The sequence below is a fragment of the Meriones unguiculatus genome, chromosome 20 (genome assembly GCF_030254825.1).
Source record: "Meriones unguiculatus strain TT.TT164.6M chromosome 20, Bangor_MerUng_6.1, whole genome shotgun sequence".
NCBI lineage: Eukaryota > Metazoa > Chordata > Mammalia > Rodentia > Muridae > Meriones > Meriones unguiculatus.
Genome location: NC_083367.1, coordinates 62,746,351 through 62,886,945, shown reverse-complemented (window position 1 = coordinate 62,886,945; position 140,595 = coordinate 62,746,351). Strand labels below are relative to the sequence as shown.

Sequence of the window (140,595 nt, the reverse complement as noted above, 5' to 3'; positions counted from 1 at the left end):
GCAAACTAGACCTGTAATCCAAGTTCTGAGAAAGGCAGGTAAATTCCAGAGCTCATTGGCCTGCTAGCTAGTCAAATCATTGAGTTACAGGTTTAATGAGAGACTTTGTCTTAAAAAAAAAAAAGTCTCTTCATGAGAAAAGGTCCCCATTATGTTCCTCAAAGCTGTTGAGGCTGGGAAGTCCAGTCAAGATGTTGGCATCTGGCCAGGGCCCCTTGCTTGGACATCCCAAAGTGAAAGGCGGCCCATGGTGGAAAAACTCATTGTTTCCTAAGAATTCACTGTCACAATAACAGCATCAGTCTCTTCATGAGGGAAGGTCCCCATGATGGAAATATGCCCATTAAATATCACCACTCTGGGGATGGAGTTTCTGGAACATGAACTTCAAGAACACAGTCAAGCCAGCACACATACCATGGAACTTTCTGCATAAGTGTTCCCTGCCTGTTTGTGTAGAAGCACTGGGCTCTTTACAAGAGGGGGAAAAAAGCAGGAAGAAAATAAACGTATAAGATGAAACAAAAGCTGGATATGGTGCTGCACACTTTAACCCTAGCACTTGGGAGACAAAGGCAGGCAAATCTCTGAGTTCAAGGCCACTTAGGTCTACAACTGTCAGGGCTACAAAGAAAGACCCTCTCTCAAAAATTCAAGCGTTTGATATTCAGTTGCATAAAAAGAAAAACCACACACAGCAGTTTTCCCTACCAACCCAAACTGTGGTGCAACACTTTATGAAGAAGCCACAGAGAAGATTGTACTGGCGAGGAGGCAGCTTAGACGTCAAGTGTAGGCTCCTTGGAGCCACTGCCTCCTGGGACTCTGCACACAGTCCTCAGTCCTTGCCTGGGCAATCTACGCAGTGCACCCTAGCCAAACTAAAATACGGACAAACAGGCATGTGTGATGCTGCCAGCTTTTTATAATATTTACAATAGAAGAAAGAAAAAAAAAAAAAAGAAGCAACCAGCATACATTAGTCCCTTCGTATCTGAGCAAGATTAATTCCAGACCTTCACCAACACCTGAATCTGAGGACACTTTAATCCTTTCATAGAAAGCAATTGTAGCATTCATATGGGATCTATACTTTAAATTACATACTTTAAATCATCTCTAGGTTGTTTGTCATACCTAATTGTTGCAGTTTGAGTAGGAATGGCCCCCATAAATTCATATGTTTGAATGTTTGGCCTGTAGGGAGTGGCACCATTAAGAGGCATGTCCTTATTGAAATAGGTGTGGCCTTGGCGGAGGAAGTGTGTCACTGTGGAAGGTGGGCTTTAAGGTCTTATATGCACAAGCTATGCCCAGTGTGGCACACAGTCTCCTGCTTCCTGCTGATCGATATATAGAACTCTCAACTCCTCCAGCACCACATCTGCCTGCACACTGCCATGCTTCCTGCCATGCTGGTAATGGGCTAATTCTCTGAACTGTAAGCCAGCCCCAAGTTTTTTCCTTTATAAGAGTTGCCATGGAGCCAGGTATGGTGGCACATGCCTTTAATCCTGGCACTCGGGAGTCAGAGGCAGGAGGATCTCTGTGAGTTCAAGGCCAGCCTGGTCTACAAAGTGAGTCCAGGACAGCCAGGGCTCTGTTACACAGAGAAACCCTGACTCAAAAGCCAAAAAAAAAAAGGAGGAGTTTCTGTGGTCATGGTGTCTCTTCACAGCAATAAAAACCCTAAGACACTAATACAATGTAAATGCTGTGTAAATAAGAACGACTGTTTAAGAAAAATGACAAAAAATATACATGTTTGCTATAGATAATTTTTCAAAGTGAGGAAATCAGAGCATCTTATGCCTTGAGCTGTGGTGGTCAATGTGGAAACACAGGCAAGTAGACAGGAGAAAGGCAACATGGCATGCCATGTTCCATGCACCCTTTCTCACTGTTACCGGTCACAATGAGCTCGATGTAAGATTAGCTCCTACACCTGTTCCTGAAGCAGCAATGCACCACCTCACACTATCTACAACTCTTATTTTCTCTTGAAAAATCTGTGCATATCCAGGATGTGCATGGAGCCTACAAGCCTTGGCCACAGAATTAATTACTCACACTTATCATCTCTCCAGACTATATTAACTAAGTAGGTAAGGCACATTCTGACATCCTGATTGCTGTGGGTGGCTCTATCCCATAGGTTCTCTCTCTCTCTCTCTCTCTCTCTCTCTCTCTCTTTCTCTCTCTCCTCAGCAACACCCTCTCAGCTATGATGGATTGAAACCTCTAGAACTAGGAACAAAATAAACCTTTGTTGTTCCCTCAGGTTCTGTGTCACAGTGGAGAAGTGGACAGGCAGATCCTGAACCTTACATACTGTGACAATGGTGTATGATGAGTAGACATCTCTGAAGAGACACCTGTCAGAATCATCGCATCTGGACATGCCCAGTGAGTCCACTTCTAGGGAGAGAGTTCTGAGAAGACAACATTTTATCTGACCTCAAGACATACTGCCTTTCTGACAAGAACCTACCTACCATGGGCCATAGTGTTGTTTCCTGCCCCACCCCGGCTACTTTCCCTCACTCCCTGCCTGTTTAGGCTTTCCATAACTATAGCAGCTGACAGGACCCCTAGATGGTTTCATGGAATAAGTATAAAAAAACAAGCAGAAAGGCTTTCCATTCCACTCTGGGGAAAAAAAAAAAAAAGGTGGGGAATCATGGCTCCTAGATCCCTGAAATGAGATGCTTCTCAGTGGTGCTGATGGCGGTAATGGTGGTGATGGTGGTGGTGGTGGTGGTAGTAGTGGTGGCAATGGTGACCATGATGGCGGTGGTGGTATGATGGCGATGTGTATATGAACACAGTATGCATGTACATCTCTGTGCAGATGTGTGCCCATATGGTAGCACAGGCATACTGCTATATGATTCTCCACATTACATCTTTGAAACAAGGTCTCTCAGCAAACTAGAGCTAGACTAGAAAGACTCAGCGATCATCCCTGCCCACACCCCACCCCCAGGGTTACAGGACCCTGTGCCTACATGCCTGGTTTCTAACATGGATGCTGAGGACCAGAACACTGGTCCTCACGTTTGCCCCACAAGCACTCTTACCAGCTAAGCCATGTCTCCAGGCCCCTGAGTGTGATTTTAATCATCTGCAAAGTAATTATGATATTCTATCCATTCCTAGACTTGAGACCAGAAAATGAAATGTATACCCAGAGAAGGAGTAAGACAGACTTGTCTGAAAAGGAATTAATAGGCCACAGTATTTTCTCCAAGCAATTTTGAGTTCATGTTTACAGCAAAGCCAGCCAAGAAGTAGTTGTCTAACTTGCAGCACTACATTGGCCTGGCTGACAAATTCCTCCTTGTGGTAGGTTGTTCCCAGCATTCGCAGCGGACTGCCCTACAGGCACGTTCCAGGGTCTTGGGCTGAAGGAAGAAATTGGAGCCTCTCTCCTACAAACATTAGCCACAAGTCATCAAGCTGGCATGGGGCTAGTCTGGGTGCCTCTCCTAAGCTTTCCATGTTCCTCATTTTTCCAAACTCCAAGTCAACGCTGCTGTAGCTTTCTCCAACATATGGGTTTTGGAAATGTAACAAAAAGAAAGTCTGAGGAGACTTTTTTTTAACTGGGGCCCAGCAAGAGCCAGAGGAAATGGAACGATGCAGTGTGTTCTACTATTCAGCACGGCTGGGTTACCACGTCCAAATGTGGCTTTGGCGCTCACAGGGTTTAGCTCATACCCCTGGCCTCGTTCCGTAGACCCACAGACCTGACTTGTCAGCTTGTCTTGTCAGTAACAGCCTGCTCTGCTCTCTACACTGCCCCCCTGTCTGACTGTCTGTGTGTCTCAGTGAAAGGCATTGTGCAAGATAATTTGCTTGATGGTTCTTTTGTTTGTTTTCTCCTTTCTATTGGTTGGTTGGTTGGGGGGAGGGAGGAAGGAGGTGAGTTGGTTAGTTGGTTGGTGGGTGGGTTGGTTAGTTGGTTGGTGGGTGGGTGGATTGGTTAGTTGTTGGGTTTCACAACAAATCCCTAGTTCGCCAGACAGTCACTCATTGAGTAACAGAGGCTGACCTTTGAACTTGTACCCTCCCACCTCCACCTCTTAAATGCTGGGATTACACACATATGCACCACCATTTTGAGCCCCAGCTGAGTTCCGGCTGTGGTCTGTGTGACTTTAGCTAGCTCTCCCTCAGAGATTTTCAGATATTCCCTCCCACCTGCAAGGTAAGTGACACATCTTAACCCCTCCTCTATCTTAGTGAGTTGTCATATTACTGGCTCCTAGGGAAATTTACCTGACTGTTCTCCCAATATCACAACCATTTGGTGCCCAATAATGACTGTAAGCAACTACACGATGCACAGGATATTCCAGACAGTGTTATGGTTGTGTCACACTCTGACATAAGCATTGTTTAACACTTCATAGATGCAAAATCTAAACTACAGGAAAGCTAAATAGTTCACCTGATACCTGAGGCCCAACGCTTCTCCCATGCTTTTCCTCAAGACTCAACCTCAGAAATAAAATTTATTAGTGTCTTTTCTATGTTTATTTTGTATCCAATGCCTGTTTATGGCTTTTCCAAAAAATAAAAAAAAAATAAATCCATTCTAAATAACCATGACCACACTCAGATGGGAGCAGACATCCTCGTGATTGACTGATGAAAGTGGGTTAGTGGTGCTTGCACTCTCCCAAGAGGATGTGTAGTTCATACATAAGGAAATGACTTGGACACATTTGCTTTTCCAGGCCACGGGACCTGCTGTTATTTATATCTGAAATGATCCTTAACAGCCTATATGTCTCAAAAAAAATCAGTTTCATTCATTTATTTATTATATGAGCATTGATTAATTAACATGCTTAGAGGAACCCCAATTGTTAGAGAAAAAAATGAAAAGAAAAAGAAGCATCTCAACTCAACTGGGTAATTAGGAAATGGCAAAGTAAAACTAGGAGAGTGGGGGCATCTCTTGGAGGATTTAGGAGGAGGAGATGAGTAAGACCATAATACATAGAATTCATGTATGAAATTCCCAAAGAATTAATTAAAATGCCATATTATTTTTAAAGCAGAAAAGCGCCTGACATGTCACCTGAGACTAGTAAAACCTTACTGTAAAATTGTCAAAAATAAGAAAGACATAAATATGGTGACCCATACCTGCTGAGGATTATGAGTTTGAATCCAATCTAGGCTACATAGAAACTCTGAGGTCAGCCTGAGCTATATAATGAAACTGTGTCTCAAATAAAAAGGGGAGTAGCTATTTCCTCTGAATTAAAATATTCGAGAAAGGAGGCTGCCAAGATTTAGGAAATAAAGGAAATATGCAAAGCTCAGGAAGTTCCTGAAAGTTAAGACTCACATATCATACATGTGCGTGCATACACACACACACACACACACACACACACGGTTATATAAGTGACAACTTATATAACCAGGAAAAGAAACACTCCAGTGGCAGTGAGTCATCACCCATGCCAGGATGGATTTTTTCATGGATAACAGTTGTGTTTGAATCATCCATGGTTTGATTTTGTTAGCTAGTCCCTGTTTGGTTCTCAGCTGTATTGTGTAAGTCACCTCTTACCCATACTCCTGTGAGTAGCCAACAGTAAACTCGCTGGTTCACTAAGCTAGACTTGGGTGGAATAATTTCTTTGGTTTGTCATCAGTGCTCTACCTTAGGGTGAATAGATTTTTGTTAATGCCTCCTCCAAAAAGCTCACTCCAATGTGCAGAAAAATGATAAATAGCTACAAGAATGATGTCTTTATCACACCCTTTCCCTCAAGGCTCAGGGATCTCCGTGGAAGAGGAGGTAGAAATAGTCTAAGGGCCAGAGGTGGTGGATGACTTCAAGGAATCAGCATTTTCCAGTCTCAACAGGATTGAAGTACATGTGATATGAATACACAGAGATCATGCAGCACCATGCAAAGCCTGCATGGGTTCAAACCAGATAGGGTCCCAGCACTGAGAGTCAGATGTGGACACAAAATCCCCTAAACAAGAAGCTATTTGCAATGATGCCTTCTAGTGAAAGTAAATTAGTTTTCTCCAATGGAGTATTATAGAGTTGGCCTCATGCTCAGTAGTAGTTGGTCAACATAAAACTCCATGGTATTTTTTTGTTGGTTGGTTGGTTGATTGGTTAATTGGTTTTGTGTATGTGTGTGTGTTTGTTTGTTTATTTGTTTATTGGTTTGAGGGGTTTTTAAGAGCAAGAATAAGCATGATGTTGGGTTGGGTGAGATCAAGGAGGAATGGAGAGGAGAAATAATATGGTCAAAATCTATTGTATAAAAAGTTTTGAAAAGAGAGAGAGAAGATGAGAAAGTAGGAGATTGGAGACAGCTGGCAGAAGGAGCTGGAGCAGGAAAGCTAAGGAAGTTGAAGTAAGTATCTCTGGGAGAAAATTAGTTTAGCTTAGAGGGTTAAGAATAGAGTAATAACTGCTCAATTATTGTGTTATGAAGCTTATTATTAAATAAATATATGAGTCTCAAAGAGAGAGAGAAAGAAAGTACTACAATGCAAATTGATAACTAAAAAGGGACCAGTTAAAGAAAGCAAAGGTGCTTTAGGGAAAAGCAGTTGCCTGGGTGAGGAAATGTGTAACTAAAGTTGACCCTTGTAAGGATGGAATATTTACAAGGTCAATTCTAATATGGCTACCTGTCCCTATCTTGGTGTGGGAAGATATGCCTCTTTGCAGTAGGGGTGTCTGCATGATTCTTCCAGTAGGTGTAACAGGCCAAGCAATCTGAGCATGAACCATCCTTGAGGGCCCCAAATAGATACTTTCCTGTACTTGACATGGGTGGCATGCCTGTGTGGTAAATGGGATCCACCACATGAGCACAGGGGAGCCCCTAAAACTGTTGATGGACCAGAGAATATGTGTCAGCCCTTGAAAGTAGCACAGAGGAGACATGCTCATGGACAGCTTGTGATGTCAATTGCATACCTCTTCTTGGGAGTGATTAAGACATGGTGCTGAGGCCCATCCACCTGCCCACTTGCCCATTGTAAGGTAAAATTGCAATAAGGAGAAAAAGTGCAGATGCTAACCTCTGCATTAGCTTCTGGCTTGTTAGGGAAATCAGAAAAGGGAAGTTTGAAGTTTCTCTCAGCTGACAGGAGACAAGGGAAAGAAAGCTCAAGTCGGATGTGAGCTAAAGAGTACTTCCCAGGATCTCATAACTTAGAACTGATGGGAAGAGTTGGGTAAAGGGGAAGAAGAGGAGGTGGGGGAGCAAGGAAGAAATGATAGACAGTAGCCCTCAGGGATGACCTTTAATGGAGAGAGAACAAAATATGATTCAGTGCGCAAGTGGATACCTTAATAATAGTCTAGTGCAAGAAAGTATTAAATTCAAAGAGCATGTGGGTCCCCCTAATAGTGATGGACCAGAGAATATGTACCCAAATTTTATCTAAATTGCTTTAAGTTGGGGGAAATATTTAAACAAGCAATAAAAGAGTCCCTCACAGGGTGGTTCCTGGGGCTACAGGACCGAGGATGATGGGATCTAACTGCCATGGAACTGAAAACACTAGGTGTAACTCTCAGTTTCTAAGACAAAGGCGGCATAACGTAAAAGAAAATCAGTCCCAATGAACTGGTTCATATGAGCTATCAGGAATACCAATACCAGGCACTGAAGACAATAAAAGATGGATAGGGATTATTGAGAGAATTGGGCATGATCAAGGCAGCAACTGTTGCCCAGTCCCCAGAACTACTCCAATACCAGGCACTGAAGACAATAAAAGATGGATAGGGATTATTGAGAGAATTGGGCATGATCAAGGCAGCAACTGTTGCCCAGTCCCCTGAGCCAAAGAGGGCTGTATGCATAGGAGAGGTAAGAGACAGGTTGCTTGTAAGGGACCTAGGGACTGGTACTGGGCTTCAGTGGGCTGTGATCTTCATGAGGCAGGAAAGCCACTGACAGTTCAGACCACTGTGTGTACTCTGAGTTTCTAAAATGTTAAAGCAGCCAAGAGAGCATGAGAAAAAGGAAAAAGCAGGCACAGGGTTTGTTTGGGTTGCTCCAAGGCAAATGTGCCAAGATTTGTGCCAAATCAGAGTTCCTAAGGAAAAAAAGTAATAAAAAGCCCAATGCTCGGGTTCTAGAAGGTCTCCCAGCCTGAGGACAGTTCACGAGGGACAGAAATCGTAGGTCAGTGTAGGTAAAAAGTTATTCCAAGCAACTAGTGACTCAGCGCGCGGTCTACATTCCTTCAAGAAAGTGAGGGTGATCCACCTAGCCAGATACAGATGAGTGGAAAGGTAAGGCCCACAGTGCTAGCCCGGAGCCTGTCAGAACCAAAGCCCCAACTCTAGAACAAAGCACAGCAGGCCACAACCTAGGCCTTGGGCCTGAGCCAGGCTGAACAATGCAAGTCAGGCCCACCAATCCCAGCAGGGGTGGGCAGAGACGCAGCAGCTCTGACGCTAGGCCTGTGTGAGGCCGATAGCTCACTGAAAACGATCGTGGGTTATGGAGGCCTAGACAAGGTGGCGTCTCCCATCACTGTTGCTGCTCATTTGAAGAAACAACTGATACTTGTGCAACTGTTTGGTGCATTAGACCTTGCCAACATTGCTTTTCTAGTATACTCTTAGCTGTCCACACCAATTGGCACTTGCTTGGAGAGGGCGGTGGTGGGCCTTCAGAGAGGCTGCCCACCCTCTGTAAGAACATTTCTTTAGGGGGCTGGAAAGATGGCTCAGAGGTTAAGGGCACTGGTTGCTGAGTTCAATTCCCAGCAACCACGTGGTAGCTCACAACCATCTATAATAAGATCTGGTGCCCTCTTCTGGCATGCAGGCACACATGCATACAGAACACTGTATACATAATACATGAATACAACTTTTTTAAAAAGGACATTCCTTTATATATACTGTCTTACAGACGTATAGAAGAGCAGTTAAGGAGTTCAAATGAAGGCACCCTGCATGAAATGGGAAACAGCACTTCCACGTGTTGGTGGTGAAAATTGTTGGATGAATATCACAATACAAGAGGCGAGCCACCTCTGTGAATTCTTGGCCCACAAAGCATGGAAGCTATTGACACTGCCAAGGAGTACATGCAAGAACTAGGTGGTGAGGGCCTGTTGCCAAAGACATTACATGATGTGGCTGCAGGACATGGAGAAGTCAGGTCTCGACTGCCCTAGAAGCTCCTTCCTCCTTCTGGCTTTCATGGTGCCAGAAGGTGCAATGGGAATTGTCGGGGCAGAAACTGTCACCAATAGTCCTGTTCAGCTACAGGCTCTAACATGCTAAGGAAGGTGTGTCCACTGGGTCAGCAGTAGCAACTGTTTATGTCTGGGTTGTGATGGGGGCATCCAATTGCTGATTGAATCTAACAACCATTTCACAGGAGAAAACTCGTGACTGTTATTATAAGCCAGGGAAAAGCCTGTGGTTGGAGGATCATGGGCCCAAGTAGTGAGGTGGCTACTATTGATTTGTTAAATGGATGATATGCTTTTCTAAATATTTGTGTTTATGCCCATGGATTTCTACTTCTAGTAGCTAGACAAGGAAAGGGACTTTTTTTTTTTTCAGTGGTGGGTATTCTTCACAGACTCATAACTTTTCAAGGTCTTGAGAACAAATGACTGTTGCTATGAAACAGTGGCTTGATGCTTAGCTGTAGAGGAAATGAAATAGTCACATAACTGCTTTGCACCCTCAAGGATCAGGGAACACTGTATAAGAGAGAGCCAAAAGAATTAAGAATGGAGGAAGGAGTGTCATGCTGTGTAACTATTTCCTCCTGGAGAGAGGAGGGAGGCCCACAGGATTAGGAAATAGAGGAAACATGCAAGGCCTAGGAAGTAAATGAAAGCCGCAAGACCAGGAGCTGCCAGAAGTTATAAGATTCACAAGATTCCCCGCCCCCCAGGCTACATAATGGTAATAATTTCTGGGGAGAATAGGCTGTGATCAGCTGAGATGCCTAAAAGGTGCAGAAAGGTCCAGAATACAGTTTTCATAAATTGTCATCCATGCTGGGGTAGGCTATTCCGAGATGCAGCTGCCTTCAAGCCATTCATGTTCCTGTCAGTTACCCCTCATTCATCCTCTTGTAAGTAACCCTAATAAATGCACAGGTTCACTAAGCTAGACTTGGGTGGAATCCTTTCCATGGCCAGTTGTCAGTATCCAGAGCAAATAGACATTTATCAGTGTCTCCCCAGAGAAGATCAATCAGTGGTGGAGGGGAGGGGGAAAGGATGTTGAGAAATAAAAATCATATAATCTTTGGTGAATTTGAAGAACTACATTTCAAGATCAAGTTGGCACCATCTAGTAAAACTGACAATAGCTTCTCTCACAACTCAGAAATTTTATTTCTGAGCCAAGGGAACACAGTTGGGCCCACAGCTTCAAAACATAAAAGTAATGATGTCCAGAGAGTTTACTCATCTGGGCTGACTTCACAGTTCCAAATCACAGGATACATCTTCCCAGCCCTGAGAAGGAACCATGGCAACACAGGACCAAACAGGAGCAAATGGAGATGAAAAGATTGTCTGCTTACCATTCTAATGCCTGCCATTGTTCTCCTGCAGAGACTCTCTCTAGAAACATAGCACAGGCCCATGTTCTTGGCACTCTCTGCCTCACTGTGGGCACACTGGTTTCACTCCATGTTTGTGGCAGCAGCTATTGTGATGTCCCTCCCTGTCACACACGGAGGAACACACTGAGCCTAACACAAGATGCTATTCACAAGCCAAAGCAAAAAGTCTAATTAGATAAAAATATACAGGAGATAGTTTCATCTTGGCCGGCAGAACTAAACAGCCTTCCCACAAAAAAGTAAGCAACCAGATGTTTTGTTTGTTGAAGATATCAAAAGACAGATTGGCCATTGTGTGGCGTCAAGCACGCAGGCCTCATGGAACGCCATGTCACTGACCTATCTCATTACAGCGACAAGTGGCCTCATTCCCTATGAGGCTGGCCCAGTACAGCATTTTGGAGGTTTGTGTTACAGAGAACAAAGCTGATGACCACGCAGGGAGAGAGCATATAACTCTAGCCTCACTATGTGGTGGCCCAGAGCCACCCAGCCCAAGCAGCATGCTATGACAAAGAGAAGGGCCTCCATGAATCCACCATGCTATGATTTACAACATAGAATTACAACTGTCCATCTGCATCTATCATCTTAGCAAGATGCTTGGTGTATTCTTCTTGGGAAAGTTGATAGTGACTAATTTTCTAGCAACAGAAATATATGTGAGTAATTCATTTGTGAGTAACTCATTTCCATAGGCAAAGTCAATGTTTATGGAAAAAAATTAATGAACAAGATGCTGGGTGAACTAATAATGCACACTTGTAATCCCAGCAATTGGGAAGTGGAGACAGAAGGATCAGGAGTTCAAGGTCATCTTTGGCAATAGAGAATTCAAGAGTAGCCTGAACAAGAGCCTATCCCAAAGTGGGGGTTTGGGTCAGGAATAGAGGGAAGGACAAAAGTAAAAAGAAAACAAAAGAAAAAAGAGGGAGATGAGAGAGAAGGAATAGAGGGAGAGAAACCAAATTGACAAGTTTTCAGTTTCTCATCATGTCTTAGTTTGGTTTGGTGATGGTGGTACTTGTGTTAAGGGTCTCACTATATTCCAGGTTGTCCTGGGCCCAAGCAATTCCTGCCTCACCCTCCAAAAGAACTGGGACTTCAGGCACATGCCACTGACTCCCACAAGTTTCCCATTTTTTCTGTAGTTCTTTTTCTGTCTTCGGTTTGGCTTTGGGGCTTTCGGCATTCGATGATTCCAGAAGACAGACAAGAGGACTCCCACAAAGAGTAAGATAGCTGATTCCCAGTGAGGAGACCAACGCTTCGAGCCACGTCAGCTGTGGTGACGTTCAGGCCACTGTGCATCTGCAGCGCAAAACACAGGGCCAGTGGCTGTTTCCCTACATACCACCCACCTTGTACATTCCTGAATCAGAGCTGTTTTGCCCACCGTGTGATTTACCAATCACTGAGATAATGAGGTTTGCACAACAATGTTGATTCACACAGCAGCCAAGCATGAAGACAGGCAACCGAGTCTCAAGCCGGCTTTGCCAAGGATAAGGTTCAAGGGTATCATGGGATGGAGAAGAAGAGTAATTGGCAGTGGATAACCAGTGATTGGATCACTGTAACTAATCTGCACGGTTCTTCTCAGGATGGGAGTTCAGAGAACAATCTGAGGTGGAGGTTTGTGGCCTTCTGACATCAAAAAGGCACTTGGGTCCAAGTGAAAAGCCCAGTGCTTTCAGGAGAAGTTACCTTCAAATCACTGAAAAGTCGCTTAGGCAAGTTATCAACAAGCCACACACCAGGGGTGTTACCTGCAGCAAGGCCAGCTGCTCAGCTGGGGTACCTGAAAGTGCTTTATCGTCGTCATCATCATCATCAGTAGTAGTAGTAATATTATTACAGTCAACTACAGGCAGGTAGTTACAAACAAGGGCGGCCACGCACAGGTCTTCCAGGGTTGCTCCAACTTGTACAAGGTACTTTTGTACTGGGAGAGATGAACCTCCACTCTCTAGCAACTGAAGGGTTCTCCAGCCCTGCACCACATTTTTGATCGACAGCAGTGTTCTCCTTGCTGGAGGCAGCCTGCCTTTGCTGTAGGTCATACCTTACCACAAGCTGTGGCTGTCACCAAGAGGTCATGGGTAGAGAGTATGAAACCAAATTTCCCTGTTCAGGTTTTTTACCCTGTAATTGAACAGTCCTGTTCTATATTGATGTCGGGATTAAATTTTTAAAGTACAATTTAACTTTGCTAAGGAAGAGATGACAATTTACTTGCAAACCACCCTGTCCAACAGAACTGGAAAACAAAATAAGAAACTGATCTGAAGTCCCAAGTCCCTTCCTTCTAATGATTGTCTAGGTCCTGCGGATCCTGTATGTCTTCAGGATGTGAATTAGTCAGTTCAGTGACTAATTTTGAAGCCAAAGATTATCACAAATGTTCACAGATGTTAGAGAACAAAAACTCAAATTTACAATATGTACGTTCCCCGGTGGTAGTAAATTCATGCTATATTTTTTTAGGAATTCAAACACTTCAGCCAATGTTTGTACAAAGTCAAGTGAAAAAGTAACTGCCAATTTAGCTAAATTCAGCCTTTTGACGATAATGAAGGACTAAAACCACATTGTTAATCTGTTTATCACAATCTAAATAAACACCACCAAATTTCATATTAACTAGCCAATGAACAGTCTAAACTATAACAATATGGTAAATATCATCTCCAAACAAAATGCTAAAGTCGTTGGCATTTTCCCAAGACATGCACTCGCAAATCCTTGAATTTATTTACTAGGTCAACAGAAACTTTCCTTTCAGAACTTCCAAATAAATGTTGAAAGCCCTGAAAAGAACCAGGGGCTGGTTCTCCTGCCTCATCCTCCCAGAAGCCTTCTAAGAGAGAGGGAGTGTCTTCCTATCAAATATAAAGCCAGCCAAGCTAAACATACAATTATTTTTAATTGCCTCCTCTATCTCCTCCCACCCCCACCCCTCTCTCTTCCTCTCTCTTAAATACCATATATAACTAGATACATAAAGAAAAATACCAAAAATAATGAATTGATTGTTGAGGTCTGAATAAATAGGCACTATGTAATAGCACATTTTAAAAAATTTTATGTGTGTGAGTGTTTTGCCTGCATGTATGCCTGTGTGCCATGTGTGTGCCTGGTGCCAGCAAAGGCCAGAAGAGAGTACTAGGTACCCAAAAACTGAAGTTGCAGATGATTATACTCTGCCATGTAGATGCTGGGAACCAAACGAGGGTCCCTACAAGAAGAATAAATACTCTTAACAGCTGAACCATCTCTTCAGACCCTAGAATAGTATTTTTAAATTACACTGCTTTAGCATGGTTTTAGGTATAGCCTTACCTATTAATTTCCCATTGTTTTAATTTCAATAGTAATTGTTCTAACTAGCTTTAACTATGACCTCAACAGACTGCCCCAATGGAGGGATTAGCAGATGTCTGGGGGAATTGTCTTGATTTTAATTGATGTAGACGCATCCAGCCCGCTGTAGGAGGCAGCATTCCCTGGGCAGGTAGTCCTGGGTTATATAAGAAAGGTAGGGCTGGAGAGCTGGCTCTGCAGTTAAGAGCACTGGCTTCTAGAGGTCCTGAGTTCAATTCCCAGCAACCACATGGTGGCTCATAACCATCTATAATGAATCTGGTGCCCTCTGCTGTCGTGCAGATACACATGCAGGAAGAAAACTGTATATAATAAATAAATCTAAGAAAGAAAGGAGGAAGAAAGGAAGGAAGGAAAGAAAGAAAGAAAGAAAGAAAGAAAGAAAGAAAGAAAGAAAGAAAAAGAGAGGAAGGAAGAAATTTAGCTATGTATAAGCCTGTCTTCACAAATCATCTAGCAAGCAGCATCCTCCATGGTTCCTGCTGTATTTCCTTGGCTGAGAGTAAATTCCCTGGATCCAGGTAATGCTTCATGGAACAGCAAGAAAGTCCACCTTCAAGTTCCTGCTTAAGTTTTTTCCTGACTTTCTTAAATGATGGAGTCTAACGTGGGAATGTAAGCCAAACAACCCTTTCCTCCCCTAAGTTCCTTTTAGCGAGAGTTTTATTATAACAGAAAAAAAACTAGAACAAAAATCTAAACTTTTTTTTTTTCCCGAGTCAGGGTTGCTCTGTGTAGGTTTGGCTGTCCTGGCTTTGTAGACCAGGCTTGACTTGAACTCACAGAGATCTGCCTGCCTCTACCTCCCCAGGTGCTGGGATTACAGGCGTGAGCTACAGCACCCAGCTGAAATCTAAACTTTTAAATGCAAGTGCGCTCGGGTAGTTTGGGTGCCTGCTTACTATTTGAAGATGGGAAGATGATGTCATTTGCTGCTGCGCTTATGGGTCACATGACCACTTGGCAATACCTCACTGTTTGGCAGGCTCGGCACAGGTGAACTCACTAGAAGAAACTAACTTCAACTCGGTGGGGAAAGATTGTCTTCAGATCAGTGTTCCACGTGGTCTGAACACAAACAGAAAAAAAATGCTAGAAAAACACACTGCCCTAAAGAGAAGAGTCTGGCTACCTGCGAGGAAAACCAGGAGAAAAGGGGTAAAGGGAAGGGCTAACGACAGCTCACTGGGCAGGAGTTGGTTTCACTGATGGAGTTCATGAACTATAGTCACTTCACAATTTTGTTTGTGTCGCATGATACATCAACTTCATCTTCCATGACATGAAAGCTCATAAAGGCCTATACTTTTATATATTCCTATTAGATATAATGAAAATAGGATTAACCGGGTGTCATGAATTCTTTGTCTTAGACCCACACAATGGGTTTTCTTTTTGCGACTCCCGTTTCTCCAAAATCTCTGACTTTACAAAGAACAGGCAGAACAGTTCAGACAACTGCAAAGTCTTAGTCACAGCCCTGTGGCCTACATCCCACTGTCAAAACGCAGTGTTACAGCACATTTTCTAAATAGTTAGCTTTGGGCCCAGTGACACAACTGCCTGTGGTCCTATGAATGGAGATTTCATGATGTCCAGCTCAACAGCTCTGCCCCCCCACCACAACCCTTCAACAAGTTTCACCTGGAAACCACAGCCTCTGAAACAATGAGGCAAAATCGATCTTTCTCCTTTAAGTTGATTTACTTAGATACATTGTCCCCAAGGAGAAAGGTATCTTGATAGTGACAGCAGAAAGAAGCAGATGCTAGCCTGGGGGGGGGGGTGAGGGACCACTCCCTAATGACACATTAAGAAGGCATGCTGCGCGACTGGAGACTGCTGCTCGGTGGTGAAGAGCACTGCCTGCTCTTCCAAAGGACCAGGGTTCACATGGGAGCTTACAACTGTCTGTAATGCCCGGTCTAAGGGATCTGACACTAATGCACAGAAAACCAAGTTAAATAAATTATTAAAAAAAAAAAAAAAGGCATGCTGCAGAAAAACAGTGGGAAGCATATAAATCCAATGAATGCCTATAGCTTCACTGTGGATAACAGTAAGCCCCCCAAATGCTCATCAATATTTATGAAAATGCAGAAATAACACTGAGGTTACTGAGTAGTTCAAGTGTCTTGCTGCCTAACCCTAAGTCCTGAATTCCATCCCTGGGACACACGGGGTGAAAGGAGAGAACCGACCTCCGGAAGCTATCTTCCGACCTTCACACATGCTCACACCCAGCATATACAAAATAAATAAAAACAGCTCTAACTCTGAGGATAAGGATAGACACGAGAACCAAACATGATAGGCGCTCCTGGCGAGCTACACAAAGGCTACAGTACCTAAGGATTTCACGTAATGCCGTCAGTGTTAGCGTCCTGGATTCAGTTTACGTGGTAACTCTGGAGGAAAACATCTTTGCTTGCTAAAAATACATAAAGCATTTGGGGCCGTGAGACATCACCTCAGCAGCTTAGTCCCAAATGATTATGGGAAAAGTAACAGACCTGTACTGTAATTGTAGCTTTAATGTAGATTTAAAAGTGTTTCAAAACAATAATAATAATAATAATTTAATGATCTAATAATTTTTTGATTACCAGTGTTCAATGAAAAAAAACAAAACAACTAAGAAGTCTGGGCTATTTTTGCAGGGCCTCTTCCAATAACACTGAAACACTCGAGGTTTCTGAATAAATCCTGGGCCAAGACTATAGCACAAAAATGTAGAAAGCCTGCCCCCTGCTGGGCATGTTGCAAACACATTTAGGTCAAAGGGGAAAAAAGACAATTTCAGGATTTCCCCTGGGCAAGGAGATCTGAAGCATCTCACCTGGGTGTGGCCCTCTCCTGTAATCCTAGCCCTTGGAAGACAGAGGCAGCAGGATCTGGAGCTCAAAACCTTCCTGGACTATATGAGACCTTTATCTAAAGAAAAGGGATGAGGTTAATCCCAGACACCAACTTGGGCAGGTCATTACAGAATAAGAAAAGTAGGTACTTAACCCAAAAGTCAACTCAGAGAGGGCAGAGGGCTCTTAGGCTCTCAGATGAGCTCCAAGGCATATTCTGCAGCAAGCTTAAGCAAGGGGATGCATTCAGAAGACATGAGAAAGTATTCCGATTTCCCATTCCTCAGCCTAACCCCGCAGAAGAACACTTCGCCAAACCCCGTGGAAAAAACAAACCCTCTAGACAAGAAAAGAATTGGAACGCTCTATTCCCTTCCATTGGGCAGATACTGCTCCATGCCAGGGTGGAGGAAGGCTCGATCTAGCCTGACACTGTGTGGACTCATCTCACTGACGTCACACAGCAGCCCTGGGAACTTGCTCGCTGACCCTGAGAGTTAGGTTACTATTAACCACTTAGATTTTTTTAAGTTCTAATAAGTCTATTTATATAAAATTAAGCAAGTTGCGTATCAATCATATTTTAACTCTGTCCAAAAGAATTCAAAAGACATTCAGATGGGTGCTAATTGGGTAGCAAATTGGAAGAAATCAAAATAGTTTTAACAGACGATAGATAATAAACTTGTACAAAGATCTGAGCAATAGACTATCATTAAGTGCTAAAAAGAAATAAGCTCTCAAAAAGGAAAAAAAAAAAAAAGAGGGGGCTGGAGAGATGGTTCAGAGGTTAAGAACACTGGCTGTTCTTCCCAAGGTCCTGAGTTCAATTCCCAGCAACCACATGGTGGCTCATAACCATCTATACTGAGATCTAGTGCCTTCTTGTGTGCCTTCTTGTGTGTATAAATAATAAATAAATAAATCTAAAAAAAAGAAAGAAAGAAAGAAAGAAAGAAAGAAAGAAAGAAGCAATCAAAGCAAGATGGCTCCCTGGGTAAAGACATCTGTCAAAAAGCCTGACAACCCAAGTTCAATCCCAAGGACCCACATGGTAGGCAGAAAAGACCAAAGTGTCCTTTAACTTATACATACAGAGACACAGAGACACATACATACCACACAGAGAGAGAGATACACAGACACACACAAACACATAGACACAAAGAGATACACCACACATGCACAGAGACACACACCACTCACACACCAAAGAAAGAAAATAGAAAGAATGGAAGGAAGGTAGAAAGAAAGACATAGAGAAACGTTAAACATGTAACAGGGACGTGGCAGAGCAAAGGAGGCAGAAATCTCAAAGTTCTGCATGCACTTGCGTGATTCCAACCACGTGACATTCTAGAAAAGGCACAGCCGTGAAGACAATAAAAATCACAAGTAACAGGTGGGCAGGGGTTAGGAGAAGAGAGGCGCCAAGAGCCAGAGCCCAGCATTTTGGGGACAGTGAAACTGTCACGCCATTCAAAGATGAAAGCCAGGCACTGTATGTTTGGACACACCGCTGCATGTGTGACGCCAAGCGGGACGCGGTGAAAACCGTGGTCTGGAAGTGACTGTACTGATCAAGATGTGTTCACTGCAGCAGCCGCAGCCCTCGGCTTGCGGGGGGGTGGGGGGGTGACGGTGGCCGGGAAGGAAGCAGTCTTGGAATTCTCTGTAACTTCTGCTCCATTTTGTTGTGAAGATTAAAAAATTTTTTTCAAAAGTCCCAACTATATTTTGCTATTAACTATACTGACAACTGAATCTAGACAAGCTCAAGAGAAGAACAGAGGCTCGGCCGTGTTTTCACTCACATCTCTCCAGCATGCAAAGTGATACAAATGTGCGTGTTTTGGGTGAAGGTTTGGCTTTTGAAAGAAAAAAGGAGCTACTTACAATTACAGTAATATAGAAGTATTAATTTCATGTATGTCCAGCTCCTATAAGCAGGGGATATTCTAGTCACTAGGAAAAAAAGAAACACTAAGAAAAACAAGTAAAGTTTGCCTTCAGATGAAAGCCTCGGGAGACCAGAAAATTGTGTTTAAATTCTCTAAAAATATACATTCCTTAGAGAGAGAGAGAGAGAGAGAGAGAGAGAGAGAGGGACCATGTGTTTGGATCCATGGGTTGGTTTGAAATGGACATACCAAAGATCCACATTGATGGAACATTCCTTTGCTGTATCTCTTTGTATTCATAGGAGACTGGAGAATTACCCACAAAGAAGGCTTAAATAAGACTAAGTTATTGTTCCCACCATATTGAATTCAAGGTGTTTTGAATTGAACCCATGCTCCATCATGACTGAATCTGGAGAAAAGGTCTTCAGGAGGTTAAGAGGTGGTAAGACTTTCGGAGCAGGGCATCAGTCTGATATGCCTGTGACCTCAAAGAGGAAGAGGGCTGGAGAGATGGCTCAGCAGTTAAGAGCACTTAGTGTTCTTGCAGAGGTCCTGGGTTCAGTTTCCAGCACCCACATATCCCACAGCCATGTGTAACTCCAGCTCTAGGGGATCTGATGCCCTCTTTTGGCCTCTGAGGGCACCTGCATACTGTGGCACAAATACATCATGCAGGCAAAGCACCCATACACATAAAATAATAAATATTTTTAAAAAGAGATATCTTTCTCCCTTTCATTCGTTTCCCATCCCTTCCTCTTCCCTCCCTCCCCTTTCCTTCTCCCACTCTTATTCCTTTTTTACCCCCTGTAAGAACACAAAAGTGGCTGGCTGGCTGGCTAGTTACAAGCCAGAAAGACAGGCCTCAGCAAATACTGAATCAGCCAGCACCTTGGTCTTACACCTCCAGCTTCCAAACTGAGGGCAAAGAAATGTCTGATAGCTCTGCCCCTCAGTCTATACGGTACTGCATTGTATGTAGCAGATTAAACTAACTTGGTCATTGGCTGATTTCCTTTTGGGAAGCAGCCGGTGAAGACCTATGAAGAAGCCATGATAAAACTGATTGTTACATGTGCTAACCTAAAATGCTAATTTTTAGAAAGACGATACCCTGGTGAATACAGATTAAATTAAACAAATAGCAGAGCTTTGTTCCAGTTCTAGTTCATCAAAATTAGTTGATATAACAGTGTCATTTATCCAAGAGCTAAAAAAAGAAAAGGAAAAAGAAAGCACTCTGAAGACAAACAATTGTAAGCTGCATGGCTCTGTCTCCTTATTTCACAACCTTCCTAACATTAATCAGGATGTCTTATTTGATATGCATGTAGTTCAGCAGGATCATAAGCCCTGAGACCAGCAGGGACCATCAAGATGTTCTAGTCTGGGGATTTCTGGTGCATTGTGAAGACCTCTCAGGACCTGCCATGTGGAAGGCCAAATTCTTTTCTGAGCACCAACTGGGTACAAGCACAGTGTCTGGAGACTTGACCATGAAGGACATGAAGGGTTCAAGTTTCTGTCTTCTGAAGTTTGTGTTCTAATACGGAGATCCAGAGAATAAGCAAGCAAAAGAATAGATAGCCAAGATGACTTCATCATTTCTTGAATAATTACATTACTCCCTGAAAGAAATAAGCAGGCTAAGTAGGAAGTGGAAGTCCAGGATGGTCAGGCAGACCTCTTGAGGAAGTACTATCATGGGAAGAAAGACTAATGACTTGGAGCAGCAAGTTCAAAGGTGCAAAGACATGACAAGTGGCCTGGCAAAAAAGTGTGGGACACTGGGAGCACAGAGAACTAGGAGAGTGACATGGAGATTGAAAGCAGAGAAGAGCCAGGCCTTGCAAGGCCGAAAATGTCTTGGGGGAGAATGTGGACTGTGGTCTAATTGCAAAGGGTGGCACTGAAGAATGAATTCTAAGCAGGGAAATCTGAGATCTGGGCTGATTTGGCATAAAGGATGAGTCCAAAGGAAGCAGGGCTGGAAGCTGAAAACCTCTGAAGAGGTTTTGCAGAACTGCTGGGGAGTGGGGAGGAGGAAGAAAGGTACACTTAGGAGAAATGGCCAATCTTGGTGATAAATTGGATAAACCCTGTCTGATGCAGAAAGCAGCTTTGTTGATGAGGGGTGAGAGCTACGTTTACCTATGGAGATAAGGGTTAAGTCCTGAGAACACAGTGAGATTATACTGGTTTAGAGAACTGCAGCGGTGGGTTCTCCAGACTCCACAGCCTCATCAGCCAGAGGTAACTGGCTAATTTTACAGTATCAGGCATAAAATCTTTTCTGTCGAGCAGGCTTCAAGTCCAATTAGATTATCCCCAGGATATAAGTGCCATTATTGCACCTCTTGCCATAGCTGGTAACTGTTGGGTCCACTGGATAAACTACTGTTTATCATTGTTTTCCATTGGCAACCTGTTATCTAAAAAAAGGGGTACCAAGTAAGCTCCTATTTCTCAATGATCAGAACCTAATGTAAAATTTTGCGTGATAATTATTTTTTTATCAGATGTGACAGTTTCTCCTTTTAATCTCAGCACAGCAGAGGCAGAAGCAGGCAGATCTTTGAATTCAAGCCCAGCCTGGTTTACAGTGAGTTACTGGTTAGCCAGAGCTACATAGTGAGAGCCTTTCTCAAAAAAAAAAAAGGAAACTTTTTTTTTCCCCAGAGTCAAGGCAGTGTTTTATTTGGTTCCTGTTTTAAGATGTTATGAGAACTTAATAATTCACATATAAATTATGTGATGCTTGATTTATATTAAGAAGTAAATAGTTGTTCTTCATCCTTGGTTGTTTCTTGGCTCTCAAAAATCCCTAAGCTCTCCAGCACTGATGAGTATGTGGACTGCGGTTTCTGATAAACACCTGTCAGCTGTGGAGGTGTCTCATCATAGATATGACTGAAGGCCAGTGACTTTAACTAGCTATAGGAAAGAGGCGGAACACCAAAACCCAAGACAAGATTACTGATGGGATTTGAACTCCGCCTCCTCATCTTCCAGGGAAGGAAGAGGCAGAAGAGTGAAGCGATCACTAATGACCAAGGAGGAAATAGCATCATGCCTATTAATGAAGTCTGCAAAAAGCAGTTTAGGTGAAGCGGGGGAGTGCCTGGAGGAAAATCCATGGGGAAGCTCTCCTGAAACCTCACCCTGTGCGCCTCCGGCTGGCTATTCACCTGGACCCTTTTTAATGGGTAAAAATAAGTGATTCTGAGTCCTGTGAGTCACTCCAGCATGTTAATCATCCCCAAGGATGCAGTCAAATTGGGAGCACCAGTGTTACTTTTCTTACGAATGTGATCAAACACCTGACAAGAAGCGGCTGGAGAGAGGTTTGATTCGTGGTTGGAGGCATGGGCCGTCACAGTGAAGAATAGGCAGCTGTGTGGTGACAGAAGCTCACACTGGTTCCTCGCCTGTCTCCACCGAGCAGGAAGCTCGGAAAGGAAAAGAGGAAAGGCCTGCTGCTCAGTCGGGTTTCTCTCTCCCTCCACTTATTTAAGGCACTCTTACTCCTCAGCTAATGTTTTCTGAAAATGCCCTCAGAGAAAAGTGTCTCTCTCTAATGTTAGAGGCATAATGTAATCCCATCAAGTGGACACTCCAAATTAACCATTACACCCAATTTACAGATAAAATATACCACACAACCTGGGTCTGCAGGGCTAGCTGTCTTGTGGAACTAAGATCCCCTGTGGATCTGCCTCACTCCTGGAAGACAGTCATCCATTACAGAACATGCAACTAGTTATCCTAGAGAGAGTCATCAATCAGTGACCAAACCCTGGAGAATCTGGTGTCAGAGTGTGGAGGGGTTTAGGAGCAGGATAAACAGTTTATTCCTATATCCCTAAAACTACTTACTACCCATTATGTAATTAAATCTGTTATTAAAGAATTAACATGACTTCTGGGCTTTAAGGGTAAAATTTAAAAAAAATGTAAAATTTCAATTGCCTATTATTTATTAATCCTTTTGCAGAAAGCAACAGAAAAACAGCATGACAGGATTGTTAAGGTTCCAACCCATATGCACCATACAGACCTCTTGATAGTTGACAGACTATTTTTATTAACAATCAACACCACTTTGCACTTACAATAGGAAAATAAACACTTCTTTGATCAATATTTAAGCGAAAACTACCTTACAGACTTTTCAGCAGGTGCTAGACATGATGTTCAGAAGACAAATGCTAGCTTCCTGGGATCAGCAGGATATGCTTTGCTGTGACTTATTTAAAAACGTACCTAACAGTGTTCCTGAAAGCAGTTTAACTGAATTACAACAGGAAAAAAAAAGCCAGTATTTATACCTAGTTTTCACTATGACACCACACACAATACATATCAGTCCTGACTATATGGCTTCAATACTTTTTATAAAGGTGCTTAACAGAAATTCAGATCTCACTGTAGGCCAAGAATTTCAGAATGCAATAAGGCAATTTCTTAACTCCAAAGTTTAATTAATGCACAATAGTTCAAGCAGCAGATACTACCTCAAAGGAAATAGCTTCCTTGTTTCTCCCCAGTATATGCTGATGCCTGTCAGTTCAACCATGACTGGGACAACACACTGCTGATCTTGTTGCACACACTCACACATACTCACACACACTTAACACATATTTCTTCCCAATCTAAGCCTTATTTTACACTGGATTATTTTAGTTTGTAAATTCTCCTGGTCTCTTAAAAATCTATGCATCGGGAGACTTTAACCGAATGAACACGGTGCCATTCCTCATTCTTGACAACAGAAAGCCACAGCAAAAATAGAGCCTCATAGAAATTTCACCATTGAATTTTTTTTAATCTGAAAGCTTAGTATGAGTCAAAGTTTTATAAAGTCAGTAGTCTCTGCAAATCTTTGTTAGTTCAAGAAAACTGATCTTAAGACTTGTTTTCCAAAGTCTATCCATCAAAGTCCCACTTTCCTAAAAAGTCTGTTTAAAAGAGTTCACTGCCTTGTAAACAAAGTGGAACCATGTTGACTCTCATTTGCTCAGTCCTGTCACTGTCCCATACAACTGGCTGCTACTCAGTCTTCTGAGTCCCTCCACACACAAGTATAAACATACAAAAGGAGCCACCAGGACCGATCAGCACTGACGCTGAAAACACCTGATGAGCTTCTGTTATAAAGTGCTTTGAATTTAAGTTTGGTTTTGTTTTTTAAACTTCAGTCTTCAATACTGAAACTTCTAAGTCACTCCATTTTTCCATTAAAAAAAAAAGGAAAATATACTTGAGGGGAGGATTAAAAAAAACTTGGAATAAATTACAAGATAGATTTAAGAAGAAAAAAAAAGACTCAGTATTTAACCAAAAAAAAAGAAAAAGAAAAAGAAAGAAAAAATGCAGGGGCTGGAGAGGTGGCTCAGTGGTTAAGTGCTTATTGCTCTTGCAGGTGACCCCAGTCCAAGTCCCACACCCACATCAGGTGGCTTCGGCCACTGTAACTACTTCCGCTCTGAGAGATCCAACACTATCTGCTGTCTTCCATGGGCACCTGCATTCATATGAACAGACATACACAGACACACATAACTGCAAATAAGATGAACCTTAAAAAAGACCCCAATCAGTAAGAAGTACTTCAAATGCATGGGGTTGCTGACACAGCCTTTTTGGTAATAAACAACAATTAAGCACAAATGAACTACCCAGTAATGGAACTATAAATGGCATGTCCAATTGATTAAAACATTGCATAGTCATTAAAGACAGTTAGGAAGATGCTAAAACAAAATATGAAAGGCAAATTCACAAGGGCCCCTGTGGCATTTCCACAGGGCACAACTCCACATACAACTCTGCACAGGAACACAATCAGAAACACTGTGTCATCTTGTCATGGAAAGTCCCTCCCTTTACTGAAGAACATAATATAAAGCCCCTCTGGTAGCTATAAAATTTTGAAACTATAGATAAAATAAAAATAAATGTCTCTGAAAACTAATGTTCTGAAGACACCCTTCTAACTTCACTCAGAAATCCATTTGCCTCTACTGAGAAATGTGCCATCTGGCCCAGGGTCCAGTTCTCCAGCACAATTAAGGGGGCTAGGTGGCTTCCCAGAATGCCCTGTGGCCCAGTCCCCATGGTTGACATCATCAGGCAGGCCCTAATAGTCCACGTTGAACACTTCATACAATTGGTTTTTAAAGACAATATTAAATGTTTTTCCATCTCTGCCTATAGAAAAACCCCAGAGGCACAATTAGACTCCTCTTATAATAAAACAGTTCTCACTCAGTAACCAAGCTATGGGTTCTGTTGATTTGTTTTCAGTACTGAAGTAGAACCCAGGGCTTTGCACACTAAAGCTCTACCACTGAACTACATCCTTAGCCTCAAGTTACAGATTTCAAATAAAAAAATTGTGTTTCTCATGCAGAACTGTGACCATAAATAAAGACCACTAGGTGATATCTACTAAGCAAAGGCTTACTTACCAAAAATAGCAATTTTTAATAGAAAATGAACTATTTTATTGTTTAACAACTCGAGGTGGGGGAACAACTCCATTTTTTTTCTAACTGCAGTAGAACAGGATTAGACTCTCCAGTAGGCCCCCAAAACATTGAGATAGAATATTTTTGGTAGTCTTACAATGACAGAGCATCCTAGCAATTCAAGGTTCAAATGAAAATGTTCAATCAAGAATAATTCACACAGAATATGTACTGTTCTCAAACAGTTGCCTAATTGTAAGTTTAATTAAGAATAAGAAATTATCTTAACATCCTAGTCATCAGCTATGTGGACGTACATCAATAAATGTCAACAACAGCGCAGTCACAGTAGCTGCAGCACTTTATACTACTACAAAAGTAGCCATCAAGGGCCTGATATGCTCAATATGGTGATGAGGCTTTACTTCTTGCAAGCTGTGTATCTTTCAGTGACATTCTCCCAGTTGATTATATTCCAAATAGCTTTCAGGTAATCGGGTCTGACGTTTTTATACTGAAGGTAATAGGCATGTTCCCACACATCAATCCCCAGCAATGGAATAAGGCCTATCAGAAAGAGGGGAAAAAAATTACTCTTTAATATGGCATCATTCACTTGTTTCTTATGTAACAGAAAATATGCATATTTCTATAAAAACATTAAAAATTTTTATTTTGGAGGAAAATAAATCACATAAAACAGCCCCTAAAAAGTCAGTTAAACTTCAGAATCTTAACACATGTTCCTAAAATAGCAACAGAAGCTTCTACTCTTGAACCCCAGTCTTCCTCACAGTGTCAGTCAGGAGCCACAGTCTCAGCTAAGGCCCTGAGATTTCCTTTCAGGGGGCTGGAGGAAAGAAGGCAGAGAACCTGTTCTACTCTCCAAGGGTAATTTTAGTTTTCTGGAATAAACATCAATCATGAGTCACTAAAAAGAGTAACAGGAAACTAAATAGGACCAAAGAAAAATGAAGACTACCTTCAGAAATTAAATGGTATAAGTAAAGAACTTGGCTCAAGCCGGGTATGGTAGCACAAGTCTGTGTTCCCAACACACAGGAGGCTGAGGCAGGAGGAGTAGGTCAGACTAGCCTGAGCTACAAAGCAAGACTCTGTCTCAAAGCACATTTCTCAAGCCTTCCTATGAAAACACCTCAACCAGTTTATCTGGATCACTTGTGCAGAACAGAACGCATTATTAATAAAGTAGCAATATTCTGAGTGACTTTTTATTCCAAAAGATAACTTTTTGGAATTTTTATTCTAAAATCTTCTCATTTTAAATGACTTAAATTTAGTTATTTATTTTACATGAGAGCTCTATCTGCATGTACACCTGCATGCCAGAAGAGGGCATTAGCTTCCAGTATAGGTGGCTGTGAGCCACCATGTTGTTGCTGGGAATTGAACTCAGGACCTCGGGAAGAGCAGACAGTGCTCTTAAGTGCGAACCATTTCTTCAGCCCCCACCACAATGCACTTGCTGTGTGTGGAGGGAAACCACAAGCTGAGTGGGTACCTGAGAAGCAGGCCTGACTAAGGAACTCACTGTGTGCAAGTTTACCACGACATTAACAGGTTCTATGGAATCTCGCCTCCCCAAAAGGACCGTCTATGTTCCGTAAATCTGACAACATGTGGAGAAGTGAGACATGGGCAGAGGTGGAAAGAGGAGCAGAGAGCTACTGTTTAAGGCATCACATCAGAGTCAGAGCCACAGCCTACTGCTACACACAGCTCCACTTAGCTCACTCTTCAGTGACATTTTATAAGGAACAACTAGTCAATTAGATCCAGGGGAAAGAGCTGGGGTTTCACACACTGCAGGACCCAAGTTCTGGTCCCGGTCTTAACACAGACCAGAGTGCTACCCAGAGTGGAGCACGTGATCCAGTCAGGCTCAGCTTGTACTTTCTTCCCTCTTACTGCTGATTTATATTGTAGTGCATATGACAATTAAAACTGACATTAATTTTCCATAGAATGAAACAAAATTTATAATTCATAAAAAAAAACTTCTTACTAAGAAGTCTACAGAAATCACACATGCTTATTTTATAGACTATCAATCAGTTGTTTGTTTGTTTTCTTTTATTGTTGTTGTTGTTTTTGGTTCTTCCTGACAGGGCTTCTCAGTGTAGCCCTGGCAGTCCTAGACTCAATTTCTAGATCAGGCTAGCCTCTAACTTACAGAGATCTGCCTGCCTCTGCCTCTGCCTCTCGAGTATTGGGATCAAAGGGGCGTGCACTACCATGCTCACCGATCAGTTTTTATTTTGAAGACTCTGGGTACAATTTATTAACATTTGACCAAATTATCACACGTTTAAACTCTGCTAACTTGCATTATTTCTAGCTTAATCCATTCTAGGAAATAGGACCTCAGAAATGGAAAGATTAAGAGTTTTTAAAGCTCACCTGTTGTTCCTTGCAATGGATCCTGGTTAGCGCAGGCAGCAATCTGCAAGCGACCCTGCTCCTTGTTGAAGCCAAGCCAGCCCCAGCCTGAACCTTGGATTCCAACAGTCACAGCTGTCAGCTTCTCCTTAAACTTCTCAAAAGACCCAAAGTCACGTTTGATAGCCTCCAGCAACTCTCCTGAAGGAAAAAAAAAAACCAAACCAGAAAAAGACTTCAAAAACTACAGAAGTGTTATGTTCATTACACTAAAATATTCTTGTCACAGGACCAAGTGGACAACATCAGTGAGAAGATACAAACAACCCAGGGAACCTAAGCATCACCAGCACTCCTCCTGCCGGGCACCAGACGCTGGGCTGAATTTCCATTCGAATTGTTTTTAATGAAGGCTGATTAATGCAGTTAGGGATTTCTTCAACCCCTGTGCTATTTTCACCAGGAAAGCAAGAACATTTTCTACTGGCTTTCTTCTGGTTGGTTTTGCCCATTTAATAATTTTGACCTCCCCCATTTGGAAATTGAAAGTTACTGCTGTTATTCAATGCTCTCCAAGCCTAGGTCGTCCCATCTTTTTTTTAATTATTTATTTTTATTTTATGTACATTGGTGTTTTGATTGCATGTATGTTTGTGTGAGGGTGTCAGATCCCCTGGAACAGGAGTTACAGACAGTTGTGAATTGCCATGTAGGTGCTGGGAATTGAACCTTGGTCCTCCGAAAGAGTAGCCAATACTGTAACCACTGGGCCATCTCTCCAGCCCAATCTTCCCATCTTTATCATAGTATTTTTGAAATGAATGCTTTTCTTTTGTTACTGAGCTAATGTTTTACTATAGGACTGGAGCATAGCTCAATGCACAAACGTGCTATTCAGGAAGCTCTGCAATTGATCCCAATAAAGTAAAGGAAAGAGAGAAAGAGGGGGCAGAAAGAAAGGGGGGGAGTAAGCAGCATATTGCTCTAGATGGCTCAGAGAGCAACAGCACTTGCCCTGCAAACCTGGTAAGTAGAAAAAGAAAACCATCACATAAATATACACACAATAATAATAAAATAAACTTTGGCCAGGCAGTGGTTGTGCATGCCTTTAATCCCAGCACTCAGGAGGCAGAGGCAGGCAGATCTCTGTAGGTTCTAGGACAGCCTGGTCTACAGAGCAAGTTCCAGAACAGCTATGGTGGCTACACAGAGAAACTCTGTCTCAAAAACCAAATAAATAAACAAACAAATAAGCAAACAAACACACTTCAGGGGTTAGAGAGATTTCTCAGGTGTTAAAAGCATTGGTTACTCTTCCAGAGGACCCAGATTCAATTCCCCGTACACACATGGCAGCTCACAACTGTCTGTAACTCCAGTTCCAGGGGATCTGACACCCTCAAAAAGAAGATATACATGCAGGCAAAACACCGATGTACATAGAATAAAAATAAATCGTTTTTCAAAAATAAATAAACTTTTAGCCATGTATGGTGAGTTAGTCCTAGTCTACACAGGGAGTTCCAGCTCGAGGTACTTAGGGAGACATTGTCTCAAAAGAAAAAAAAAAAAAACCTAATAAATTTCTAGACACTGTCTACATATTGAGTTTCAGGCCAGCAAGAGCTACATAGTAAAAATCTGTCTTTTAAAGAAGAAAAAAAATTAAAAGGAGAAAATAAATCAGCAATCATTCCTAATATACACCAAATATAAAACTGCAGCAGTATATACCAACCTTTGGGTTCTCCACCACCATTAGGGCTCAAGTTCGTCCAGAATATGGAGTGATTAATATGGCCCCCACCATTGAACCTCAGTGCTGGCTGAAGAGCAATCTGAGCCGTAACATCTCCTGAAATATAAAATGTAAGCACCTTTTAGAAATTCTTCCTCTCAGGCTGGAGAGATGGCTCAGAGATTAAGAACACTCACTGTTCTTCCAAAGGTCCTGAGTTCAATTCCCAGCAACCATCTATAGTAAGATGTGGTGTGAATGCAGAATGTTGTATAAATAATAAATAAATCTTTAAAAAGAAAAAGAAGAAATTCTTCCTCTCTAAGCCTGCAGTAGAGTAAGTACCACAATCAGGCATTACGACACACCAAAGCTTTTGTTGTTGTTGTTTTCAGCAGTACTCATTAAACAAATAAAGACCTAACTCCCCAGGAGTCACTTGGAGGAAAGTTTTCCAGGCATCTGATGTCACCTTCAAAGAAATGTTTTCCCAGCTGGGTTATTCCCCAGCTTCACCATTACCACATCCTTCCCAAATCTGTTATTTTCTAAATCAGTTTCTTCCCGGACTGAAGGTTGGAGTGATTTGCTTATTGCAAGTAAAATTTCCAGAATGTGGCAATTTCCTTCTTTTGGTTTGGCCATTTACCTCAAACACAGCCATGTTGAAATACCACACTTCCCCACTAGATGCCTCTAGTCAACCAGATGTCACTGACTAACATTTCAGTCAGCCGATATCCCAGACCAGAGACTGAGTAAAAGTACATTGCAGAAAAAGTGAATTTTACTGTGTGATTTCTCAAGCAGTACAGCTAACTTAGAGACATGACTACCAACTATTTTTCTTGTAAAAACTGATGGATTAAAATTAAAACATACAATTTTGTCTAGCCATTTAAACAATATTTCCAGGAGTTATGGTTGGCTCAACAGGTAAAAAAATGAAAAAGTTCTTGCCAGGAAAACCTGACAACCTGACTTGAGTTGACAATCTGAGTTCAGTTCTTGGATACCACAATGGAAGCAAAGAACTGACTCTCAAAAGTTATCCTCTGACCTCCACCAGCTCCATGTCTGCATGCTTGCGCACACACACACACACACACAGAGACAGGTTTTTTAATACCACAACACTCCCATACACATCACTGGAAGTGCAAACAAAGAAGGCCACATACCATGGATTTTGTTGGCTGACCTCAGCTCTTAAAAATATAGGTAAATACATAAACTTAACTGTTTTTGCATTTAGTGACAGGTACTGTTTCCCACAAAACTGCTATTTTTCTATTTTGACCCCAAAAGTACCAAGTGTAGCAGGTGCTAGCCTGTTCAACTCCTCAGTTAAGGGCTAATTCCTGCATTTTCCTCTCCCACAAGGGTGTGAAACAGGGTTTCCACGGTGCAAAGGGCATCTCAGGGGCCAGGGAGTCCGAGTCCTAGACCAAACTAATCCTACTGTTGTTCCAAAACCACGACAATAATCACAACGCGGGTGGCGACCTTCTCACGCCACTTCAGACCCTCTCCTGCACCTGCCGGCAGGCCACCACTGTATCGCTTGCTCTCAGCTAAGTCCCTGCCACCCTGCCACTCAAGGGCACCTGACTGACCAGCCTGGGCACTCTCAAATGGCTGCCAAGACTATGAGAAAAGAAAAAAACAAACTTTTCCAAAGCCATATTATGTAACAACCGCGATTTTAAATATCCATATGCAAAACAAAAAAAATAAATATTCATTATGCAAAAAAGGAGTGGCGTCCAGGAGCTGTCTTTAATAGACTCCCAATTTACCACCAACGCCAGCCAGCAACACGGGTGACAAAAAAAGACTCACGATAGTAAAATGTTCATCAAGTACTTCTGTGAGGTCCTGGGTTTTCCGGGATACTAAAGGACGTTTATGCAAACCAACCGGGGCAGGCTCCTGCCTCAGAACAGACCACCCTCTGGGAAGCGAGGAGCGGGTGGGAAGCGGTGTCCGCATGGGGGCTCCTCCAGTGCAGGGGTCTCGCACCTACCCTTGGCCAGTGCCTCGTGGTACTTCTCCTCGGTGACGTTCAGATTGTTCACGTAGGCCGCGTGGTGCTTGCTGTGGTGCAGCTGCATGATCTGCGCGTCGATGTGCGGCTGCAGCGCGCCATAGTCGTAAGGCAGGTCGGGAAGGCTGTGCTTGTGCCGGGAGCCCGCGACACTGGCCGCCGGGCCCAGCCTCCTGCCCGCGCTGAGGACAGAGAGGACGCCGCGTCAGGCCACCGACAGGGCGACCGGCCACGCCCGCCGCCCGAGACCCACCCCACGGAGGACGCCGCGGCCCGGGTGGCCCCCGCTCACCTGCTCGCCGCCCGACACAGCATTGCTGAGATGCCCACGGCCTCCGGTGTCCGGACAAGTCAACGGTCCGCTCGCAGGCGTGCGTCTGCTCCGCGGCGTCCGAGGCGCCTCTACAAGGACACTTCAGGGCGGCGACCCTGCCGGCCGCTCCCATCGGCGGAGGGGAGGACGGCGACTCGGGAGTGCCTGGCTCGGGATGAGCGGTTCCCAGAGGAGGCCGTGTCTCCCCCGCGATGACTTGGTAGGGCCCGAGGGCTGGCCTCAGCCACGCCTCCGAGGTGGTCCCGCCCCGCCTTCGGCCTTGGCCCCGCCCCTTCTCGGTGCGCGCTAGCCAGCCTTCCTCGTGGGCTGAGTCGCTTCCACTCCTCTGGGAAGCCCCGGAGACGTTCCTCCGGGAAGCCACGGCCTTGCTGCCGGTCAGAACCATGGTGTAATCAGGGCCCGTGACCCCGTTAACGTGTGCCCGCAATGACCTTCCCTGGGGCCTCCTCCAGGCCAGAGCCAGGACCGCAGCCAGGTGGCTTCATCTCCAGGGAATGCCCAGTAACTTCAATTACGTCGCAGATTTGCGATGTTCATCTGTTAGCCCTGGGTGTTGCTGAGTCCAGGTACAACCAGCCCAGCCTCGCTGTTGACGAGTAAGAGTCGGGATTAGAACTCGGAGTTCATCTTTCCTGACTAAGCCCTGTCTGGACCCTGCAACATCTTGTGCATTCGGTGACTTCAGAAGCCAACTGCTCAGCCGAATGTAAAAGGGACATTTTTTTTTCCTTTGTAGACTTATAGTCTACTAAACTGGCTATCAGATGTTTTCGTAACAATTAGACATAGAATTTAAGACAGTCTTCCTCTGCCACTGCTAGGGTTCAGGCCTTCACTGATTAGAATACTATCAAAGGAAGCAGAAAGCCTGTGGCTGAGTGTTCCCAGTGCTGTTTTGTTTTGTTTTGTTTTGTTTTGTTTTGTTTTCCACCCCTTCTGCAGCTCTCCCAAGGATGACTGGGCTTGGGGTAAGAAACTTGTTCACCAGCCTGAGGAGAAAGTGCCTGTACCCTGGGGTACAGGAGACCCAGGTTGTATTACGGATACAGGCTTCAAAGAGCCTGGGTCTGAATGGTTGAAAACACAAGTTGTTAGCTGAAGAAAGACAGTTCTGAAGGTGTTCCTTGCCACGGAGGTCTAAAACTGTTACCTTGAGGGGCAGGCTAGTCAGTTCCACAAACCTGGACTTAAAATCTCTGCATGAATCCAATGATCTCAGTGATATCCTTTTCTGTTGCTTTTGGGTTTGTTTGTTTGTTTGTTTTAATTTTTTAGGTTAGCATACAAACTAATAAGTTTTGTTATAACGTTTTCATCTTTATTCCTTTTTTCATTTCACAGATCTTACCCCTGCAGGAATCTAAGTGAAAACTGATCATCATCTTCAGAGACACAGTCCCAAATGTTGAAGTCTCAAAAGAACCAAATCCCTAAAATGCAAATTTCCTATAATTACAATTCTAAAAAGTGTAATGGTGAAATTCTGAAGCCATAATGGCAAAAATTTCAATTTCCATGTTTTTTTTTAAGCGAGAAAGTTTTCCTAAAATGGGTAGAAACCGAACTCTAAGGAAACTTTTAGTCACAGAGTATAGATCACAACAGCAATTTGCAAATATGCCACCTGCCCCGACATTCCTTCCAACTGACAAAATTTCCCAGTTTTCACAATGAATCAAAGACACACAGGTAGGGGACACCACATGTGGAGGAGGTCAGACTCCAGGTCCTTAACTGTCACCCACTAGAAGCACATTCTCAATCCCATGTAAGGCCACAATGTTTATAGAGCAGGAACTTGATGATGTAATCAAACCCAAGACGAACAGGGTTCAAGCTACACCAATGACAAAAAGAAGGACCTAGCATAACAAGCATCCTAAATAAGCCCTCTACCTTCAGGAAGGCTTTTTTTTAAGATTTATTATTTATACAACATTCTACCTGCACACCAGATCTTACCATAGATGCTTATGCGCCACCATGTGGTTACTGGGAATTGAACTCAGGACCTTTGGAAGAATAGCAAGTGTTCTTAACCGCTGAGCCATCTCTCCAGCCATCTCTTCAGAAGCTCTTAACTTAAAAATCATTCCTTCTGGAGGCCACACTGCTGAGTACCACACTGTCCGTTTCCTGCTAGCTTTGACATGTGAATTTGAGAACCATCACCTGGGCAACCGGGATGTTTTTACCAGAGTCTGTCCGCTTTGTAGGTGACTTAAATGGAGTAAATGGTTTGGCATCCCTATCTTCCTATTGTGTTGACTTTGTCTTAGCTTTAGAGTTGGCCTCAGCTCTGGGCTTGTCAGTCGCTTGAGAAATGTTTTGTTGAAGACCATGGCACAGTGTGAGCTTGGCCTGCTGCCCCCTGGAGCAGTTACATGTTTCTTCTGTCCCCACCCTGAGTTTCTCAAATCACAAGCATCTGCTGTCCCTTAGCCTTGCAGTATGGTCCAAAGCAAGCCATGAGGCTTGGGTACTTATGCAAGATGATGATGTCAAGAAAAAGTCCACAGTTCCTGCTTTAAGCCTCTGCCGGTCACCCTGAAACCTCAAGGCCGGTGTTTGCCCACAAGAAAAACATCTTTTGAAACTGTGCTCATGACTCATGGACACTTACCAAACTTTAGCCTTCCTTCACCCACAGCTCAGTTAAGGCTTGCTGCTCTTCACTGAGAGGTCTCCTTTTCTATCACAGCTGTCTCCCTTTGGCTTAGACTGAAATCGGCCAGCTTAGGCTGATGTCTCCAAAAGGGGGAGGGAGACATGTCTGTCTTCCCATAAGTAGGATTTGCACGCCCCGGGGTCCTGTCATCTACTATTGATGACTTAAAGAAGCCACCAGAGTGGCTAACTGGCTGCAAAACGATTGTGTATGTGGTAGAAGCCACACAGTGTGATGCTGCTTAGTCACCAGGGTTGTTCTCCCCAAATCTGGGCTCTGACATGCATGTGAAATGTACCTCACGCCCAAAAGATGAAACTCAATCCTGTCTTCACACCCCCTTTTGTATGTATGTACATGTTCCTACGGGTGTAAACATACGTGTTTATGGTTGCTGTGCTCATGGAGGCCAGAGATCACTACCAGGTGTCTTCCTAAATCACTCTCTACCTTATTTTTACAGACAGGGTCTCTCAAGCTGGCTAGTCATCAGTTCCCCAGGGACCCACCTGTCTCCACTCACTACCCTGACAGTGCAGGAGTTACAGCCAGGCACCACCACACCTGCCTTTTATGTGGCCACCAGGGATCTGAACCCGGAACCTCATACTTAACGCAGACACTTTACTCACATACATGTATACACACATATGTAACACATATGTATATATACACATACACATGCGCATATATGGCTTTAATGTGTAACCCAGTCTGGATACCTTGAACCCCCAATCCTCCTGCCTTGGCCTTGGCATCCAGAGTGATGAGTTGGCATCCAGAGATGTACCTCCATGCTCGGCTGTCAGACCTGTCTTGCTTGTGCTCAACCTAAGTTCAGAAACTTGCTCCAACTGCCTCTTTGCACCTTCGCCACTTATGCCTGCCATCACAATTCATGCCTTTAACTCAAGGCATTCATTTTGTAACCCAGGCCTTGCTAAGGCCTCTTTGTTCTGACCTTGAGCTATGTGTGCCTAGATTGCATTTGCTTCTCAGCTTCAGTGACAACCCAGCCTCCTGTCATTGCCTTTGACTGGTCCCTGACTAACTCTCCCCACCCTTGCAAGGAACCCAAGAAACCAGAACAGAATCAAGGAAGGTTGAAAAGAATGCTCATCCCGTATTTATATAGCAGGTCCCTCTAAAAGCTCCCCCGTTAATGACTATGCAGTGTTCCTCTACCTGTTAGGGAAACAAACAGACATACCTCACATCTATTGCTATAATGAAAGTTATTTTGCTTTCATGTAGCCGCCAGGTAGTGCTTCTTCCCAGAGTACAGTGCTCTACAGAACTTTCAGCATCGTTGCTGTTGAAAAGTTATGCCAAATGACCACAAGTCCATGTGTCTGAGATATGGAATAGTCCTGTCCTGTCTCAACAAATAGCCGAATCTCAGCTCACTGCTGTTGATGTCTGAGTCACTGATGTTTCTCCAGTGCTTGGCAGGGTAGAGCATTGAGAGTAGAAATGTTATAGGAATAAAATGCCTTCTTAGAGAGAAATCACTCCATATACTTAGCAGTTAATTAATGAAGAGTTCTTTAATAGCCTTTGGCTATCAGAATGGGCAGCACAGACAAAGCGATGTCCATAATGGCCTGACCCATAACGGTCAGCAGAGGCAAAGTAAATTTTGGTGGCATGATTCATATGGACTTTCGGTGCTGGTTACTCAATCATGGAGTTTCCAGGCGTGAAATAGATGAGAACCCTACTCCATTTCTGTGGGATCTATATCAGCAGAAAATTTTTCAAACAAACAAAAAGGCTACATCAGATCATGGCAAAAGGGAATCTTGGGCAATGAACCAGACTTGAGCCAGTTTGCAGACTCAGAACTTCTTGAATGAAGGAACGGCCAGGTTCCCCTGAGGAAGGAACTTGATAAAACACCTAAAAGTTTTATTCTTAGCCTTTCCCCAGTCCTTCCCAGATGCAGACATTTAGAAGTTGCAGACTTCTCACCCTGGCCCCTGACCTGTGGAATGAGGGCTAGCACAGCTGGAAAATGGCGACTCAAAAACAGTATCAAACCCATGAAGGAACTGCAGAAATTAGTGCTACTATCAATGACTTGAAAGATTCATAAACCTGAGGTATACATAAGTTAGTAAAATCTTCTCCTTAGGGTGACTCTTATTTGGGGACTAGCCACAAACTGTCAAAAAGTCATCAAATCCCTGGGCTCTCACATGCATTTGTCTGCTTGAGTTTGTAAAGTAGTCCCCACCATGGGCTGCCGATATTCTCCGAGCTCCCAGGGGAGGCTTCATTAACTCGAGGCACTTTGGTCAGTGTAACTGTTGGCAATTTGGAAAGTCTATTCCAAATAATTAAAATAGTTGCCTATATACTTCTGTTGCTCTAGCACTACTTCTGATACCAAAACCTGTAGTAGAAACTTACAGAATGAATCTATAGAGAGAGAAAGAGATTTATTAGAATAACTTATAGGCTGGGGTCCAGCTAATGCAGCTATGGCTACCTATGAACGGAAGGTCCAAGACTCCAGTTTTTCAGTCCACAAGGCTGGATGTCTCAGTTGCTCTTCGGTATAGGGCCAGAATCCGAAAGAAGTAGGCTCTAATGCCAGTAAAATAATATATTTGCTGGTGAGGGTGAGCACAAACTGTCAAAGAGAGCAAGCTTCCCTCTTCCATGTCGTTTCAATAAGGCTGCCAGTAGAAGGTATGGCCCGGTCAAAAGGTGGATCTGGTCATTTGGGTTTTAGTTAGTTAATTCCAGATGTAGCCAAGTTGTCAACCAAGAATAGCCATCATAGACATCATCCATAAAGATGGTGTCTATAGGTTGACTACATGTGACACCTTCCATAAAAGTAGGTTCTATGGATTGACAAGCTCACAATAAAGGTTTAGGGGAAGGATCCAGTGTGGTCTTGGCTGCCCAGTGCACAGGTCACAGAACTAGTAACCAGCCTTCTGGGCACTAGACAGGCTCTCCATCTCTTCCTTTGGAGAAACTAGCCTGTGTGTTTAGCGTGCCTGGTTCCCCTAGTGCTTATCTGTGAGCAAAAGAACCTCTGTGGGGCCAGCAAGCCAAACCTCTTCGCCTCCCACACCATTGAATTATATGCCTAGCGCAGAGGAACAATGCTGTGGGAAAGGGTCAGGAGGTTAATGAAGGTAGACAAGGGTGATGGAAGCAAGCCATATCGTCTCTGCAGTGGCAGACAGGGCTCACCTTTCCCTGACATGCTTAGTGACGTGATCAGCACCTCTACAACAAAGGGGACAAGTTGTCAAGAAAACCCAAGTCTATTTTTGGTGCTGGGTGTTGAACCCAGGGCCCCATACATGCTAAGTGTGCAAGGCAGCCCCACAACAAATATACTAACATACATAAGCATGAGTCATACAAAACATGAACTCAAAAGACGGGCCATTTGAGTGAAGCCTTTTTTCTCTGCTGCTTTGTTTAGACCCTAGGTAAGACAGGCTGCCCTAGAACTCAACATATAGGTCAGGCTAGACTCTATCTTGAAATCCCCCTGCCTCTGCCCTCTGAGTGCAAGAGTGCAAGGATTATATTTATGTGCTACCATATCCAAACGATTGAGCGCTCTCTCTCTCTCTCTCTCTCTCTCTCTCTCTCTCTCTCCTCTCTCTCTCTCTCTCTCTCTCTCTCTCTCTCTCTCTCTCTGTCTCTCTCTCTCATAGGGGAAAAGAAAGTGGGGAAATTTTAGGAGTGTACCATGAGTTTTAGAGGAAATGAGCTTGGAAAACATAGCAACCTGTACAAAGCTCCTCTGGGCTCTGGTTATGTTTACTCTGAATCTCTTCCTCAGTGACAGGCAAATAGTTTGGCTTGTGTAGCTTTTGGGGGGAGTCCTTCTGTTTTCGGGTTTTCGAGACACTGTCTCAAGCCTAGCTTTGGATTCTCTGTGTATCTGAAGATGACCTTCCAGTTGCTGGGATTACAGGTGTGTGCCACTGTGTCCAATATGCAATGCTAGGGACAGAAACCAAGGCACACCAAAAAAGCGCGTGAGAGCTGAACTCAGCCCTCTCTCTGGTTTTTACAGCGCTGTGTGTTCCAGGTTTGCTTTGAGCTCACTGTGTGGCCCAGGGTGGCCTCACACTTAGGCAATCCTCTTGCACTTGACAGGCTGAGGCAGGAGGATAACTAAGGGGTGAAGGTGACCCTGTGCTACATGAGATCATAGAAAGCCCAGAACAAAAGATGAAAGGCAAAGTTTTAGGGAAGAGAAGGAAAAGAAAAATTGGAGGAGAAAAGGAGGATGGGAACAAACACTGGCTTATTCCAGAAGTAAGTCATCCCTTGGGCTGAAGATACAATGACTCAAAATCAACCAAGGCACTGTCCCTGCCAGATTTGGGGGCACACATCTGTAACCCGGACACTTGGGTGGTAGAGGTGAGAGGGCCAGGACTTCAAGGTCACTCTTATTAATGCAGGAAGTTCAAGGCCAGTCAGGGTCATGTGAGACCCCGTCTCAACACACACACACACACACACACACACACACACACACACACAGTGCACACATGAAGGGAGAACATGAGTACACTACCATCAGGAAGAACATGGCTCCCAGTAGCATGTGCCACAGTTCCCCAGTAAAATTTGGCAGAAATGCAGTGATATTTTGGCCTTCAGGCACTGAAGCTTTTCAGAAACCTTATGATTTACACTGACTGGACGGCAGGGGTAAGCATTACAGGGAACAGGTAGAGAAATGACCTTCAAAGGATGCCTTTCTTTTCCCTGATTCAAACGTCTTCCAGGTTAGTACTACTGAGAGACAGTAAAACCTTCAGGAGGTGAGGCCAGTGGAAGAAATTAGATCATTGTAGGATGCCCTTGGAGGAGGTATTGGGAACCTGGGCTTCCTGGCTTCCTGGCTTTCCCAGCCAGGCTTTCCTGGCTGCATGCGGTGAGCAGGATTCTTTTGTGTTTCTTCCATGAAGTGCTGAGCTGTCACAGCCCCCCAAACAACATGACTAACCAATCAAAGACCATGGGATGAACTCTGAAACCAGGAGGAAAGAAACACCCAACTTATTTATCACACATTCAACTCAATAAGAGTGTGCTGTTTGGTAGTGTATAGAAGTAACTTTCATATACTTTAATGTTAGATTGAGATACTGTGGTAAGTCAGCTGCCTAATATTTATTGGGGTGGGAGTGGGGTAAAGGGTAAATGTGCCTGCTGCTAGAACTGCCAACCTGAGTTTGGTCCCTGGGATCCACATGGTGGAAGAAAGGAATGATGCCTGTAGGTTCATGGCATGGCGTGCATGCCCACACACATCCACATGCACACAGGATAAATCAAATGTAATTTAAGAGGATAATCAAATAGCCAGGCATAGTGGTGCTCGCCTTTAATCCCACCACTCAGGAGGCAGAGGCAGGTGGACCCTGTGAGTTCGAGGCCAGCCTGGTCTACATAGACAGTCCCGGGATAGAACTACATAGAGAGAACCTAGATAAAGAGAGAGAGAAAGAGAATGAAATAAAAAAAATTGGGGTTGGAGAGAGAGAGCTCAGCAATTAAGAGCATGTACTGATCTTCCAGAGGACTGAGTTTGGCCCAGCGCCCAGATCAGGCAGCTCCCAACCACCTGTAATTCCAGTTCCAAGGGATCAGTATCCCTTGCCTCTGCAGGGACCCCTGCACACACATACACTCTCACACACATATAAATGACCTAAAATAAAATTAAAACTCAAGCTGGACAAAGGTGGCACGCGCCTCTAACCCCAGCACTCAGGAGGAGGTGGAGGCAGGCGGATCTCTGTGATTTTGAAGGCAGCCCGGTCTGCAAAGGGAGTTCCAGGATTACACAGAGAAATCATGTTTCAAAAAATAATTAAAACTTAAAAAATAGAGAGCTAGAGCGAGGCCCCATGGGTTAAAAATGTGCACTATTCTACAAAGGCACCCACATCAGATGGCTCACAACTGCCTGTAACTCCAGATCTAGGAGATCCAATGCCTCTGGCATCTGTGGGCACCTGCACCCATGCACATTCTCACACACATACAAACAATTTAAATAATAAGTCCTAAAACATTATTTTTATATGTCATGAAGTTTGGATACTTGGTTTTGGTATCATTGTTAGATTTTCACTACAACCCTTCCACCAGGTTGTTTTTTTTTTTTTTTGTTAGGTTGACAATTTGCTTCACATGGTGACCACCAGAGGGCGGCTCTCCTGCAAAGATGAGCTCTCATTTCACCGTCGCTGGCCAGTCCATAAAGTCATACTTGGGTACCACCCCACAGCTCTTACTTCCCAGCATTTTTTTTTTTTTTTTTTTTTGTAAAAGTTTTAAAGCCTGTTTACAATTTTTGGCCGAGTAAACAATTTCATTGAGACACTGTGGTTAGTTTCTAATGCTCTATCATTTATTATACAATTACTAAAGGATACTCTATTGTAAAGAAAACCTTTCCAGGCTAGAGAGCTGACTCTGTAGTTAATGGCTAGGTTTGTAACGAGAATGTCAAGAAAAAATTTTCTTTATCAACTGAAGGTGAATAATTGTTGTTGTTATCATTATTATTTTTATTATTATTTTATATTGATTTTTTTTTTTTTTTTTGAGACAGGCTCTTTCCCAGGCTGGCCTGGAACCTAGTATCCTCCCACTTTAGCCTCTTGATGAAGTGTACCATCAGGGTCTGGTGCACAGTTATTTAAGGCAGAATAAGTGCTCATATCTTCTTAATAATTTCCGGAGTAATACACTTATTTAATAGTCTGTTCCAACGATGAAAGAATAGTTTCCTCTATTTTTCTCTTCTTTCAAAAATAACTATGGTGTTGTAGCTGGTTTGGTGGTTTTTGAGGCAGGTGTCGCTATGTAACTCAGGCTTCCCTCAAATTTATAATCCTCAGTTCCTGAGTTTTTGGGATTACAAACATGCTGGAGTTTTCACATATTCAGTATTTTTAATCAAGTACCTTTTGATGCTAAATTGCCCCTAATTTGGCTTGTGGGAAATCCTTCAAACTGGTTCCTGTGGTTTCAAATTTTACTTTTGGCAAATATTTTGTATCATGAACAATGGCCAGACTATCTACTGTATAAAATAGAATTGTAACCTACAACCTATAACTATCTCAAGAAGGCGACCGTTATCAGCAATAGCCAGCTCAGGAAGCTACCCTGCTGCACTGGGCTGGGAGGAAGTCAGGCAGCTCTCTACTCACCCCTCAGGAAGCTAGACCATGCCCTCTGGAACCGTCAGTGCTGGGCTTACAGGTGAGTTGCCCCACACCGTGTATAAAGTTCTGGGGATTGACCCGAGGCTTCACGCCTGACAGGCACTCTACCAGCTGAGCTACATCCCCAGCCCATGACTCTGCTTTCAACTTAGCCAACTATGCCAGTCCACAGTAGGCAAATGGGGTGACTGGCTTCCAACTAATCACCTCCAGCCGCCCAGTGCCCAGCCTCCAGTCAGCCCCTAGCTTAGCAGCCCCTTTCTCACAGGGAAGCCTCCTCTGCCTGTGATGGAGCTCCTGCAAACTCGCATCATGACTTGTACTTCCTTCCTCGTGTACCAGAGTCTAAAAAGATAGCCTCTGCTTTTTAGCTTAATTCTTGCTTTCAAGCCTCTACTGTTCTCATCTGGTTTGTTGTGAGGTTTTTTGTTGTTGCTGCTGCAAACTTTATTCATATGTAATTTGAATGCAAGAAGTGTGCCCTTTTAGTGCAGGCTTAATTACATTTTGCAGGTGTGCATATCACGGCACGCTCAAGAACAAACACGTAAACCTGGGTAGCCACATGCAGAGTGTGCCTGCGACCGTAAGCTTTCTCCTCAGTTGATTCCTCTGCTCTCCCACTTCTAGCTCCTGCTGATCCCAAGTCTGTCACTAGTTTGTCTTTTCTCCTGAACCTGTGGATATATCTTACTAACGCAGACACTTCCTCTGCATTTGAGGCATTACAAAATATTTGACTTATGTCCTCCAGAACTGGAACCAGGGGTTCTGTTTTTGTCCCTGTTGTCTTTCAGTGGACAATAGCATGTAGGGGCTAGGGAGATGGCTCAACAGTTAAGTACACTTGGATGCTCTTCCAGAGGTTCTGAGTTCAATTCCCAGCAACCACAGGGCAGCTCACGATCTGATGTCTTCTTTTGGTGTGCAGGCACACATTCAGACAAAACTCTCCTATACATAATTAAAATTTAAAAACTTAGATACCAAGAGTGGATGCTAGCTGTACTTACCGTTAGCACTGGAGGATAACCACCCTGCTTTGCCCGGAAGGATTCTTTTAGATTTATGTGTATGGATGTTTTGTCTGCATGTATATCTGTGTACCATTTCTGTGTCTAAAACCAGCTGAGGTCAGAAGAGGACATTACGGATGATTGGGAACCACCATGCTTGGAATTGAGCCCAGATCCTCTGGAAGAGCAAAAAGAGCTCTTAACCATTGAACCATCTCTCTGGCCCTAGCTGGGGGTGGGGTGGGGTTGTTTGTTTGTTTACCTTTTTATTGGTTCTTTATGAGTTTCGTATCAGGCACCCCAATCCCACTCATCTCCACATTTCCTCCTACCTGCCTTCCACCCTTGCAACCTTACCCCCAAAAGAGAAAAAAAATCTCGTTGTGAAAGCTGTAGTGTGTCACAGTGTGTCCCACAGTATACCCTTTTGTCCACACTTCTTTGCAAATGTTCATTACAGTGACTCATTAGTCTGGTACGAGGCCTCTGGCTTCTGCTACACTCACTGGGACTCCTCTTGGATATCCTGTTATTGCCCTGTATCATGGAGATTCTGTAGTTAGGGATCTGTAAAACTGCTCCCTTCACACACTCCAGCAGTCCCTGGATCTGGGCCTGAGAAACATCTGAGCTGGTCAGCTCACCAGCTCTACTGTACCCACATCACTGGTGCAAGCTCTCTGCCCTGCCCTAGCTGGCCCATTCAGTTCCACACCATAAAGAGGCAGAGCCAGCTCTCCACTCTCATACCCTTGGGGCTTGCTCATCCATGCCCACGCCATTAGGGCCAGCTCTACTGTGCTGCCCAGGTGAGGTGCCAGGGACTGCTATCCCGAGTGCTGCAGCATATGAGGGACAGGACCATCTCTCCTGCTCTCATGACCCCAGGGTCAACTCTCCCACATTTACACTCTTGGGGCTGCCCCCCCACCCCCTTGGTCAGCTTGACGGTGCTGCTGACTTGCCTGGGAGTTGAGTGTTTTGTTGGTGGTGGTGATGGGATTTCTTCGTTTTGTTTCGTTGTTTGTTTGAGACATGATTTCTCTGTGTAGCTCTGGCTGTCCTGGAACTCACTGTAGACCAGGCTGGCCTCCAACTCACAGAGATCCACCTGCTTCTGCCTCCCCAAGTGCTGGGATTAAAGGCGTGTGCCACCACCACCTGGCTGCCTAGGAGTTTTAGACTAAATGGCCATTACCCCAGGGAATCCTGGGGAAAGAAAGGGACAATCCATCACCCTTCAAAGCCCTTTCAGAACCAAAATTAAGACATTTATTTTTTAATGGGTATATATTAATTGTACAAAACAATGGGCTTCAATACATTTATTTTTTTTTAATATCCCTATCTACTCGTGGTCAGAACCACCTGGAGCTAAGGTTACAGGTGGCTGAGAGCTCCCTGCTGTGAAACTGAACTCAAGTCATCTGGGAGAGCAGCACATGCTCTTAACCCACGAACACTCTGGCAATCTCTCCAGGCTCTCATTATTTTTATACGTGTCTATACTGTACTTTGATCATATTTCCACTTCGTTACTATTTTTGTCCTTCCTCTTATTGGTCCCCGTAAGACACTTATTTAAAGTGTGTTCAAGAAGTTGGAGAGATAGCTCAGTTAGAGCACTGGCTGTTCTTCCAGAGACACAGGTGCCGTTCTCAGCACCTAAACGGTGGCTCACAACCATCTGTGACTCCAGTTCCAGATCTTCCACCCTCTCCTGACTTCCACAGCCATTGGCCACATGGACATACATGCAGGTAAAAAGTGTTCAAAGGTGTGTGCATGTGTGTATGCGTGCATGTCACAGGCCTACAGAGATCAGAAGAGGGCATCAGATGCCCTGGGACTGGAGTTACAGACAATCATGAGCCACCATGTGCGTGCTGGGAATTGAAACCAGGTCTTCTGGAAGAGCAACAAGTACTCTTAACCACTGAGACATCTCTCCAGCCCCAAGTGGCATTTCAAATTTAAACTTAATTTTTCTTTGCTTTAACTTCTTTGGTTTCTTATTTGTGTCTCATTTTTACTGTCTTTGGAGACAGTAACATAAAATATGTGTACTACAATATACATAACTTCAAAACCACAGAAATTTATAATGACGCATTATAAATCACTTAGTGAAAATGAGTGACAGTTACTATCTCTAGGACAGAGCCCTCCTTGGGCACAGTGCCAGAGTGTGGAGCTCCAACACTGCAGCTATATTCTTCCCTTGTGTTCCTCAGTTGTGAGCTGCCATGTGGGTGCTGGGAATTGAACCCTGTGGAAGAGCAGACAGTGCTCTGAACCACCGAGCCATCTCTCCAGCCCGTGTTCCTCAGTTGTTATCAGCTTTACTTAAGAGTGGATTGGTTTGTTTTAGTTTATTTTGGACATTGGAGGTTATTTTGTTTTTTTTACCTTTAGACTACATAAAATTTGGAAATTCAGAGAAGTCTTATCTCCTAGAGCCACCATCATCCTCTTTTTGAGTATTAGGTTTCTGTACTATCCTTCCATCTTCTCAATATGTGCCTACATATATATATATGTATTTCTGCGCCTTACTTTATTCACTTAACAGAATCTCATTCCAAAAGCTCATTCCAAAGTAACACATAACTATTAATGACTGCATCCTCACCAGGAAACGGTATTTCAATGTGTATTTCCGTTATGACAAAGTTGATCCTCCTCCTACGGTAAATTTAAGGAGCTCGTCTCTGAGAGTCACGTGTTCACGTCCTTCCTCGACTTCTTTAGTTTTCCAAGGCCCCTGCGATGTAAACTGCCAATGTTTTCTCTAGCCTAGTGGGACTGCTCCAAGGCTTCTTTGATCATCTGGTCTGTACTGTAATCATATCCTCATAAATGACCTCGGCCAGGACACCTTTACTGGGGATTAACAGTGCTCATAAAGCCGGCTAAACCGAGCAGGGCGAGACTGCCGAGCAACGTCGTCCTTGCTGCGGTCCAGATGACTGTGTGTTCGACCTGTTCCAGAACCCTCACGGGCTGCCAGTCTGTGACCTGCCCACGCGCGCAGCCTCCCTGCTCTCTGCCTGCGACCAGAGGAGCGCAGCCGCGGCCGCGGGAGGACCGGCGCCTTCTAAGTCCCCAAACTTAGACGAGGGGGCACCTAGGCGTGCCGCCGCTGTCCCCGCGTCCCGGCGACGGCGCGCGGAAGCATCCCGCGCAGGGCCGAGCGCGGCGAACAGCCAATCGCGCGCCGCCTGCACGGATTCCTCCGCCCAGGCCGCGCTGGAGCCGCAGGTGGCCCGGCCGAGCGTGTCCAGCGGCGGCCGCCGTCCCGAGATGCCTCGCGGGTGACCTCCGACCTCGCGGGCCCGCCCTCCTCCAAGGCCGCCTCCCTCCCCGGCCGGGCTGAGCTTGCGCAGCCCCCGCGGGGCAGGTGCGGAACCCCGCGGACGGCCCGGTTGCGGCGGCGGAGTGCGACTGCTCCTCCACGCCCCAGGGCCCCGAGCGGGCCGGGCCGGCCTCCCCTCGCCGCTCCTCCTCGCCCGAGGCGCCCGGCCGGGTGACCGAGGCGGTGCCGGAGAGGTGCGTCTCGGGTGAGTGGGCCGCGGGCGGGGAAGCGGCGGCGCGCTCGGGGCGGGGCGCGCCGGGGCGGGGCGGGGCCGGCGGCGGGGCCCGGTTTCCTCCCTCAGCGCCATTTTGTGGCTGCTAGACCCGCAAATAAAGGCGAGCGCCGGGGCTGCGGCGGGAGGAGCGCGGGGGGCCCGGCGGCGGCGCGGCCTTGGCCTGAGTGACTGGCGGCGCCCGCGCAGCCTCGGGCTGGAAAGGTAGGTGCGGCGGGCAAGGCCGCGAGGGCCTGCGGGGCCGGGAATCGAGGCGCGGCTCCCGGAGAAACGCACGCCGGGCCCGAAGGGTGACCGGGCCTGGGGCCGCGCACGCTTCCCGTTAGCCAGAACGGCTTGCTGCCTGCAAGCGACCCTTCTCCCGCCTCAGGGCCATTTTACTTCCGTTCTTGGCGGCCGGGGAGCAGGCGGGCGTTCCCGCGGCCGGGGAGGCGGGGAGGCCGGAGGCCGCCCTCTCGGGGCTGACTGGCCACGCCGGTCCTTTCCCCGCCTCTGTGGCCCCCTCCCACTTCCAGGCCTGCTTCCCGGGGACGCAGAGGTACCGACGAGTTCTGCAAGGCACAAACGGTTTTTTTGTTTTGTTTTTTTAAACCAATTTCACGTCATTCAGTAGCTTGTCATTACAGCCACGTTCTCTTGTGGACTTCCATTTTCAAATAAGTGTATGCATTGTGAGAATAGGGTTTTTGGTTTTATTTTGTTTTTTCACAGCTTTGTGAAAGCTTTCGTGAACTTCTAGTCTAGGTTTGGATCTGTGTGAAGCTGATTTGACCATATTTAAAATTGTTTTTAGTGAAACAGTGAATGCATAATGGAAAAAGGCCTTAGTTTTTGTGCTTGTATACATGCTTTCCTGGGGGGAGGGCAGCCAGAGATGGACCGCTAGGCCTTGTGCAAGCTAGGCCAGCATTCTGCCATTGAGCAGCCCTCCGTTCTTGGTTTGATAATGAGGAGGCCAGCTAATTTGACCCCAAAGGACCAAGATGCTCTGAACTGGTGAGCATGTTACAGTTTTATTTGGTTGTAAGTTTTACATATGCTCTTTTCATCGTTTTTCCTCTAACCTAACTTTTTCTGTTTAGTTAATCTGTTTTGAAAGACAAGTGGAAGTCACAGATCTATTGCTACAAATTATTTTTCCCCCCTTTAGCTTATATTTTTGAGCATTGGGGCTGGAGAGGTGGCTGAGCAGTTAAGAGCACTTTCGCTCCTTCAGAGGATATGCGTTTGCATCACCCAAGATGATGGCTTTGGCTTCAAGCTGACCTCAACTCCAGTTTCCATGGGATTCTCACTCTTGTCTTCTGACCTCTGTGGGTGGAACCAGGAATGCACGTGGTGCATATACATAACATGCAAAACATTCATACACGTAAAAACTTTTTAAAATGACAGTTTTGTTTTAGACTAAGCATCAAGTTTTCTCAACGGAAACATGTAGATGTTTGAAGTTATTGAAAAGACATTTTTGAGGTGGCTAGGTTTTGTTCGTTCAAGCTAGGTGGTTTCTGATGCGGTTGGAGCTGGGATTTAAGGATTTGGGCATTGGCGTTTCCAGAAGTGCTTTATTCACTCTTAAGCAGTGAGTGGGCTTGTACACTATTAAACGGGTTTGCAATAGCCTTTTGGTGTGTAGACGGCATTACCGCTTTCCAGGTCCCTGCTGTCTTTATGTATATAATGTAGACTCCTTGAAAATATTGTTAACCATCTTGATTTTTGCTGTATAATATAGTTGTATTACTTGTATCATGCTCTTTAGAAGTTTTGTTTTAGTGGCCCTTAGCAAAGCAAGATGTAAGGTAAGGTAGCATCTTAATCTTTAACTAGCTCCCGCTTTCTCTAACTACTTCCTATTTCTTGTTATTGACTACATTTGGGTAAATTTGGTTCCCTTATCGTATATGCTGTTGGACACAGTGTTAGGCTCTTCCCTCAGACTGCAGTTCATTCTCAGTGTTCTCTGCCTTACAAGTTGGTGGAGTTTGTAAATGTTTGCTAATTTTGTTTCCATCCTGAGTGTGTTTAAACATTCCTTGTTTGTGTAGTGTTTTTATGGTACCAACAACAGATCTGCAGCACTTTGTGCACCAAGCAACACTGGTATTCTCTTTTGCTGAAGACAATACTGAAGCCCAGTTCAAACGTAACTGATTGAAACAGTGGTCTGATTTTTTTTTAAGATTTATTTATACATAACAGGTGTTCTATCTGCATCTATGACAGAAGAGGACATCAGATCCCATTGTAGATGGTCATGAGCCACCATGTGGGTGCTGAGAATTGAACTCGGGACCTCGAGAAGAGCAGCCAGTGCTCTTAACCTCTTAGCCATCTCTCTGTCTACCCATGGTCTGATTTCTAACTAGTCCCCTTTCTCCTGCAGTGCAGAGATCCAGCACTGTCAGATGATGGGTTTCTTGTGTCCATTGTGATTTATTTCATTACTTCTTGCATAAGTTACATTGGCCTTTCTCCAGGGTGCTGAGTTTTCTAACTTAGGATCATAGTGTTAGATCTGGAATGGTAGGCACCTAATCAACTAAAACTGAACCCACAACCTAAGCTGGGCATCAAGAATAGATGACATTCTAAATTGAGATATATTATCTCTGAATGTGTACACAAATAACTTAAATTTTAAAATACGCTTACTTTATCCATATGGGTGGTTTTGCCTGCATATATGTCTGTATACCCTGTCTGTAATGCCCTTGGAGGTTCAGAAGAGGGTGGCAGATCCCCTAGAACTGGTATTGCAGTGCTTATGAGCTATAATATGGGTGTTGGGAATTGAACCCAGGTTCTCTGAAAGAGCAGTCCCTACTCTTAACTTCTGAGCCATCTCTCCAGCTGCTTTATCCCCCTTATGTAATTTTAAAACTAGTCATCTTTAAATATGTTGGAAAGTTGCCAGGTTGGTCGTGTTTAAATTTTTGTTTTGAATATTTTGTTGTTTTTTAAGATTATTTGTCTCTATGTAACCCTGGTTGGCCTACAACTTCCTTGCTGTGTAGAACTTGAAAAATCTCCAGCCTCTGCCTCCAGAGTGCTGTAGTGAACTAGATGTGCTGCACCATCCTAGGCATGTTTTCTTGTTGTGTTTTTATTTGTTTTTTGACGTGGGATCTTACTGTAGCCCTGGCTGGCCTAGACCTCAGTAAGTCCCAGTTACTCAAAATGCAAAAGTGTATTTATATTTTTTCTCTCCTATTTGCAATTCTGAGGTTCAAACCCTGGGCCCTGCAGTAGATTTACGCTAGTAATTTATGATATGTTCATTTAGAGTATTTTCCTAAAATAGTGCTTTCTTTTGTACAACAGACCTAATTTGAGAACCAAGGGTTCAGTGGTATGACTAGAATATCTAATGCATATGGGAGTATATTTAAAATTGATATTGGAAGATCTTTACTTTTGAGAAGTCATATTCATTAAGAAATTAAGTATCTTTTAAGAATCAATTTAACAGAATTTTCAGTCAAAATTTTAATAGTTTAGAATTTTATGACAGTGTCTCTAGCTTTGGTTGTCTGGAACTCTGAATGCAGGCTGTCCTCAAAGTCAGATTACTCTGGAGCTGGGGTTGAGTCACACCTTATGTGGATGCTGGGAACTGAACTTAGGTCTTTGAGAGCAGTTAACTGCTGAGCCGTCCCTCCAACCCAAGAACTCATGTCTTAATTGTATGTAAGTTATTATGTCAAAACAATTCAGATTTTAAAAATGTACTGACCCTCAAACTGACTCCAATAATAATAATAAAAAAATCTTCAAATGTAGGTTTATATTTCTTAGGTTAGCTGCCCTATTCTGTGTATTTGTTTTCCAACTTGTTATTTAAGGTACATTTGTGGCTTAGTTAATTCATTCTAAAAGACAGTAACATGGAGTGGTTCTATTGAGTTTCTGTGTTTTGCAGCAGTTAAGTGAATTTTGTATAAATTTATCTAAAGAAGCTAACTTTGAAACAGATTACTTTGACACAGTTACATGGTTTATTTTCATTAAGGTATATACTTTATATTTAATATCATTAGAGAGTACTGAATCCATGATGGATTCTGCTTCACTGTCAGCAGTGCTGTAGAACCAGGAAACTGGTAACTGGTGCTGCCCTCCGTATCCCTTCAGCAACAGGGCTAGCTTACCTTCAGAAGCCTACTGTCAACATTTTTAAAGGGAACTTTTAAAAATTTACATAACCATGATAATGAAAGATGTTAGCAGAGAGGAAATATGGCGATAGTTAGAGAGGGTACTCATGTCTTCCTTCCCTTTTTGTCAAGCTGTCCTGGGCTAACACTTAACTAAAATGTGTCCTGGGTTGAATCCATTTCACTGCAACAGTGAATGAATGGGCCGAACTATTATGAAATACAACATTATTTTAATAACTATCTTACATTAACATTTGCTAATAACTGCTTTGAAAAAAAACAATTTTGATTTAATTTTGAGGGGGAATCTTTAATTGAAAGAAAACTAAAAATCTTTTCCCAACACTGTTTTTTTTAGGGTGCAAGATGACCAACGAAGAACCTCTTCCTAAAAAGGTATGTTTCAGCAGCTTCAATATTTGGTGGTTTTTCGAGACAGGGTTTCTCTGTATGCTAGGCTGTCCTTGAACTACTTCATCTTTTTAAAATTTAAGAATTCTATGTCCTTATTTTTCAATTCTTTTTCCTTGTCTTTGCATCAGGGGCTGCGAAGTGTGAGATGTGTGTCTGCGTCTGCTCAATTTAGAATTAATGCTCACAACTTCTAGAAGATGTTACAGTATTCCTATGAACTTCAGTTCTTAAACTGTATTATATGAATATTTTATGTACACGGACAGTTTATAAACATTTCAGTGTGTGTGTGTTTGTGTTCCTATTTTCTCTCCTATTTTCCCAGGGTTGTAACTTAACTCTATCCACTCGTGTATTTTTCAAGGCTACAGCTAGTTTTTTATAGTTTGTTTTCCTCCTTTGTTTTCTAACTTGATTTTCTGGTTCTGTAGTCCTACATGGAGTTTAGCTATTATTGTGTTCATATGATAGATATATATAGATTAATACATATATGCTGGGGTTTTGTTTAAAAGAATGATATACTTTTTGGAAGAATTTGTGATTCAGTTAAAAGAACATTAAATATTTAATGATCCATTTAATGTTGTCGTAAAGGATTTTTTCGATGCTCCCTCTAGCTCTTAAACTTAACACAGAGACCTTATAATAAGCTTCAAGCAGATACCCATCTATTTTAACTTGACTGTGCTAGCCTGACCTACTTCCCAGCCATGGACCCTGTTAGGTGTCCTCTAGTCTCCCTCTGTCTCTGCTCCATCTTTGTCCCCATGGTGTTTTCTCCATGGTGACCTCCTCCTTGTGGTATAGTAACCTTCCTCTTTCTTTGCTCCCCCCCCCTTTTCTTTTCCCCCCTTCTCCCCCTCTCCCTCTTCCCCTGGGAGCCCAGACTAGGAACAGAAGTCCCGGCTACTGTCTCTTCTGCCCAGTCATAGGCTCTTCAGCTGCTTTATTAATCAGTCAGAGATAATTGGATAGTCATTTTGCAGGAGATTGAGACAGGAGATTTCTCAGTAGCAATGGCAATACCAGCATCTATTAGCTCACTGCCAGTTCTCTGGTTAATACTTAAAAACTTTTTAAAAAAGTGCTCCTAGGGATCATAGTGTAGGCTTCATCCATACTGTGCAGGAACTCCTCTATTGTTCCAGGCTCCTTCTATCAATAATTTTTTAATAATGGAAATTAATAAAGCCGTAGGATTTTTTGTTTTTTTAAATAGGGGAAAAGGCATTTCTAAATGTATGAAACTATCAGGTTATATTCTAATTTTAAACTCTGCTGGAAAGTTATAAATTGGTAAGTTTTTAAAGATAGTCAGAGATGGTGAACAACCTCTTTCAGTATAGACATCTGGATTAACTAAGACTGAGAACTGGTACACTCCCAGTTTTTCAAACATTCTCTGTGTGTGAGACTGCAGTTCTCTCACACGTGTGGCTTTGCTTTGTTTCATACATCAGTATTGTTTTTACTTACTGCTGAAGAATGTTGTATAGTATGGCTGTATTGTAGTTGTTTTTGTTTTATATTCATTATTTGCTTTTGTTTTTTTTTTTTTTTTTGAGACAGGGTGTGTCTGTGTACCCTTGACTGTCCTATAATTTGCTCTGTGGACAGGCTGGCCTTGAATTTATAAAGATCCCACCAGCCACTGCCTCCCAAGTGCTGGGATTAAAGGCCTGTACCACCACAACCCAGCTTTTATCACAGTTTTACAAATATTTAACTGTTAAAGGACCCTTGAATGATCCCAGTTTTGGACTGTCACAAATAAAGCTTGCTTGTGAAGGTTGACTTTGGGAGGGGGGCTGTATGCTCAAGAATGCTACTACTGGGTCATGTGGCACATGCAATTTTAATCATCTTGACTTGGTGCTTTCATTTTTAGTAGGGATTTTTTTGGTTTAGTTTTTAAATTTTTGTATATCTGTATCTTATGGGGATGCCTGGGGTTGGAAAAATGATGTTGGGCCCTCTAGAGCTGAAGTAGTAACAGACAGTTGTGCACTCTCTAATTTAAAATGAGCAGTTGCTCCTGTGGAAACAGCTTCACACTTTGGAAGAGTACTCAGTCCGTTTTTAATTTTCCTTGTAGGTCCGTCTGAGTGAAACAGACTTCAAAGTTATGGCACGGGATGAGTTAATTCTAAGGTAAAATGTCTTTTCTTCAAAATTCTATTTACAACATACTGTGACGACTGTAACACCTTTATGCCATCTGTGGTTTGTGTTTACTTGTTTTGTGGAGTTTCCTTGTTGCTGTATATTTGAGACAGGGTCTTCCTGTGGAAGTTAAGAACTATATTAGCTTAGGTGATTTCTAGATTGACACAGAAACCAGCTTTTTTTTTTTTTTTTTTTTGTAGAGCTAAAATAGATTAAGTACAGATGCTTGTGTAATTAATATATAGCTTGCTAGAAGATGTGTCCGGTTTAATAAATCAGCAGGCACAGGGCAAGCAGGCAGCTCTGTGCAAGCCTGGCTCTAGCTTGAGCTCAATTCCTAGAACTCACAGAAAGCTGGAAGGAAAAAAAGTTCACTAAAAACTATAGGCGTGGATGTTGTTTATATATTCAGGTTGTCCTCAAATCTGTGCCTCCTCAATAGCCTTATTTTGATGGGATTTTTTTTTCTTTTGTTATGTAACATTTAGAAGTTAAAAATCAGAGGATGATTTCCCACCTCCTGGTTTTTTTCAAGTCAGCATTTCTCTGTGTAGCCCTGGTTGTTGTGGAACTCACTCTTGTAGACCAGGCTGGCCTTGAACTCACAGAGATCAGCCTGCCTCTGCTTCCCAAGTGCTGACCCTGGGATTAAAGGTGAGCACCACTGCTGCCTGGTTTGGTTTCCTTTTTTTTTTTTTTTTTTTTTTTTTAAGGCTTACTATTTTATATATATATATATGAGTGTTCTATCTGCATGTGCACCTGCATATCACTAGAGAGCACCAGATTCCAGTATAGATGGTTGTGGGCCATGTGGTTGTGGGAATTGAACTCAGGACCACTGGAAGAGCTGACAGGCCTCTTAACTGCTGAGCCATTTCTTCAGCCCATCCTTTTAGTTTAGTTTTGTTTTAATATGAGTCTTGTTAAGTTGTCAAGCTGGCCTGGAACATGCCATCTTCCTCCAGCCTTCCTAGTAACTAACTAGGATTGTAGGCAGGTCACTACCATGCTGAACTTGTATTCTTTTACCTTGGTATAACTTCTTTTACCTGTCCTCTCTGAACTGAGAAGAAAGAGTGAGGGTAATGAATTATATTGCTGGTTGAATTCTGTTTTTTATTATCTCAAAGTTAAAAATAATCCAGCACCGTTCTTGGTGTTAGGTTTGTGGATATGATTTTCTAGGTATTGAGTATAATTTCAATGAAGCCACTAATACGAATTTGTTTTTTACTAGATGGAAACAGTATGAAGCATATGTTCAAGCTCTGGAGGGGAAGTACACAGATCTAAATTGTAAGTTTGATCTTCCTAAATTAAGATTGAGTAGTTGTCTTTTGAAAACTTACTACAGAGTAAATTTGTTTTGTTGAAGCAGATGCAGAGGTTGTTGATGTTGTTCAAGCATTTTGTTGTAAGAGCTGTTTCCAGACACAGCTGGAGAATGTGATGAATGATGTTTGAGAGGTGATTTTTGTTTTGTTTTCTGACAGATCCCAAGCACCAAGGGAGATAAATCATGTTTTCAAAATTGAAGTACAATAACTACTTGGAACTTTTGATGCATACCTAACTGTCTTCAACCTAGGGATTTTAATTACCTTTAGCATAGAAGGGACAATGAATAGAAGCAATCAGTGATAAAGTTTTGAGAACCTAAATGAGGCTAGGATATAGCTCTTTGTGTACAGATTTTTCAAAATCTGCCAAAATTTTAATTGCATGGCTATATTACTTTTATAGGCATGACTTATAAAAGGTTATGGTGCTGTTCGTTCATGTAGTCAGTGGCTTTTGTTTTGTGTTGCCTTTTGAGACAGGGTCTTGTTACGTAGCAGAAGCTGGCCTGGAGCTTAAGATCTCCCTACCACAGCTTCTTGAATGCTGTGGGATAGACTGGTTACGGGCAGGCCAGGCCAGCTGATGTCATTGTTATATTGAGTAGATTAGAATGTATTATTGGGATTTTTGTAAATACTAACTGTACTATAAGTGAGTGTAGATAGCATGGCTTCCTATGTTTAGGCGGACTGATGAAAGAAATAGCTCAGTGTGGTAGTATGACATTGTTGCCTCCTAGGGGGTTCTCATGATCAGGGACAAATACCATTGTTCCAAAAACAGTATGAAAACTTAAAGGGAATGAGTTTTAATTATTATTATTATTCTCGGCAAAACTTTCTTTTGGTTAGTTCAGTTTGCTCTTGAAATGGGATTTATAACGTTTTGTATTTCTTTCCTTTAACTAGCAAACGATGTGACAGGCTTGAGGGAATCTGAAGAAAAACTAAAGCAGCAACAGCAGGAGTCTGCACGCAGGGAAAACATTCTTGTCATGCGACTAGCAACCAAGGAACAAGAGATGCAAGAGTGTACTGTAAGTATCTCAACATTGTAATCTCTAGTTGAGAAATCCACTGCAGGTTATTTCTAAATAGTGGTGATGGCAAATATAAGTACATATTTTGTAAAGGGTAGAATGGAAAGTGAGTGGGAGTGGGGGTTCTTATGTCACAGAAGGGGTGCTTGTTTTCATTTTTATTCCTAATTTTGACATAATTTGGATTTTTTTTTTTTTTTTTTTTTTTTTTTGCTATCTACATCTGGATCTCCAACTGTTGTGTACAGTGGCGCTTTGAATTATCATGCCTGGTTGAAGAAGACTTTGTGGGTGGTGGTTCTCCGTCACCTTTTTTTGTTTCGTTTTGGGTTTTTGTTTCGTTTCTCTTCTTTTTAATCTTTATTTTCATTTTATGTATGTGAGCATTTGGCCTGCATCTGTGTGCACTACATGTATACCTTGGTGCCTGTGAAAGCCAGAGTGGGCATCAGATCCCCTGAAAGTGGAGTTACTAATGGTGGTAAGCCACCATGTAAGTTCCAGAAACTGAACGAGGTCCTTTGCAAGAGCAGCTAGTACTTAAGTGCTGAGTTGCCTCTCCAGCTGTGGTCATATTGTTTATGCCTTGTTCTTCTAGTTGTAAGTCAGAAGTGAGGCTTTGCAGGCAGCACTGGAAACAAAACACAAGGAAAGGGCCCTTGTGTTGGAGTTTTGGTAAGGCTTATGGGCTTAGGTTTTATCCTAGGTATAAGTAACAACTGGAGAATTTTTTTTGACTTTTAAATTTATCTGTTTATTTTTCTGTGACAGTGTGTCACTGTGTAACTATGGCTAGCCTGAAACTCCCTGTGTAGATCAGGCTGGGCATGAACTCACTGGGCACTGCCTTTCCAGTGCTAGGATTAAAGGTGTATACCACCCTGCCCAGCTACCAGTGGAGACTTTTACACCAAGAAGTTTATAGGGTTGATTAATTGGTATTTTGGGTAGATGGCTGACTTGAGTATGGAAAGGAAATTTCTTTTTTTCACCCTTCTTTGTGTGTGCTTAATACTTGGCCCCACCCTAAAATCTGTAGTGCCCGAGGGTGACTGTACTTCCGATCTTCCTGCCTCTACTGTCTGACTACATCAGCCTACCGTGTTTGTTTGTGTGACATTGTGCATGCTAGGCACACATTCTACTAAGCGACATCCACAGCCCCTAGGAGATAAATGTGAAACTGGGACTTAGAATAAGAAAGCCAGCCAAGGCAGGGAAGTAGGGTATAATAAAGTCACTGGTAGCTAGGAAGGATGTGATACGATAGTATTTAGGCACAATCAGTAGGGCTTGATCAATTAGATTTTGTTGGGGAAGGTATTTAAGAATAAAGCATAAGTGGATCTCAAGTTTATATTATCTGACTGACTGAAAGATCAAATATAGAAAGAGCAGAGTATAGAGTTAGGAAAATAGGAACTGCAAAACTCCTCTACTCACCCCACTACCAACCCCAGGTAAAGACTGATTAGTAGTTTCAGAAGCAGGTAAGAGAGTTGGTTCAGCTGTTAGGAGCATTTGTTGCTCTTAAAGACAAGTGGGTTCAGTTGTCAGTCATCAAGTTGTTTATAAACTGTAACTCCACTCCCAAGGGAGCCAAATGCCTTTTCTGACCTCTCCAAGCACTGGGTACACATGTGGTGCACATATGTACATGTAGGCAAAACACTCATAGAATAAAATGAATAGATCTTTTTGGGTTGGTTTGGTTTTTTTAAGACAGGGTTTCTCTGTGTAGTACTAGCTGTTCTGGAAACCACTCTGTAGACCAGGCTGGTCTCAAACTCAGATCTGCCTACCTTTTCCTCCCAAGTACTGGGATTAAAGGCATGTGCCACTGCACCCGACCAAATGAATCTTTAGAAATAGTGTATGGGCAAAAGTTAGTTTTAGTGAAAATAGGAATTGTGATTTGTTAGTTTAGCAGTTAAAAAGACAGTAGACTGTAGTGGAACCTGTTGCTCTTAGGGGTAGGAATGTAGTAATTTAAGCAGGTGATTATCATTTCAAATAGTAATATAAGGCTAAGAGAATGTCTGTAAGGTTTGGTATCTGAGTTTAATCCCCCAGAACCATGTGAAGTATTGCATGCGGGGAGGTGTATTTATAATTCTAGCTCTAAGGAGGTAAAGCCAGTGGAGCAAGGCAGATCCTTGGGGCTTCCTGGCCATAATCAGCAGGTGACAAGCCAGTAATACTTTTTCTCCAAAACAACATGGATATTGGCTGAGGAGGAAAAATAGAAGAGGTTTACACCCAGGCTAACAGTCAAGGTTGTCTGGCCTGCACAGAAACGCATGATCACGTTAGTAAAATTTTACTCTGTGTGGAAGTCAGAAGACAACTTACAGCAACTAGTCTCTCCTCTACTGTGTGGATCTTGGGAAATGATCTCAGGTCAACAGACTTGACAGCAAGTACCTTCATCCCCTGAGCCATCTTGCTGACCCTTACTACTTTATTTTATTATATTTTGTTTATTTTGTATGGGTATTCCATGACACATGTGGAAGTCAGTGAACAACTTGTGGGGGATGATTCTCTTTCCAAATCCTGGGACTTAACTCAGGTTATCAGGCTTGACAGTGGGCACCTTTAGCTGCTTAGCCGTCTTGCCAGCCCTGAAACTGTCTTTCCTTTCCTGGTGTTCTCTTCCCTAGCAAGGGGAATTTATTCTAGTCTAACTTGCCTCCTGTTTGTGACCAAAAGTGTTGACTGTTGGTATTTATTCTGAGTCAGTGTTCTTAAGACGGTTTTAATTAACACATGATCCACACTATATGATGTGTTTTGCTCTCTCCTGTTTTAGTAGCTGTCATTACCTTGAATTAACAGGTAGACTTTTTGTTTAAAATGAATTATTTTTACATTTTATAACGGGGCTGGGTAAGATGGTCCAGTGCTTGCTTGCTTATGCAGAGGACTGGAGTTCTCTTCCCAGGACCCTCCAATCCCAGAGATCTGATAGCCTCTGGGGATACCCTCAAGCGCATGCTTATACTAACATACAGATATAAAAATAAAATAAATGCTATTAAAAGCAGGTTTGATGGGTCATGGCTTTAATCCCTCTTCTATAGACTATGGGTCTCTGAATTCCAGGCAGGCCAGCTCTACATAATTAGAGTTTGTCTCAAAAGAAAAACATAGTATCTCCATAAATTAAACATTATTCTTTTCTGTGTATGTGCTATGAACTCATAAGTAAATGTAATCTCAAGTCAGTATATTTGTGCCTTCTACTAAATTTATGGTAGGGGATTTAAACTTCATAGTTTTTAAACTTTAGAGTAGGATAGAATTGACTATATGGTTCAGTGTTCACAAATGCTTGCTCCAAGTCCGATGAGGTAGTCAACCCCTGTGATGCATGTGATAGGAGTAAGGGGACTTCAGGTTGTCCTGATCACACCACTCACCCCACAAAACATTAAAAAAAAGAAAAAGTAATTTTTTAAAAAAATTAAAAATCCAATGTCAGGGTGGCCAGCACAAGACTTGATGCAGTTGTGCTTCGAGTGTAAATGAAATGAGATGAGTTTTAATTCATATTTTAGAAAGAGTGCTTTTAGAACACTAGTAAGTAGCACAACTGAAGTTGAAATTCAAAGTTCCATATGTAATTAAGAGGGTTCTAGTACCATGCAAAAAGTTCCACACTAGTCAAGAAGTGTGAATGCCAGGATTCTAGTCAAATCCGGCTTGCTTAATCTAATCAGTTATGTACCTTGTTTTAGAAATGAGTCAAATCTACTCAGAAGAGAAAATAAAGTATTTCTGCTAAGATACTGTAGAATTTTGTTAATATAAAACCATAATGTTGCTACTCTTTTTAAATTTAGAAGTAGAAGGCCTGGAGAGGTGGCTCAGAGGTTAATAACACTGGCTGTTCTTCCAAAGGTCCTGAGTTCACTTCCCAGCAATCACACAGTGGCTCATAACCATTTATAATAAGATTTGGTGCCCTCTTCTAGTATGTATGCATACGTGATGGCAAAATACTGTATAAATAAATCTTTAAAAAAATTTAGAAGTGGAAATTGTATTAAATTCTAATCTTGTGTCTGAGAGTTTTACATAGAAGAGTTGGCTTAGATAAAAAGTAAGTAAAGAGTCACCAGTCTTTCTATAAACTTGCTGTCTTTTTAGCATTTTCACTGTCGTTAAAATAGCGTTGCTTGCTTTTGGTTTAGTTTTGTTTTGAGACTAGGTCTCACTATATAATTCTTGTTGGGCCAGAATTTACTGTGTAGATCAGACTGTCTGCCTCTCAAATATGGGGATTAAAGGCATGTACTACCATGCTCAGCTTGTTTTAGTTGGTTGGTTTTGGTTTTGGTTTAAGGTATTATTTTTACTAATGCATGTACCTGTGTGGGTTTCTGCTAGAGGGTGCTAGAGGTATCACCCCACTCCTCTTAACTCCAGGAGTCATAAGCAGTTTTGAGCTGCCCAGAATGGGTGCCGATAGCTTGAACTCTTTCATCCTCTGCCTCTGTAAGAGCAGGTTGTCTTTTTAGCTATTGAGCATGATGCAGTCCTGTATTGGTTTGCTTTTTTCAGACAGGGTTTCTGGGTAGCCTTGGCTATCCTGAAACTCACTCTGTAGACCAGGCTGGCCTCAAACTCAGATACACTTGCCTGTGCCTCCCAAGTTCTGGGATTAAAGGTATGTGCCACCACTGCCCAGCTTATACAGCCCTTGTTTTGTTTAATACTGTTTTGATTACAAGTGAGATGTTTTTTAATTTCTCCTTTTTTATTATCATTATATATATTCCTCCCCCACCCCTACCCCAGACCAAAACCTAGGGTCTTGTGCAAATGATGGACTGTTAGACTACATTCCCCAGCTTTTGGTATCTTTGTTTACCAGGCCAGCCTTGACCTTAGAATCCTCTGCCTCTACTTCCTAAATGCTAGAATTACAGGCATGTGCCATTATGCTCAGTTTTGTTTCCGTTGTTTTTTAGGTTTGGTTTGGTTTTTGGTTTTTCCAGACAAGGTTTCTCTGTAGCCTTGGATGTCCTGGGCTGGCTTTGTAGATAGACCAGGCTGGTCTCAAACTCACAGAGAACCGCCTGCCTCAACCTCCCAAGTGCTGTGATTATAGGTGTATGCTACCACACCTGGCTCAAGCTCAGTTTTAATTGGTACTTTTTCTAGGATTTTTGTTGTTGTGTATTTGTGTGGAGGTTGGACTCAGGGCCTTGATCCACTGTGTTGTCTGTTACAAAATTACACCCTTAATCTTTGATATCAAAGGGGTTACAGACCTAACAAATAGGATGACCTACTGTCAAGTTAATTAAAAGGATATTTCCCATCTTCTTAATTTCTTTTGATTTGGTAGTAATTGTTTATTTTGCTTTACACAGACTCAAATCCAGTACCTCAAGCAAGTCCAGCAGCCGAGCGTTGCCCAACTGAGATCAACAATGGTAGACCCAGCCATCAACTTGTTTTTCCTAAAAATGAAAGGGGAACTGGAACAGACTAAAGACAAACTGGAACAAGCCCAAAATGAACTGAGTGCCTGGAAGTTTACGCCTGATAGGTAAACAAATCATACTCCCCAGTCAAGACTTCCCTGACAGTCCCACCTCGAGAAAGCTGTGGTGGGACAGCCAAGTACTCGTTTCCACACCAAGACTCAGACTTTTTTGAGCCAAAAAAGCCACATTCTTATACTGTCCAGCTTGTAATGGTTAATGTAAAACTTACCAGATGAACCTTGTGTTTCAGCTTCTTTCTCTTCCCCTTCCCCTTGCTTCAGAGGCCTGATGCCATCGGACTATTCCGAAGAAGAGGCCACCTCCGAAAAATTCCCCTTCTAGGACATGTAGACACTTGAGAAATGTTTCCGTTTGAAGAAAATAGAGGGAAAAACAGAAGTTTTAAGTCTGTGGCACACTGTGTCTTCAGACAGTTTGGAGGATTGAAAACCTAGAGGTTTTAAACCATGAATTGAACATGTAAAATTCCAGTAAAATGTAAAAATGGAATATGCATCGCTCTTAACCTTGAGCATAGTGACTTAGAGACACTGCACATCAGTTATGCCAATAAGACTGTGGACTTCATGATTGTTGAACTACTGGGTCAAAACTCAAATGAGGTGAATTTTGCAATTAAAGGGTTTACGTACTAAAAAACAGCTTCTCATAGCTGTGAGAAAATCAAGTCATAGCTACCAGTACAAGTAGTGCATATATATTGATCCATTTAGCTCAGAGCTCTATGTTATATAATGGAGCCTTAAATTTATGTGTTTTTCTAAATCAATGATTTGTTCTTTGAATGGTTGCGGAAACTGTAGATAACCTCAACTGAGGACTGTACAAACATGAAGGTGTGGTCTCACACTTCAGGTTTAAACTGTTTGAAGCATTATAAGAATTCATTTCACAAACTAGATTGTATATGGTGTTGGCTGTGATGAGACTCCCATTATTCAGTAAACCCTCATCTCATTTAGCAGGCACATGTTAAACAGTATTGTCGTTGGTGTTAAATGGGGGAATGTGTTCCCTTCATTGTATTTGGGCCTTTTGTACTGAATTATTGATATTAAATTAAATGTGCCTTGAAATAGTTGGGTTTTTTTTTTTTTAATTCAAGGAATACTCTGATAATTTTGTTGTACTCTTAATATTTTACTTTGGGGGCCTATTGAGAGCAGATCAACACTTTGGAAAAATTATTCTGTGATCTTCAAAGTGAAAGAAAAGGCTGTCTCATTTAAAAGACTTTATTCCAGATGGTATAAAAGACAAGGAAACTTGGCATTTGGCCCTAAGATTAGAACATAATGTGGGACAGTCTCACAAGGTACCTGCCAGAAGATTGGGGAAATAATGTGTTGGAACTCTGGGCTGGCCCAGGTGAGATGTATGACTTGAAAAAGGTATAGTGATCATTTCTAGCAAACTCATTTGCTCATTTAGATAAATGAGGCATTATATTCTTCATGCTTCCATCCAATCCTGGAGGTGAATTTTTTTCGTCTATAAGTCACCAGTTTGAATTTTCGCTTGGTGATAATGGAGTCTGAGATGAGTAGAAGATAAATGTTCCAGCATGCCCCAACGTTTAAGTGCAGTTTTAACAAGGGTGACTTAAGTTCTCTCTTAATCGTTCAAACCAATTGTAAGTATCTTGTATGTTTGTGCTTTAGTGGACTGACTGTGGGCAGGGGTGGGTTGGAGGAGTTATGTCTATGACTTTTCAGGAACAAGTCTGCTTCTAAAATTGTCACTGGGGGTGTGGAGGGTAAGTAACAATCTGTTTAAAAGTAGTTTGTGACCAAATTGCATCTTTTGTATTTTATGCTTTTGCAGACCATGGTAGAAATAATCCTAAGTATATTTTTAGTAGGTTAACTAGTAATTGGTAAAATGTATTACTAACATGTACTCAAATTTAGCCAGTCTTTCTCTGCTACTTGGCTACACAATAACTGAGGCCTGTGAGCTTGCTTTCTTGTTATTGTTAAACTTCTCTCTTAATAAGACATTACATGCTCATGTATACAGTTGAAGTACTAGAGAAAGGTGGGAGATGGAACATGTCACTCGAGGACCTGACGTCGACCTGCCCCATTCTGCTCTGCAGGACCAGTAACTGCTGTTAAATATCTTGGGTATCATCAAGATAATTTGTGCATATGCAATGATTTTATGTATATTGGTTTTAAAGAAATGTAATCATATTAGATATACATATGCTTCAAAGCTTTATTTTTCCTCCTTTTTTATCTTTTGGGTATTTTTTTTTGCATATCTAGATTTTTATTAGTCTTATTTTAACAACTCATAAATGGGGTTTTATTAATATAAAATTAAATCATGCCAGAATGAATCAAGTACTAAAAATACATTATTAATTTGAAAATAAGTAGTGTTTAATTGATAATCAATTTAGAATGATTCAGATATCTTTTGTGTGTGTATGGTATTTCCCCCCTTTGCTTTAGTTCTAATTTTGAGGGATAAAGTTTTTTTAGCTGGGTGTGGTTTATGCCTTTGATCCCAGTAGTGGTGAGGCTGATGCAGTAGGGTGGAGAATTCAAGGAGTACATTCATAGAGTCTGTCTCAAAAAGTAAGCAAAACAACTCATGAAAAATGGACTGTGATTCCCTCCGTAGTATGGTCTGCTTTAAAATATTTCATTTGACAACAAATTCATTTTAGAGTGTTTAGAAATATACTGGTAATTTTTTTTTATTGCACTTAGTCATGTAGGCAATTGTACATGCAGCTCTACAAAGTAACCTGGCTTCCTTCCCTTGATAATTAAAGTACTGTACGATGTCCCTTTTTGTAAGTCCTTAAGTATTTTCTTCCACTTTGTGGTTATTTGGTTATAGGAATCATCTCAACACTTAGTAGGCAAAGGCAGGCAGATCTCTGGGAGTTCAAGGCCAACCAGGGTTTCACATTGAGGCTCATTTCTCTATTCGTCCGTATATCTTATCTATTTATTTAGCACACCAGAAGAGGGCACCAGATCTCAGTATAGATGATTGTGAGCCACCATGTAGTTGCTGGGAATTGAACTCAGGAAGAATAGCCGGTTTTCTTAACCTCTGAGACATCCCTGCAGCCCCCACATTGAGACTCAGGAAGGAGCGAGGTAGAGAGTTGGCCCAGTGGTTAAGAGCACTGGCTGCTCTTTCAGAGGACTTAGGTTCAGTTTCCAGCACCTACATTGCAGCTTACAGCCATGTAAAACTCCAGTACAGATGATCTAGCATGCGTCCCTCTGGCACCAGGTATGCATGGGTTGCATAGACTTACATACAGGCATAATACCCATGCACATGAGAAGAGGACGAAAATATTTTTAAAATACAAAGGCATTTGCTTTTAGATTTGTATGTTTATATTATTTGTCTACGTCTGTGTATAATGTGCGTGTGAAGGCCAGAAGAGAGTGTCAGATCCCTTGGAATTGGAGTTATAAAAGGCTGGGAGCCATTGTAATGTGTGATGGGAATCAAACCTAGGTCCTCTGGAAAAGCAGCCCAACTGTTGAGCTAACTTTCCAGCCCGTTTAAAATAAATGAGTGATCGCTGCTATCCATTTTAAAATATTTACTTGTAATTAAGTTTTTCTACATATTTTGTGGTGCCAAGGATTGAACCTAGGGCCTTGATCATGCTAGATAAGCCCTTTACAGCAGTGCTGTATTTGGTGAAAAGTACAAAGGATTGAACAACCACCCTCATCCCCTCCCCCCATAGCCTTACTTGCTAAACTCAGAACATTTCCAGCTTCTTTACCGTTTTATGTGTGAAGTTTATGTGTGTGGTGATGACCACAATTTTATATAGCATAATTACTAACATAAAATTGCAGCAGTTTTGAGTTGTTTTATGTAAAAGTTTAAAGGTGATTCTTGAGATAGTCTCTCTCTCTCCATACGTCCAGTGCTGACCTAAAAATTTAGCTTCAGTTTATGCTAGAACTGCATTAGCCTGCTACGCATTAAGCCATGTTAGTTAAGCCGGGTTACACATTTTTAAATAAAATACTTTACTGTAAAATTTTTTATGTTTTTCTAATGGGGTCAAGTGACCAGTTAATGTATTTTATACTTTCTTTGTTAATTCACAGAAAAGTAGGGTTTTCTGGTTGGAAAAATCTGATGAATACAATTACAGTTGGCCAGGCATGGTGGCACATGTCTTCAGTCCAATCCTTGGAAGGCAAAAGTGTGCAGATTATGTAAGCTTCTTGAGGACAGTCGGGTCTCATAGTTCTAAGTCAGCCAGGGATACATAATGAGAACCTGTCTCTCTTCCCCCTACCTTTTTCCTTTTTTTTTTTTTTTTTTTTGAGGCAGGGTTTCTCTGTGGCCCTGGCTGTCCTGAATCCCACTTTGTAGATCAGGCTGGCCTCGGACGCACAGATGCTCTTGCCTCTGCTAGGATTAAAGGCAAACACACCACCATGCTGGGCTGCTGGGCTAGACTCTGTCTCAAAAAAGAAAGTTGTTGGCATTTGAGCAGTCAGATGGAATGAAGAAAGAGACCGGCTGTATTTGACACTGCTGTCCACGTCTTGATTCCTCATTAGTGTTTGGTTTGGTTTGGTTTTTGGTTTTTCGAGACAGGGTTTCTCTCTGTAGTCCTGACTGTCCTGGACTTGCTTTGTAGACCAGGCTGCCTTCTAACTCACAGAGATCTACCTGCCTCTGCCTCCAGAGTGCTGGGATTAAAGGTGTGCACCACCATGCCTGCCTTCCTCAGTGGTTTCTAAGCACTTGTTTATTAGAGGATCAAGTCTGAGGAGTTTGATAGGAAATGGGGGTTTGGAGCTTTCACAGTAACTGTGAAAGGAATGTGTTAAACAACTGAAATTCTTACTGTGTACGCTCAGGGCTACTACCTTGGCTGATCTTTTGAACAATAGTAACCCAGTTTCTTTTGTTCCACAGATTATCTGTAAGGAAATTTTAATTATAATTTTTTTTTGTTGTTGAACTGTATTATATAACATATCAGTCAAGGAAACTTGCAACATTACCTATAAGATAGTTCTCTGCAAAGTGGGTTCTGGTGTTTTCTAGGATCAGATGAATTCTGTGTATATGGCAAGCGCAAGTCCCACTTGAAATAAATAGGAAAAACAGTACAGTACAAAAGTGTTCTTATCCAATGAGATCATTCTGGATTTAACCCAATGAGAATGTTATGTTGTCCTTATGCACACCTTAAAGTTAGTATCACAATTACATATTTAAGACAAATACCTTTCAAGTTATTTCTGCTGTTAGTGTGAAGGCTAAAAGCAGTGAAATTGTATTGGATTGTTACTTGTAGTTTTGATTACTCAGTCAGTTGTTGTATGAGTTGACTAGCATAGGACACTAATTTTTGAAAATTAAAGTGTTCAAAGGTATGACAGATACATCGAGGTTTGGAAAGTAACTCACATCTTTGTAATGTGGGATTAAGCAGTGTTAATCACATACCAGTATTAAATGCTTTTCACGTGCATACCTGTAATCCTAGTAAAAGGATTGCAAGTTCACGGTCATCCTCTACTACACAGAAAAAAAAATGTCCTAGTTAAGTTAAATAAATTAATGGATTTCTGTTTGGGAAGTCTTTTAAAAGATATAATCTTATATAGAAGATAAATATTCCAAAGAACTACCTATTAAAAGGAATCCTTTATGAGTGTTTCCAACTAAGAATATATTCTCATTCTTTTATAGGTATTTTACAGGTAATAAAAGGGTGGCCCATAAAATTGTAATTGATACTACACCTATTTTATAAAGCACCTTTCTGTTTGATGAAGTGTAGAACCTAAGTGCTACATTAACAGTTACATCTGAGATACATGTTAAATGGCTTATACTTCAAATGATAATTTAGGATGAAAGCATTGATACAGTAGGAACAAAAAGTAGCTATTTGGCACTTTTTGTGTAAGGTTTATTTTTGCTGCTCTGTTGGTAAAATACCGAAGTACAGAAGATGGACATGTTCCAGGAAAGAAGATGGTAATTACAGGGTGGCATCTGCTGTGACATAGTTATGCTCTGTACGTGTTACATCTACTGTATTAATTGTGAGCAGAGGCTGTAGAGAGCTTTGTCTTCATTTTGTGATGATTGGCTCTTTCCTTTACAGCCAAACAGGCAAAAAGTTAATGGCGAAGTGTCGAATGCTTATCCAGGAGAACCAAGAGCTTGGAAGGCAGCTGTCCCAGGGCCGTATTGCACAGCTTGAAGCAGAGTTGGCTTTACAGAAGAAATATAGTGAGGAGCTTAAAAGCAGTCAGGATGGTAAGGGGATTGCTGTTTAAAGTTTGCCTTAACTTTGCACTGGTGTTACAGGCTGCCAGGCTTGTGTCGATGTGATTCTGTGCATGTTCTTCTCAAGATGCTGGCTACCTAACTGTGCATGCAACACCTACCATTGACTTGTAAAACGAAGCCATTTAATGTTAGTGTTCTCAAGGTACTAATAGCATATTGGAAAATTTTTGTGTAAGTTTTTGTTTGTAAGATAAAGGTATTTTGCTTAACATATAAAAATTGATATTCAGTGCTTCAGTATCATATAAATCTTGGAAACACTAGGCAATTTCTGTAGTCAAAAGTAACATAATTATACTTACTTAAGTCCTCTTTAGCGAAAAGGAGATTCAGTATTTAAATTTGCTGAGACAAACCAAATGTAATTGTTACTCTAGCCCTTCTTTTTGTCCAAGTGTAGCTGCATTTTTTTTTCTTGTTTTATGAAGTGGATGCATAGCAAGAAATGGTGCCACGCTGTGCACATGTAAGCTGAGAATCAGTGGATGGTTGGTGGGAAGGAAAGTTGGTAGACAGTATTGTCATTCTTAGCTTTTATTATGTATAAACCTGTTAAGTGGAAGAGTTATGTAGAAATTGAGAGGCTATTTTCTTAAAGCCTCTTTAGAAACTTGGTGGACTTGTGTATTTTAATAATCCCCAGGTATTTATGTGATTTGTCTTCTTCTATGTGGAACAGACCTTGGTTAGTACATATTTAAAATCCTTTGGAGGATTAAAGAACCAACAGTCCTGAGGGCTGGACATGCTGTGGATTTAACTTAAGGCACTGGCTAAGGGTGAGGAGAAAGGACCGTCGGTCAACACAGATTTTACAGGTTGTTGTCAATTGTATGAGGCTGGATAGTTGGACTCAATTTTAACTTGAAAACCCATTCTTGAATGGAGATTAAAATTCCAAATTCTTGAAGTATGGTAAATTCTTTAAGTATGGTAGTCTAGTTTTAGAACAGTGTTTACTTGGTAAGGATTTGTTGACTAAGCTTTGTCACTAGCATGTAATATTTAAGGGGCTGCAGGAGCAGCTCAGTGGTTATAGTTCTTGCCTTGCAAGTGTGAGGACCTGAATTTGGATCCCGCAGTGGTATGAAAAGCTAGGTGTGGAACTAGATGTCTGTTACTCCCGTGCTTGGGGGTGGAAGGTGAATTTGGGGGACTTGGTGGTCAGCTATTCTAGCCAAAATGGAAGTTCCAGGTTTAGTGAGAGGTAGAAAGCTTTAGGAAACAGACACCTGATGTTGACTGATAGCCTCATGCACACACATGCACAGGTGTGTACTCATACAACACAGAAAGGTTTTAAAATATGCTAAGATATTAAAGTAGGTCTGACTCTCCTTTGCACAGAACTGAATGACTTCATCATTCAACTTGACGAAGAAGTGGAGGGTATGCAGAGCACCATTCTAGTTCTTCAGCAACAACTGAAGGAGACACGGCAGCAGTTGGCACAGTACCAGCAGCAGCAGTCTCAAGCTTCAGCCCCAAGCACCAGCAGGACTACATCTTCTGAACCTGTAGATCAGGCAGAGGCCACAAGCAAAGACTGCAGTCGCCTGGCAAACGGACCAAGTAATGGCAGCTCCTCCCGCCAGAGGACGTCTGGGTCTGGATTTCACAGGGAGGGGAGCACACCTGAGGATGATTTTCCTTCTTCAGGGAATGGTAATAAGGCCTCCAACAGCTCAGAGGAGAGAACTGGCAGAGGAGGTAATAGTTATATAAACCCACTCAGTGCGGGGTATGAAAGTGTAGACTCTCCCACGGGCAGTGAAAACTCTCTCACACATCACTCAAATGACACAGACTCCAGTCATGACCCTCAAGAGGAGAAAGCAGTGAGTGGGAAAGGTAATCGAACTGTGGGTTCCCGCCATGTTCAGAATGGCTTGGACTCAAGTGTAAATGTACAGGGTTCAGTTTTGTAATATTTTTCCAGCAAATTTTTATACAGTGTCATTTAATTTGGGAGAGGATACTGTCAAAAGTTGATGCATATACTTTTGTCACAATTTGCCTTTCGTGGGTGTGTTTTTTGTTTGTTTGGTTCCTCTTTTCTTTTTATTGCTTCAATACCTCTGCCACTTTGAAAATCGTAACAGTTAATTACTTTGAACGTTGCTAAAAAGGACATTTTCTGTAGGGTCAAGTTATTTTTATATGAGTTAATGTGAACAGTTGTAAATGGGAATCTATAACAATGATGTCTGTATAAATCTGTGTCTATTTAGAACCGTGCTGTGTAAGGGCATTCTTCCTCATGCTGTTATATACTTATGCACCATTCAGACTTGTTAGAGTAGATGTGGGTTTATGACTGCCAAGTTTGCCCAGTACAGTAGTTTTTATCACTAAAAAGTTGGACTTGGCGTCCTATAGTAGTTTCAGTGTTAGATAAAGTTTTTTTCCACCATACATCTGTGCATTCATCTTTAGAGGACTGAATGTTTAAGAAATCCGTGTGCATAGTTACTAAGTTTTTATGAACTGTTGTGTCCTGTTAGTGCATACTGCCCTGTGACTCCAGTATATCTCACCTGTACTGACCAAACCTAAATAAAAACTTTTATTATGACTCCTCTGCTTGTTTTTTTTCCTTTTGTTTTCAGTGTTTGTTTGCAGTTGCCATTTGTTTTCCCTAAATTGCTGAATTCTTAGTTACCCTGTAATATATACAAGGGTCAGATTAAAACAGTCCATGCATTGTGTCTGACTGTGTACCTCATTTTAATTTGCACTTTTCTTTTGCAGAATGAAATGGGAGTTTGTGACTACAGTTCAAGGTTTGCTTTTTTCCTTGACATAAAAGTCTCATTTTTAAAAAGTTAAATAATTTTTACGTTTTAATTGAAAAGCAGTTCTTGAGGTCTGAATCTTTACTATATCTTTATATAGTAAAGTACACCTTTACTCAAGGATGTTTTATTTTAAAGCACTGGTCAAGTAATGATTTTTCCTAAACAACATCCTTGCATGTATTATAAGGAAGTCTGTGGGTATAAGGATGTGAAAAGTGCTATGAAAGGTTGTAGCTTGTTTCACTCATTGTTAGTATAACTAGTAATGCTAAGTGTTGAGGTCGTAAGGTCTAATTGTCTCTAGTTTACAACTTTTCATAGGTTGTTTCGATATTTCTTCCAAGAACAATAGGATTCTTAGGTAACTTACATATCTGTGGTCTTCAGAGGCATATTAAGAATACTGCAATTAAGCTTTTGTGCAGTCTTAAGTGAACAAAACCTATATGATTTAAAATAAATTTGCATATAATTAACCAGTTGGATGCATGTTAAAATATTCCCTTGGTGTATGAAATACTATGGATTTTGCTTTTTATATATATGTTTCTTTTTACGCAATTTACACAAAAATCAACTTTCTATCCTATTGGTATGTAATCATTGGTATGCAAAAGCAACTTAATCGTTAACCGTAGTGTAACTGACTCAATGTCATAGATGTCACATTTTTGTTGAATCTGCTTGGGGAATAACTTAGGATTTACAGTTGTATGTGAAGTCAGCAGTCCTTATTTCTGGAATTGGATGCTTCATTTACTGGAAAGAGGTGATGGATCCTGTCTACATTAAGTGGTTTGTGAAAGTAGAAAGATTGAATCCTAACATTAATTGAGTCCTGTCACATGTCTAGAGGATGCCTTATAAAAAAAAGGACATTAGCTGGGTTGGTAGAAGCAAAGTGTTGTTTTAAGCTCAGACTTGGTGTCCGCAACAGTCTTTCACAGCTCTGGCAGGGGGGCCGGGATGGCAGGTGATTTTGATGTGCTGGCTGAGTTGGTTCCTGGGGAGAACCTTGGATATATCCCCACAAGGTAGAGAGGTCATCTCATTTTCCATAGCCTGTTGAAGGCTGGGTCACCGTGATCCAAAGGTCTCAACTAATACATCGTAGCGGGGAATGGTTTCAAAGTAAGAAGGTGGGGTATATCTATTCAGTGTGCAGCGAGCACAGGGGCTGCTCAGTAAATGTCAGCCACTGTTAAATCTTGAAGTCTCGGGCCTGGTGACAGACCACCTCCCTTTACCAAGCTGCTACTCAAATACATACAGATACAAGTTTTTACTTGATAACTTAACAAATAAATTTGAAGAGTAGTTCCTTTTGGTGATAGCCTTGAAGTTCCATTAAAGGAAAGCTGCTGTCTCCTAGCCAAAAGATAATGTCTACCTCTTGAGGGAGACATGCCCTTGTTCTCTTCTTAGAGTTAATAGGGTTGGGCAGGTGAGTCACCTGGCTAAGGGACCTTTGCTCGGGAATGCAGATCCACCTTAGGGCATGCTAAGGAATAATTACACCTTTAATGAAATAGTGCGGTTTTTCTTTTCAGAATTTCTGCCCGTAGCAGTCAGCTTACAAAGCCATAGCCAGGCAGCTTCCTCAGCTGGCCTGCTTATCTGAATTACAGTAATTTTTCCTTCTTTCCCTGGTCTAAGTATGCTTTCCCAACAGTGCATTTCCATGCCCTCTAATGCTTCCCACCTTCAAGAAAAAGATTTGTGCCAGGTGGTGCTGGTGCTGGTGCGTGCCTTTAATCCTAGTACTCAGGAGGTAGTTATCCAAATTCAAGACCAGCCCTGGTTTTGAGAAAATTGTTTTATGTGTATAGTGTTTGTATGTAGGTATGTGCATCGTGTGTGCCTAATGCTGAGATGGAGCAGTTATCAGATTCCCCTGGAACCGTAGTTTACAGGCAGTTGTGAGCTTCCTGCCATATGAGTGCTGGGAACCCAGGTGCCCTGCAAGAGCAAGTGCTCTTAAAAGCTTTGCCATCTCTTCAGTCCCCACTCCCTTTTTTGCCAAGTAGCTGATTGCCCCCCACATGGCTGACCCCCATGCTTAATTCAAATGATACTGCTTTCTCTTTTCCTCTTCCCACCAACTGCTAGATTTACATTATCCTTATTTTGTCATTGTCCTTTTTATAAAATGTAGCAGTAACATTGAAGCTGCCCTTTAGAGAACTATCATTTAAGCTCTCTTGATAACATCCATTCCAAAGCTGGCAGGTCACCCAACCATGATTCTGAGCCCAGCCCTTCATGTTTTCCTATCTCCCTTCACCCTCTGAATAACAGGAAGTGAAGAAAACAAACAAACCCTGAGTTGGGGAAGACAGTCTGAGCTTGCTGTGCTGAATATTTGGAGATGATCAATGTGTGATGGCTATGCAGTAACTGAAAGAATGCAAACTATAAAAACTTTAGGTATATAGCTAAAGATGGCAGGCTAAGGCAAGAAGCTTGGTTAAATACAGTCCTTAAAAGCAATTTGAGGATAGGGGTGTCGCTCAGTGGTAACAGTGCTTGCTTAGCATGGTCACAGCCCAGTAAATCCTTAGTTTGGCAAAAACAAACACAAAAAAAACAGTATGGACAGAAGAAATTGAAAGCAGCCAGTGTAAGTCTAGCATTGGAATATGGACCAGCTGTCATATTTTCAGTTTGGTGAGAATGTAAAGTTGGTTGTGGTAGTTCTCATCTGATCCAAACACTTTGATGAGGTGAAGCTGGATTGAGAATTCAAAGCCAACCTGAAGCTATTTTCTCAAAAGTGAATGCTACTATAGGCAAGGCAAGTGTGAGCACATGTACAAAGTGCTTATTACAGAGACTTCAACAAATGAGCTTGTCCTCTCAACTGTTTAATTCAGCTTTTTGTAGAAACAGTATCCACAAAACAGCATTTTTCTGACAGTTGGATTCCTGTAACTGTTCGTGAAATCCCCTTTAGTAGCACTGCAAAATTCTTTTTTGGTTTGGGTTGGGGGTTTTTTGCCAGCCTAATAGTGTATGAATCTAGATCTGACACCTTCACACTTACATACATTCAGGCAAAACACCAATGCACATAAAATAAAAATAAATTATTAAAAAAAAAACTATTCTAAGGGCTGGAGAAATGGCTCACTCAGCAGTAAAGAGCACTTAGTGCTCTTGCAAAGAACTCAGGTTCAGTTTCTATCATCCATGCATACGGTGGCTCACAACCATCAATGCCTCTAGTCCTAGGGAATCCAAGCCCTCTCTGGCCTCCACAGGCTCCTGGACACAGGCAGTGCACAAAAAAAATAAATAAGGCTGGGCATGGTGATGCCTTCTTAATCCCAACTCAGGAAGCAGAGGCAGGGGGATCTCTGTGATTTGGAAGCCAGCCTGGCCTACATAGTTCCAGGTTTACACAGACCTGTCTCAAAAACAAAATTTTAAAACAGCAGATGGGGGTGGGGAGATGCATGCCATGAGTTCCAGGCCAACCTGGTCTACAAAGCAAGTTCTAGGACAGCCAAAGGCTACACAAAGAAACCCTGTCTTGAAAAACAAATTCAAAAGGGTAACAACAAAACAAGCTCTCTGCTTCCTGTATGGATTAAAATGTGATCAGCAGCTTCCTTCTACTAACATGTTCCTCATGCCTTTCTGCCATGATGGACTCTCTCCCTTTGGAACTGTGAATCAAAATAATAAATGATTTCTTCCTGGAAAAAAGAAAAATAGAAACTGTTCTCTCTCTCTCTTACTTTTTTTCCATCATTATCTCTGGCTTGCATCTAACCCATACATTGCTCTCAGTAGTCCACTGTAAGGAGCTATAATGACTCCTTGGTACTGCTGTTGGTCATTCAACAAAAGCAGTTAGCTTCTTGAGATTTTCTCCTCTGCTTTCCAGGTAGAGCTTCCAGGCAGGAAACAAGTGAATACACACCTTGTCCCTAGAAGACTATATTTCTGCTCATTTTTTTCATGTGTGTTTATGGGTGGAGGCCTACGATTGGTGTCAGATCTTCCTCATCTGGTCTTCTCTCTTCTTTTGAGGCATGGTCAGTCATTAAAACAACAGCTAACTGACCAGCTTAATCCAGGGATCCTGTCTCTGTCTTGAGACTAGAATTTTAGGTGGACTTCCACATCTACCCAACATCCACTTGATTTCTTAGAATCCAAATCTAGTCCTCTTGATTGCACAAACTCCACAGACTCATACTCTAAGAAAAAACAAAACAAAAAAAAAAAAATAAGGTTTATCCCAGTCTACCCTTGAGCTCCTGATCCTCCTCTGTCAGTGTTCCAAATGCTCAGATTATAGGCCTGCGCCAGTTGGCTCACATCCATTTATTCTGGTGCACGGAACATAAGGAATATATTAGTGTTCATCAGATTTCCTGCCTAAAGTGTGCTAGACATGTAATACAACAGTATAAGAAGGGATCAATAATACTTTGTATAGAGTAATAGAGGAAACGAGAAACTAAGAATTATATGGTCAAATTCAAAGGTAAGATTAGATATAAGAGCTAAGGGGCACCAAAGGTAGGAAGAAAACAAGACAGGAAGGAAGGCTTCCTGGAGGAAGTAAAGTTTGTAAGTAGAGTTCAAGAGATTTCTAGCATACCCAACAGAAGGATACATCACTCACAGAGGCTTTAGAAGAAATAAACTGAAGAGGTAAGTATAATGAGTTTGGACTAGATTTGATAAAATTAGTATTTTTCATAGACAGTTTAGAGGCAATGAAGTTAAACCGAAGGATTTCAGAATCAGCAGCACAATGGGTGGTGACTGAAGTGCTGGGGTTGGACATGTGCTTTCCGGGGAACTGCTGCAGAGTTGAGCGAGGGGCAGTCGGAGTAAGGCCACAACGGGGATTTAAGTAGTAGGGCCAGATTACTGGGGAAATAGAGGGCTGGAGAGGTGGCAGTGGCTAAGAGCACTTTACTGCCCCTGCAGAGCCCTGGGTTCGGTTCCCAGCACCCATGTGGTAGCTCACAACTGTCTGCAACTCTGCAAGGGGATCCAGCACCCTCTTCTGGCCTCGAATGCAAGGGCACATACATACATGCAGACTAAAACATATAAAAATCAATTGTTAAAGACAGAAACAATGTAATAAATGTGGGAGTTTGGAGAGATGGCTTAGTGCTTAAGAACACTTAAGGCTCTTTCAGAGAACGAATTCAATTCCTAAGACCTACAAGGCAGCTGGAAACCTGTTCTAACTCCAGTCCCAGGAGATCCAACAACCCCTTCTGGCCTACTCAGGCACTGTATGGACAAACAGTACACAGACATACATGCAGGCAAAACGTCCATACACACAGAATAAAAATAAAATGTAATAAGCATGAAACCACGGAGATGTCCCTTGCAGTTCCTGAACTGGTGGGAATAGGGAACCCAAGCTAGACTACCAGAAAGATGAGACTTCAAGTGACACTTGCAGTAGGGGGGACCACCTATTCCAGCCAGACACCAAGGATTTCTCTAAGGGGAAACTCTTACCTAATTTTACTCCTCTTTAGTCTGGAGCCAGCGCTTATCCATTTTATTTGACTCATCCACGTCTCTCAAAATCTTAATGAATTTTCAGTTTGCTTTACATTTCAGGAAGAGGCCCCAGCGTGACAGGTTTTGTTTTTGTTTTCTCACAACCTGCGGCACCTTTCGCTTACTCCGCTGTCCACCGTGCCCGCTCACAGCGAGGCTTGCCTAGGAAACCTTGCCTTCCAGCACAGCAGTCTTCTTTCCTAAATAGGTGGCATTCTCTGTGGGCCAGGAAGGGGCAGAAGCAAACCAGGGTGGGTCTGGTGTTTCAAAACAATGGGGGCACGGCAGCTGGCCTGGGGCGGTGGCGGGCTGGGGGTGGGAGGTGGCCAGAGGGAGTCTGCAGGAGGCATGGAGGATACAAAGCAGATAGGTAAGGAGAAAGTCTGACAGATTCTGACTTGGGCTGAATGAGAAGTCTGGAAGGGTTTGAAACAGCAGCGATCAATCCACAGAGGCCACGTGCCCAGAAGCTGTCAGCGTTGAGGAGGACACGGCAACAGAGGCGGGAGGTGCCTACCCAAGAAAGGGGAAGGTCGCCTCGAGAAGTCCAGCCCCTCCGGTCTCCTTAGGCCGTTTACATGCGCCCCACCTAGGATTCCTAGACAGCATACCACCCCGCTCTCCGACAACCCTAGGCTGTCTTCGTCCATCCCCAGGGACTGTATACATACCACCCTACCCCGACACACCCACGCTGCGTTGGTCGCACCCCACCCGGTACCACCAGAGTACCCCATTCACGTCCCGTCCCACACCCGGACTTAGACTCGCCCAGCGTTTCGCGCAGGCGCGAGGAGGCGTGGCATGGCGGCCCTGGTCCCGCCCCCGGCCTATAAAGCTCAAGGAAGTTTCACCTCAGTTGCAGACTGTGCGGGGCTGGCAGCTGGCGGAGAGCGGAGCGGCAGGATGAGCGCAGGTTCGGACCCCGTGGTCATCGTCTCGGCGGCGCGGACTGCCATAGGTGAGTGTCCCGCTCCCCAACAGGTGCTCAAAGAACCGGGTTCGCGGAACGGGGAGGGGCGATCGGCCCGAGACTCCCCAGCCCGGTGCCCGGCGCCTCACTCGCGGCCCTGCCCCTCGTGCTGCGATTGGTTGCTCGCAGTAGAGCCACCGCTCTGCCGGCTCACCGATTGGCTGGCTTTCGGGTGCGTTCTCTCTCCCGGTCGCTGATTGGTCCGCTCAGCGAAGCGCCATCGGTCGTGCTGTGGTGGCGGGGTGGGAGGGCCGGGAGCTAGCAGGGGCTCCGGGCAGGCTTGGCATTGTCCTGGAAGTCCCCGTCGCCTTTGCCCGCCTCGGCGCCGGCCGTTTCTGTTTAAAAAGCATGCTCCTCCATCCGCTGCCTCGGTGGTTCTAAATGTGCTCTCGGTTCAGATTCCTTCCCTCTTCACTGTCCCGTTATAGGCTCCTTCAATGGTGCCCTGTCCACTGTGCCTGTCCACGACCTGGGGACAACTGTCATCAAAGAAGTCCTGCAGAGAGCCAAGGTGGCTCCAGAAGAGGTGTCCGAGGTCATATTTGGACACGTTTTGGCGGCAGGTAACTCCAGTAATCCAGGAGAGGTCAGGTTCATTAGGCCACTCATTTGCACGCGAGCACAGCACCACCACCATACATTTCTTTGCGTAGGGTGCCCTCTGCTAGAATTCGTCCTGTCCCACCTCCTTTCTCTAGCTGAAGTCACAGCTTCTTTACAAGCTTTTTCCCCCGGAGTGCTCCTAGACCACTTACCTCTACTGTCTTCGCGCTGTTAGAAGCAGGGCCGGCCTGACGCATAGGAGAGTATGCACAGTCTTCCACAGACCCCTAAAAGATCACACAGTCGGTCTTTACCTTTGGAGGGGGCTGCACTGTGCCAGGGCTGCGAGGGTGGCTGCAGCAGAACAGGTATACCCTAGTCCACTTGTCATGAGATGGGTTGTTCTTCACTCGCGGGGACTTGGTCACTGCCTGGAGGAAGACAGGAGAGTCTGAGAATGCCTCCATCTTACCTCTACTTCCTGATTGTAGACCGGTGACCACCGACCGCTTCACGCTGATACTTGGTTTGGGGCCTTGTAGCTCAGTGATGGAAGTGTGTAGTTAGTGTGTGCATGTGGTGGTGAGTTCACTCTCCTGCCCTCCCCTACGCTCACCGCACATACATTTGAATCAACTGAGGAGAAAATTGTTAATATTCAAAACCAACTTCTGTTCTTCACTGTGATGCCATCTGTGTGTGGGCAGCTTGAATATTCCATATTTGCAACACTTGGGGCCAGAGTTGTTTTGATTTCAGATCCCCGCCCCCCAAAACTTCTAACATTTGTATATCTAAAGTGAAGTATCATTGTTATCCAACTTGGTGTCTCAATCTTTATCTCAAGAAGCCAGGCTCAGCCAGTTGTCCTTGATGAGCTGGGTGAAATAGCGACAGTGTTAGTAAATGGCAGAAAAGGGAGATTTATTTAATTTGGTTAAACTGGGAAGAGATCCAGTGACTCCCTCATGTCTCTCTTCACAGTCCAGAACTGAGATTGAACTGTAAACAGAGGGTTGGAGGCCTGCACTTCTAAACTGTCTAGTCATTTTATGGCCTCATCGACCACTGACCCACTGTCTGTGTCTCTCCATCAAGGTGGTCTGAGAAGTTGTCAGAGTGTGTAAAATCTTTTTTCCTTGGTGAAAATATCCCCCTCTACTGGGTACCAGGCTTCAACTTCTTCCTTCTCCCAGAAATATTCCTAGGGGACTTCCAGTTTGGGGGGGCTGGGGGTCATTATTTGAATAGTCTCAGATTAAGCAACCCAAGTGTCTCTAAAGAATATCCTTATCTCTTAGAGGCTAAAGAGATCTCTCAGTTGTTAAGAGCAGTTACTGCTCTTGTAGAGGACCCAGGTTCGGTTCCTAGCACCCTGTTGGATACTTATGCCCCCCTCACTCTTCCAGGGAATCCAGCACCCTCTTTGTCCTTCATAAGTAAGTACTAGGCACCCTCATACATATATACATTCATTTAGGCAAAACATTCATACACAAAATAAATAAATCTTTAGAGGGTGTGGGTGTGGGTGTGGGTGGGTGTCTTCATCTATTCAAGGATGGTTATGTCCTGGCTGGAACCCAATTCTGAGTAGAAAATTTTAGTGCATATATTTATGTAAAGTATATATATTAACCCTATATACATAGAGTGAATGGTATAAAGAAAAAAGGCTTATGATTTTGTGCATGAAGTACATTTAGTATGTCCCATCTATAGAGACACACTTCTGGTCTTGAATTCTGACCAAGTTATTATGAGTCAAACTGTGTGTTGACTTTGAGCAGACATGTGAGGGCTCATGCGGTGGCATTGCAGCATCTAAAAGTTTTCTGTTGCCTGGCTTGGTGGTCTGTGAATATAACCTCAGCACTCTGAGGCCTTACCGTGAGATTAAGACCAGCCTGAGCTCTTAGCAAGATTTCTTCATAGAAGGAAAGACTGGAAAGGCTGGGGATGTTGTAGACCATTTGTCTGATGCACAAAGCTACTGAAAAAAGAAAAAAATTAAGATGTTTCACAGTGAGATTCTTAAAGTACCAATATTTGACATGTATTTAAGTTTTGGTTTTATAGTTCACCTTTCTCATTTCTTTCTTTTTTGTTATTGTTATCTTATTTTGTTTTATTTTGAAGATAGGGTTTTTCTGTGTAGCCTTGGCTGTCCTGGAACTCGCTCTGTAGACCAGGCCAGTCTCAAACTCTGAGATCTGCCTACTTCTCCCTCCCAAGTGCTGGGGTTAAAGATGTACAGCACCACCCCCCAGCTTCTTCTTTAAAAAAAAAAATTTACTTTTTTATGTATATGGGTATTTTGTCTACATGTATATCTATACACTGTATGCATTTGTGGAAGAAGAATAGAAGAAGGCATTGGATCCCCTGAGACTGTAGTTACAGACAGTTGTAAGCTAATATGTGGGTGCTTAAAATCAAACCAAGGTTCTCTGGAAGAGAAGCCAGCACTCTTAACCACTAAACTATCTCTCCAGCCTCATTTCTTTCTTTGAACACACACACATATCAGATTCCCTGAAGGTGGCATTATAGGCAGCTGTGTGTGGCCTGATGTGGGTGTGGGACTCACACTCAGGTCCTGTAAATGAACAGTACTGAACTACAACACTATTTTAGAAGCTAGGGATAAATACCGTCAATGTCAGGTCTCTGTCATGCTGCTCATATTCTGCTAAATTAGCATTATCATATTTAGTACTCACTTCTAACCCTAAGTTCCTTGAGAATGGGAAGTGTGTGTGTTTGTGTGAAGTTATTTGCTTAAACATTTACACCACTTATTGTTTAAAGAACAGGTCCCTTATGTAATAGCTTTATTGAATGGTATCTTATTAGTTTAATTTAGACTTCTTTAATTTTTAATTTCTGAGGCACTATCTTACACTGTAGCCCTGGCTGCCTTTGAACATGTGCAATCCTTGAGGCAAATCTCTTATCTTTAACTTTGAGTCCTTGGTTTACAGGCATGAGCTCCCACTCAGGGCCAGAAAACTTTCCAATGACCTGGCTTATCTTGAACTCAGATATCCACCTCCCGTTGCCTCCTGAGGGCAACAATTAAAGACATGAATAATTATATATGTTTTTCACTTTTAACCAAACTTCAGACTAATGCTAGTAATTAATAGAATTTCTATGTTTTTGAAAGTATCCCATTGGTTAGTATTTTTCCAGCAAATACACTAAGGAAAGGTCTTAGATGGGCTGTATCTGGAATTTGCAAGGGAGGGAACCACTCTTTGCCACTTATCATACAGTGACAGATAATGTGGTTGATATTATTTCAGGGTTTTGACTCCATCGATTTTCTGCTACATTTAAGGAAGTGGAATTTTTATTTGTTTGTTTGTTTGCTTGTTGGTTTGTTTGTTTTGCTGAAGGAAATCTCAGGGGAACTATTGGTTTTAATTTTGTTGTATGTACTTAATTTATTTTTTACTTTCTGTACTATATAGTACAGACTAGCCTGGAACTCATAATGTACTTCCGACTGCCTTTGAATAGACCATTAGGCTCACACTGGTCTCAAACTTACTGTGATCCTTCTGCTTCAGCTTACAAAATGCTAGGAAAGTGGGTATGAGCTGCCACACCAGCATGGCTTAGTCCATAGCCTTTATGCATAGATATCCTCTGTAAGTAACCCCCTTTTCTCCTAGGTGTCTTATGCTATGAACCAGGAGCAGAACCCTCCACATGTCAGAATTATGCCTTTTGTTCACAGGCAGTAAACTAGCTGGCTGCTACCCTTGGTCTTAATAAGTTTCTTGCCAACTAGGAGAAAAAGTCAAGCTCAAATGAAGATCGTAAGGTTCAGTCTTAGGTACTGGGAACTTGTTTGTGGAGGAGGAAGCTTCTCTCTGAAAAACACCTAGGAATTGCACAGGGTGGCATCTGTCCCAGGTTTAGAATGGCAGGCAGAGAGTGAATCAGGCGAGGTTGCTGCTGGCCTGAAGGCATGCTGAGTGGCAGACATCTCCTTGCACTGAGCCCACACTTGATCCCTGGCCTCTTACCCTTCTCCAATTGCTCAGAGGCTTCTGTGTTCCTTGTTGCAGGCTGTGGGCAGAATCCTACTCGACAAGCCAGTGTGGGTGCAGGGATCCCCTACTCAGTTCCAGCATGGAGCTGCCAGATGATCTGTGGCTCCGGCCTGAAAGCCGTGTGCCTTGCAGCCCAGTCCATAGCCATGGGGGACTCCAGCATTGTGGTTGCCGGAGGCATGGAGAACATGAGCAAGGTAAGTGAGAGGCGCTGCTCACCATCCTGACCGCCCAGAGGACATGTCCTGCTGAGGGTGGGTGAGAAATGCTATTTGAAGATGAGCCTATTGGCCAGGCAGCCAGAGCAGAATAACTAAGCTGTTGTTCCTGAAGCAGACAGTGTTTTCTGCAATGAACCCACAAGGTTAGTTGGTTGCTCTCCCTGCTTACCATGTAGCTGAAGCTCGCTAGGACTTGCTATGTAGGCTAGCCCAGCCTTAAGTGCTTGCCCCTCCTGCTCTGCCTGCTGAGTGCTAAGATTACAATCATGTGCCACCATGCCCAGCAAACCCTTCTTTTAAATTTTTGGATATTTTTCAAGTATTCAAAACTTCTTAAAGTTGTCTTTCATATAATTTTTAAAGTTTGAGAGAGTTAGTTTTTATCATGCCTAAAGGGTTAATCAACATGTCCATTACAACAAATTCATTTTGAGAACACTAGAAAGGTAAAGGATCCAGTGTGTGCTGGTGCATGCCTTTAATCCCAGCACTCTGGGAGGCAGAGGCAGGTGGATCTCTGGGATTCAAGGCCAGCCTGGTCTACAAAGCGAGTCCAGTACAGCCAAGACTACACTGAGAAATCCTGTCTTGAACTGCCCCCCCCCAAAAAAAAAGAAAAAGAAAAGAAAGGTAAAGAATAATTAATTCTACAGTCAACTGACTAACTTCATCCTTTGAAAGTTGACACCAAGGTCATTAAAGCCACCTGAGTCATCCAGATTTATAATTCAGCTCTCTACTTATTATCAAAAAATAAAAACTAAATAGGGCAATAAAGTAGCCCTCTCAGATAAGTTTCTGAGTAATGTTCCTGCTTACGTCTCCACATTTTGCACTTGAAATGCTATCAAGTTTTTCACTTCATGTGATGAAGTTTCCCATCATGCACTATTACAATTCTCCACTTAAAAAAAAAAAAAGTGGGGTGCTAGAGAGATGGCTTAGTGGTTAAGAGCACTGTCTGCTCTTCCAGAGGTCCTGAGTTCAATTGCCAGCAACTCACAACCATCTATACTGGAATCTGATGTCCCCTTCTGGCATGCAGGCGTACATGCATATAGAACACTCATCTACATTGAATACATACATACATACATACATACATACATACATAAAATATAGGTGGGGTGTGATTGTATACATGCAGATAGAGCACTCATCTATATTAACACATAAATAAATGAGGTACAGGTGGGGTGTGGTTGTACATACCTTTAATCTCAACTCTTGGGAGGCAGAGCCAGGCTGAGTTTCAGGTGAGCCTGCTCTACAGAGCAAGTTCCAAGACTGCAATGGCTACACTGATAAACCCTGTGTCAAAGATAATAATTAATAATAATGATAGTAATAATAATAAGCAATTACCTATATTACTGGGATGGGCACATGCCCCCTGCACCCGGGGGAAGGTCAGAGTAGACTCTTACTGGGTAGAGTCTCCCCTTCCTACAGGTGGGGATTGAACTCAGGTCATCAGACTTGCTGCAAGTGCTGTATGTACTAAACCATCTCACCAATGCCACCTTTCTTTTTCTTCTTTTCATTTATTTATTTATTTAGCTGTTCTTTTGTTTGTTGAGACAGGGCTTCTCTGTGTCCAAGAGATCCACCTGCTCACGCTGGGATCACAGGTGTGCGCCACTCTGACTGGCTTTACTTAGCTTTTCGATACAGGACTTTTCTGTGTAGCTCTGGTTGTCCTGGAAATCTCTGTATCTCTGTAACTCTCAGATCTGCCTGTCTCTGTCTCCTGAGTGCTGGGATCAAAGCTATACACAACCATACTCTACTTCCCCATCCCAAGTGTACACAGTATCTTCGACTGGCCTGGAACTCCCTTTTTTTTTTTTTTTTTTTTTTTTTTTTTGTAGAGGTGAATCTAAATGTTCTTGAACAGAGTAGGACAGTGGGAATGTAAGCCCTCTGTTTAGAATTTCTAGTTGATACTCAGAACTTCTAGAGAGAATGCCCACAGCTGAAAGGATTAGGGCAACAGAGCTCAAACAAATCAGGTAGGATTCTGCAAACTGGGAACATCCTGTTCCTACACGCAGCTCATTAGTCCAGGGTCCAGCTCATTCCTAGAAGTGTTCTTCTGACTTTTGACCTGGAGCTGGAGCTCAGAAGAGTCCACATTTGAATAATCCAGACCACTTCAGATCTCAGACCAGAGGGAAGCAAGAGACAGGCAAGCTTGGTTTTGACAAGCTTGGTTTTGACTCTTCCCTGTGAGGAAGAGTCAGGTCAAAGGCTGCCACTTACCCCTCTGGTCAAAGCCCTTGGGGAGACCACAGGATCTAGGGCTCTCCTAGAGGGCAGAACATGTAAAAGCCTCCTGTGGTGAGGTATGCCAGTCCCTACTGATCAGGAGCTGAGGTGGAGAAGCACGTGAGCGTGAAGCTGAAACCCACCTAGATCACATAGCAAGACCTTGTCTTAAAAACCAAAAGAAAGAACATAGCCAAGGATCATGGAGAGCTGGCCTCTAGAGGAAGCTCACCATCCCTGTCTGTCTCAGCAAGTGCTGTCCTTTAAGCAGACACTGCAGAGCAATAGTATCTTCTTCTTGTGCTCAAGGTCTGACCTTGGAATTCACTGGTCAGAGACCTAGTGAGCTCAGCCACTGCAAAGCTCAGGAGGAGGCGGGCTGAAGGTCACAAGTGAATGGAGTCCTTCTGGTTACACGTACTAACATCCAGTCCTGCATAGAGGGCTGCTATGTGTGGTCACACAAGCCAATATGGTGTCAGTGCTGACATGACAGGTGGGAATACTGATGTCCAGAGCCACCACTTAGATGCATGGCTTAATTTACACACAAAATTATGAGTTTAATTCTGTCATTTCCTTTTTGTTCTTTTTAAGTGTGTGTGTGTGTGTGTGTGTGTGTGTGTGTGTGTGTGTGTGATGTGGACATAACTGCAAGTACACCTTGGAGGCCAGAGGTAATAGGTTTCCTGAGCTGAAGGATCAGATCCTTGTGAGCCAGCTGGAAACCAAACTTAGAACTCTGCAAGAGCTGTACATGCGCTTAACCACCAAGCCATCTCTCCAGCTACTAATTATGTCATTTTCATTCACAGATAATATTGTGCTTTGATTAACTATTTCCATTATATTCTGGCTGCTTTTGAATTGCTGGAAGTTAAAAATACCTTCTACTCAGAAACCCTCCTGTCAGTTCATTTTGCAACCTGACTGTTCTCCCTTTGACTATTATGTCTCCTAACAAATAGACACTAGATGTGCTAGAGCAGCAGGTCAGTGGTGAAGAGCTTGTTCCGTTCTTGCAGAGGACCCCAGTTCAGTTCCTAGCATCCTTGTGCCTCACAACTGCCTGTTACCAGCTCCAGGTCCTTCAGAACCCTCTGGTCTCTTTGGGCATGCACTAAGGTGGTGCGTGAAAACTCAGACAGGCTCACAGACATAACATTTTTCAGACGCGAGTATAGGAGTTAGGTTTTTATGCCATCCCCTTAGGTAACATTTGTCTGTCTAGAAGGAAAAAATAGAATCATAAGGAATTAAGACACAGAATGGGTAGGTTTGAGGGAGAAAGGGAAATGGGTAAGTTATAAAGGAGTAGATTGCTAAGAGAAGGCAGGTGGGATTGTTTGCTAATGCCAAGAGGTTTCAGGCCCTGACCTGGGAAGAGCAGGTGCTGGGGAGAAGGGCTTGATGGATAATAAAGAGGGAGGAAGTACTAGCCAGACCGTTCTGAAACTTAGGGGGATCCTGAGAGGACAAGTGACAGCGAGGTCTAAATCTCCTCTTCCTTCCTGTTTGCAGGCCCCTCACTTGGCTCACCTGAGAACAGGAGTCAGGGTGGGTGAGGTGCCGCTAGCTGACAGCATACTCTGTGACGGTCTCACAGATGCATTTCACAACTATCATATGGGCATCACAGGTAAGGCTGATGTGGCTACAAACACTAGCTTCAAAAAGGTTGACACGAACATGTGACAGCGAGTCTGACTGCAGAGTCTCTGGGTCTGCAGGCCATCTGGCTGCCATACTGTTGCGCATCTGTTTTGGACAAGAAGCTGAGGCATACAGTAGCACCCAGAGATCCTGGGCTGTGTGTGGTGCCGGGTGCTTCATGGGGCTTTCCTAAATGGCTTGTGGTCTCCTTTTGACCTGATGCAGAAAGCTTGTCATAATTGTGTCATTGATCAGAATAGGACTTTGGTGACTGGACCTTGTACACAGGCAAGGTGAGGTCATGCCTTCCACATGTTTGTAACTTACTCATTTTATCCTTAAAGTTCTCTATAGTGCCAGATTGAAAAAGTTATCCGGGAGAGGAGTTTGAGCCAGAACAGCTGGGTTGAACCAGCCAGCTGTGAGCTCAAAAAGAAGAAGAAAGGGAGAGCTTATTAAGCAGTATGTCTGAGAGGCTGAAAACATTGTAGGCCTAGGTTAGCAGACAGAGCCAGTAAGCCTCCGAGACAACAACTGAAACAGAATAAAAGTGACTTTTACAGGCTTACTCTTGAGTCTTATTGCAACAAAAGGTAAAGTTTGAAGAGAGACAGAAAACTGCTGTAGTTCTCTCCCTCTGCCATGTTCACCCTAGGGGACAAACTCAAGTCATCATGCTTGCCAGTAGCCATCTTTGTCCTGTGAGTCATCCACAGAAGGAAAGGGCTGGGACTTCTTTCCCTTAGAAGGTTTATAAGGGAGATGGGGAGTAAATTAGACAGAAGCATCAATGGTGACTCTGGATACAGATTTCTAGAGTTTACAGACATAGAAAGGGAAACAGGCCTAAGTGAGTCACTTGAGCCACCACAACCCAGCTCATGAATATGCTGTTTTTGCCTTTTCTTCTCAGCTGAAAATGTAGCCAAAAAATGGCAAGTGAGTAGAGAGGCCCAGGACAAGGTTGCAGTTCTGTCCCAGAACAGAGCAGAGCATGCGCAGAAAGCTGGCTACTTTGACAAGGAGATTGTGCCAGTGCTGGTGTCTTCCAGAAAAGGTGAGTATGGAGACCACAGTTAATCCTCTGCCTGTCTGCATGAGTGACACCGCAAGGATGGTATGTAGGGCTGTTGGTAAATGTTGGTCTTTACAGGTAGTAAAGGTGTAGGATGTAGGAGGGTAGGTGGTGATGTGTTGTGTTTTGAGACATGATCTTGCTGTGTAGCCGGGATGGCCTCCAAGTGGCAGGTGATCATCCTGCTTCTACCTGCTGAGTGTTGGGATTACAGGTGTGTACCACCACACCTGGCTATAAAATACTGTCTGCACAGGTACACAGGAAACTGTCATCTTCAGATTGTCCGGAGCTACAGTGTGCATCCTGGGGGTTTCATGAGAAGTGAGTGTCAGTTTATGGTTCTCAGAAAACACAACTCTGCTATGTGGTCCAAATAAAGCCTTTCCAGTAGCTCCCATGTGATTTGCAGAGGACACATCTTGTTAGCTTACTCACCATGATCTAAACTGGAATCTGCAGATAAATTCCCTTATCAGTAACTGACATTCAAGTCCAGCTCATAGAAGGTGGATGGCTCCACTTGTGACCCACTCAGGTGCAACCACCTAAATGCAATGAACCAAACCTACACCCATACAATACAAACAACTGCTGTCGTTGGAAAAGGCTGTGGATTTGAAACACAGGGAGACAGTGTCACAGAGTTCTCCAGGGGTTGCATACAGTCAGTCTAGGAATTTCCTTCTGGATGGAAGTGGGTAAATGTTAATAGACTTTTCTATCAAGTGTGAATCCCCTTGTTCCTGAGAAGTCTCCAGTGCCAGCACTCTGCCTTCTTTGTACTCATCCCAAGTAACTAGACTTACTCTTTGCAGGTGTTACTGAAGTGAAGATTGATGAGTTTCCTCGTCATGGGAGTAACATTGAAGCCATGGGCAAGCTAAAACCTTACTTTCTTACGGATGGAACAGGGACAGTCACCCCAGCTAATGCATCAGGTTTGATTTCTGAAGGGCATCGGGGGAAGCACCAAGTCTGGTGAGGTCTAGCAAGTAAATATTCCTTTACACAAAATGATTCCTAAAGCTGGGGATCGTTGCTAGTCCTGTATGCTTGGCTATTAATGTATACTGAATGAAGTCATTTGCTTTCTTGACATCTAGACTAAACATACAAGTAAAAAGAATAAAATTAACACTCTGAAGTTGTCTAGACAATGGTGGTGCACACCTTTAATCCTAGTACTCCGCGAGTTTCAAGCCAACATAGTCTACAGATCCAGGATAGCTAGGACTACACAAAGAAACACTGTCTCGAAAAACAAAACCTCTGAAGTTGCCAGGCATGGTGAGGCACTCCTTTATCTCAGCATTGCACCAGAGCTCTATGAGGTTGAGGCCAGCCTGGGCTACATAGGGAGTTCCATGCCAGCCAAGACTAAAGAGACCTTGTCTAGAAAGAGAGAGAAGACAGGGGGACTCTTGTAATATTGTATGGTCAATATCATATTCTAGGCTTGATCTTGACAATTTCTAAGTACATTATCTAGTCTGATGAATCACAGCAAATGGTTTTGCTAAGCTGTCAGCAGCTTAATGCTTTCAGGAGGAAATGGTGGCCCTGGGTCTGTGCCTGAAGTCAAGGAGTCCTGTAGAAACCGGTCACTTGTTTACAGGAATGAATGACGGTGCCGCTGCTGTGGTTCTCATGAAGAAGTCGAAAGCTGAGAGTCGAATGCTGAGACCTTTAGCACAAATAGTCTCCTGGTCACAAGCTGGTGTGGAGCCTTCCGTTATGGGAGTAGGACCGATTCCAGCCATAAAGCAAGCTGTGAGTCTTACTGTGTAGCCTTTAAGTTGTTTGTTTTTGTGTGACAGGGTAGCCTATGCTGCCTTCAAACTCAGGATGACCTTGAACAACCTTGAATTCCTGGGCTTTCAGCCTCTTCCTCCCGGCTCCTGAGACTACAGGTTTGCACCTGCACAGCTGTCCTCCTCATCCTTGCAGACCTGCTCCTTGGCTTTGTTGATGCGCTGAGGACAGCTGACCCATGGCTCTGCAGGAAGCACTCTTTAACCTCTCCATTCCCTTTCCCACTCTGAAGTATAAGGACACCTTGCTTTTGTTACTCCCCCAGGCTTCATGCCGTTTGCCTTTTATAGCATTGTCTTTGCAAGCCTTAAGTGAATTTATTTCTCTCCCTGACATTTGAGTCATATATTTGTGTATGTACTTGTGTCTTTGGGTTTATGTGAAGGCAGAGGACACATTGGCTATTATTCCATCTTAAACACAAAAAACCCACAGATATGAGGACTGGAGAGATGGCTCAGTGGTGAAGAGCATTGGCTGCTCTTCCAAAGGACCTGGGTTTGATTCCCAGCACCCAGACAGCAACTCACCACCATCGGTAACTCTGGTCCCAGTGGATCTCAGGCCCTCTTCTAAAATCCACAGGCACCAGGACGCATATATACAGGCAAAACACTCATACACAAAATAAAATGTAAAAAAAAAAAAAAAAACATTTATTCTTTAGTGAGTGAGTGTGTGTGTGTGTGTGTGTGTGTGTGTGTGTGTGTGTGCCTGGGAGCTTGGTTTTTTCCTCCTGAATAGACTAGAATTATCAGTCCTAAGGCCATTTTGTGCTTGGTAAGTAGCACACCTGGTTTTCCCTTTGTGTGACATTATTTGATCAGCTTATTGCTGACTTTGTCCCATTTCTCCACTTAAAACTGAATATAACATAAGATAGATAACATAGTAAGCTTGCTTAGTATAAGACATAGCCTGGGCTGAAGAGATGGCTCAGTGGTTAGGAATACTGGCTCCTTTTCCAGAGGTCCTGAGTTCAATTCCCAGCAACCACATGGTGGCTCACAGTCCGGATATCCATAACATGATCTGAAGCCCTCTTCTGGCATCCAGGCATATATATAGAGAGAGTGCCCATAAGTGTCAAATAAATAAATCTTAAGAAAAAGAAAAAAAAAAGACATAGCTGTGCAAGACATCCTGGCCACAGCTTTCCTATCTTTAGTTTATCGCCTCCTTGCCACCCGCTTTAGGACTCTGTAACTGAAGAACAGTGTGCTTGGTCCAGGGTGTGTGTGTGTGTGTGTAAGTGTGTAAGCAAGCTCGGTGCACATGTAGAAGTCAGAGGACAACTTGGAGCAGCTCCTGCCATCTACTGTGGACCTGGACAACTCAGGAGTAAGGCCTGACATCAAGTGTTTTTATTCTTTGAGGCAACCCACTGTACCCTTCCCCTGCAGCTTTTGATACAGTCTCTCACACTAGTCTGAAATTTTCCCAGGTAGTCTAGGCTGGGTGGCTGTCCAGCCACAGAGCTCTGCCATCTCAGCTGTGTGGTCATAGGTGCACCGGCAAGCCTCATGCTTTTATTTTTACATTGTGTTCTGGGCTTGACCTCAGGACTCTTGTACTTTGCCTACTAAGCTGTTTCTCCAGCCCCAGGTCAGGTTTTTTTTTCTTTTTCTTTTAAATGCATGGGAGTTTGCGTCTGTATATGTCTGCAAACCGTTTGTGTGCCATGGAGGTGTTGGATCCCCTAGCCTGGAGTTACACTATTAGGAGCCACCATGTGAGCGTGGGAGTCAAACATGGGTCCCCGGAGGACAGTTGAAGCTGAGCCACCTCTCCAGCCCGGAGTCCAGTGTGCTGTCACCTGCACGTAGGGCAGGGCAGTTCCTGCTTCCTACCTTAACGGATACTTTGGAGCGCATCCTTTTGGTTTCTAGGCTGGGCCTTGCCCTCTAGCTGTTTAAGGCCAGCCTTAAATGTAGACAGCGGCCCTGCCTGAGCTCTAAAGTGCTGCAGTCTCTGGTGTGTGTTGTCACATCTACCTAGAGAACACCATCTACCTTTTGAGTGGAGCCGGCTTCACTGAGGGAGAAGTTCGTCACGGGCTCCCACAGGAACAGCCCGTGCTGCAGTGGTTCCAGGTGGGGTAGCCCCGTGCTGGCTGATGGTAGCCCCTCCAGCCCTGGTTTACAGGCCCAGAAACCATGGCACACCTGCTTCCTAGTGGCAGTTTCCAAAAGGTGTATCTTTGAGGGGTGTATTCTGTATGTCTTGTCTTCGTTTTTAGTTATATGTGTGTGTGTGTGTGTGTGTGTGTGTATATGTGTGTGTGTGTGTATGTTTTTTATATATATATTTTTTTACATTAGTAGTGAAGAGTTTGACTCGGTTCATCTTCCCTGTAGGTTGCAAAGGCAGGCTGGTCCCTGGATGATGTTGATGTGTTTGAAATCAATGAAGCCTTTGCAGCGGTGTCTATTGCAATAGCTAAAGACCTTGGATTAAACCCCGAGAAGGTAAACAACATGGCGCCATGCTGTCTGTCAACCCGCTTGCATAATCCGTGTTTAAGGTTGGAAACAAACAACAAATGAGTTAATCTCCCAGGATTGGTCATCTTGGCAAGAGATGAACAAATACTAGTTAAGTTTCAGTTGACTTTTTTGTTGCTTTCATAGAAGGAAAAAAACAACCTGATCATGTTAGTTCACAGCGGAATGAATAGAACATTCTAGAAACAAGGAAGAACAGCAGGTGTCACACGGGCATTATTTATTCCTAAGGTTTACACTGAAAGCCAAGCTTGAAAGGGTGGTTTGCTAGAGTAGCACTGATAGAAAGATAAAACCAGGGTTTCAGCCTGTGCCCACAGAGAACTGACTCCAAGATCTTCTTCCCTGCAGGTCAACATGGATGGAGGAGCCATTGCCTTGGGCCACCCTCTGGGAGCATCTGGCTGTAGGATTCTGGTGACCTTGTTACACAGCCTGGAGAGAGTGGGTGGCACCCGCGGGGTCGCAGCCCTGTGCATTGGGGGTGGGATGGGGATAGCCATGTGTGTTCAGAGAGGATGATCTGCCCTGCAGACACCACCCTGGAACGGTTCTTGTCAGATCAGTGAGACACTAAATAGAATGTGAACTCAGAGGACCAAAGGGAGGACAGGAAGCCAGGTGCACAGCTTGCTGTACTTTAATGTGAGATACCCAAGGCCTTGCACCTGACACTGTTATAAATAAAAGGGAAATCCAATCAGTCATCAAGGGCTCCAGGGTGGATGGCATTTTTTTCTTTCTTTCTGTTTTTTTGTTTTGTTTTGTTTTGTTTTTGAAACAAAGTTTCTCTGTGTAGCCTTGGCTGTCCTGGACCTCACTCTGCACACTAGGCTGGCCTTGAATTCACAGAGATCCCCCTGCCTTTGCCTCGCTGGGTGCTGGGATTAAAGGCTATGCAGCACCACCACCTGGCTGTGAATGGCATTTTCATAACTTCCATGTTTCTCATCTTTGATTTTTGGGTCTCATTTTCTGCAATCATTGATTTTTGTTTGTTTGTTTTTGAGTCAGGGTCTCACCATGTGGCCTGAAGATCTTTTGTAGTCACACTGCCTTTGAGCTCCCAGAAATCCACCTGGCTGTGCCTCCTGAGTGCGTGCATTAAAGGCATGCACTATCAGGCCTGGCCCCAAATGATCCAGTCAAAGAATGGGGATTGTGGCTTCTGTTGCAGCCTCTTTACTTAACTATGGTTGCTTCAAATACCCCTGCTTGCTTGTTGTCTCGTGGGTTCCCATTGATCAAGACCAATCCTGTAATGGTGGAAATTGGATTCAATGACCTCTTTCAAACTGATGTGGTGGGGTATTCCAGCTATTCTAGTGTAGAAGACTGGGAGTTCTAACAAGTGTACCTCTGGGTTGGTCAGCAGGCAGCTTTGGTCTATTTCTTTCTGCTCTTGACTGAATGAGATGTTACCTGCTCCAAATTTCTGCTTTGACTTCCCCAAAATGATGAACTGTACCCTGGAATTGTGAACCAAATAAACCTTCCTCTCTTATGTTGCTTTTGTCAAGGAGTTTCATCATGACAGCAGAACTAATGCTAAAGCACAGGGATATATTAAGGACAGACAACTTGAACAGAAAAGCCATAGTTCGCAATATGTAACTGAGAGGTAGAAGCCAAGGACTCAAGGAGCAAAATACAGGTTGGGGGGTAGGTTGGGCAATCAGTTCATTTGTGAACGTTTCTAACAAGGCTGTGTGTTACTCGGATGAACCTGCCAGGAGGTAGTCACATGTGCAATGGAAATCATAAGCAAACTATAATAGAGATACAGATCCCAAAAGTCAGTTATTGAAGCCATGTGTCACGCCTACACCATTGATCAGGGATGGGCCAAATGCAGCTGCAGGTCCCTGAGTGGAGCAAAACTGCCTACCCAGGTGATGTCATGGCAGCTGTAGTCAGTGCAGTGCGTCCAAGACTACAGCCAGCATGGTGGGCACTAATGCGCAGAGCCAGTCGCCTCACCGCAGGGCCAGGCTACACCTCAGGAACGTGCTCTGCCTGGACCTCAGGAACTTGCAATACAATCATGCAAAGATCTAACAGAAACAAGCCAAGATTTTACTTATGTGAGTATGTGTGTTCCCGTGTTTATACATACACATTTGGAGACCAGGGGAGAGCATTATATCTCCTGGACCTGCAGTTGTAAGCCACCATGTGGATGCTAGGACTGAACCCAGGTCCTCTGTAAGAGCAAGTTCTCAAGCACTGAGCCATCTCTGTGGTGGGTTGGGCTGCATGTGGAGGAAAGGCTGCTCCTGAAACTAGAGGTTGCAGGTGGTTGTAACCTCTGCATGCTGGGAATTGAACTCCAATCCTAGAAGTTTAAGTAGAGAGGGTAGGCAACTAGGTTAAATAGTCACCACCACAATAGGTGCTGACTGAAGTGCTTCCCAGGGAGATGCTGCAGAGATGGGTTGGGGGCAGCCTGAGTGAGCCCACAACCGGGACTAAAGAGTGGCCACAGAGTAAGGGGAAAATGAAATGGAAAAAGCATGAAGATGCAGAAGCAAACTAAAATGGCTATCCTTTCAGCACACTGGGACTCCTACAGCCAGCCTGTGAGGAAAGTGGGGTTGGGAAGAACAGTCAGAGAAAGTCTGCAAAAGAAATGACACAAGGCATTATGGGAAATGAACTCAGGACCTCTGGAATTGCAGACAGTGCTCTTAATCTTAACTAATGAGCCATCTCTCCAGCCCCAATATTCTGTACCACTTGCCTGCCTGGGGCTGACAGAAGCCAGAAGAGGACATTGGGTTCCCTGGAACTGGAGTTACAGATGGTTGTGGTTGTGAGCTGCCATGTGGCTGCTGGGAATCAAACCCAAGAGTAGCCAGTACTCTTAACCATTGAGCCATCTCTTCAGCCTCTGAATATTCCATTTTTGGAAAGCTTCTTATTTTAGAATTTAAAACCCCCAACATGTTTTATATCTATTAAATACATAATAGATACAATTGAAATTATATATAATTGGCTGGAACCCACTTCTGTACGGAAATTTCATTTACTACACCTTACATATGTAGGCCGAAGGTTACAAAATGTTTATGATTTTGTACATGAAATAAATTGTGTGTGTCCCATGTAAAGGGGACAGGAGGCCTTTAACAATGAGCTAACCCTGTTATACAGCTACTTATTATTATTATTATTTATACACTACTCTGTCTGCATGTATGCATATACACCAGAAGAGGGCACCAGGTCTCATTATAGATAGTTATGAGCCACCATGTGGTTTCTGGGAATGAACTCAGGAGCTTTGGACGAGCAGGCAGTGCTTTTAACCGCTGATCCATCTCTCCAGCTACACCTGCATTTTGACTTCAACCTGACCTAGGAGGTCTACTGTGGCATCATTTCAGCATTCAGAAAGTTCCATATTGCTCAGCCTGGTGGTATGGGCTGCAACCCCAGCACTCTAGAAACCAAGAATTGAGCTTTGTGAGGTTGAGGCCAGCCTGAGCTACTAACAAGACCCTTTGTCAAAGAAGAAAAGAAAGAACAGAAGGCCAAGCAGTGGTGTCACACGCTTTTAATTCCACAGCACTAGGGAGACAGAAGCAGGTGGATCTCTGTGAGTTCTAGGCCAGCATGGCCTACAGAGTGAACTCCAGGGCAGCCAGAGCTGTTACCCAGAGAAACGCTGTCTTGGAAAACAAAAACAAAAACAAAACAAAAAAGGACAGAAAGAGGGAGAGAAAGTCTGGGCTGACATTGTAGAGAGCTTTCCCAGTATGCACAGAGCCATTGAGTTTAATCCCTAGCACTGTAAGAAAAAGAAAGGTTCATATTTTGGAACATTGCTGATTTTGAGAATATGAATGCTTACTTAACCTCTATTTTCTTATGTTCTTTTTTATTTATTTATTTTTTTTTTGTAGTTTGTCTTTGATATTTTTTTCTTGTTAAAATTTTTAAATCAGGGCTAAAGAGATGGCTCAGAGGTTAAGAACACTTGCTTAACGCTTCCAGAGGTCCTGAAGTTTAATTCCCAGCAACCACATGGTAGCTCATAACCATCTATAGTGAGATCTGGTGTGCAGGCAGGATGTTATATAAATAATAAATAAATCTTTAAAAATGTTTAATCACCTTTATTTATTTATTTATTTATTTATTCATTTTTTTGAAGGGCACTGCAGTGCGTGTATGTTGGGGTGGAAGGACAACCCCTTCCCCCCACAATACAGGTCCTGGGCCATACTCAATGGCCAGTGCCTACACCCCATCAGCCATCTTTAAAGCATTTGATTTTGTTGTTGTTGAACCCCCTGTAGCACTGGGGACCCCAAACGTGATGTGTGTCTAGGATGGTGACCTCATTCTCTCTTTTTTTTTTTTTAAGATTTATTTATTATTTATACAACATTCTGCCTGCACACCAGATCTTACTCTAGATGGTTATGAGCCACCATGTGGTTGCTGGGAATTGAACTCAGGACCTTTGGAGGACAGTGACTGTTCTTAACCTCTGAGCCACCACTCCAGCCCAACCTCACTCTCTCAAGCTCTGATCCTTCTGCCTCCACTGCCCAATTCCTGGGATTTGGACAGTCACCATCACACCTGGCATAGGGGGCTTAAAGTCTTATTTGAACCACATCACTTTCTCTTGGCCCTCCAAGGTCTGACTGTGATGCTATCAGCCTGCCTGTAGTCAATCACACCCTCCTCCCTCCCTTCCCAGACCAGTGAGTCAAAGACTTTTTCATGTGTCAGAGGACATTTCGTCACTGATTTCTCTGTTACTTTTTCCACATCCCGCTGACTTCTATAGACTTCCTTACGTAATCATGACAAAACATGAGTGTTCACTAAGGACCTGTTAAGTTTATGTCTCATGAGCACTGTGCCAAGGGCTTCCCTTTCACTGCCTCACTTAACCCTAGGCTATGTGGATCCTACTGTCTCCAGCTAATAAAGAAGGAATGAAACTCAGGTGTCATGTCACTTACCAAGATCACAGTTTGAGGTGGAGCTAGAACATGAAGACAGATCCATCAGACTTCTTAAGCCAAGACACTCACCTAATCATGCAAGAAGCATTTACTGAGTACCTAATACATGCCCAGCACTGTTTTGGAAGCTAGAGGTAAGCACTGTCTATGGCATTCTCCAGCATGGAGTGCATATTGAAGCTGGTGTGTGTGTATGTAGTGTGTGTGTGTGTGTGTGTGTGTCAGGGTCAGGCCAAGTTTGCAAACCAAAGTTGTCAATCTAAGAGTCTTCATCTGGTACTAGTTTTACAGGCACAAAAATGCAGTTTTGTGAGGGTCAAGGAGAGTACCTGAGGTCTGGCATCTTGTGGGAGGTTCAGAGTCTGCAGAAAGGCTCTGAGAGGCTGAAGGCTAAAGCCTCAGGTGGCAGGAGACTCCAGGACATTGGAGATGCCAGCACTGTAGGATGGCCACCAATGAGAGCTGCAGATATGGAATGAGCCAGAGGAAGCAAAAAACTGACTCCCTAAGCCCTTTGCATCCCAGAAGGCTGTCTGACCCTGAACTACCTGGTTTTGCTTTGTATGGCTGGATTTGAGTTTTGCGTAAGTGTGGTTTTATTTTATTATTATTTTTTAAATGCCCAAGTTCTTCCTTTTAGGAATAAGAATACTTAAAAAAATTTTCACACAGATTCTCTCTACATAGCCCTTGCTGTCTTGGAACTCGCTATATAGCCCAGGCTGTCCTTGAACTCACAGAAATCTGCCTCCTAAGTGTTGGGATTAAAGGCATTTACCACTATACGCAGCAAGGATATTTAAGTATGTAATTTGCTTTTTATTTTTATCTTGTAGGAATCTGCTGTTAAGTGGCTTTGAATCTTAGACTTTAGTCTTCTAACACATTAGAATTTTTAATGACTTTGGACTTTTAAAGTTGCTCAGTGTTTTATATTATGATATTAACACAAGACTTTAGGGGCAAGGGCCAAAAAGTTCTAGCTTTAAAGTGAGGTAATTCTGTGTCAAGTAAACAAGCAGTGACTGTGCTGGTTAGTTTGGTTTGGAGGGGAGTTTCTTTTGGGAGTATTTGTTTGTTAATTGAGACAGGCTCTCAATGCATAGCCTTACAGTCCTGGAACTCACCATGGAGATCAGGCTAGCCTATAGCTCACAGAGATCCAGCTGTCTCTGCCCATTTTTATTTGTTTGTACAGTGTGCTGAGGCCATCTTGTATTTAGTATCCATCTTTGTTCATAAGGTGAAATTTAAAAATTTTTTTTTCAGTTTTTTGAGACACGGTTACTCTGTGTAGCCTTGGCTGACCTGGACTCACTTTGTAGACTAGGCTGGCCTTGAATTCACAGAGATCTGCCTGCCTCTGCCTCCAAGTTCAAAAAATTTTAACTTTGCTTCCCAGGGTTTGACACTAACAAACTCTGCCAGAAGGTCAAGTTAACTTACCCTAACAGACCACACCAGAGGGTAAAGTTAACTTTAGATATTACTATGACTGAATGGTGTCACGATTCATGATCTGTTATCTCCACACTTGGCTACACTCTTCACTCTGTGTTATCTCTGCACTTGGCTGTACTCTGGAAGACCCTAACCACCACCTCTCTTACCTCACTTGGGACTAATAAGCTTAAAAGTTAGCTGATAATACTTTGTCTAGTTAGCCAAATGACTTAAAATGGATTACTGCACCCCCTCTTGTCTTCTGTACTTGGTTTTCCAGTAAGAAGACTTCCCGCAGAACAGGTCGATGTCACATTTAGGCTCTGGAGTCCTTTCTGTGGCCCTGACCCTGATCAGTTTGGAACAGGCATTCAATAAGTCAGCCATGTCTGAGACTGGTGTCAGAGTGGTTTGTATGGCTATTTTTGAACTACAATATGCGTGTGTATGTGTGTGTGCATGTGTGTGTTAGGTATGTGAGGGTGCCTGTGAAAGCCAAAAAAGGGCTTTGAGATCTGGAATTACAGGCAGTTGCAAGCTGCTTGACATGGGTGCAGGAATGCCAAAATTCAGGTCCCTTCATCTAGGGCTTATGATTTCCTGAGCCATGAGCTTTTGACCAGGTTTACAGTGCCAACCCATGCCTCCTGGAGAAGAAACAATGCCCCACTTTTGTAGGGTATCTTTGGTCAAACTCCTTTTATTTTGCAACTAATTAATTAATTTTTGGTTTTTCAAGACAGGGTTTCTCCATGTAGCCCTGACTGTCCTGGAACTCACTCTGTAGACCAGGCTGGCCTCAAACTCAAGAGCTCTGCCTGCTTCTGCTTTGGAAGTGCTGAAATTGAAGGCATGCTTCACCACCACCTGGCTTCATAAGAGTTTTTTGTTTTGTTTTGTTTTGTTTTTCATTCATACCATCTTCTCCTCTATCCCTGGTTAAACCTTTAGCCCCAGTATTCTCCTGTTTACTTTCATACACATGTGTCTAATAATAGATGCTCACCCACTAAGATTTCTTCCCCTCCTTCTCTCGTGGCCCTTTTTTGAGTTCAACAAATTAAACACACACATCTAAAATTTCAAAGGTCCATCTTACTAAGATAGTATCTGTCTTTTTTGGTGATATATATTTTTTGGAGGCAACTAACAGTTCTTGCTTTTTCATCCAATCTACTATGTTAGTCTTTTGATGGGGGAATTTATATACAGAGTTACTTTTGAAAAGTGCTCATGATTCCTGCCATTTTATTAGTTTATAGTGTTGTTTTTCTTCTTCCTCTCTTGCTTGGTATTATTCTGGCTTGGCTTATTCTTTCCTGTGGCCACATAGGTGGATTTGTTTGTTTGTTTGTGTCTAAAGTATTTTTAAAGTACATTTTGTCTGTTTTTTGTTTTGTTTTGTTTGACACAGGGTTTCTCTGTGTAGCTTTGACTGTCCCAGACATGCTCTGTAGACTAGGTTGGCCTTGAACTCACAGAGATCTGCCTCTCTCTGCCTCCTTGAGTGCTGGGATTACAGGCATGTGCTGCAGCGCTGAGCTCCATCTGTTCTTAGTGTGAGGTTTTTATTCTTCTTTCTATTATAACAGATAGTTTTGTTGGGTGTAGTATTATGGGTTACATAATATGGTAACATATAGCAGTATGTTATCTTTCAGGCTTATACATCTTTCCAAGCCCTTTGAAACTTTCAGTTGAGTAATCTGGTGTTCTTCTGATGGGCCTGCTTTCATGTGTAACTCTTGATCATTTCAATTTACTTCCTTTGTTCTGCATATTAAGTGTTTTAGTTATGTGACAAGAAGTGTTTCTTTCTGGTCTGTTTGATGTCCCAAGTGCTTCCTGTATCTTAGGACCTCTTTTATGAACTCCGAGAAACATTCTGTTATGATTCTTAAAAATGTTTTCTATGCCTTTAGAATGAGCTTTTTCTTCTTGTCTACAATCCATAAATGTGGTCTCTCCAGTTTGTTGCACACATCTTGGAGCTGTTCTTTGTTGCTACAGGATTGTGGTGGTTCTTCCACTTGGTCGTTAAGGTCAAACATTCTGTTCTGTTTTTGATGCTCTCTATTGCTGAGACTTTACTGAGGGTTTTTGGTTTTCTTTTTTTTTTAATTTAACTTACTATGTTTTTTATTTACAGAATTTCAGGTTGCTTTTTCTTCACCATTTTTATTTCTTTGTTGAATTTCTGTTCCACATCATCTATCTCCTTTCTTATATCATATAACCATTTGTTTGTGTTCTTGAATATAATTATAATAATATTCTCTGGGGTTTCATCTAACTCACTCTCACTAGATACCTTTGTTTTAGGATTTTTAGAAGAGTCATGTTGTCTTGTTTATGTTTTTTTAAAAGATTCATTATTTATATGGGACTCTGCCTGCATGTATGAATACACACCAGAATGGGACACCAGATCTCATTATACACGGTTATGAGCAACCATGTGGTTGCTGGGAATTGAACTTAGGACCTTTGGAAGAGCAGAGCCATGTCTCCAGGCTCTTTTTTTTTTTTTTTTTTTTAATGTTTCTCATGTTATCTCTGTGGGGATTTAGGCATCTGGTGTTATTTCATTGCTTACCTTTTTTTTTTCTTTTTTAAAATCAGCTATATGCTTTCAGTAGAAGTATTTGCAATGTTCAAGGGGCACTGGGATATGGTAGTGTTGAGTGTGTAGTTAAAAAAAAAATTCCTCAGACCAGAAGCTCTGGATGCCTAGCATTAGCTTTATATTGTTTCCTGGGAGAGCTGTAACAGCTGTTTACTAGTATCATTAAGCAATTATCATGTTAGTCAATAACAGTGGCACCTTTGACTTCAATGACATGGAGAACAAACAACCAGGGAAAGTATGGAATGTTCTGGATTTCAGTTAATAAGATTAAGAGTGGGAGGGTAAGGTGGTTAAGTATTAAGTATTAAATGGAGTTTGAAAGAACAGCATGGGCATGATGAAATAAGTATTTAAATAGACTTTGATAAGTTAAAGGTAAGGTAAGGTAAGGGTAAGGATTGAGGATTAAGCATGAGTTTGGAAGGAGAAAAAAGAAATCGATTAGCTAGGAGGGGAAAGTTGGGACTGTTGTAGTCCACAGGTTTTAGAGTCTGTTAAAGCTGCAGAAGGCTATAATTAAGAGGTAAAAAAGAGAAGGATGAGGAGGAAGGCCGTAGGACTATGAGGGGTAGTGTATGAGAAGTGTCCAAAGAGTACAGTACAGTATAGCAAACTGGGTGAAGAAACAAATCAGGCCTAAAACCTAACAGCAATACACAGAAAAAGCCAACCAGCATTAGATATGCAAGAATAAAATTAGAGAAAGAGAAGACTTGAGTAATTCACCAGCACAGCTGAGTTGAAAGGTACCATTCTCAGCTCCCTTGGCTGTCAGATTCCACATGTGTGGCCCAGGGAAGGAGAGCCTTGTTATTTGCAGCCTCCGTTCTGATGTGGAGAGATGGTTAAGTCTTTCCTTGGTGGTTCCCTCCAACTCCAGCATTCTACTGTGGCCATTCCTGGCCCTGCATATCCTGGGTATGTGAAGAACAGGATTTCCCTGGCCTCTGCCACTTTTAAGTATATGTTACATTTATTTCCAACTGAAGATAATCCCATCCATTTTTTGTTTGTTTTTCAAGACAGGGTTTCTCTGTGTAGTTCTGCCTCCGTGAGTGCTGGGATTACAGACATGTGCCACTGCTCCTGGCTTGAAAGTCCATTTATATATATAAAAATCTCAGAATTGAAACGTTAATATAGTAACAAAGATTTTGTTTATATTTTTGACTACGTGTATATGCATGTGAGTTGGTGTACTTGAAAGAAAAGCCCACAGAGGCAAGGAGAGGGTGACAGATCCCATGGAGTTAGTTACAGGCTGTTTTAAGCTGTTCTATGTGGGTACTGAAACCAAAACTCAGGTCCTCTGCAAGAACTATAACCACCGAGTCATCTCTACAGCTCCTACTCCACCCTTTTTTTTGTAAACAGTATTACCATGTAGTACAGGCTGGCCTAGAAGTTACTATATAGTACATGCTGGCCTTGACCTGACTATGTAGTACTTGCCAGTCTCAAAGGTGCCATAGAACCCATGTTGGTTTGGGGTGGGAGGTGGACATCCTCTGTATAATAGTTCCGGCTGTCCTGGAACTCAGCAGAACAGGAGGGGCAAGCACTTAAGGCTGGGCTAGCCTACATAGCAAGTCCTGGCTAGCTTCGGCTACATAGTAAGCAGGGAGAGCAACCAACTAACCTCATGGGTTCATTGCAGAAAACACTGTCTGCTTCGGGAACAACAGCTTAAGAGTTATTCTGCTCCGGCTGCCTGGCCGATAGGCTCATCTTCAAATAGCATTTCTCACCCACCCTCAGCAGGACATGTCCTCTGGGCGGTCAGGATGGTGAGCAGCACCTCTCACTAACCTTGCTCATGTTCTCCATGCCTCCGGCAACCACAATGCTGGAGTCGCCCATGGCTATGGACTGGGCTGCAAGGCACACGGCTTTCAGGCTGGAGCCACAGATCATCTGGCAGCTCCATGCTGGAACTGAGTAGGGGATCCCTGCACCCACACCGGACACCTTGTGTCACAGGCAAGGGACACAGGACAGGTTTGACTCTGTACCTGACAGATAACTGAGGGCCTCCTCTTGGTTTTGAGGCTGTCCTACCTCAGGCTCTTAGAATGCTGTGGTGTGCTCCTACTGGTGTGCTGTCTCACCTAGCTCGACAATGACCTGGCCTCTATGGTGTGTTACTGCGGGAGTCCAGTCTACTGGAGTAACCACCCTTCTAGGAACACCGAGTTCTCTCTTCAACCCTGTGTCACAGGCAGGGGTCACTATGGTACACCTAACTGCGCAGTAGCAGTTTCTGAGTCCCATACATCATATTTCTGCCGATCAGTAATGGTTTGAATTCATCTTTCCTGTAGGCTGCAAAGGCAGGGTGGTCCCTGCAGGATGCTGATGTGTTTTGGGTTAATGAAGCCTACACAGCTCTCTGTTGCAATAGCTGAAGAACTTGGATTAAACCCCAAGAAAGTCAACACCACCAAGCTGTGCTGTTGCCAATGAGTTTGCAGAATCCCTGTTTAAGGTTGTTTCTGCTAGGTGTTCAGGTGACTTGGTGCTTTTCCCAGCAAACAACTGTTAGTTCACATGATAATGAACAAGGGAGGACAGCAGGTGTCACACGGGCATTATTTATTCCTAAGGTTTACACTGAAAGCCAAGCTTGAAAGGGTGGTTTGCTAGAGTAGCACTGATAGAAAGATAAAACCAGGGTTTCAGCCTGTGCCCACAGAGAACTGACTCCAAGATCTTCTTCCCTGAAGGTCAACAAGGATGGAGGAACCATTCCTTGGGCCACCCTCTGGGAGCATCTGGCTGTAGGATTCTGGTGACCTTGTTACACAGCCTGGACAGAGTGGGTGGCACCCGAGGGGATGGGGATAGCCATGTGTGTTCAGAGAGGATGATCTGCCCTGCAGACACCACCCTGGAACGGTTCTTGTCAGATCAGTGAGACACTAAATAGAATGTGAACTCAGAGGACCAAAGGGAGGACAGGAAGCCAGGTGCACAGCTTGCTGTACTTTAATGTGAGATACCCAAGGCCTCGCACCTGACACTGTTATAAATAAAAGGGAAATCCAATCAGTCATCAAGAGCTCCAGAGTGGACAGCATTTTCATAATTTCCATGTTTATCGTCTTTGCTTTCTGGGTGTAATTTTATCAGATCATCAATTCGAAGAATGGTGATTGCAGCTTCTGTTGCAAATTTTAGGCTCTTCACTTTAACTATGGTTGGTTCAAACACCCCTGCTTGCTTGTTGTCTCGTGGTTTCCCATTGATCAAATCAAGACCAATCCTGTTAATGATGAAAATCAGACTTAATGACCTCTTTCATGCTCAGAGGTGGTGTGGTAATCCTACTATCCAATCCAAAAAGAATGTGGGAGTTGTAACAAGCAGAAGCCTAGCAATGTAGCAGAAAAAACTCATCTGCCAAACATTTAATGTTGCACCCTGACACTGTCCTCAGCCAAGTTGTCTGTATAGTTTGGTGGCCAAAGATTCTTTTGCCCATTGATAGCACAGCTGTTTTGATTGGTTTAAGCATACTTTATGGAATCCTCCTAAGGACCAGACTATAATGACACACTATTCTGAACTACATTCCCTATAACTGAGGAGGCTGTCTGAATGGCTAAGCATACTAAGATTATCCTCTCGGCCTTCCTATAGACTACCCAGGGAATCAGAATAGGATCCAGGGTGCACACAACACTAATCAAACAGACCCTGAGAGTTAACAATGGAACACAAGGAAATCATACACTCACCACTTCAGATTTTTACGTTCTGGGTTAACTTGAGCCTCATTGTGAAAAGCTCGTAACTTGGCAACCAGGTCAGTGGAATCTTGGGCAGCATTCACTGCCAGTGTATTAGGAATAACAAGAAGAGATCTTGCAAACTCTGCAATAGCAAGCTGCTCCCGAGATCCCTAAGAAGAAAAACAGGAGTCATCTTTGTGAAAGGAAACTAAGCATGCAGCAGCAGTAAGTCTCCAACAGGGTATGGTAAAACCCAACACCATCTCCAATGCCTTTTGAAAGCACCCTTACCATACTGGTTGCATAGTTTTCAAGGTATATGGACAGTGCAGCTTCCACAGCACCTCCACCTGGAACCACAGACTTGGACTCCAGAACTCTCTTCACTACACAAAGAGCATCATGTAGAGAGCGCTCCATCTCATCACACATGAAATCATTTGCTCCTCGTAAGATAATTGATGCAGATGTACGAGCCTTAGTACTACACAAAACAAAAAGTGAAATTTTTAGTATTTTTTAATTAGTGAAAAGAATGTAAATTGGAAACAGCCTTGATTAAATCCTGCTCAGAAGATATTTAGACATAAGGCACCAAGAAAAATGTCTAGACCATGCAGAAGAGACAAAGCAGACTTCATCTCAATTTACAGTGGCCCAATATTGTTATATCCCATGCGTATAACTGCTCCGGTCACAGAGAGACTAGAGCAGCAAATAAATGGGAAACAATTACTTTTACAACAGAAGATGCACAGCTCTTACTTTTTGATTAAGATCAGCTCATCATCACAAATTCTCTCCTGTACCACCTCTTCGGCTTGTCCCAACATTGTAGATTCAAAAGTCTCTTCACCTTCCAAATTGGCCAGTGTGGAGAGAATAGTTGCTGTAATAGAGTCATAATGATACATTATTTTTCATGACTTTAGTGTAAGAAAACTTCCTTATGAGAAAGCCTTGCATTACTTCAAGGTTACAGACAAGCCACTACCATATTCCAAGACACTTTCAAGGCAAAATCAGATTATTCATTTCCAACAAATTCAGTATTCAAAAACGTTCCCATTACCTAAAAAATGGCTCTATAAACCCATTTGAGTACAACAAAGAAAAAAACATTGAAACTCAGTGTCAATATTTCAACATAAAGACTTCCGACCCAGTAACACGTATTCCCGAGGAGCTGCTACTGGGAGAAGACATACCTCCAGAAGCCTTAGCGATGCGCTTGAGGTCCCTTTTTAAAACTCTCCTAACAGCCATGGCACCAGCCTCCACAAAATACTTCAGACACATGTCATCAATTCCACCAGTGGTTAGAATAACATTGGCACCAGTCGCCAGGATCTTCTGAATTCTTTCCTTGGTGATATCTGATTCTCTACAGAAGAAATATTTCAATACACCAAAATGAACTTTAGTATTTTAAACAATCCAATTTTAACTTTTACTATATTGCATTTTAAATTATATTAACTATTCTCTTTCAGTAAACCCAGACCTTAAATGAATAGAATTTATGCAAATTTCAAGGACCTGTAAACAACAGTGGCTCTTTCAGCCAGTTTGAGTTCCTAAGTTAAGGGTGATTTAAAAAAAGCCTGTGTTTGTCTGGAGCAATGACTCAGAGGTTAAGAGCACTCACTGGCTGTTCTTTCAAAGGTCTTGAGTTCAATTCTCAGCAACCACATGGTGGCTCACAACCATTTATGAGATTATGAGATCTGGCACCCTTTTCTGGCCTGCAGGTGTATTTGCAGGCACAATACTGTATACATAATAAATAAATCTAAAAAAAAAAAAAAAAAAAAAAGGGCACTGGCTGCTCTTCCAGAGGTCCTAAGTTCAATTCCCAACACCACATGGTGGCTCACAATCATCTATAGTAAGAGCTGGTGCCTTTTCTGGTATGCAGGCTTATATGCAGGCAGGATACCCTATACATAACAAATAAACCTGAAAAAGAGAGAACCTGTGTAGCTATAAAAACAAAAGACTTCAGAGCCAGAAATCAGAGCTAAGATATCTATCAAGGACAGATAAAGTCAAGGACTCCTGAAGCAATATACAGGGTTGGGGCAGGCTGGGCAACCAGAGTTCACTTGTAGACGATCCTACCTCACAACAGGGGTTCTCAGTAACCCTGGACATCCTTGAATTCACAAACACCCATCTGCCTCCAAGGATTAAAGGTGTGTGCTACCACTGCCTGGCTCAACTGTGAACATTTCTAACAAGCCAAGAGACAGTTATATGTACTATGGAAATCATATGCAAAAATGAGACAGACTGAAAGTCAATTATTGAAGCTATGTCACAGCCACATAACAGACTTATTAGAGATAGGCCAACAGCAGTACCCTAGAGTAAAACGGCACGAAACACGTCTGCTGCAGATGTCACTGCAGCTTCAGTCAGCACTCTGCACTACTAGCTGTGTCACAATGGCAAAGCACACACCATCTTGGTGAAAACTCTTAACAATCACACAGAACCTATACTTGACAATACACAACAGACTTTGTGTGCTTAACTGTAGCTATTATTTTACATCACTTTTCTTGTTTGTGACATTAGCCTATACCATGATGCCCAGGAATACCACAATTCCCGGGATCAAATGATCCCACCCGTTTCAGACATGCAAAGCTAGGACATCATGCCTTTTTTTTTTTAAAGAACATGCTTGTTCTACCTAGCACAAGTGTTGATTTAAAAACATCCTTTTCACAGGTATTGTACACATACCTCTGTCTAATTTGGTCTAATTTCTCAGGATCTGTAATAACCACCTGTACACCAAGCTTCATTTTTGTTTTCTGCAGGCTGAAGTCAAGACAAGCAATTTTTGCATTAACTATTCTTTTGGGCATGCCTATAAATAAATAAAGGTTAGTTATAACAATGCTGGGTTCATAAAAGTCACTTATCCTTAAAACCAAAACAGAGTATAATAAAAAATTTCATGTTACTTACAAACCAAATTTAGATGGTAATTTATTATGATAAACCCTAGAAAAGCTTTGATGGTTGCAAGTGTACATTAATTCCTTCCAACTATATCCATCATTTTTTCCCCTTTTTTTAATGCAGGGCTTCACTAGATAGACAAGACTGGCCTCTAAATTCAGAGACCCGCCTCCTTCTCAGGCTTTAGTGACTTAACTGCCCGTGCCACCATGCTCCACCCTATCACATTTTGAGCTTATTAGGAAGTATAGCATAAAAACCACAAAGGGGGGGGGGGGTGACGAAAGCAAGCTACTCTGATTTGTAGTAATCTCAATTTACAAATAACTGACTCTTACTCACCCTGAGATCCAACTACACAATTGAGTGCATAGCCATTAATCAGCATGCTTTCTATCTGACTTCTCCCGTGGGCTTTCAAAATATTAACAGAATTGACTGGATAGCGAGGCTGGCCTTTCGTATCTGTGTATTTAACAGCAAGCACAGCGTCTACTACCATGTTAGCGAAGAAATCGGCGTTTCTGAGGCAACAGTTAAGGACAGGTATAGACTGAGACACAAAAAGCTATTCAACTGGACTTTCTTTTAGCAAATTAATTCACCAACAGAAAAAGCACTATTAGCACAAGCAAAGTGACCTCTGCATATTTACCACCACCTGCACTCCCAATCACCTCTCACCAGGGAACCACTGGAAAGATAGCAGCAGTTTCCATAGCTTTCCTCTAACAAGATCAACTTCCATTAGATTGGCATTTTAAATCTTACTGCATAAAACTCACATTCCATAAAATCTAGTCTTATTTTTAAGACGAAAGCGGTTAAGCCCAAACTCCACTGCAACATTCAAGGATACATTCCAATAATTTTGGAAGACATGGATGTCTTAGCAGCATTGATCAGACAGTCTCTTCCAAGTTCATCTGTGTTAATAATTAGGTTCTCACTGATATAGCGCACCGCTTCCCTGTTAATATGTGGAAAAGAAAAGTTTTACATCTCACATTTAACAGACTGTCAGATGTCACAAAAAGTGGTTTTCTGTTCAGCCATTTCATATAGAGGGAAGACACTGAGCAAAGTCCTCCCTCCTCAGATCACGGCACCTTTAATCTATCCAATAAGCATAGCCACTAAAATCTATTAGGAGAAAATGTGGTAGTCAAATTGGAAAAAAGGGACGCTGGTTTTAGTACTTCAAGTAGTACCATCTGAATGCTAAGATACAACATTTCCAACGTAACGATCAAAACATCAAGACACAGTTTATAGCCATTACATAAAATAACATTTTCTTTGAATGCAATCTTCTTACTTGCAGGCAAGTCGATAGCCACTAATAACTGATGTTGGATGAATTTTCTGTTTGACTAGCTCATCTGCGTTTTTCAGAAGTTCCGCTGCAATGATTACCTGTTGGTTAAACACTGCTTTAAGTATGCATGGCGTTGAATGTACACAGTGCACACAGAAGCCCCCCCCCCCATACAGGGTTTCTCTTGGCTGTCCTGGACTTGCTTTGTAGACCAGGCTGGCCTCAAACTCCCAAAATTAAGTCTATAAATACATATTCCACACAATTTGTTTTGCTAGGGGCTAACCATCTTCCTTCCTCATCAAATAGTAGTATATGAATATGCAGGTTAACCCAGGCTATTAGCCACATTTGCTGATTAGTCATTAATGCCATATGGTAGCAATTAACTTCCTCAAATGTCCACTTTGAATCTGCCTATGAAATTGGCGGATTTCTGACCTAGTGGATTATGATCCTGTCATGGACTCAACTCTAATACATCTACTATTCCCTAGCCATTCTCAGGTAACACCTCACCACTGAGGTAGTTCCATCTCCAACTTCTTTGTCTTGCAGGTCGGCCAGCTCACACAGAACTTTGGCGGCGGGATGTTCTACCTCCAGTAACTTCAGGATGGTGGCACCATCATTAGTAATGGTCACGTCCTGAAGGATAGGAAGGACGTGGTCAACACAGGAAGCACGCTCCACTCAGGTGTTATACATTCAGGTAAAAGCAAAGAGTTTACTTACACCGATATCATCCACCAACATTTTATCTAAGCCAACTGGGCCAAGGGAGCTTTTAACAATGTTGGCAATAGAAGCTGCAGCCATAACTGTAGATGAAGAGTGAAAGAAAAAATTAGAACAATTCACAAACTAAGAGACACCACACCCAAGCGGCTATGATTTGATCAAGTCCAAAGATCTGTAATTATTACACTTGTTTAAAGGCTAGTGAAGGTTAACTCTTTATTTTGAGTAATGCTATGTCAAATGTTTTTAATGCCTCAAAAAATAAGCACTTCTAAGTTTATTCCTTGCTACTGTACAATGGAAACAAACAGCCAAAAATACCTTTAAGATACGCCACACCCTTTTCCTTCAAACTCTAGCAAGTTATTTGGAAAAGAGTCGATTAAAACAAAACAAAAAGGCACAACGGGCCACCACGACTCCAAGAGGTGAATGCCTTAAAAGAAAAAACTGGTTCAAACACAGCAAACCACGTGCTAATTCGTATTAACATTAACCACCAAACATCGATTGCCAACGTTCAATTTGCATCCCATTACTTTCTTTTGGGAAAGCAGCTGTCAACTGCGCGGGTTCTATTCATGCAAGAACCGGACCACCGGAGGGGAAGCAATCCAAAAAGCCACTTAAAATTCTATGGGCACTTTCATGGGGCAAAGGGAACCAGTGGAAGCTACTCTTTTCTGGTCCTGTGAGGGATGCTCCAATCGGGCCGGAACCAGAACAAAGGGGCCGTGGGGCGTGGCAGGCGTGTAAGTCTGGAGCGCGTCTTCTTGGGTGTGGGCACGTCCCGCGCGCTTCAACTAAACGTGCTGCGCTCTCGAACCTTCTTCCCTTACACGGAAGGACGCGATGGCGCCGAGTGGGCCCGCCAGGGAAGGCGGCCGGGACGCTCTCTCCTCGGGGAACTTCACTGTGCCGAGAGGACAGCCGCGGCCTACCGAGTGCGGCCGGGCACCGGCCTGCGCCGCCGCGGGCCTGGCCAGGACTCGCTCGCCCTTACCGTTCTGGGAGCGGATCGCCTCCCCAGTGCTGCGGTCCCCGAACACGGACAGAGGGCCTTCCATCTTCAGGGAACCAGGCCAAACTCACTAACACCGCAGACTCCCGACGGCTCCGCTACGAGGCCAGACGGCGGCCACCACCGAAGGGACCACGGCGTGGAGAGGCCCGAAGAGACTCCGCGCGGGCTGCTGGGTAACACGCCCCGCCCGCGCTTCACCGACCGCAAGGCATGGTGGGAAAAAGGATGTGGTGGGCGGGACGAAGGCCGAGACCGGAAGTGCAGGCTACGAGAAGCGGGGGCTGCCTCTTTTGTTCAACTGTGTGGGTAAGGCGCGAAGGAGCGCACTCTCCGCCGCGTCAGCTGATTCGCTCATCACAGCACCTGAGATTCTCGCTAATGAGCTCAAGAGAAGGGAGTCCGAGCAGAACGCTTGTACAGAGTCCAGAGCTGGATCTGAAGAGGAAGGATTCCTTGGACAGATTTGACTCTGAAGAGTCGGAGTTGGAAAACGACGAGGACACTGCGGGATGGCTCATTGCCTACGTCCGAAACGTACGGAAGAGAGCACTTTCCGAAGCAGCAGCAGCATCTCAAGAGATGCAGATCCAGAAAGCTTCAGTGATGTGTGTTAGTATTTAGGCAGCCTGCCTCTGAGTTGCCTAGCAACCTATGATGCCGTCATGTGTCCCTGGCCATTTAGCCACACCTGGCAGAAGTGGTTACGTTGCTCCTTGAAAGGACCAGCACGCCATTTTGTCGCTCTCTCCTCTCTTGCCCTCTCCCCTTCCTCTGTTGGGGCGCTCCCTCTCTTTCCTCTATCATGTCTCCCTCACTCCTTCTCTCTCTCTCTTCACTTCCATCCAATAAACCTCTTTCATATAAAATCTGCTGTGCACATCGCCATTTTATTTGGTCCTAACAGTGTGCAGACATGTAGACAGTGCACCACAAAAATCTGAGTTGCGTGGGTTTCACCAAGTCATTGAAGGACTCAGTGATAGACTGGAAGAACATGAGTCTCGTCATCTTGAAGCTATCAAGTCCCTAACAGAATAATGACTATTCAGTTATTATGGGTGACATAAAAATCCTCTGAAGGAGCAAAGAGAGACCTACTCGCTCAGGTCTAGGTCCTCAGCCCCTCCACAAGTTGATCTTGAAACACCCTTGACAAGACTGGGCCCTCTGCAGAAGAACCCCCTACACAGATCCTATCCCAAGTTTCTCCTGAGAGCAAAGCATGAGCCTCTATTTGGAAAGTTTTTCTTATCTTCTAGAGGTCCCGAGTTGAATTCCCAGCAGCTACATGGCAGCTCCCAACTGTAACTTCAGTTCTAGAGAATCTGACACCCTCCCAGCTAGGCCTTAAAAAGGAGCCTGTCTCGCTTGCTCGGGTAGCACATGCGCGTTGGTATATTCCAGTGCTCTTTGGACAAGTTGGTAGGGTGGAATTGGGATGTAATGAATGGGACAACCCTTAGGTACAGCTGGGAGCTTGAGCGCCTTTCATCTTTGTGCACGCATTCTATTTAGGCATTAGGGAGCATTAGGCAAATCAGCTGAGACTAGCTCCAACGAGAATGAGATTAGGCGGTCTACCCGGGGCGGAGTGGGCAAGACTTCACACAGAGAAAACCGTGCATCCCGCCCAGGCGGGGCCCCAAGGCGTATACGCCCCTCAGTGGTCTGCAGCTCGGCTGCAAAAATCCTAGAACAACCCGGGGTCGCGTGTGGCACGGGGAAGAACTCGCGAGATTGCAAAGACAGCGTGGCCCACCCCCTGTCTCAACGTCAGCGGCGATTGGTGGATCAGAGATACCGATCGCTCAATCGGCCAGTCAGTACTAGGAAGCTTGTTAGTTCCGGGTCCTGGAGGCACCGGGGAACTGCGGGCACCTGTGGGTTTTCCCTCAGTTAATATGGCTGCGACTAGTTATTTGCAGGGACGGCTGTGAGCAAAGCAAGGCAGGGCCCTGCGAGGCTTTGCTTATGTCTCAGCGATGGCGCTTCAGCCGCGGTTCTGGAAATGTCTGTCCGTTTGCAGGAACTTGGGTAACGAATCCCACCTCCCTTCTTTGCCCGCGCTCTGTGCACAGTGTCTGAATTTGCAAATCCGGCGGTGTACCCGAGGTTCCGTGTGGGACAGTGAACGCACTAACCGCATCGGGGTCTGGTGGTAGCCTGTGGTCAGACGGCCATCTCTCCCGCTTCTGGGCCTTGGGATGGTTAGAGCATGCCCATCTCGTGCCCGCAGTAGTTATTTTAAAGATACATGTGGTCGTTTTCATTTCCTAGAGTGTGGGGTCGCAGCCCTCTCCACCAGTTCCACGCCAGCGGTGCAGCCCGACGTGGAGACTAAGGGAAACGAAGCTGTGGCCCCAGAGTTCACCAACCGGAACCCTCGGAATCTGGAGCTCCTAGGTGTAGCCAGGAAAGAACGGGGCTGGGCGACAGTGTGGCCCAGTCGTGAGTACTGGCACAGGTAATTAAAGTTGACTTCTTGACTGACCCTGTGAGATTAGCCTAAAGTTGTGTCAGGAATTGACCTGTGGGTAAAGAGCCACCATGGAAGAAAGAAAACTTAAAAGACAATTCAAGAGTAAGAGACGATGGACTGAGGCCTCTGAAGGAGGCATGTTAAAAAGCTGAGAAGACACTGAATTTTCTGCCCTGAAGGACATTCTAGCAGAGGAGGCTGGGGTTGAGTTTAGTGTCTGAGGAACTGACAGGCTTGTGTGCCTTGAGTTCAGTAAAGGGTGAGTGAAGTGTGATGAAAACGGAGTCATGAGTAGAGTCCGGTTATTTAGCTTGCTAATTAGGGTAAACTAGAGAATAAAGTTTGAGCCTTAAATGATTTTTAAGGTGGGGAATTAAAATGAAGGCCAAAGAAGGCCAGTTAAGTCTCTTAATAGAAATAAGATACTTTAATTAAAACAAAACAAAACACTTTTTTTTTTGTGGGGACTGAAGGGATAGCTTACTGATTAAAAGCATTTCCTGAGCTCTCAACACCCACAACCATCTGTAATTCCAGTTCCCAAGGATCTGACACACTCTTTTGACCTTCTGGTGCACAGACATACCGGCCAGCAAAACATTCATACACAGAAAAAGAAAAGTTTTATTTATGGAGCACTATGAGGGTTAGACCAGGACCTCCAGCAGAAGCTCTGCCTCTGAGCTGCATTCCCTAGCCCCAAGAAGGCTGTTTATTGAAAACATTGGATTTACTAGGAGACATGCTAGTTGCTTTGAGTGTGTTTTCTTTTTTCTCATTTAATTATTCAAACTACTATGAAGCAGGTGTCGCGGCTTTCTCCACATTATAGAGACAGAGGAATTGAAATTGAGGGAGACATGATGAGTTAATGCCAGAGCCTAGGATTCGGACATGTCTGTTACCTTAGAGCCAGAATATTGGATTATTATTACTGTTTTGTTGCAGTGTGTAGGTGTTATCTGCCACTTGTTTCCCTGGTGAGTACTTTCATTTTCTGGTTTTGTTTCTTTTTACAGTTTATCATTGGTGTGTGCATATACACACAGGCTCACATACAGCTTACCTTTTTAAGTCTGGGGGATTGAATGCCAGTTGTCAGCTTTGACAGGAGGCACCTTTTTTCTTTGAGCTATCTTACCAGCCTAGTCACTGAATTCTTGAGAAACTTGTAGGCATTTATTCACTGGAAGTAATTTAACTTTGTGCTCAGTAAATTGTTTTACAATTTTATTCTCTTTTCATTTAGGTTGCGGGTCATAAAGACTCAGCATCATATAGAAGCACTGGTTGAGAATCTTACTGGCCAGGTTGTGGTCTCGGCATCCACTCGGGAATGGGCTATTAAGAAACACCTTTATAGTACCAGGAATGTGGTGGCTTGTGAGAGTATAGGACGAGTGCTGGCCCAGCGGTGCTTAGAAGCTGGACTCAATTTCATGTTCTACCAGCCAGCCCCTTGGGAGGCCTCCTCAGACTCGGTATTTTTATTTCTGTGTATTTACTTATAAGGCAAATGTTTGGCTGGGTGGCAGTGGTGGTGCATGCCTTTAATCCCAGCACTCTGGGAGGGCAGAGGCAGGAGGATCTCTGAGTTCAAGGCCAATCTGCTCTACAGATTGAGTTCTAAGAATGCCATGGCCAACACAGAGAAACCCTGTCAAACAACAAACCCTTAACAAACAAACAAACAAACAAACAAACAAAAAAAAGTAAAAAAATTTGTCCTGGTGTGGTAGAAGCAGAGGCAGATGTATCTCTTGAGTTCAGGGCCAACTTGGTCTACAAAGCAAATTCCATCTAGTCAGGGATATACAGTGAGATCCTGTTCCAAAAATAAAGGTAGTCAGTTGATTGTTGGTGATACAGGTCCATAATTCTAGCTGTTGAGGTTGCAGCAGAAGAATCTCAAATTCAAGGTTTGCCTGAATAACTTAAGACCCTGTCTCAAAGTTTCCATCGGGAAGGCAGAACTATTAAGTATTGGATAGACTGTTGCTTTGTGGTGGAACATGCTGGAGGCTGTGTCCTATCCATCACACACTCACAAATGCTGCCCAGGATTTGTTCTCTCTAACAACACACACAGACAACAGAGGGCATTGGATTAGTTATTGATATTAGATACACTTATGTTACTTTTTTTTTTAAAGATTTTATTTTTTATTTATACAATGTTCTGCCTACACATATGCCTGCTGGACAGAAGAGAACACTAGATCTCATTATAGATGGTTATGAGCCACCATGTGGTTGCTGGGAATTGAACTCAGGACTTCTGGAAGAGCAGCCAGTGCTCTTAACTTCTGAGCCATCTCTCCAGCCCACATTATTTTCTGAGGGTATCCTATGTGTTAGGTTTGGGCTGGGTACTATGACAGCATTTGATGTTTGCAGCAGTCCATGGGAGCTTGTGTTCCCAGTCCCTGCACACACTGTGGTCAGTTAGTATTGCAGGTTTCAAATGTTAGGATGTAGGCCAGGATGTTAACACTGCACATGTAGTTAAATGTGCTGATTCCTGGTATATTCTTTATTATTATTATTATTATCATGTATCCTTTTATTTCATATTACATCTTGACCGTAGTTTCTCTTCCCTCCTCTTCTAGTTCCTCCCCTCCACCCTATTCCTATTTACTCCTCTTCCACTGCACTTAAGAAAAAGGCAGGCCCAGGGGTATCAACAAACATGGCCTATCAAGTTGTAGTAAGACTAGGCATCTCTCCTCATATTAAAGGTGAACAAGGCAACCAGTAGGAGGAAAAAGGTCCCCAAAGCAGACCCCTGCTCCTACTCTTAGGAGTCCCACAAGAAGACCAAGCTATACAACCATAACATATGTGTGGAAGATTAAGGTCATACCCATATAGGTTCCCTGATTGTTGGTTCGGTCTCTGTGAGCCCCAATGGATCTAGGTTAGTTGATTCTGTGGATTTTCTTGTCGTGTCCTTTACTCCTTTGGCTCCTTCAATTCTCTCCACCCCCACCCCTTTTCCCAAAGGATTCTCCATCAAACGTTTGCCTGTGGGTTTCTGCATCTGCTTCTATCAGTTATTGGATGAAGCCTTTTTTGAAGATGACTATGCTAAGCTGTTCTTTGAGTAGAGCAGAGTATCATTGGGAATCATTTCGTTGACTTTTTTTCCAGTTATTTTTGATTCTATTGTATGTTTCTGGGCTATCCAGCATCTGGTTCCTGGGCTTCCAGGCAGCATCAGGGGTGGGCTCCTGCTCATAGCATGGGTCTCAAGCGGGACCAGTCATTGATTGGCCACTCTCACAATTTCTGCACCATCTTTACTTATCACACAGAAAAACAGATGTAGTGGGGGGGGGTCAACAAGATGAAATTATGGTTTCTCAGGTCTTCCGAAGGCTAACAGTGTTTTCCCTTTTTTTTTCCCTCCCCTGATCTGCAAACCAGATAAAACGTCTAAAATATGCCATGACAGAAAGTGGCGTGATGCTTCGGGAGCCTCGGAGAATCTATGAATGAAATAGAACTATTAACTGCTTTGAAAGTATAAATATGAAACTGTCAGCTACTATAGCCACCAAAAGAAGAAAGAAAGGAAAGTGGGAGGAGAGCCAGACCGAAAGCTTCATAGTGATAATGTGACAGAGAACAATGATTTAAAGTTAGCCTCTTCCCACTTCTGTGTGTGCTTGTGTGGTTTTGTTGTCTTAATGAAGGGCTAACCTTGCCCCATTCTTGGATAAGAGAAGTACTTACGGGAAGCAGTCACCAGTTATAGCCATTGAAGAAAAAATTAAAACATTAATAACAAACTGAACCCTTGCTGTGTTACTGTCTCTAAACACCATGTGGCTACAGAACAAATGTGAAGTTTCTGTAATGCACTTAAGATCATGGACGGTTCCTGGCCAATCAGAGGAAGAGGATTGCTTGCTGCTCAGGATGTGGCCTGGGTTTTGTTGGTTTTGTTTTTAATGTCAGTGTAATTGTAAACTCGGAAATAGTACGTGGAGATACACTGCAGTTGCCTTATAGTCTTTCTTGGACTCGCCTAGTGTTTCTGGGCAAATCTTAGGAAATGAGTGAGGAGCAGCCAATAGGAGGTGGGACTGATGAGTGGTGATTGTTCACTTTGCTTTGAATTTAACTCTGGCTGTAGAAATGCTTTATAATAGTCATACAAGGGGCTGGAGAGATGGCTCAATGTTAAGAATACTTGTCCTGAAGAGGAACTGGATTTGGTTCTCATGACCTGAATATTAACTCACAGCTGCTACACAGAGTAGCAGCTCACAGTTCAAGGAAATCCAACACCCACTTCTGGCCTCTACAGGTACTGAACACATGTACACACATGTCCGCAGAATATACATAGAATAATAAAATGCATTTTAAAATGTCAAGCAAGTTTGTGGAGATCCTGACAGCTCTCTGAAAGAGAGAGAGCGTGTGTGTGTGTGTGTGTGTGTGTGTGTGTGTGTACATATATATATATGTATATATATGTAATATTTTTTTTCTTATTTTGTGTTTTTGAAACAGGGTTTCTCTGTAGTGCTGGCAGGCCTGGAACTCACAGGCCTGCCTCTGTCTCCCTGAGTGCTGAGATAACAGGTGTGCCCCACCAAGCCTGGCAACCAAAGTTGTTAAAATGCGAATAAGACATGTAAGCAAGGTGGCCTTTAACGCCACAGTTTCCAAATATTGTGTGCCTCAACAGGTTTACTTGGGTGAACTATATTGAGTAGTCATTATTTTAGAAAAATGACAGGAATGTACCAATTTTAAAAAAGCATTGGTTCTGAGACATTCGGCATTCAATGGTATAGGAGTCACCCTCTGAACAATAACTACCCAAGTGGAGACAAACCTATATCTTTGTTTTTTTTATACATACATACACCATTTTTCTTCTGTCACACTGTGGATTGAAACATCTCGCTTAGAAGCCCAGGTCTCCAGGAGACTGAGTCTAGAACTGAGAGGGTGTATCAGACCATAGAGCATGGAGAGTGGCCAGCGGGAACCGCAGGCAGGCATTTCTACAGGGTAAAGACCACACTAGCTGATCACCGGTAGCAAGGATACCTTCAGCACAACTGGCAGTTCTTAATTGCAACATCCTCCACTTCCCCAACCACTTTAAGATCAAGGCTGTGGGCTCCACTCGCACACTTGGTACCTGCCGGGCTCTGGCTGAGGCGTGCCACGTGCACGAGCTTTAAGGCCCTGCGCAGCGGAAACGCGTGGGCAGCACGTGGCCGCATCCGGCGCGCCCTGGGACTAGCGGCTATGGACGTGGGCGCTGATGAGTTTGAGCAGAGCCTCCCACTCCTGCAGGAGCTTGTCGCGGGTGCGGATTTCGTGGGTAAGGTGCCTGGGGTTGCAGGGCCTGCCATCAGAGTCGCCTGCCAGGGGTAGCCTGGGGACTGGTATTTGTGTGGTCCAGTCCAGGATGGCTCTCCAGGCCAGAGGAGCTCAGAGAGCGTCCTCAGGAAGGAGAGGGGACTTCCTTTACCACTCCTCCAGGGGGTCCTGAAGCAATCGGACCACAGCTCTTCTGTTGCCCGGACAGCGGTGTTCGAGACGACACACCCGCTCCTGTCCTTCCTCACTGACTGCCTTGGCTTCTTGAGTATCCAGGTGTAGCCCCTCCGCTGTGTGTGTGTGTGTGTGTGTGTGACTGTGTGTACATGTATACATGTACATGCGTTCCACCTGGAGCATTTACAGTGTGAAAGGTGATGGCTTGCCCTGTGCCTGAGGACTCTTGTCTATTTTGCTCTCCCGTAGGTCTGGACATAGAGTTCACAGGTCTGCGTTCAAACTTGTCCCGGCCCCAACAGATCAGGTACTGCTCTGCTGTCTTACAGCCAACAGAGAAGGGCTTCACCTGTGTCTTCTTAGCCAGCCCCTGCTAGCTGGCGCTGCACCTGTGTCTCAGCAGGCTCATTGGCCTTTTTTTTTTTTTTTTTTTTTTTTGGTGTTTTTTGGTGGGTTGAGAGGTGTAGCTTTTTTGTTGGTGAAATGCTGGTAGGTGTTCCCAAGTTGTGGTAACAAGGATAATCGGTCCCTGATTGAGAGTAGTGGGCCCTGGCTCAGAGGCATGGTGCCTGCATCTGATCCCCTTGCCCATGCGAAAAGATGCCTCTTTCTCCACAGCCTTTTTGATTTGCCCTCTGAGTGGTATCTGAAGACCCGACAGAGTGTTCAGCAGTTTACAATCTGTCAGATTGGTGAGTCTGATGATCAGCTCTTTGTTACGATCATTCTAGAAGGTGTTTTACTGTCTGGGTTTCCTGTGGGTAAAACCAACTTTGACCATTTTCAAAGACACCGAGGATTATTTTGTATGCTTATTCAGTTTTCAGTTGTGTGTGCACTGCCTGGAACATTTACAGTGTGAAAGGTGGTGCCGTGTGTGTGTGTGTGTGTGTGTGTGTGTGTGTGTGAAACACCTGGAGTATTTACTGTGTGAAAGGTGGTGGCGTGTGTGTGTGTGTGTGTGTGTGTGTATGTATATACTACCTGGAGCATTTACAGTGTGAAAGTACTGGCTTTTGGCCAAGCAGGAATTTACCAGCCTTATTATTGCGTGGCCTAAACAGACCAGGAACAGTCACTGTTAAGCCTATTCCATCATCTGAGCAAAAATATATGTTGTGTCAGTGAGTGTATCTGACTAAACGTTATTTTAGATTTATGTCTTTAGTGTTTTGCCTGCATGTGTATACGTGTGTACCACATGCATGCAGTGTTCACAGAGATCAGACGAGGATGTCACATCCCCTGTAACTGGAGTTACTGATGTGACTCATCATGTGGATGCTGGGAACGGATCCCCGGACACCGCTGAGACATCTCCCTAGGCACAGTGTGTGTGATTTTTAAAAGAAAACCTACAAAGCTGGACGTGGTGACAAGTGCCTTTACTCCCAGCACTCAGGGAGGCAGAGGCAGGATTGCTGTGAGTTCAAGGCCAAACTGGTCTACAAAGTGAGTCCAGAACAGCCAAGGCTACACAGAGATAATCTGTCTCAGGGGAAGAAAAAGAAAAAAAACTATAGGAGTGTACACATTTAGATTTTGGTGTTTTGATTTTCCATTTGATGGAATTTGGAAGTCTGTGTTAAACAGACCTGCTTATTTTCACAGTTCCATAGAGTTCCTAACTACAGATTAGGATTTAGCATCCTAAATAAGGTAGATTTAGTAACCACTTGTTAACAGTGTGCTTTTGCTATTAATGGCCTTCACATTTACACACTGCTGCGCGTGTGTGCGTGTGGGAGATTTCCATCAGTGAGACTGCTGAGTTGGAGTGTGTTCGTGAAAGTGTTGATGAACCCTGCCAATCACCCGCCCCACACACACGTTCTCAGTCCTGACACCAGCTACAGCGAATCTACATGCACATACAAAACACCTGGGGAATTAGGAGTCTGAATTTTTTTTTTTTTTGAGACAGGGTTTCTCTGCAGCCTTGGCTGTCCTGGACTTGCTTTGTAGACCAGGCTGACCTGAAACTCACAGAGTTCCGCCTGCCTCTGCCTCCCCAAGTGCTAGGATTACAGGCATGTGCCACTGTGCCTGGCTAGTCTGAAAATTTTTAACCCAAGCTGATAGTCTTTAAAAAAAAAAAAAAAAAGACTCAAATTTGATTTTGTTTTGCATTTTCTAATACTGGTGTCTACAGCTTTATGTGAAGGGCTAATAGCACCTAGGTTTTGCAGGTCATGTGATTTCTTTTACAAGGCCTTTGTAGTGGGGGCCCTGACCTTTTCAGTAAAATGAATTATAAAGAAAGAGCTATGGGCCTGGTTTTCCTGGCCCCTGCTTTCTTGGGAGATGAACATTTATTACATGTGTACATGCCTCCATCTGCTTTCCCCTTTATTCTGGTGCTTTGCTGCCTTGTTTTGTTTTGTTTTGTTTTTAATCTCTATTTGAGAAGTACAAGAAATTGATATCAAGTTTTTTTGGTTTGTTTTTGTCTTGTTTTTTTGTTCTCCACCACTTTGGAAATTTTCCGCTTTGAATGGCTTATGTAACATAATAATATAGAATTTTTAAAGTGGTCAAATTTGCTCTTTTTTTGTTGGTGGTTTTGAGTTTTTAAAATTTAAAAGTTTATTCATTATTTATGACATATGAGTGTAGGACGCGAGGAGGTCAGAAGGTAATGTGGGTACATTCTGACATTCGGCCTTTACCTCAGCCCCAGAGGTTAAACTCCGGTCATCAGGCTTATGTAATAAGAGCCATCTCACTGGCCCCAATTTTTTAGTTTTCCTGAGACAGATTCTCACACTGAAACCCAGGATGGCCTCAAACTCAATAGAATTCTCCCTGCTTTAGCCACTCAAGAAAGAATGTAGCCAAATTCTTCAACTGCTGGTTTTCCTGCCTCCACCTCCCGAATGCTGCCATTGCAGGCGTGTGCCATCTCCTGGCTGGTTTTAAAGCTGTGAGAATATTGATTTAATACTTCTGTGCTCAGAAAACTGGCCATAATTCCATTGTGGTAATTTCAGCACAAGCTGTGGTGTGGCAGATCTCATGCTGTATGTCTGTTTTTTAGTAAGGATGTGTTGCTGTTCTGCAGCCGCCACTGTGTGTGCAAAGCATGCTGGGAAATGTCTGGGCTTTGGTCGACCCCAGGTGGCTTTGTCTCTGGTATTCATTACTTGTGCTGTTGTTGTTCCAGGACTGTCTGTGTTTTCCAGCATTGAAGGAGAGTCCAACAAGTACGTATACCGACTGTCATACACACAGCTTTTCCCGTCTGTGTTTGGCAGCTTCACCTGGGTTGTCTGAGTCACTTTGTCCTGGACGCTGTCTTCTGACTTCTGGCTCTTTCATGCATGCTGTGCTCTGCAGATTGGAAGCAGTAGCTTTTCTGTTGGGCCTCACCTGCCCCTCTGAAGTGTTCTGGCGCTCGTTTCCTTCAGCCCACCCTCATGCATCTTGGGAAAGTAGTAAAGTGTGTTAAGGTTGAGAGAGATGTTTGAGCTGCCTGGTAGCTCTCAGGCTTCAGCAGTCAAAGGAATGCTGCACCTTTTGGGGCACATCTGCCTAGAAGCTGCTGTAGGAGGCGTGTGTGTGTGTGTGTGTGTGTGTTTGGGGCAATAACCTGCTGCTCTGGCTGAATATCTGGAGCCCTTGGGTGTGTCCTGGGCCTATTTCTTCGTTAGACTTTTCTCCCCAAGGACGGTATCACTGCCTGTTTTCTTTGGCCCCTAGACAGAGCATCTGAACTATATTCAGCATTCAGAAAACAAGTAGATACTTAAGAAATGAAAATGAAGGAGCTGGAGAGATGGCTCAGAGATGATGAGCACCGGTTGCTCTTCCAGAGGTCCTGAGTTCAATTCCCAGCAACCACATAGTGACTCACAAATATCTGTAATGACATCTGGTGCCCTCTTCTGGCATAGAGACAGAATACTGTATGCATAATAAATAAATATTTAAAAAAAATAAGAAATGAACATCAATCGCTGCCTGCTGTAGGAGCCTGGCTGGTTAGCCTCTCTGTTTTATACCAGTTTGAGGTTTTTTTCCTCTCATTCCACTCTGTAGGTATGTAGCTCACTCCTGCAACTTCTTTCTCTTCCCCACAACGTTTGGGATCTTGGACTCAGAATTCTCTTTCCAGGCGTCTAGTGTTCAGTTTTTGAACCAGTATGGCTTCGACTACAACAAGGTATGCACCTGGAGGGGGCAGTGGCTGTGGAGAGGAACTCTAAAAGTTCTGCGTCACCCTGTCCCCCACCTCCTCCCGTGTCTACCCAAAGCCAAGGCGTTTCTTTTCACTGTGCTGCCTGGCCCTCGGGACAGCTCTTACCAGTCATCACCCTGTTCTGTTCCTGTCTCTAGTTCCTCAAGAACGGAATCCCATATATGAATGAAGAACAGGAGAAGAAAATTAAGCACAGTATCCTGAGAGGAAACTGGAGAGTCCGAAGGTAGGGTCTGCCTTCCCAGTTGCCTCCTCTGTGGAGGGGGAGGCTGGCTGCTCAAACCATCCTCACTCGGATGGGCTGGCTCTGACCGCCTGACCCTCCTGAGAGGTGAGAACACTTTCCTCAGCTTCCCCTTTCAGCTCCCTTGGGAACATTATTTTAATCTTGAAAGTGAATTGTGGTTTGGGAGGCAAAGCTCACTTGCTAAAATGTTTGCCGTAAGGGACCCCCAGCTTGATCCATAAATAAAACACATGTTTTTTGGTTTGCCTTTTTTTTTTGTTTTGTTTTTTTTTTTTTTTTAAGTGCTTGTAATCGCAGCAATGGGGAGGCAGGGGGAGGATGATTCCTTGGCTCGCTGGCTGTCCAGCCTAGCTGACTTGGTGAGATTCAGGCCAGTGAGCGACAGAAACCCTGTCTCTTATGTAGTAGAGAACACTTAGAAAGGGCAGGTTGTTTTCTGTGCCATCCCCAGCACACACACCCTTGCATACCTCATAGTGGCACACACTGGTCACCCTAGCACTCAGGAGAATGCACTGGAACGATCGTGAGTTCCAGGAGAGCCTGAACTACATAGCAAGACCCTCATCTCTGAAAAGAAAAACAGAAATAATGAAAAAAGAGATTAACTTTTTTTGGGGGGAGGGAGTGTAGCCCTGGCTATCCTGGAACTCACTTCGTATACCAAGCTGGCCTCACACTCAAGAGATTTGCCTTCCTCTGCCTCCTGAGTCCTGAGATTACAGGCGTGCACCACCACTGCCTGGCTAAGAAATTAAGTCTTAAATTTGGTGCTCAAAGAGATAGGAATTGGGTCTGTGGGATTTATAAGATAACTCTGTGGGAGGCCCAGCCTCTGTGGGAGGCTGCAGTGTGTCTGTGTGGAACCTAGATTGCCTGGATCAGCATGAGACTTGTCTCTGTCTCGGGGGCAGGCCCAGCCCCTTTCAGCCTCCCACTTGTTTGTGCTGAGGTCCACAGTGACCACAGAGAGGTGGCAGCCTGGGTCCTGGTCGATTGCCAGTTTTGAATTATTTAAGCTTTTTGGGCTTGAGATTTTTCACCTTCATCAGAAAGGAAAAAAATTAGCTTTAATTCTGAAATGTGTTTTTTCATATGGTTTGGGTAATTGTGAATTTTTCTGTGTGTGTGCATGTGCGTGTGTGTGTATGTGTGTGTGTATATATATGTGTGTGTGTTTGGTACTGATGTTCATACAAAAATGTAGCGTTTTTTTAAAGGAAAAACAGGAAGTCACTTATAGAACTTTATTGCTAAGCCTGCAATAAAGCAGGCTAACTCAAAGCAGGTAACTTTCCCTTTTTTTCTCTTTGGACACCTACCAGGATTCCAAGCATGCTTGCTTAGACCTTCTGGACTTTCCCATTGCCTCTCTCAAGCCTCTCCTGTCCCTCCAGGCGACTTGCTGACCTCCATTGCCAAATCTGCTTGATTTCTTGAACCCTAACTCAAAAGGCATGGCTGGCTCACCTCCTCCTCTTTGTCTCACTTCTCTCAGCTGCCAATCACAGCTTGCCTGCCCTGTTGGTTTTCCTCTTAAGCACTAATTAAATGGTCCCCAAAACTCAAGAATAAAACTGAAGGGAAGCAATTTGAATTTTTAATCTTTTGTTATTTTCAAATGTTGGAGAGAGAGAGCTTCTATTTCTGACAGAGGAGCAAAGGGTTCATCCATATTCCAGCCAGTTCATTACAAATCCTCTGGGGGCCACAGACAGCCAGTCCTGACAGTAGTGTTCACTGGCTAGAGCCCCTTACTCTTCGTACGTCCACCCCATCAAGGCAGACTCGTGTTCCCGTGGGCCTGTGAAGAGCAAGAGTTTACCCTCCTCTTTCACAAAAAGACGCGGAGAACAGATGACTGTTTTCATTGGTGTTAATTTTCACTATGGGGTCACAGCATTAAAAGCAGAGGTTCCAAACACGTTTTACTCTTAAGATGGTCTTAGTCTGGTATGACCTCCGTCAACATCTATGCTTTCCTGTGCCCATTTTCAGCTCTCTGGATAAAGACCAAATTAAGGTGGTGATCGATAAGGTGACTCAGTGGCTGGACCTGGCCGAGGAAGGTGACCAGATGACTCTACCTGGCATCTCTGGTAGGCAGGAGGCTGTTCCTCTCCACCCGAGAGAAGGGGGTTGTCATGGCAATGCACCAGGAGTCGTGGAACACATCCTCTTTCTCATAAGTCCTGATCCCAAATGCCTCCCTCATGACTGAGTCTGAGGCGTTTGCTCAGTAGGTAGCCAGCTGATCCTTGGGATGAAAGTCCTGACCTGAATTCCTAAGTCTCAAAGGCTTTTGACTTACATTGAGCCAATCCTTTCCATCCTACCCGAAAGCCTTGTTATACTGACTTTTGGGAATGACCTTGTGTAGCAGTGCTCAGGGCCTGGTCTGTGGACCCTTTGCTGTGGGGTCTGTGAGGTCAGAACTGTCTTCAAAGTGTGGCTGACCTATGACTTGTGAGCATTTTTCTGCCATTTGTCCTGGTGTGGTAAACGATGGGGGCAGAACCTGCCTGCACCATGGCACGGCTACGCTAGGCTCAGCCTCTGCTGGCAGTTGCTGTACTGGAAAGCGGGCTGCTCTAGCTCAGAAAGGAAATTTTACATAAGAACCTCCTTGGTGGGAAGTAATGTTCTCAGTTTTATTGAGCCTCAGCCTTTGGCCAACTTTTATTTAAATTCCATGTGTCAACCTAAGTGTGGAAAAAAAAAAAAAGCATGCCAACAGCATTGCTGCCATGGACAGCAATAGAGTGTCTGTGTTGGGGACAAGCACCTGGGTGGCATCTTCAGTCCAGGATCAGCTGAATGCACAAGTGCATGCATTGGAGGTCAGATCCAGGGCCTTATGCATTCAAAGTATATCTACAGCCCCAGCTCTGTTCCTCTTGCAAATTTTTTTCCTTTATTTTACGTGTATGGCTGTTTCACCCGCATGTGTGTCTGTGCACACACATGCCCGATACACAAGGTGGAAGAAGGGGTGTTGGCGCCTCTGGGCTGGAGTCATGAGCCACCACGTGGGCACTGGGAACCAAGCACAGATCCTGTGTAAGAGCAGCAAGTGCTCTTAATCACTGAGCCATCTCTCCAGCGTCTTTTTGTTTTCTTTTTTAATTTGGATGGACTAAAACTTTTACTGGAAATAACTGAACTGAGATTATTTAGAACTGGGTGTTTTCGGTCATTTCCCTCAAATGGAGAAACCTGTCACTTTAAGACTCAGTGTTTGCTAGGCATTTAACTTTAAGCTTTCAATAAAAGATAGGTATATTGAGGACTGGGACTGTAGCACAGTGGGTTAGTGTGCCTAGTGTGCATGAGGCCCTGGGTTCAGTCCCCAGCACTTCATACAGTCAGGTGTGGTGGCACACACCTGCAACCCTAGCACTCCAAGAGCATCAGGAATCCAAGGTCTTCCTCATCTCTGTAGTGAGTTTGAGTCTAGCCTGGGCTACATGAAACTGTCGCAAAACAAAAACTTGGCTCTGTTACCATAAGCTTGAGAGCCCCTCGACGGACACCTTTCTGATGAGGTCAAAGGCCATATATACGCATGCTCTCTGCTGGTGGTGTCATAGTGAACCCTGTGAGTGTCTGGAAGATAGAATGCAAACCAGTAGTGGGCTTGAGCTGTTCCAAAAGCAAGGCACAGAGCAGGCCAGTGGTTCTCATGTCATAATGACAGTTCCTTAGTGATAGCCAAGACTGAAGGTATTACTGGAGTAAATGTCATACAGTATACAAAGACCATTGCAGCCAGAAGCCTGGGGGTGCACGCCTTTAACCCCAGCACTGTGGAGGCAGGCAGGAGTCTATAAGCTCCAGGCCAGCCTGGTCTACGTAGCAAGTTCCAGGCCAGCCAGAGGTACATATTGAAACCCTGTCTCTAAACAAAACCACCACCCCAAAAACCTCAATGAACCTCCCAACCCCCAAAGTCACTCGAGCTGGCAACTTTTTCTTTTCTGCCTTTGTATCTATTTTTGGCCTAGGTTTTTTGTTTGTCTATTTCATTTTCAAGTGTTTAAGGACCACAACATATTACGGCAGATGGAGTGTGGAAGGAAAGGTGAATCCAGTCAGATGTTTGAAGTATGTGTAGCAATGTCTCTTTCCACGCCTGTAATCCCAGCACCCGGGGAGGCAGAGGTAGGCCAGTCTCTGAGTTCCAGGCCAGCCTGGTCTACAAAGCAAGTTCAAGACAGCCACACAGCTACACAGAGAAACCCTGTCTCAGAAAACCTAAAAGAAAAGGAAAAGAAAGAAAAGAAAAGAAAAAAAAGAAAAGAATTTTTTTCAGACTTATTTACATATATGAGTGCTTTGCCTCCATGTATGTATGGATGTGTAACATGTGCGTGCCCAGTGCCCGTGGGGGGTCAGAGGAGGGCATTGGGTCTTCTAAAATTGGAGGTTTGAGTGGTTGTGAGCCACCAGGTGGATGCTGGGAACAGAACCCAGGTCTTACAGCAACAAGCACTCTGAACCATTGAGCCGACTCGCTAGCCCCTCTTTTTATTTTATTTCTTTAGACAGGTCTTACAGTAGCCTTGACTAGCCAGGAACTTTTTATGTAGACCAGGCTGGCCTCAAACTCACAAAGATCTGGTTACGTCTACTTCAGAGTGCTAGGAGCAAAGGCATGCACCACCACACCCAATTTACTCAATAATTTTATTTGAAAAACTAGTTATAGCCAGGGCGGCGGTGGTGCATGCCTTTAATCTCAGCACTTGGGAGGCAAAGGCAGGTGTATCTTTATGAGTTTGAGGCTGGTCTGGTCTACAAAAGTGAGTTCCTGGACAGCCAGAGAGGTTACACAGAGAAATTAAATAAATAAATAATAAAAAAAGAAAACTAGTAGTTATCTTTTGTAAGTGTTATTTTTAATGTTTTTGCTATCGAAGCACCTTTTTAAGTTGTAATTATATTAGTTTCTAACATGGTTAATACCAGCTGCAAACTACAGAAACAACTGAAGAGCATTCCTGAGATCCAAACCTTTGAGGATGTTGTCCTAGACCATCACAGCAGACACACGTGCACATAGGCTCGGGCATCCTGAAAGCAGGCTTCCGGTGCAGCCCAACAGTCCCAGGGTCCCTCTCAGCTTGTCTTTCTTCCAGAATTCCCCTATGGGGAAGGAAAGTTGGATAGTTAGTGTTCCACATCCTGTGTATGCCTTGTGTTTCCTCACTGCAGGGTTCCAAGCCTTTGAGGTCCAGTTGGTGCTGAGGCAGGCCCTCCCCAATATCTGGACAGTGCTAAAAGAGGAGGGGGTGAGTCCTCACCTAGGCGTGCCTTCTTCTCGGTTCCCTCACGCCATTTCTGTCTGTCTCTGTCTGTCTGTCTGTCTGTCTGTCTCTCTCTCTCTCTCTTTCAGCCAGATCTGGCCTCTGAAAGGTTTCGGTCTGTCCTTTCATTCTGTGGCAAAGAGACATCTGCTTTCCAGCTGCGTTCCCAGGCACTCAGCCCACCCATCTCTCTTCACGGCAGGTGATTGTGAAGAAGGTGAGCCCACCACATCGCTGGTACCTTGAGCATGCCTCTTGTGACCAAGTCAGCTGTTGGAAGGAGCAGATTCTTCTTTCCGCAAGAGGCTTTTCTGTTTTTTTTCAGATGTTGGTGAAAGCTCAGAAGGTAGGAAACTCTCGTTTCTTGGTATTGTTTTCCCATCTTGTATTTATGGTGGTAGATTTTGAAGGTTTCTGTGCCAATAAAATTATCTTTCTTTGGGGGCTGGAGAGATGGCTCAGCGGTTAAGAGCAGTGGCTGCACTTCCAGAGGACCAGGGTTCAATTCCCAATGGCAGCTCACAACTGGCTGTGACTCCTGTTCCAGGGGATCTGATGCCCTCACACATATATGCAGGCAAAACACCAGTATACATAAAATAAAAATAATAATAAATTAAACAAAATATCTTTCTTTACTGAACCTTATTCAAAAGGCCAAGAAACGGTTAGAGATGTCCCTTTTAAAAATAAGTGATTTTGGGGAGCTCTAGAGATGGCTCAGTGGCTCAGAGCACTTGTTGCTATTACAGAGGGTCCTGGTTCAACTCCTAGCAGCTGTGGGGCCTCTCACAGTCATCTTGGATCTGACTCCTCCTTCTGGCCTCTGTGGGCACCAGGCACACGTGCTGTATAGTCATACATGCAGCCCAATATAAACATAATAACATAAATTAAATTACTAGTAAGTTATTAGGTGACTGTGTTTTTGGTACCTGGTCTGTGGCTTCCTGGAGCCCACCTTGCTTCCCCGTGGGGGGTTAGGCTGTGTGAGATGCTCCTGTGTCTTTGTCCCTTGCAGCAGTGTAGGAATTCTAACAGCAGCTACCTAAACTACTTAGAGAAATTGTGTCTACCTCACAGATTCCCAGGTGGACCCTGCCTCAGGTTTCCCCTTCCCCCTTCCTTCTCTGGCTTTCTGTCTATGTCTCTCTGCTCTCTCCCCCTCCCTCCCTGTTTCCTTCCCTCCTTCCATCCCAGCAGTCCCATTACCTTACATGGGATCTGAAAGGCAATGAAGCTGGGTTATCAGGTGGTCTAAAGCTATCTTTATAGCTGCTTTAGAGCAAGTGTCAGACCCTATTCTTAGAATGTCCCCTCTCTCACCTGTTGCTTTACTCCAAGTAGCCCTTGGTAGGACACAACATGATGATGGACCTCCTGCACCTTCATGAGAAGTTCTTCCGACCTCTTCCAGGTAGGGGTGAAGCCGTGCTCTCCTTTCTACCAGTCTGCATCTGTTCCATCTGGGTAGAGACCAGAGACTTCCTCAGGGAGGGCAAATCTGATTGCATACCTTCTTCCTGTGACTGAAGCTGCTTAGGCCCATTGTGTGACACTGGGCAAAATCAGAAATGTGTGAAGCAAAGAATGCACCGCTCATTGCTTAATGCTGTGGCTTTTTTCCTTTGTTCTGAGTCCTTACATATTAGTTTAGACTACGTATTTGGGCTTAAGGTTCGCTTTTTTCCCCTCATGCCATTATAAACCTTACAGATGCTATTTCCTTGGCTACCTGGGCTGCTTTCCCATGCTTGACTCTATTGTTGGACAAACAGCAATGTCGTGTAGTGGGGTGGTGCCCATCCCCCAGGGTGTGTGTATGACCTTCAGCTGACCTCCAGCTGGTTCCGCTGGTTCCATTGGTTCCGTTGCCTTCTCAGCTTAGCTGTGAGAGGATGTGGCAGTAGCAACCTCAGTGTGGTGGCAGGAGTAAATGAACTTGTAAAGGTGGGCTGTACTCTGATGAGAAGGGACAGAAAGCTCTCGAGGGAGTTCTGCAAAACAAAACAGCCGGACAGAACAGCTATGTTTGAGCATCTTGGAAGAATTAGAGACAAATGAGTAAGATGCACTCAGAAAGCCTGAGCAGACAAAAAAAAAAAAAAAGGGTGGAAGAGGGGAAGTAAGGCAAATAGAAAAGCTACTGCAGCTGGGGGTGGGGTGGGGGTGTCCTTATGGCCCTGGGGCCTGTGGCTGTGGCATTATTATAGCCAAATAATACATATGGGATCTGTGGGAAGTAGGGGCCAGTGGGCAGGTGGAGGAGGTTAGGACTTTTCAGAAGTCAACAGTTGGGTATCAAAGATCACAGTGAGCTGGGCACAAGGACCCCAGGGTGGGGCCTGGCAGCAGATACTGCTGGAAGGAAAAGGGAGTGTGCTGGGAGCTTCCCTGGGCCTTTTTGTTTGTGTGTGTGGTGAGATTTTGTTTGTAGTAAACTTCATGAGCTGTATGCAGTGTAACTGCATAGAGTATAACCTATTAAGGGTCTATTAAAACCCTTTTTCTTCTCAGGGTGCTTTACTTGATTATAAAATGTTCAGTTGATTTGTTTTGGACTATTCTCTGAATAGCCGTCTATTTGTTTGTTTTTTTAAAGATTTGTTTATTTATTATATATACAGTAGTCTGCCTGTATCAACACCTGCACACCAGCAGAGGGCACCTGATCTCACTATAGATGGTTGTGAGTCACCATGTGGTTGCTGGGAGTTGAACTCAGGGCCTTTGGAAGAACAGTCAGTGCTCTTAACCTCTGAGCCATCTCGCCAACCCCTGAATGGCTGTTTATAATTGATTTGATGTCTGTCTTCCTGAGCTTCTGAGGATGAATTAGCTGATGATGGCAATGGTCATCTTGAGTTTGCTGGAAAACCGTGTCACCTTCACCATAGAAAGTGACACAGTGGTGGCATAGCTGGGACTGAAAGCCCTTGTTGAGGATTAGGAACACTTCCGGGTCTTGTCTGGTTCTCTGCTTTACTAGTCCGTGCTAGTGATGGTGACAGGCTGGGCTAGAGGGTGAGTCTGTGTTGTTTCCACCAACCCACAAATTCATTTGTCCCCACCTGGACCTTTCCCCTCAGAAAGCTACGATCAGTTTAAGCAGAACATCCACAGCCTGTTCCCTGTCCTCATTGATACCAAGAATGTGACAAAGGACATCTGGAAGGTAATGAGTGGACTGATTTGGAGTAGGGGCTGTTGAGTCCGTACAGGTGTACCTTTCTCTGGATTTTAACATATTCCCAGCTCCCTCCCCCCAGCCATGATGCATTTGTAGGTAAATGGTATACTTTTCATTGTACAACAGAGCAGTAATTTTGTGGGGGTTCTGTTTTGGTTTTTAAGACAGGGTTTAAGACAGGCTAGGTGATTCAGGTTCACCTTGAACTCATGACAGCCCTCCTGCCCCAGCCTTCCACATGCTGGGATTAAAGGTACACAGCGTCGTGTGTGGTCCAACTTATTTTAGAGCTTAATACATATTTTATAAACCTATGAGAGATGCCTAGAAAGTATCATCCTAAAGGATGAGGGACCCCTAGTAAAGTCTGGAGGAAACCCCATTTTTGTCCAACAGTGAAGTCATAGGTTCTCTGCCAGAGTTAGAATCACGAGGGAGGTTGCAGACTGATTCCAGCTCCTCTACTTCATGTGTGGTCTAGAGTAGAGCCAGGTAATATGCTAAAAGCTCCCCAGGTGACTGTCCTGTAGCCCAGGTCACACACTACATTTGGAAAAGAGAAGCATTCAGTTACTTTAATAAATGCTTTCAGGAATTAAACAGAATAACAGAGCAAGAGGACGCCATCAGTGTTTTAAAGCCTTGGGATGATGGCTTAAAATGGGCTATTTGAGGAGAGGGAGCCGAAATCAGAGCATTTCTGCCCAAAGGGGCCCTGAGTATTTGATCTTCACTTGCTCCATCTTAGATCTTGGGACTCAATAATCTGACATTGCTCAAGGCTTTCTGATCCCCCCATGCCTCTGTCCCTAAACAGAAGGTGTGAGTTCCGTGGGTGGCACTTTCTTCTAGCCAGGGTTACTGGGGTCCCTTCTGGGAAGCCTGCAGAATTCTGGTCTCCTGACTCTGGGATGGTGTTGAGGCCAGCATCTGCCAGATCCACGTAGTGACCCTTTGTGAGGCCTGCTGCAGACTGTGACCCCCAGCACAGTGCTTCCTCCTTCATGATTGCAGGAGCTGCGCTTCCCGAGAGTCTCCAACCTGTCAGAAGTGTATGACGTGCTGAGCAGGTGAGGAAGGTGGTTCTGGAGCAAGGCCTGCAGCCTCACTGTTTCCAGCCTCAGCCTCACCCCCTGTGACATGAGCGGATAAAAGCCTGAAGTAACTAGGTGACAGTGAGACCAGATGATGTCATCCACATGGAAGGATGAGGTGGGGTCGTGCACCTGGTCTGTACGTGTTGAAACTTAGCTGCCGTCACTGCTGTTGGCAACTGTTTTAACCCCTGATAACCCTGATGGCTATGTGTGGCACGGGGACAGTCACTGTGGCCATTTCACAGAGGGAAGTGAGGGCCCAGAGAATCTCAGCATCCACAGGTGTGAAAGATTCTGTGTGGCAGCAATTGTGGTAGAGATGTCCTTACTGCCAGATGCTGTCCCTCCTCACTCACACCTGTCTACCCAGTTGTGTCCACTTCAAGTTTCTCTGTAGATGTCTCCACTCTGTTATCAGGATTATAGTTGCTGTTCAGGATCGACCCTAAGGTTTTTCCATGTTAGACAAGCATTCTTCCTCTGAGCTCCTAACACTTCTAAAAATATTTTTTATTTTGAGACAGGTTTTGCGAAGTTAACCAAGCTAGCCCTGAGCTCAGTGAGTAGCCCAGGTCAGCTTGAACCTTCAGTCTTCTTGCCTTGGCCTGTGTGATCTCAGTGCTTTTTGATGTCTCCATGTACTTTGGAGCATCTTCACTCATGGTCTTCAGCCATGCTCCCCACAAGGGCCAGACTGCTCCTCACTGCTTCCTGCACTTCTTGGCTTGAATGCCTGCTGCCAACTGCATTCCTTCAACCAAGTTAGTTTACATGGCTCCAGACGCTTCTTCAGTACCTCCTGCTCCAGGCAGCGTGGTGATCTGATGCCACTAGATCCTGGAGTTTGTGTCTGTGCCTGAGAACATGATACAATTATCTCTGTACTTACTGCTTAGGCCCTGAGACTCCAAGCTCCACAGGTCATACAGCCACCTGTTCATGTGGTATCCAGATGTTTGCCACATGCCTGGAACATTCCAGCTAGAGTCCCTTTATCTTTCTCCTGTTCTGTGGCTTCATCTGTCCATGTTTAGTTCTTTGTCCTTTAAAAAAGGGTGTGCTGAGCATGTGCCTCTATAACTTAAGCTTGGGGATAAAGAGGAGTCACTTTTAGTGCATTGATCTTTACCCCTCTTTTTTTTTTTTTTTTCTTTCCTAATAGTAACTTAAATCCAACTAAGAGTTCTGGACCAGTGATTATTCATGCAAAACAGTGTAAAAAATATGGTATGTCCCTGAACGCAGGCCCCTTACATAGTTGGCCAAGGGCCTTGAGGTTGAGCTGAGGTGGAGGTTTGGGTGGGGAGCTCCTTCCTGGCCTGCCTTGCTTTGCTGCACACAACTCTGCCTTGTAGATATGCTAAGCCAGAGACTGTCCAGTGTGGGGGATAGAGTCTGTCATCTCCGCACGGCAAGGACCAGGGTGACAGTGAGCGCCAAAACTGCCACGGTTGCTGAGTAGGATGGGGGGAGAGGCTTCTTCCTCAGGATGTCCTCTAATCCCCATCTGATTGTTTGTCTCTTTTGGAAAACCACGGCAGCTGAGACCAAGTGCCCCCACGAAGCAGCGTATGATGCCTTCCTCTGTGGCTCAGGTAACGGGTTTCCCTGGACGGGCACTCTGCCCTGCAATATGCACTGGGCTTTGTTTGGTTCCTGTTGGGTTGCACACAGAGTTGGGTTTTACTTTCCACAAGCCTTGAGATCAATTACACCTGGCTTTTTCTTCTAGTTCTTTTGAAAGTGGCACACTTGCTCCTGCAGAGGGTACACGGGTGAGTGTCCTTTCTTCCATCCTGTTCCTAAGGCCTCAGGCCTCAGCAAGCCCGTGTTATAAACAAGGACCCCTGGGCCACAGGACCACCAAAGAGAAGAGATGTGTAGTCTGTGGGTGTCTCCCCCATAGCCAGCGCAGTGTTGATGCCAGCAGTCTGCTCCAAGGAGCCCTTTCCTGCCACGCTGCCTCCTGCCTGGGTCCTGCAATGTCTTGGCAATGGGGAGATGTGTGTACGTCAGAGGACCCACACAGCAGGGCTGGACTAGAGTCCTAACTCCTCCTCCTCGGTCCCATGGCGTTGCCAGCTACAGGTGTTCTCATAGCTCTTGCAGGTTACAGTGAGGCGAGAGGATAAGATGCTCGGATGAAAGACAGACATCACAGGGCTTCATCAAGGCTGCAGGGAGGGCAGTGAGAGGCACCTGGATGGGTGGATGCAGAAACCCAAATCAGAACACGATGCATCGCTCCCGATGGTGGCACCCCAATGTCCCTGAGCTGGCATATGGATACCAAGGGCACCTTTGACATGTGACAGAGCTGTTATGTGGGTCACATTAATTTCATGGGATGCAGTGGACCCATGAAGGATCTGATCACAGTTGTGACCTATTCTTCAGGACTGGCCTAGAAGCGTTTTGGACTATAATTTAGGGACCACCTTTATTTGTCTCCTTTGGCTACAGATACAAATACTGTATGACAAATTGATTTGAGTCTTCTAGCTCATGTGAGGAAACTGCCAGCTGGTTCCCTCTTTCCTCTGGTGTGGCAGCATCCAGGTGCTGAGCACTGCTACAGAGGGGGCTGCCTTGGACAGCACACCTCAGTATCTGGGCCCGTGCCTCACTCCCTTTGTTCTTTTAAGCTTTCCTGGGTGGGGAGCCCTTCTTAGCTTAGAGGAGCTCATGGCTGTCCAGGCCTGCCCAGTGTCTTGACTGCTCCCAGGATCTGCATTTGGGATGTAGCTGGGAGCAAGGGATGCCCAATTAGAGTCAAGGATGATGCCACTTCAGAGATTATAAAGTGGTGCTTCCTCCAAACAGGACCTCTCATTCTCTGAGTCTGCTGCCAATGCTGGTCAGCAGAGACCAGAAGCTCTTAGTGTGTGGTGGGGGGAAGCCCAGCAAAAAGAGCCCCAGGATTTGTGAGGGTTGGAAAGGAGAGGTGGCTGAGGCAGCTCCCTTCCCCGTTTTCCAGCCATAACCTTAGCTGTGGCGAGGACCTGAATAAAAGTCTATGCCTGAGTGCCTGGGTTTTCTCTCTCCATGCAGCAATAATGGTCCTGTGTGCGAGCCCGCCTTCCCCCAATACCTCGACGTGCTGGCGCCTTACGTGAACCAAGTGAATCTTATCCGAGCTGGGGTCCCAAAGATCGTGAGTACACCTCTTCAGCTCCCTCACCTCACTCAGTCTGTGACAGGTAGCTAGGCTCTGATGACGCAGTGGGAGCCGAGGAGGAGGTCCACACCCCTTGACCTTTATTTCTTCTGTTTTCTGCCGAAACCCACACAGACTTACTCCTTCCCCCTCTTCGCCCCCTGCTCCCAGCCCCAAACAGAGCCTTTTCTAGGCTCTTGTAGCATTTTTCAAGTTGCATGAAATATTGGTAAGTATGGAGAACTCTTGGCTTTGTTTTCCTAGAACTTTGCTGGTCCAGATTACCCCAGTATCCGCCCTCCTGTACTTATCCTCACTGTCAGGCGGTGGCCTGGGGTGAGCGAGCACCAGGTCTACCGTGAGTTCCAGAATCTCTGCAAGTTTGATGTCAGGCGGTTCACGCAAAGCCAGTTCCTGCTCCTGACCAATAAGTTTAAGGAGTAGGTACCTGGCTCCAAGCCTCCCTCATTATCCTCACTGCCTCTTCGCCGTTAGTGGCTGAGGCCGCATTGCCTGCTCATGTGAGCAAACTTCTCTTGGCAGCGCTCGCAGTGTCCTGAAGGAGTACAGGAGCCACCCAACCCTGCAGGTCTCCCTGTACCGGTACTGGAGACACTCCCCCAACATCACCTGCCTCTTACAGTGAGTGACCTGGCAGAAGGCCCCTCTTCTGCCCACTGGGGTCCCATGTGTTCTGGTTCTGGCCCAGCTCACTAGCTGCTATGAGTTGTCGAGTGGCTGTTGACGGGTGTGAAGCGAAGCTTGTGCAGAACATCCCACTGGAGTGTTGGGCCCTGCCTTATTGGTGAACCTAAGTGGAACTCTCCGCTAGCGGGAGTTAACAGGAATGCAAAAAAGGAAGGGAGTGGACCATGAGCTATGTTGGTGATGTGCAGGTTAAAATGTAAGGAAGGGTAGGGAGAGACCTGGGGGGAGGAGACAGTTCAGAGATGACGGCAGTCTAAGTAAGATTCCGGGAAGTAAGGATCAAGCCAGGCTGTCGGGAGCACCTCTCAGGCACAGGCCCACGGCACTTGAATGGAGGTACCTGGTGAGTGGAAGACCAGTGAAGGGGAACAAGGAAAGAAGGGGATAAGGTAAGGAATGGGCTCCATCCAATAGGCTACCCCAGTGAGGACTGTGGACACGAGAGAATCAGCATTGAAGGTTTGAGGGAGGGGGCACAAAGCCTCGCTGTCTCCTGTGCCAGTGGGGGTGGGGAGCATAGAGGAAATAGGCTGAGAAGCATCAGGGAGCTAGCATGGCTGTGAAATGGCCCAGCCTGGGCGGTGGGAAGGGGACCAAGCAAACAGCAGCGCTGAGAGGCTTAAGTCACAGTCGAGTTTGGAGCACAAGTGACTGGAAAACAGACTTGGAGTTGCTCCTTAGGAGCCATAACTGTCATGGACAATCCCTGAGAGACAGAAGGCCAGCGCTGGCCCCTGGAGAATGGTTGAAGGGGCCCTTGTGCTGGGGATGTAGCTCAGTTGGTAGAGTGTTTGCTTAGTGACTGAAGCTCTGGGTTCAATCCCAAGAACCACCTAAACTAAATGTAAGGTGCATGCCTGTCACCCCAGCACTTGGGATGTGGAGGCAGGAGGATCAGAAGCTCAAGGTCATTTCTGTGCACATAGCAAATCTGAGGCAAGCCTGGAATACTTGAGATCCTGTCTCAGAAAACAAAACAAAACAGACAAACAAACAAAACACATTTGGTTGAACAGTGTTGGTAGGAAGGAATGGAGAGCAGAGCCGGTACCAGTTGCCTCTGGACCCCAGAAAGACTCTGCCTCGTCCAGGCCTCTGACTTGTGTCTTTGTCTTACAGAGTCTGCAGCATAGTTACCTCCTGGGCCGTCATTGCATTTCTCCTGGGAAGATCCAGCCACTGAGTGCCCTGAGCTCAGCTCCCCAGCTTCCTGAGATAGCCCTCATGGCTCGTTTGTATAAACCAGTTTGTTTCCGGCAGACCCATATGGTCCTCTGTAGATATTTTGTTCTGTTGTGAAGGTAAATATGACTGATGATAAAGAAACCCTTGTATTTGGGACCGTGGTACATGCCCAATGCATTCCTACCTGTCAAGAGAAGTTCTGTCCTCTGGGCTTGGAGCCACTGCTCTAGGATGCCCAGAATTTTGGTGGGTATGTGTGCATGAAGGGGCTGTTTGGACAAGGAGCTGGCAAAGATGGGGAATGGCTTGCTGTGGCTGCAGTAAAGGCCGTGTGAGCACCGCAGTGCAAGTGTCTGGCCAACACGGGGATGCAAAGAACAATGTGACCTCCAGGGCTCCAGGCTCCTGGGAAGAACAGGAGAGAGCAAACCCTGAACGGGACAGCGTGAAGAGGAATCGCAGACGGTCATGCCATGAAGGAAAAGCACGAGGCGCTGCCACAGAACAGTGTAATGTGAGTCACCAGGTCGTGTCCGCGCCGGGGACCCCCAGGGCTCCACTCCTGCTGGTTCTGCCCCAGCCGAGCAGTGCAGGCGGCGTGTGAAATTCACAAGTTACACGGTCGGAGCAGGCAGCGCGCTACTTTGATGGTACTGCTCAAAGACTGGACGTGGCCATCTCTCCAGAGACCTCAGTTTTCCAGATGAAGAGAGGAACGATACCGTTTTCTCTCCAGACCTGACGAGACCGATGACCCAAGCTCCTTTTCTCTAAGCTGCGGGGTGGAGCTAACGTGGTCTCTCCCACCCCAGATTCTCAGTGACTTGGGGCTTGAATGTCATCTCTCTAAGGAGTCTCATCCTTTTCTTTGCCCACTCCCTTCTCTCCTGAAGCAACCTCAGCTCTCTGGTGGCTCGTGTTGCTGCCTGCAAACAGCTGGGCCTGTCTGCACTCCCTGGCTTGTATTGAGCCCTTTCTCATCTAGTCCCCATGGCCACACATTGACAACTTTTACTGACATCATACATGGGCTGTAGTTGGGAAGGCACCTTCGTTCCACCAGGGCTGACATGGTCCCCTGGGGATGGGCCGGTTTTGAGTACACTTCCCTGTACCCACACTTCATTCTCCCATGATAGTGGCCACTTTCCTCAGGTGATGCGCCCACTGCTATCAGCAGGGTCCAGACGCAGGAGCTGCCTGGTGTCACCCCCTTTGACTTGACCCTGTTGCTTCGAGGCGGCGTCCACAGAGCCTCCTTACTGCAGTCCACCTTCTTAGCTTCCCTCTGCTCCTCTGAGGTGCCCAAGTGAAATCCTTTGGTACCAGGGACTTGGGTGGCTTCACATCTCATTAGGTGTTTTTGTTTGTTTGTTTTGGAGGTACCCAGTGTACCTCTCTACGTAGACCAGTTTGGCCTCAAACACAGAGACCTACCTGCCTCTGCTTCCTGGGTGCTGAACTAAAGGCCAATTGACTTTTTCTCTTGTCTGTAGGACCAAATCCTGTCAGCTTCCCATATGTGGCTTCTGTTTCCTTGACGGCCATGATGCCTGGGTGGCAGAACTCAGCCTAACCTCAGGTGCCAGCCCACCCTCATATGGCTTTCCTGTCTCTGGATTCGGGGAGGTTTTCTGTAGCTTGCTGCCCACGTGGGCATGTGGGCTGCCAGTCCTGGCATCCCACTAGCTTGGACGCTTATCTCTGGATGGAAAATTACTGTTTTATCAGCATGTGTTCCCCCCCCCCATCTCTCCATAACTTCACTCAAACTCTTCAGAATGTAAGAGGTCTGCCATAAACAGGCCATGCTAAGGTTTTAAAACTGTGAAAAAAATAAACCAAATAAAGCCTCTCTCAAGAGCTTGCTTTTTGGGTGCTCAGGCGTTTTGGCATTCATCCCATTGCCTCTGCTTCAGCTTTCCAAAATTCTAAATAAATTAAGCTCAGAAGCCAAGAATTTGACTTTTGGGGCAGGCCTGTCCTCCCCTGAGATGATTGACAGACACCGTCATTAAAGGGACATGCAGGGACCCTCAGCTGAAAATCACGAGCCTCCCCCTTTATTGCTGTTTTACAAATAAAGCATACATTTTCAACCAGTATTGGAGGATCTGACAGGCTGCTGTGCCTGCTAAGCTCTGACTCATTGATACCATATTCCATAGTGTCATAGTGCTTACAAGTACCCGAGGCCTCTGTCTTACTAAAGAGAAAAGGGCTAGGTCCCAGTCCAGGAAGTTTAAGGTCACAGGGCCCCTGTTGGTTTCCCCTCCTGTGGAGAAATCACGTCATGGTGGGAAAGTGGAAGTCCACCTTGAAGACCTTGGCCTCAGGCAGTGGTGAGTGTTCTGTCCTGGACCAGTGGGAACGATATAGCTTCAACATAGAATTTCTAAACTGCCATTGAGTCCAAGTCACGTGACTTCACATCAGCCTCGTGTTTTCTCAAATGCCACTTCTGTAGAGAGCCTGACCATGCCCAACACAGTACTCATTCCTCTTTGGTCTTTACCTGGCTTTGCTTTTCTTTTACCCCTAGTGCCCCGTGTGGTATGACACCTACAGGGAACTCTTGACCATCGGTCCAAAAATGAATAAAACTTTTGGACAGAGACCCTTGACAGGATGGGCCTCTGTCCAGTGTCCAAGCTGTTGTCACTGGGGACAGAAAGGAACAGTATGCCCTTTGCTTTTGGCAAAGTTGTTCTTTTGTAAAAAAAATTATGTATGCGTGTGACCGCCAAGGGTGTGTGTCCCTGCAGTGCTGGAGGAGTTCAGAAGATGTCAGGTCCGCTGGAACTGGAGTTGCTGGTGGATGTGAGCTGTCCAATGTGGGTGCTGGATCTGACCGTGGGTCCTCCGCAAGAAGAGTATGTTCTCTCTTCAGCCCCCAGGCTTTGAGTGTTAGAAAGGGGGCGGGCGGGGGAGTTACAAAGACTAGAGATATAAATCCACTCCCGTGGTATCTTCTATCATCATCTAGGATGAGTTTCTTAGATTTTTTTTTTCCACTCAGCCCATTTTCACCTAAGATCTTTTCAGATGATCTCAGGCATGTAAGCCTGTTAAGTACACAAATCAAGCATTTAAGCTGTGTAGTGGTGTAAGCCTTTAATCCCAGCACTCAGGAAGGTGGATCTCCAAGTTAGAGGCCAGCCTGAAGTGGAGGACAGCTGGAGCTGTATAATGAGACTGTCTGAAAACAGAAAAACAAAAACAAACCCAAATGTTTACTAATCATAATTTCCTTCTTTGGTATACATAAAATTTTAATATTAAATGAAGACAAATTACCAAACTAATGAGATAATTGCTTGTTTATTTTTATATAAAGAGCTAAATGTTGGCCGAGTATTTGAGGGCCTCATCAGTGTTTTTCAGAATTGGCTGATATTTTGATTTTATAATTGTCAGCTTTGAGGATGCTATTTTGTATAAATTCATAGTACAAAGTGGTAGAAATATGTCTGGGGCCATTTCAGAAATTGTTGGAATTCTGTCCTAATCCTCAGCCAAAATTCAAGTTACATTTTTAGAGATGAATTTTAGAATTCAAACTTTTTTAGGACCAAACATTCTAATACAGTCCAAGGATATGCTACTGCTGTGTGCTGAGGAATCATGGGAGGAACTGCCACCCTTTTTCTCCCCAGCGAAACTGCTGTGTGTGCAGGAAGCTTTGCAGGTGTGATGAAAGCACTGGAGTTCACACCTTACAGCGTCTCAGGTCTGTGTTTCAAGCAGCATGTGTGTGTGTGTGTGTGTGTGTGTGTGTGTGTGTGTGTGTGTGTGTGTGTGTGTTGGGGATAGCATGTCCAGGGCAAAGTCTGCATGCTGCGTGTTCTAAACCAAGGTTGGGGCTAAGCCAAGTCATGTGGTGCTAGAAGGGCTGTGGGGATCAGGAACTGGGGAAAAGGGGGTGAGTGTCAACAGAGCCCACGCAGAATCCCAGGAATCAGGTTCCAGAGACCAGACTCAAG

The 140,595-nt window shown here is 44.0% G+C and overlaps 7 protein-coding genes, 1 long non-coding RNA gene and 2 other non-coding genes across 16 annotated transcripts; 4 read left to right on the top strand and 6 right to left on the bottom strand.

Annotated features, from left to right (window-relative positions):
- Positions 1-22,816: 22,816 nt before the first annotated feature.
- Sod2 (superoxide dismutase 2) lies at positions 22,817-31,870 on the bottom strand. Its single transcript, XM_021635719.2, has 5 exons — positions 31,710-31,870; positions 31,397-31,599; positions 29,371-29,487; positions 27,651-27,830; positions 22,817-25,796 (listed from the first exon to the last, which is right to left on the bottom strand). The coding sequence occupies exons 1-5, from the start codon at positions 31,730-31,732 to the stop codon at positions 25,651-25,653; spliced, it is 669 nt and encodes a 222-aa protein (XP_021491394.1). The 5' UTR covers positions 31,733-31,870; the 3' UTR covers positions 22,817-25,650.
- A 13,793-nt stretch (positions 31,871-45,663) lies between these two features.
- LOC110547888 (putative HTLV-1-related endogenous sequence) lies at positions 45,664-46,329 on the bottom strand. The gene has a single exon (XM_021635724.1). The coding sequence runs from the start codon at positions 46,327-46,329 to the stop codon at positions 45,664-45,666; it is 666 nt and encodes a 221-aa protein (XP_021491399.1).
- On the top strand, positions 46,019-69,792 carry Wtap (WT1 associated protein). 4 transcript variants are annotated; one of them, XM_021635718.2, is made up of 8 exons: positions 46,019-46,216; positions 50,773-50,810; positions 52,927-52,982; positions 54,238-54,296; positions 55,250-55,377; positions 60,762-60,940; positions 67,030-67,184; positions 68,565-69,792. In XM_021635718.2, exons 2-8 carry the CDS (start codon positions 50,781-50,783, stop codon positions 69,143-69,145), a joined length of 1,188 nt encoding a protein of 395 aa, XP_021491393.1. In that variant the 5' UTR covers positions 46,019-46,216; positions 50,773-50,780; the 3' UTR covers positions 69,146-69,792. The 4 variants fall into 4 exon arrangements, with proteins under 4 accessions (XP_021491393.1, XP_021491392.1, XP_021491391.1 ...); XM_021635717.2 differs by having other exon boundaries at positions 46,019-46,227; XM_021635716.2 differs by lacking the exon at positions 46,019-46,216 and adding an exon at positions 46,301-46,458.
- A 3,071-nt stretch (positions 69,793-72,863) lies between these two features.
- LOC132649525 (uncharacterized) lies at positions 72,864-82,700 on the bottom strand. Of its 2 annotated transcripts, none has more exons than XR_009588004.1 (4): positions 82,573-82,700; positions 78,965-79,065; positions 75,515-77,506; positions 72,864-74,220 (listed from the first exon to the last, which is right to left on the bottom strand). It is a non-coding gene; the product is annotated as an uncharacterized LOC132649525 (long non-coding RNA). The 2 variants fall into 2 exon arrangements; XR_009588003.1 differs by having other exon boundaries at positions 78,965-79,068; positions 82,573-82,695.
- Positions 76,390-92,179, top strand: Acat2 (acetyl-CoA acetyltransferase 2). The gene is made up of 9 exons (XM_021635726.2): positions 76,390-76,520; positions 76,961-77,095; positions 81,155-81,336; positions 85,150-85,267; positions 86,195-86,338; positions 87,175-87,297; positions 87,975-88,129; positions 90,529-90,639; positions 91,027-92,179. Exons 1-9 carry the CDS (start codon positions 76,466-76,468, stop codon positions 91,195-91,197), a joined length of 1,194 nt encoding a protein of 397 aa, XP_021491401.1. The 5' UTR covers positions 76,390-76,465; the 3' UTR covers positions 91,198-92,179.
- A 10,522-nt stretch (positions 92,180-102,701) lies between these two features.
- On the bottom strand, positions 102,702-110,375 carry Tcp1 (t-complex 1). Of its 2 annotated transcripts, none has more exons than XM_021635720.2 (12): positions 109,499-110,375; positions 108,490-108,575; positions 108,274-108,402; positions 107,755-107,852; positions 107,296-107,406; positions 106,779-106,960; positions 106,215-106,341; positions 104,672-104,847; positions 104,229-104,352; positions 103,755-103,947; positions 103,470-103,633; positions 102,702-102,994 (listed from the first exon to the last, which is right to left on the bottom strand). In XM_021635720.2, exons 1-12 carry the CDS (start codon positions 109,560-109,562, stop codon positions 102,778-102,780), a joined length of 1,671 nt encoding a protein of 556 aa, XP_021491395.1. In that variant the 5' UTR covers positions 109,563-110,375; the 3' UTR covers positions 102,702-102,777. The 2 variants fall into 2 exon arrangements, with proteins under 2 accessions (XP_021491395.1, XP_060229409.1); XM_060373426.1 differs by lacking the exon at positions 109,499-110,375 and adding an exon at positions 108,817-108,853.
- LOC132649648 (small nucleolar RNA SNORA20) lies at positions 104,065-104,192 on the bottom strand. Its single transcript, XR_009588129.1, has one exon. It is a non-coding gene; the product is annotated as a small nucleolar RNA SNORA20 (small nucleolar RNA).
- On the bottom strand, positions 107,475-107,613 carry LOC132649649 (small nucleolar RNA SNORA29). The gene has a single exon (XR_009588130.1). It is a non-coding gene; the product is annotated as a small nucleolar RNA SNORA29 (small nucleolar RNA).
- Positions 110,376-111,352: 977 nt separating the features above from the next.
- On the top strand, positions 111,353-115,797 carry Mrpl18 (mitochondrial ribosomal protein L18). 2 transcript variants are annotated; one of them, XM_021635740.2, is made up of 4 exons: positions 111,353-111,553; positions 111,797-111,983; positions 113,248-113,330; positions 115,428-115,495. In XM_021635740.2, exons 1-4 carry the CDS (start codon positions 111,502-111,504, stop codon positions 115,493-115,495), a joined length of 390 nt encoding a protein of 129 aa, XP_021491415.1. In that variant the 5' UTR covers positions 111,353-111,501. The 2 variants fall into 2 exon arrangements, with proteins under 2 accessions (XP_021491415.1, XP_021491414.1); XM_021635739.2 differs by having other exon boundaries at positions 111,360-111,553; positions 113,248-113,479; positions 115,428-115,797.
- Positions 115,798-117,272: 1,475 nt separating this feature from the next.
- On the top strand, positions 117,273-138,467 carry Pnldc1 (PARN like ribonuclease domain containing exonuclease 1). The gene is made up of 19 exons (XM_021635702.2): positions 117,273-117,348; positions 117,774-117,831; positions 118,143-118,216; positions 120,688-120,727; positions 121,563-121,686; positions 121,860-121,948; positions 123,968-124,068; positions 127,184-127,260; positions 127,478-127,621; positions 128,623-128,692; positions 130,365-130,450; positions 131,480-131,535; positions 132,725-132,789; positions 133,104-133,157; positions 133,295-133,337; positions 134,614-134,716; positions 134,984-135,159; positions 135,263-135,361; positions 136,547-138,467. The coding sequence occupies exons 1-19, from the start codon at positions 117,273-117,275 to the stop codon at positions 136,608-136,610; spliced, it is 1,599 nt and encodes a 532-aa protein (XP_021491377.1). The 3' UTR covers positions 136,611-138,467.
- The last annotated feature ends 2,128 nt before the right edge of the window (positions 138,468-140,595 follow it).

Bases quoted from the DNA above. Each gene is read 5' to 3' on its own strand.
- Sod2 (XM_021635719.2), bottom strand. From the start codon at position 31,732: ATGCTGTGTCGGGCGGCGAGCAG. The intron at 29,488-31,396 runs GTAGGTGCGAGA...TTTATATTTCAG, and splicing joins CCACGAGGCACTGGCCAAGG to GAGATGTTACGGCTCAGATT. The intron at 25,797-27,650 runs GTGAGCTTTAAA...TCTTTCTGATAG, and splicing joins TCCATTGCAAGGAACAACAG to GCCTTATTCCATTGCTGGGG.
- Mrpl18 (XM_021635739.2), top strand. From the start codon at position 111,502: ATGGCGCTTCAGCCGCGGTTCTGGAAATGTCTGTCCGTTTGCAGGAAC. The intron at 111,554-111,796 runs GTAACGAATCCC...TTCATTTCCTAG, and splicing joins GTCCGTTTGCAGGAACTTGG to AGTGTGGGGTCGCAGCCCTC. The intron at 113,480-115,427 runs GTATTTTTATTT...TCTGCAAACCAG, and splicing joins GGGAGGCCTCCTCAGACTCG to ATAAAACGTCTAAAATATGC.
- Wtap (XM_021635718.2), top strand. From the start codon at position 50,781: ATGACCAACGAAGAACCTCTTCCTAAAAAG. The intron at 50,811-52,926 runs GTATGTTTCAGC...TTTTCCTTGTAG, and splicing joins AAGAACCTCTTCCTAAAAAG to GTCCGTCTGAGTGAAACAGA. The intron at 60,941-67,029 runs GTAAACAAATCA...TTTCCTTTACAG, and splicing joins TGGAAGTTTACGCCTGATAG to CCAAACAGGCAAAAAGTTAA.
- Pnldc1 (XM_021635702.2), top strand. From the start codon at position 117,273: ATGGACGTGGGCGCTGATGAGTTTGAGCAGAGCCTCCCACTCCTGCAG. The intron at 124,069-127,183 runs GTAGGCAGGAGG...TCCTCACTGCAG, and splicing joins GACTCTACCTGGCATCTCTG to GGTTCCAAGCCTTTGAGGTC. The intron at 131,536-132,724 runs GTGAGGAAGGTG...CTTTCCTAATAG, and splicing joins GTGTATGACGTGCTGAGCAG to TAACTTAAATCCAACTAAGA.
- Tcp1 (XM_021635720.2), bottom strand. From the start codon at position 109,562: ATGGAAGGCCCTCTGTCCGTGTTCGGGGACCGCAGCACTGGGGAGGCG. The intron at 106,961-107,295 runs GTATCCTTGAAT...CTGTTGCCTCAG, and splicing joins TCTTCCAAAATTATTGGAAT to AAACGCCGATTTCTTCGCTA. The intron at 103,634-103,754 runs GTAAGGGTGCTT...TTTTCTTCTTAG, and splicing joins AAAACTATGCAACCAGTATG to GGATCTCGGGAGCAGCTTGC.
- Acat2 (XM_021635726.2), top strand. From the start codon at position 76,466: ATGAGCGCAGGTTCGGACCCCGTGGTCATCGTCTCGGCGGCGCGGACT. The intron at 77,096-81,154 runs GTAACTCCAGTA...TCCTTGTTGCAG, and splicing joins TGGACACGTTTTGGCGGCAG to GCTGTGGGCAGAATCCTACT. The intron at 85,268-86,194 runs GTAAGGCTGATG...TTTTCTTCTCAG, and splicing joins CTATCATATGGGCATCACAG to CTGAAAATGTAGCCAAAAAA.
- LOC110547888 (XM_021635724.1), bottom strand. From the start codon at position 46,329: ATGGCGCTGAGGGAGGAAACCGGGCCCCGCCGCCGGCCCCGCCCCGCC.